This window comes from Manis pentadactyla, chromosome 9 (genome assembly GCF_030020395.1).
Source record: "Manis pentadactyla isolate mManPen7 chromosome 9, mManPen7.hap1, whole genome shotgun sequence".
In the NCBI taxonomy this organism is placed as follows: Eukaryota; Metazoa; Chordata; class Mammalia; order Pholidota; family Manidae; genus Manis; species Manis pentadactyla.
The window spans coordinates 109,181,222-109,322,438 of NC_080027.1; the positions used below are offsets into that span (position 1 = coordinate 109,181,222).

At 46.3% G+C, this 141,217-nt stretch overlaps 4 protein-coding genes and 1 non-coding gene across 19 annotated transcripts; 4 read left to right on the plus strand and 1 right to left on the minus strand.

Annotated features, from left to right (window-relative positions):
• Positions 1–434: 434 nt before the first annotated feature.
• Positions 435–33,977, plus strand: KIAA1614 (KIAA1614 ortholog). 12 transcript variants are annotated; one of them, XM_057507920.1, is made up of 12 exons: positions 1,627–1,803; positions 3,451–4,397; positions 5,061–5,124; positions 12,338–12,481; positions 18,795–19,011; positions 19,372–20,344; positions 22,098–22,254; positions 22,891–23,034; positions 23,766–24,021; positions 27,334–27,461; positions 28,170–28,354; positions 29,180–30,753. In XM_057507920.1, exons 1-12 carry the CDS (start codon positions 1,769–1,771, stop codon positions 29,410–29,412), a joined length of 3,483 nt encoding a protein of 1,160 aa, XP_057363903.1. In that variant the 5' UTR covers positions 1,627–1,768; the 3' UTR covers positions 29,413–30,753. The 12 variants fall into 12 exon arrangements, 9 of the variants coding, with proteins under 9 accessions (XP_036761839.2, XP_057363903.1, XP_036761841.2 ...); XM_036905944.2 differs by lacking the exon at positions 1,627–1,803 and adding an exon at positions 435–902 and having other exon boundaries at positions 18,795–20,344; XR_008999365.1 differs by lacking the exon at positions 29,180–30,753 and adding an exon at positions 32,750–32,889 and having other exon boundaries at positions 18,795–20,344; positions 22,833–23,034.
• A 6,561-nt stretch (positions 33,978–40,538) lies between these two features.
• On the minus strand, positions 40,539–76,436 carry STX6 (syntaxin 6). Of its 4 annotated transcripts, none has more exons than XM_036905950.2 (8): positions 76,164–76,433; positions 61,375–61,544; positions 60,524–60,618; positions 54,870–54,932; positions 51,660–51,785; positions 50,349–50,455; positions 46,497–46,591; positions 42,670–42,892 (listed from the first exon to the last, which is right to left on the minus strand). In XM_036905950.2, the coding sequence occupies exons 1-8, from the start codon at positions 76,196–76,198 to the stop codon at positions 42,816–42,818; spliced, it is 768 nt and encodes a 255-aa protein (XP_036761845.1). In that variant the 5' UTR covers positions 76,199–76,433; the 3' UTR covers positions 42,670–42,815. The 4 variants fall into 4 exon arrangements, with proteins under 4 accessions (XP_036761844.2, XP_036761845.1, XP_057363907.1 ...); XM_057507924.1 differs by lacking the exon at positions 42,670–42,892 and adding an exon at positions 48,904–48,991 and having other exon boundaries at positions 46,491–46,591; positions 76,164–76,434; XM_036905949.2 differs by lacking the exon at positions 46,497–46,591 and having other exon boundaries at positions 40,539–42,892; positions 76,164–76,436.
• On the plus strand, positions 57,140–57,243 carry LOC118922809 (small nucleolar RNA U13). The gene has a single exon (XR_005028902.1). It is a non-coding gene; the product is annotated as a small nucleolar RNA U13 (small nucleolar RNA).
• On the plus strand, positions 76,197–96,341 carry LOC118922808 (major histocompatibility complex class I-related gene protein). Its single transcript, XM_036905964.2, is given in 5 exon segments — positions 76,197–76,493; positions 94,910–94,967; positions 95,045–95,163; positions 95,166–95,295; positions 95,962–96,341. Coding segments are annotated over 5 exon segments (984 nt in total).
• A 33,774-nt stretch (positions 96,342–130,115) lies between these two features.
• On the plus strand, positions 130,116–132,245 carry IER5 (immediate early response 5). The gene has a single exon (XM_036905952.2). The coding sequence runs from the start codon at positions 130,312–130,314 to the stop codon at positions 131,272–131,274; it is 963 nt and encodes a 320-aa protein (XP_036761847.2). The 5' UTR covers positions 130,116–130,311; the 3' UTR covers positions 131,275–132,245.
• The last annotated feature ends 8,972 nt before the right edge of the window (positions 132,246–141,217 follow it).

The window sequence follows — 141,217 nt, forward strand, 5'->3', positions numbered from 1 at the left end:
AACAAAAATATTTCTATGTTTGACTTGCAGAATGCTGACGATAGCACTGTGCAGTGCAGTTGACATGAGGGTCTTGGGCTCCACAGGGTCTGCATCATTCTAGCTCTACGACTTTGGACAGATCACCTATTTCCACATCTGAAAAAAGGGAGACAATAAACACTACCCATCTCTTAAGGTTGCCATATGAGAGAGGAAGGTTGAGTGCTTAGCCCAGTGCTGGGTATACCTCCATAAATGACACCTTACTATATTATGAAGCTGTAAGTACTCAAAAACAGGGGTGAATGCCCTGTGGAAGGACCCCCTTGCTCTGGGAATATGGGTGAAAGGGATTAATTGCAAGTGCATTGGCCCCAGACTCTGGACATCAACTGCCAGGGTTGCTGTGTGACCTTGGGCCTGTTCTGTAACACAGATAGTTTGCCCTAAATAATCTCTCAGGTTCTGAAATCAGCCCAAGGCCAATCTACCCACAGGGTCCCCAAACAGCTGTTCTCAGGCCTGGGTGCTTTTGCCCTGCCCAGTTGCCCCTCCTTCTGCAGGGTAACTCCCACCTACTCAAGAGGCAGGCCCTCCTCGGGAAACGTCCCACTCCACCTCCCATGGCCAGCATGGAGCGCACCCTGTGGTCCTTTCTGTTGCCAGACCTGTATCGAGATGGTGACTGTAGTGCCCAAGTACAAACAGGAGAGCAGCCCACGCTAAAGAGTAAAGCTTGGTGGCTGAGGGAAACACCAAGGCGTATTTCCCTTTATAAGGATTTCCGGAATCTCTTCGGTGCTAAGTCTATTTTTGTTTCCCCGACCTTTGTGGAAAAATAGGTTTGGAAATAAGTGAGGATCCGTCACCTCCCTGTGGGTGGAGAAAGCAAGGCCTGCCGGTTTGAGCCACAGCCTCAGGTAAAGCCCGTTGCTGCTACTTGCTCCCAGGTCTGGAACCGATGACGCCGTCTCTCCAGGAGTCCCCGGGACCCCGAGAGCCGGTCCTCTAGCCCAGTCGCTGACAGGCAGGCGCCAGGCTCTCCTCCGGGCCGGGCAGGGCGACGGAACCCACCTCCGCTCTGGGTTACCCTCGCGCCTCTGAAAAGCCCAAGCAAGTGACCTTGCCCTCTGAGGAAACGGGGGCACCTCGGAGAGGGCCGAGGGCCCCTCTGGACAAGTCCGAACAAAGGGCGTTCCTTCCCCCGCCCCGGCCCCGAGCCTCCTCCCCCGGGCCCCTGGTGTAGAGTTACACGCGTTCCCGCGAAGCTCGGGAGAGCGTGGTTTTCGGAGCTTCCGCGGTTCTGAGCCGGCCGCAGGCTGCGCGCCCCGGGCCTCCCCGGGCCTCCCGCTCGCCCGCCGCGGGGTCAGGCCCGAAGCCCGGAAGGCGGCCCGAGGCCCCGCGCGCGCGACACGGCCCCGTCCCCAGCCTCGGCCCGGGCCGCTCCTTCCCTCTCGGCCCCTGGACGTCCGGTAGCGCTCGCCCCTCGCCGGGAGGGGCCGGCCCGCCGGGCTCGGGCTGACGAGCGCGGGGGGCCGCGAGGGCCGGGGGGCGGGCAGGCCCCGCTTCTCCGGCCCCTTCCGCTTCCCCGCCTGTCTGCTCCGCGCCTCTCGTCCCTTCCCGCCCTGGAGGGCGCCCGCTGGGCCTCTTCGCCCCCGTGGCAAAGTCCTGACCGAGCCTCCGCTGCCCGACCCCGCTCCCGCTGCCCAGACCCGGAGGGGGCCCGCGGCCGCGCCTCCAGCCCCTGGGCGGGAGGAGGGCGGAGGAGGGCCTCGCCTCTCCAGGGATGCAGGCGGCAGAGCCCGGCGGCGGCGGCCCCCGGTGAGTACGGAGGCGGGGGACGCGGGCGGGGGGCGGCCTGCATCCCTGCGGCCCACGTCTCCACGCGGGAGGCGCGCCGGCACGTTCGTCTTCATTCCAGCTTTTCTGAGTTGGAGCCAAGAGAGCGCTTGGGCCACAGGGTCAGGCGGCCCCAAGCAAGCCTCCCCGGAAGGCTGCCCGAAGTTCCGCTGCGGAGCGCGCCCGGCTTTACGGTCTCCCGAGAGGAGCTGTGTCTGGAATGCCGTCCCGGAGTTTACCCTCAGAAACTTCTTTTAATTCGACAGAAACTGCTCCTATCACTTTCTAATCCCCGTTTTCTGGACTGAACCTTAGCAGAGAGGAATCCGTGGCTGGGTTGCAGAGAAAGTTGGTCAATTCTAGACTTCCTGGTAGAGAAATAATCTCGTCTTAAAGATACTCATTAAACTCTGCAGTCTGAAAACTGATGTGACATTTTGCACTATGTGTGTATTTTGCTTTATGAAATATGTGCATTCCTGAAACACATATAAGTTGAATAGTAATAACTATTGAGGGGCTTGCCATAGAGAATTCTACAGCAAATCTTTAATCAATATGAAGTGAATAATTAACTCCTAATTTGTAATTTCTGTAAATATAGATGTTTATGCATGCAGTTTATTTCAAGTGGGACATATCTACATGTAGGATGTTTAAAGAGCATTTTCTGAGAGAGCAGGAGAAATAGACACTGTGGCATGTATGTGTGCACTGAGTAACTTGGTAAATAGAACCCCTTGGTCACTTCATTCCCTGTGAAGACAGAAACATCAAATATGTCACCAAGGAGCTTTGTAATTCTAGCAAGTCACTTAACTTCTCCAGACAGAATGCTGCGGGAGAGTCCTGATCTTGGAAGGAGATGCTTTGCATTCCAAACCTCCCCTCCCCTTAACACCTGTGTGACCTAATCTCTCTGTGCCTGTTTTTCTGTAAAAATGAGGACAACAACTCTTGCAGAGTTGTGTGAGGGTTATTTGAGAGTATGTTTGAAACCTGCCTGTCACAGAGTGGGTGCTGATAGAGGAGTCAGTACTGGGTCATGGCCCCCCTTTGAGCCCAGTCCCATGCTGCAGTCCTACGGCTTGTGCCCAGGGAGGCACCCTTCACTGGAGGATCCGACCTTATGTGGTATCTTCCTCAAGTCCATCATTTGCCTTGGCTGTCCTCGGAAAGGGAAGAGCATGTAGGGTATTAGCAGGTGTTGATACTGAGACCACCTGTCAGCAAAGCAAGAGGCCAGGGATGGGGAAATCTGGCTCCCATTTTTACTGGCCTCCATGGTCTCCACATTTGGCAGAGGATTAGTTGTTTGAAGCTTTATCATGTCCCATCTGTAAAATGGGGGTAGAAAAACTAGAACATTGCTCAGACTTGGAAGAAAAAAGTCAACAACAATTTCTTTGTACCATCCAATGGTTTGTACTTTTCGAAGTGCTCTCATGTTATCTAGAGGTCATCCCTGCAGTCTCCCCCAGTTGTTCTTGTCTGGGGAGGACTCAATACCAGGGCACACTGGGGACCCAGGAGGTGGTTGAAGCTAGCCAGGGGATGGGTCTAAGGATATTTATGCATGCAGTTTGTTTCAAGTGGGACGTACCTACATGTACCTGTTTTCTCCTGCAGAGGGACCAACATAGGGAGCAGGACAGCCAGCTCCATGGAGGTGACCTCAGCTATGGAGAGAAGTGGCCCCGAACCACAGCTGGATGATGGACACCTTCCAGGACCCTGGTCCTGTCCTCGGGAAGACCGAACAACCAGCCTGATGGTCCCCCAGCCTCCCAGGGCATGGGGGACACAGCTCCAAGGCCCCTCTGTGCTGGAGTCTAAGGTGAGGGCCTTGAAGGAAAAGATGACAACAGGCAAACTGGGGATGAGCCCAGGCCTCACTTCCCATGAGCGCCCATCCTCTAAGAAACTCAGATGTAGGCGAGTCAAGGTGGGTGGAACTGGGACCCTGTCGGAGGGGTCTTCCCAACCAGATGCTGCGGTGGTCCTCCACGCTCAGAACCTGACCAACGGGCAGCTGGACAGCAGCGGCAATGAGGAGGAACCCGCCAGGAATGGGGGCCGCAGCCCTCCCAGGCCGCCTGCTCCTGGGCTCCATCACTGGAATGGGAGGAGCCTGTGGCCTCCAGAAGCAGTATGGACGCTGCCTGACCACGAGAGGGGTTTGCCGCCAGGGCCCGACTCTTTGCCAGAGAGCCCCATCCACAGAAGCACTCCAGGCCAGCCTGAGGGCCCCGGTCCTTGTAACAGAAGCACGCACATGCCCAACCTGAGGGAAGGAAGGCCATATCCCCTTCAGGATGGTCTAGTCACAGGGAGAGACTTGGACAGCTTGTCTCTGACCTCTGAGGAGGACTGTGTCCCCAGGCCAGCCCTGCTTGTGGGGCTCTGGAGAGCTGGAGACTTGGGGGCTCCGGGCACTGGAGGCAATGCCTTGTCCTTGTCTGACCGGGTGGAGAGAAACCGTCGTCAGCTGCAGGAGGTGCTAAGTGTCGGGGGGCGTGTTCCCCCCAAGGTGGGAATCCCTGCCTGGTCTCCATCCTGGGACGGAGCTGCAGCAGGTGAGGCTTGCTCTGTGGGTCTGGGTGGCGGGGCAGCATGGGGAATCCGGGGAGAAGAAAGGGGAGGAGGGGACCCACAGAGGGGCAGGGTGGGGAAGGAGGACAGCACAGCTGCCTGTCACCGAAGCCACCAACGTCCTGTGATTCTTGGCTTTGCCCCCTCACACTAGCCCTTCTGCTCGAGTCGCCTGTGGTGCCCCATGGTGGAGGCTACCATGACTTCTGCCCTGTGGCTTGTAGCCTTCTCCAGAGTGGGTTCTTGTCTCTCCCTCCAGTGACATGCCCTTGGCCCCCAGGGGTCCTCAGCCTCTTGGTAGGACCCCCTTCCCTCAGAGAGGTCCAGCTTCTGTTTGGTGGGTCACATCTAGCGGTAGCACCACTGGGCCGTGCAAGTGTTCAGGCAAGTCTCCCCATTCCAAAAGTTCATCTTCACCCCTTACCTGAGAAGACCCACGCGGTCCCCTCAGCCGGTGGCAATGCCCACCAGCAGTCCCCGGGATGGGCTGTGCCACTGCTTCTCAGGCGGAGACACGGGCAGGGGTCAGATTTATCTGGGCAATAAATTACTTCCCAAGAAACTTTTCTCCTCCATAGTCATTAAGTGTCAGCTGAGATCCCAGTTTCTGGCTCTGCCCTCATTTCTGCTTCTGTTCTGGGTCCTAGACCGACCAGCAGGGGACGCGGACTGGGATTCAGGCATCTCACTGCAGGACTCAGACCAGAACAGGTAAGAGCTCAGGGCACACATTTTCTCTTTCCCTCCTCGCTGTTCTCCATTCCCCCAGCAGAGTAGGAAATCTCAAGAAAGCAAGATGGCATGCAAACCCTGCACCCGAGACCAGTGGCCAGCAGGCTGGGGATCAGAATCACTGAGACTTTCTAAAAGGTGCTAGTCACCCCAGTGCGCCAGGCTGGTGCCTGCCTGCTTCATGGGCAGAGTTGCTGGGGCTCAGGGGCACAGTGCAAAGGGCATTGCGAACCACCTGCTCTGCGTTCTTGGGAGTCATTGCCCCTGCCCCAGCCTCTGTGTCTTTAAAGTGAGCCAGAAAGCAGCTGTCTGGTTTACTTTACAGAACGCTGTGAGGCTAAAGTGAGATAATGGTTGTGAAAATCGTCAAAAAGCAAGTGTGGAGGAGTGTGGCTGCAGAAAGGTCAGTAGTCCTAAGATTCCCTGTCCCCTCCCTGTCCCACCTCCTTCCCCAGGGAGCCCAGAGCTTGGGCAGATGCACCTCACTTCCTGGGGAGAGGTGCCTCCTCTTCCAGCAGCTGCTGCTTCCCTCCAGCACGCATAGCACCCCTTCCCTGGCTGGGAGAAGGGTCCATTTGCACGGTGCTGCCCCTGGGGGTCTGTGCAGAGGTCACTCTAAGAAGAAGTCACAGCTCCTGACTCCCCTGCTGGATAATAAATAAAAACATCCATTTTAGAGGAAAGAACCTCAACCGTGGGGTAGGGAGGGACTGTCCCCCAGTCCTGCGAGGAGATGGCATTTGTGTGGAGTCCTCAGGATGGGGATTTCTGGACTGTGTTTAACCTGCCAGGCCGTCTGCAGTATTTCAGGGTTCACGTCGGCTGTGCTGGTGCAAGGTGTGCGGGTGTGTGTGTGTCTGTGTATAGTGTCATGTGTATGTACATCATGGGCGTGTGTGTGCGTGCATATCTATGTGTATCTGTATCGTGTGTGTATCTGTGTGTGTGAATCTGTGTGTGTACACGTGTGTGTATGTGTGTATGTAGACAGAGGGAGAAGGTGCCTTAGTGGGCTTTAGGACTCTGCCAAGCATATATCCCAGCATAGAGTTGACATGGGGAAAACTTTGTCCGGTGGGTTGTTTGGAAGGTCACTTAGAGTGCCCCATTGACCTTCTCAGTCTAGTCCGGCCCTTGCTGAGTAGACACCAGGCTGAAGGGCCAGAGAACGTGCCTCGTTCAGGGGTGGGGGGAAGGTCAGCCGTGTCTGGAGGCCCCCTAGAATGGGCTCCTCAGTTGGCTCTGTTCTGAATCTCCTGGGGAGACAGCAAAGTGGTACCTGCAGGGCTGCAGCCCTTCCCTAAGGGAGGGGATATATTGATGCCACTTCTGTGGAGGTGAACTTCCCAGGAGACCTTTGAAATAAAGCACACTTCTCTCAGCTTTGTACTCCAGGAGTGCCACATGGGACCAGGGCCTGGGGCTTGGTGTCTGTACTGAGGGGCCTGGGACCCTGGGCATAGGAGTGTTCTGAGATGGTGCCCATGCACCAGGTTGGCCATGCTGGAGGGGTCCAGGATGTCAATTGGGATGTGAGGCCCTCAGATCTTCTCAGGGTTTGGGGTGTGAAAGGTCCTGCTTCACACTCAGTCAGGTTTAGCACATGTAGTTTAGTATTGCAGTCAAATAACCATGTCAACCCATTACAACATGTATTTAATTATGTCCACAATGGTTACTGCTTCAATGTAAAGGGCATGCAGGGAGTCCTCAAGAATTCTGAGGCTGGGCCTGTGGCTCAAGTGATCAGACCCATAGCTGTGAGAAACTCTTGGGCTTTTAAAAAGTTGATGTATTAATTAGCATTTTTAGAGATTGTCCTGTGAACTGCCTGCTGTGTGTTATTTCAGATGGAATTGCCGGTTTTTGCTCTTATTGCCTGCTCTGCCCACCCCAGCTTTTGGCCATAGCTGTGGCTGGTTGCTGTCCTCCTGCAGCTCCCTGGGGACAGGAACAGTGCTGTTCTGTGTGCAGGACCTGGTGCCTGCAAGGTAGCTGCACAGAACAGGCACTCAAGGAACATTTGGCTGAGGCACATGCGCTGGAGGCTCACTGAGGGCTCAGTGAGGGCTAGACGCCTGTGTGGGCTTGGTAGGGTCTGGATGGAAACAGAAGAGGATGTTCAGGTGGGCGAGAGCTGCAGAAATGCCTGGGAGAGGTCTGAGGTGGAATGCATAGATACTGCTGGGATATTCAGTGAGAAGGCCGGCTGAAATTGTTTGTGGAGAGCCTAGGGATTTAGATTTTAAGTAAGGCAGTAGGAAATGGAGCAGCGCTAACCATCTTCCTCCTGCCACATCATTCCCTCCATAGAGGATGACCTCATCTCTTGGCAGTGCTGGGCCGTCGCGGTGCCCTGTGGCCTGGTACACATGCCATATAGCCTTGTGAGGGCTTGAGAGGCCATTCTGGCTTGCTGCTCAGGTTCTGGGTCTTCTGGGCCCCTAGGATCGGGGTCATGATGAGTCCTAGGGATGGGCATGGGAGAAGAGACCCTCCTGCACCTCCCCAGGATTCTCAGGGCTACAGGTTTACCTGAGGACACTGCAACGCAAGGGCATAAGGAAGCATGGCAGAGCCCCCACCTGTCCTGTTTATCCTGCACCGTCCTCCATCCCACCCTGAGCCAGATATACAGACATAAAGGAACACTAAAGGAAAGCCCCCTTACCACTCCCAAACCCACCAAGACTAAAACTGAAAAGAAAAAATTAAATTTAACCACTTGCCAGTGTTTTCAAGTGCTTCCTGTGCCCCCGAAGCATTTTGTGCTGTAACTCCCTGGTGGAGCACGAGGACACACACTGGAAGCCCCCCCGACACTGCTAGTCCCTCTGGGAGCTTCCGTGCTGTGTCATTATCACACTCCCATGCACCCCCACACAAAAATCTCATGGTGCTCCTGATGGTTACACATGAAGAGGCTGGAGAAAGCTAATTCACCCACGACTATTCATCTGTGAGGAGTCAGGCTGAATTCAAGAAGCAGAAGCTGCCCTCCTTAGCCTTCCAAGTTGAGCAGGCCCCCTGCTCTCCGGGGTGCCCGCTCTCAGGGGATGCCTGGACACCTGCCTCCACACACACAGGCCAGCTAGTGTTGACTGGGGGCCAGCCCAGTAGCCTTCCTCAAGAAGGCCAGAGCCGCCCTGCTTTCCCCAGGTGAGAAGTGGATGACTTAGGGAAGCTCTCTGTACATCTCCACCCAGATCCTTTCAAAGGTGTTAAATGAGGCACATCGTGCAGCAGCCATCTGGATGGCTTCCTGCCTTTCCGTCTCTGCTGGGAGAAGTGCCTGCTTATTGTCTCCAGTAGTAATATGGGCAGCTCTTCTCTCGCCCCCTGCTCCCCATTCTGTGGGAATTGCTTCTTCCGTGGAGCCCTGCCAGGGGCTGTTTACAGCAAAACCACCAAACCCTCATTGGCTTCCAGATGGTTTTGCTTCCAAATACATCTTCCCCTTGCAGACGATGACAAGGTGATCTCTTCGGCAGGTGAGTTTAGTTCATGTGTAGGGACTCTATCCTTTCTACAGCAAATGTCTGAGGGTAACTTAACAAAATAATGGTGCTAATAATGACAGCATTAATGATAATAAATGCTAACACTGATTGACTCTTACCAAGTGCCTGGACCAGTGCTAAGCCCTAGTAAGGGGATCAGTCTCTCTTAACATGTGAGCCCTTAGTTAGCAGGTCAGGAAAGTGAGGCTTAACCCCTAAGTAATCAGCCTGGGTGCCACAGCTAGTAAGTGGCAGTCTAGAATTAGAGCCCGGGCAGGTGCCCCAGAACCACGCCTTTCACCACTGCTGTTGGCTCTGTCCTGTCAGGGTCCTGCAGCCCTGGGAAAGGGGCGCCTGTGGTAGTGTGGCCAAGGTGAGGTCCCTGCCTCCACGGAGCACACAGGCCAGAATCAGTTCCCAGCCTTCCTTTCCTCTTCCCCTCATCCAGGCAAGTGCACATGGAATAGCAGCAGGAGAGTTCTATCCCTGATCATCAAAAAGCTTGGTAATGTAGTCAAATGGAACAAATGTTAGGCAAAAACGTTCATGTATGTTCTGTACACTATATAATTTCCCTCTCCCTGTTGTCCTGGAATCTGGGAGATGTCCGATCTGTTTACATTCCAAATTTTTTCCCTAATTTTTGTTTCTGGAATGAAAGGTTTAAACCCAGACTTGGTAGAGCTTATTACTTTAATCCAGGATTATGATAGCTGTGGAAAGAGGTCACTCTGCCCTTTGACCTCCCTGGCTAGGAGAGAAGTGATGGTTATCCTGACTTGAGATCTCGTCCTGCCTGGCTATGAGGGGAGCTGAGGTCAGAGCTAAGCCGTCTCTCCACCGGGAGACTGGCTTAGGTGGACACCAGAGGGAGAGGGGGCCACATGCTGCCTTTTGTCCTTGGGAATCAGTTTAGGATGCTGATGTTTAGAGGGACAGAGGGATGGGCAAGAATACTCACGTGAAACTAATTGCTGCCAACAGTCAGCTCTTTGTAGGCACTGCTGCTCTTTGGGACCAAATATCTGTGGTGTCAATCCCCAGGGAGAGGATCTCAAAGTCCCCATCCCACCCTGAGGTACACCAGACTACCCAGACTCACAGGGTAGCAGTGTGAATGCTCTCTCCTACCCAAGTCCTGCTGCTTACAGATGGGGAAACAGGCCCAGGGTGAGCTAAACTCAGCCACTTTCTCCCTTTGCCTTACCTGCTGAGCTAATGAGGCCCAGATAGGCAAGCTTTCGAGAGTGGCGAACGCTGGCTATTCTTAGGCAGAATTGCCTTTGCCTGGCAGGAAACTCGGAGGAAATCTGCAGGAGAAGTGTGGGAGCTGGGATTGTAGGTTACAGTCCACGGTGGGAAGGGCTAGGCTCTAGGGCTGTGTGCCCTTGGCAGAGGCCATGGCCAGCTTAGACTGGGAAGTCTTCCTCAGATGGAAGAGTCTGAACCCGTCTGCCTGGCAGCAGTGGCGCCTCTTGGGTGGGCCGGCAGGATGCAGTGCTGGGAGGTGGGCAGTTAGGCTGGGACAGCTACAACCCCCCGCAGCACAGCACCTGCTTGCCCCCCACTTCTTGGGAGGAAGACCACCAGGCTTGCCTGCCCTGCTGACCTTCTCTGCTCTCTGTGAAGGTGGCTGCCACTCAGCTGCTACTGCATGGATACCTCCAGGCACTCAAAAAGCCCTGCTTTTCTAATCAGTGAAGAAACCAGCTTTGTCTGCCAGGAACCAAGGCAGAGCAGCTGATGGAAAAAAAAAAAAAAAATAACAGCTCTGTGTAGAGGGAGCAGAAAGGAAACAGTGAAGCTGGAAAATGGCTTAAAAACCTGGGGGCAAGGCCAGTCCTGGCAGCATCTGGCCAGCTGCCTGGGGGCCCTCCTGCCTGCCCACCGGGTCTTGTGACAAATGCCCTCTGACAGCCGAGGAACCACAGCTGTCACTGGAAGGCGCGGGCCGGCAGCCAAAGGCCCGCGGCTGCAGGGGCGTCTCTCGGGCTGGGAACCTCATTATCTCTGCTGTTGGCGCAGGAGCCCCAGGGGGCACAGCTGCTCTTAGCAGTGTGCTGCAGGAGCTGCCGGCTCGGAGGGCTGTGTACGGGGAGGCCTCTCCTGCCAGAGGAGGCTCCACGGGGCAGCAGGCCTGGAGATTCACTGTCACATCACACCAGTAAACACTCCTGTTCCAGAACTGTGCCTGGGCCCTGCCAGGGTTCAGAGGCACAGATGGTGCCTTTATTCTAGCAGTTCTTTTTTTTCCTTGGGCCCCAAAGCAGGATTAGGTACAAATGATGAATGACTGGAAAAAGAAAGAAACAAGGACACAATCAGACTGCCCAGAGCTTGTCTGAGGACGGACAAGGAGGTCTGAGAGTTGTGGCATTTTCCACTCGCGTCTCTGTCATCCAGGAAACTACTTGCTATTTTCCACCTGTCAGGATGAGGCCCCTTTCTTCAGGTGATATATGGGGTGGATAATGCGTGGGCTTGTGCAGGCTGCAGTTCAAGATCGAGCCCCCGCTGAGCCTCCACATTCCTGAGTTCTCTTTCTGTGGATCCTCCCTGGTAAGGATGGTCCAGTGTTTGTGACAGTGAGGACGGGCAGTCACGGGGGATGCTGAAGTGCCATCGAAGAGTGTGTCTGACTCTCGCCACGAACATCCTCTGCACCCAGGGAGGGGAGGGGATGCAGGATGTGGGATGGATGCTGGAGGCAGTGGGGCTGGCTGTCGTCTGCCCTGCTCACGATTGATGTCCGACCTTGAGCACGGTGCCCAGGGCCCCTCTGCTTTGGAACACCCTCATCTGTCAAGTGGGGGGAGCACCTGCCCTTGGCCCGTGGAGAGAAACGTGTTGGTGGGGGGGGCCATGGAGCTGCTGTCGTTGCTGTCACCCGGTGCTGGCTGTATGTCACTGTCCCGGAGACGGCTTTGAAAAGGGGCTGCTGTCGTTTTCTGTAGCTCTGGACTGGCAGGGGCAGGGGCAGTGGCATCTCTGGTAGGTGGTGAGGCCTGGTAAAGGACCTTTATTATTATGAAAATCAAGCCATTTGCTGACTTGCTGTGGGTCCACCTTAATATCTCCCAGGCCTCAATTGATGCCTGATGCGTTTTAATCAGGGCTGAGGCAAGAAAACACCAGGACTTAGAAAAATGTCATTCCCCCACAGGAGCAGAACTGTGATGGGCAGAGCCCTGATTCCTTGTGTTTGTGGTGGGAGCTTAGGGTGGTGCTGTGTGAGCTTGCGTGGGTATGTGCAAGTGCAGGGAGACAGAAGGAGAGAGGGAGGTGGAGCGTGGAAGACCATCTGGCTGGGCACAGGCCCAGCCCAACAACCCTGGGCCCTTTTCTCCCCTCCTCCCAGATAACTCCTGCTGTCTGCCATGGGAAGGAACAATAGAATAATAATCTGGAAACTCCTCTACCCTTTTCTAGATCCACCTGAGGTCTCTCCCTCCAGCCCCTGAGCAGATGTCCAAAGTGGGCCAGCTCCCTGGACCTGTCCGGAGTCACTCGGGGGCCATATCCCGGTCCCAGGCCCCAGGCTGGGTGCCGTCTGTGTAGAAGCCAGATGAGGAAGGCGGCACATGCAGGGCTTTTCTGGCACAGCTGTGCTCGACACTGTTAAAGCCCTCCTAATCCATGTTATTTGTTTCTAATCCCTCTCCCACCTCTCTGGCCGGCGTGCCACTCTGCAGGACCTTTGGTCCCAAGTCGGAGCCTGTCCTGAGCCCCAGGCATGAGGAGGCCACGCATCTGCTGCAGCATGCCCGCATGAAGGCCAGGACCCGGCCCCTCCGTGCCAGCCATGATATCATGCCCACCATTGCCCAGGGCAGCCGGTGAGTGGGGCCCAGGCCAGGTTGGCCTGAGCAGGCTGTGGTGGGGAGAAGAGATGGGATCTAGCCAGAATGCCACTGTCCACTCCTCTTGACTGTCTGTGTGTGTGTTTCCCATGTCAGGCACTTGTTTCAGTTCATTTAGTCAACATAGCTTTACTGAGGGCCTACTGAGTGTCAGGCACTGAGGACTGGAAGATGAATAAAACATACTTTAAGCCCCCTGGGGGGACAGAGATCACAGTGTCCAGGGAGGAAGATGGGCAAACAGATCGGTAGCAATGCTGTGGACCGTGGTGTAGAGGAGGAAAGATGTGCGTGCATGTCTGGAAAGGACGTGGAGGCCTGAGAGGAGGTAGCCTCTAAGCTGGGGCTTGAAAGAGATGCGCATACTCACTGGGCACATGAAGGAGGTCAGGGTGAGCCTCCCAGGGCAGAAGCACTGTGCTCAGGGTTAGGCTGGGCTGGAGTCCGGGACATGCTGGGGGGTGGGGCATGAAGGCTGTATCGCTTAGTGGGCGTTGGTCATGGGCAGGACAATTTGGATGTCGTCCTGACAGCTGGGGGCCACTGAAGGATTTGAAGCGGGTGGAAGCAGATCGCATTTGCATTTCAGGAGAACCATTCTGGACACAGGGATGTGTTGGACACGGGGGACTGGGGGCAGTGAGGAGGGGGTAGAGACGAGATTGCCAAAACCCAGAAATAAGCAGGCTTAATGGGGCAGCAGAGAAGTACTTAAGAATGTGGAACCAGACTGCTGGGTTTAAATTCTGGCTCTGCCACTTACAGGCTTTGGGGAAGTGTCTGTGCCTCAGTTTCCTCATCTGCAAAGTGGGAATTATAATAGTGCCAGTCTCAAAGGTTGTTGTGAGGGTCATATGAATTAATACATGTCAGGTTTTAGAACAGCACCTGGCAGGTAGTGAGTATGATGTGAGTGTTACCCCTTAATTATGTAATTAACTAGATGTGGAAAGTAGGGAAAGGGGAGGCATCCAGGACAGAGCCCAGGGTTCTGACTTGGTATCTGGAGGTTCGTGGAGTCTTAGCCAAAGGGTAAAGCCTAGGTGCAGGGTCAGGCTTTGGAGGGGTTGCCCACAGAACATCCTTTGAGATACTTATCAGGCACTTGGATAGGGGATCTGTAGAGGAGGAAGGAGGTCAGAACCGCAGATTTGGGCACTATGATGATTTCATGATGCTGGAGCCATGGGTGGAGGTGAGCTCATCAGGGATGAAGAGACAGGAAAAGAACAAGTTCAAGGACATTCAGACCAGAACTTCACATATATGGCTGCTCCCTGAGTGACATCTCACCCCAACATCATATCTGTTCCGTGTACCATGCTCCTCAAGGAACCACTTACATGTAGATTTTATCACACCAGAGCGGGTACACCTGGGCCTGCGAAGAGCCTGCCAGCCCATGCCAAATTGCTCTAGGCCCAAGCAGGACCGTCTTTGTGGCTGACAAGGCCCATGGCTTCCTTGGGACAGTGGGCTTGCTGGGTCTGCTGGTTTCTGTCAACACAGGGCACTACAGGGAATGAGGATTCTCAGTGGAACTGGCCTATGTGCTCTTGATGGGGGATGCTGAGCCCACTCTGAAGGCTGAGGGCCTTCATGGCACCAGCATGAGCAGAGGGCTGTGGCCTGCCTCTGTGTTCATTGGCACTGTGACGCTTAGCAGAGGGGCTCAGGAGACCCTAAATCCTGGCAAGAGGTGCCACATAGGCTACCCTTTGATTTCCACATTTTGTGCCTTGTGTCCCTCTGACTGGAGGGCAATACTTAGGAATGGGTATGGCTTCTTTGAAACATGCTAAGTCTTCTTTCCCACATATGCATGGGGCCTGGAGCCTCAGACTTTCACAGAACCTTCCCACTGCACTTTCTGCAGGTACTTAGGTTGCACTGGGTAGCCTCAAAATAGGCAAGACTCTCGGCAAAACAGCCTGGGCTCTGTGAACAGACTCTTGGATACTTCTCTTATCATGTCAGCAGCTCACAGCTCCAGTCACTCACCTTAAAGTAGGCTCCCTTTTGCCAGGCTGTCCCCTGGCTGTAGAAATGCTGTAGAAATGCAAGGTGACCCACTTTAGCAGCTGCTGTGTCCAGAAAAGAATTACTTTGACTTGGCAGCACTGGTGAATCCTCAGAGTGTAGTTGAAAAATCAATGCCAGATGGCTTGCTACAGATGCTTCTAAAGGTTATGCTTGTCAAATCACCCTAGAGAGCCATGCTGAGTTAACATGGAGATGCCACACAGGCCCCAGGCCTCAGTCAGATGCAGAAGCTACCCCCTCCCCTTCCAGCCCAGAGGCATTACTCCTTCCAAAGAGCAGCTTGGTGAAAGATGGATGGAAGGGGGGGCACAGGCAGATCTCCAGAAGGCCTTTATCCTAGATCTGACTGGAGGTGGCTGGGGCAAGCCTGAATAGACAGGCTTTTCCAGGAGGCAAAAAGATATCAATAGCTACGTTTTCTGGAAGCAAGTCAATGTAGAAATTGAGCAGCTCCTAGAAACACAATCTCTTGCTGTTTTGGGAACTGGCACCCCTAGGTTGGTGTTCCTAATCTGAAAGGCAGAACATGCCAGCACATTGCAGGGCCTGGAAAGGTGACGCCATAGGTGCTGTTGTCCTTTGTCAGTTCGTGGCTGTGATGAGACTGCAGCGCTTGTGTAGGCTGTGTTGATTGTGTTGTCCAGACAGCATTATTACAGAAAGTGGGCCTTCGGGAAGGAGCTTCCCATGGAGGCTGTTCACGTCCAGGTTCTGAGGCAGACAGAGTCCTCTCGGAGACGGGGGACTGTGGTGGTGCCTCAGCGCCTCACCTCGGGGAGCTTGGCGCAGGTATGGAGTTTGCTTGCTGCGGAAGTGCCTTATCAGCTCCACGCTTGTCTCCAGAGTCCTCACGGAAACTTTGCACACCGTTCCCAGCACTGCTGGTGGAGGCCACTAGGTTTCAACAACTGAGCTGAAGGTTAGACAAAAAGTGTTATTTCACGCCTTTGGCGTGAATTCCAGATTGGCTCAATTCACCATCTTATATGTAGAAGTTAAGGTTACTGATGTGGCTGAAAGGAACCGGATCCCCTTATTATTAAGAATGTACTGCCTCTAATGCTGGGTGTTTTTTTTCCTTCCACAGAAAGTACAGCCTGCATCCTGTCAGCAGAGCAGGGCATTGCCCTCCGGGGCCTGCGCAGGGGTTGTCATAGCTAAGCCTGTGTACCAAATCTCCCAGTGGGCCTTCCCTGCACTGAGGGGGCCTTCCCTGCACCAGGGGCTTTCCCTGCTTTGGGGAGCCTTCCCTGCATTGGGGGGGCTTCCCTTCATGGGAGGCTTTCCCTGCTTTGGGGTCCTTCCCTGCTTTGGGAGGCCTGGCCAGTGAGGGCATCCTACCTGTGCAGCAAGAGTAGAGCTTCTTGGTAGGGCTCCCCTTGGTGCATGTCAGGGGAGCTGGTGATGCTGTTTCTCTGGCCGGAGTCTTCCTTTCCCAGGCAAGAATGCTCTGGAGAGCAGACATGGAAACCCCACATGGACAGTCACCCCACGAGAGTGATTGTCCCACAGTCCCTTCCTCGGAGCCTGAAAGGCTAATGAGACACACATGCGGGAGGGCTCCTCAGGGGCTCCAGGGCTTCACAGTCACCAACAAAAGATTGTCATCAGCACAGGTTCAGGTGAAACAAGCAGAAAATCAATCAAACTCTACAATATTCCACAGTGCGGCCCTTATAAGCAGAGGATCTGCTTAGCTCTCAGAGCAGGCAGATCTACTTGCTTAGCAATAGTTTCTTAAAAAAAAAAATTTCTCCTGGAGCAGAGCTAACTGGGGAAAGATTCTGGAGTCAGGAGTAGCGGCAGGTATGCAGGCTCCCTTTGCCCATGGCACCACAGGGCAGTGTAGGCACCTAGTGAGTGCCTCGTGTCAGACTCCAGGGAGGCCCCCAGCACAGGCACCATGGCACTTGTAGGCTGTAGGATTTAGGGAGGATTTAACATGGCATGTTTTAACAGTAATTGTGAAGTACAGGTGGTTTCTTCCTGCTCTTATCTGGATTCATTTCCTTTTAATTGCATACCATGCTTTTCCTTCTATTGGGTAGCTGTAAATCTGGTGAGGAAGGAATCCATCGTAAGGCAGCCTTTTTGAGAGCACTGGTATCCTTCTTCCAGAACCACTGAAGCATCCAGTTAGAGGAGGGATTAGTAAACCCACTGGCTGCTCCACACACATTTCATTATATGTTGTTGGACTGTCAGGACAAGCCTGAGCATTGTGCCATGTAGAGTATGTGTTGAAGCTGAGTTTAATTCTTACAGTAGATGGAAGGGGAGAAGGAGGGTTTAGCCAGGGAAAGCTTCAGAGGTGCTTTGGAGGACTAAAAACAGTTGATATAACACAGAAAGTATGCCAGCATAGAAAACTGTCTACAGGGGTACATTTCTGGGTAATTGGAAGAAAGTAGCAGATCCCTAAAACAGAGGCTCCTGTCTGCAGACAGGGCGTGACCACCAGCATGGTCAGTGTCCAGTTCTGTTTTCATTGCTCCTTCTGAGGGAGAAAAACTTCTTACAGCTAATCTTTTCCCAGCTGCTCAGGTGCTGGTCAGTCCATGAACTGTCTCAGGTGACCACTCCTTTGTAGGAATGAGGAAGGACCATGTGCTCAAGGCAGGCCCTTCCAGCACTAACCTGTGATGACAAGTGGCTGGTACAGGTGTTGAGAGGAGGGAGATTTATTATTAGTTAGGTTTCTGCAGAGAAAGAACTGAAGGATGCGTGTGTATATGTAAAGGAAGAAAGATTTATTTTAAGGAACTGGTTCATGTGATCATCGGGGCTTGATAAGTCCAAAATCTTCAGGGTAGGTTGGCAGGCTTGAGATCCAGGAAGAGTTGCAGTTCAAATACAGAGGCAGTCTTGACAGCGGAATGCTTCTGGCTCAGGGGAGATCAGCCTTTGTTCTAACAGCGCCTTCAACATTGGATGAGGCCACCGTATCGCAGAGGATAGCAGCGTTAATTGAAGGCCACAATCTAAATGTTAATTATATCCAAAAAAACATCTTTACAAAAGCACCCAGAATAACATTTGATCAAGTACTGGGCACCTTGGCCTAGCCAAGTTGACATATAAATTAATTATCACACATGGTGTCTATATGAGAGCTAAGATTTAATGAGAGGATTCAAATGTGGGCAGGTTAAGAAAGAGTCCAGTAAACAGTGGTGGGAGGGCTGCATGAGGTGGGCAGGGTGAGAAGCCTGGAGGCCCTACAAGTGAGTGGGGGGACAGAGAGGAAAGCAGGGAGGAATGTGGAGGGCCTGTATTTTTACCCCAAAGACTGAACTTGATCCTGTGCCTCCTTGGGGGCTGGTGTGATAAAGCAGTACTCCACCAGGGCCAGCTGATGGGGGCAGAGGGGCTGGGTGAGAGCACGGAGGGGTCCAGTGTGAGTGATAAAAGTGAAAAATGAGAGAAATGTGGTGAATCCCAAACACTTAGATTGGTGGGGAGGCTGCTGCAGGGGAAAGGAAGGGAGAGGTATGGTCCTTACTAGCCTTTGCTACGGAATGGTCAGTGGGCCTCACAGGTGACATTTATTTTCTTGAGCAGAGCAGGAGTTGACCACCAGCCACAGTGTCTCCCAGAGCACGAAAGGATGTGGACTCTTGCTTGCACAGTAACTGCCACAGCCTGTTCAGATGAGAGTGTGTATGAGACTGCGAAAGGGCGGGAGCCACGTGGGAACAGAGGGTGAAAAGTCCAAAGAGAAACAATAGTTTTGCCACTCTCTAAGTTTTGTCTAAGCAAGATGATTAGGAAGCCCAAATGGAAATGTTCTGGGAGCACGAATGCTTAGAAACCCTGACTTCAGGTCCCACACAGTCTCCATAGAGACTTAAAATACCCTCTTCGCATTGAAGCTTTATAACAAATAACTCTGTTTTGCCACAGTTCCTTCATCGCACCAGATGCCCATGATGGCCAGGCTCATGTCCTCAGGACGCGTACGCACACCCAGCACAGGACTTCCTATCATCCTCAGTACAGTCCTGAGCTTAATGATGTTTCATTTTAACACAGGCTGAGCCAGGCAACAGGGAAGCCAAATGTAAATAATTTGTTAGTGTGTCTCAGGATCAGGATGGGCTCCTAAGCTGCTCTGGTTTGCTGCCTGACCCCCCAGGAAACCTGATTTGGGGTAACTTTAGGGTGGTAGTTGCCATGGGGCACCTGTGCCCCAAGGTGCTTTTCTCCCCATCTTCCTGTGGTGACGACTCTCCTGTCTCCCCATCAGAGATGGCAGGAGAAGCCCAGCCTTGGACCCGAGAATGTCCTTTGCCTTCAGAGACAACCTCCAGAATGGGAATACGAGTGACTCCTCCAGCGGAGAGTCCAGCAGCGGGCAGTGGGCCAAGCCCGGCACCTCGCCATCCCACGTCCGCTTTGAGGATGAGTCGGCCCGCGACGCCGAGTCCCGCTACCTGGAGAGGCTGCAGCAGCGTCAGCGCCAGGTGCTGAGCTCCGCGCTGCAAAGGGTGGATCGGGGCCCCCTGCGCTGCAAGCCTGACCTCGCCCACTACATCAGTGGGGGCTGCCGGTGCAGGGACGGGGGCAAAGGGACCCTCTGCAGGCTTGTGGGCAGCCAGGACCAGAGGGGCCTCCTGGCACCACCTCCCGCCCCGGGCAGCGAGGGGAAGTGCTGCGCCTGCAGCAGCCGCATGGAGGACCCACACCTTGGCCAGGGGCAGGCACCCCCAGGTCCCCGGGTACTCCAGGAATGCGAGGCTGCCTGTGGGGTGGAGGAGGTACAGGCGGAGCCCCTCAGCTCTCGGGGTCCTAGCACCCCAGTCAGGCTCCTCCCTGCTGATCAGGGGCTCTGCACAGATCGCATCCAGGAAACGCACATTGGCCACCCACTGCGCCACGAGGAGGTGGACTCTGCCCTGGACAGCACGGACACCTCCGACAGCTGCAGGACCGACAGTGAGGAGGTGGGGACCCCTCAGCCTGGCAAGGCCAGCCGCCCCCGCCTGCAGGGCTCCAGGCCTCGAGGAGGCCCCAGGAAGTTCCAAAAGGCAGAAACAGAGCTGCCGGGGATCCCTCAGGCCCTGTGCTACTTGTCTGCAGTTGATCACCTGGAGGTTGGAGATGAGGGGCAAGAGGGCAGAGGGCAGATGCCTGAGGGGACTCTGTTTCCCAGAGGAGATGCTTTCTCAAGGCCTCCAGCCCTGGAATCTAAAAGGGCTTCCCTGGGGTCCCAGTGGCAGCCTGGACCAGGACTAGGAAGTCACCGTGCTCAGCCCGTGGATTTCCGGGCTCCGTGCTGGAAAGTCTTTGCCACGACCTCTTGCATGAAGTTGGGATCCTCATGGCCAGGCAGACAAGCCCAGGGTAGAGAAAGCCACCTGTCTCTGGAAACTGTCTGCACTTCCTCCCAACAGACCCAGGCAGAGGTCTGTCAGGCCCAGCAGCCAACCGCTTCCCTCACCCCTGACGACTGGGTGCCAACCCTGTCCTCTTCGAGGAAAACCACTTCACCTGTGTCTCATGGGAATGCAGCCCTGGCCGGACCCTGCAGGCCAGGTGACCAGGGAGAGCTTGTGGACATTCCCATGCCTCCTTCAAGAAATGTGGTTCTTAGGACCTGTGAACTCGACTCCCTGCAGGCCCAGCCCAGCAGCCCCCTGGTCAGGCACCCACTGCTGGCCTTGTCCACCAACAACTGCAACAACAGTGGGCCCCCTGTGCTGCAGGAGCCCTGGGGAGGAGCCACGTCTGGGGGCAGGGTGGAGAAGGGCCCCTGCAGCCAGGAGCCGGAGCTGCCCCTAGAGAACCACAGAGATGGTAAGGGCTGCTCCCAGTCCCTGGCAATCCTTGAGCAGAGCCCCCAGGCCAGCATGTGGCCCACCACTCTCTCGGGCTGCACTTACTCGCATTAGCAGATGGCTAGCCCCGCACTCTCCAGCAACCTCTTGGAGCCCTTTAGAGCAGGGGTGTTTGGGAAGCTGTGGGGTCTCTGGCTGGGTGCAGGATTCAACAGCCTAGAGGCAGGTTAGCCAGCTCACACTGGAGAGGCAGAACTTGGGGAGGCAGTGGTGATGCGCGCTGACTGCAGGGACCCAAGGTGTGTACAGGAGCTCCGAGCTCCATGGCTACTGCAGGCCTGGGCATGAAGGGCATTTTACTACCAGCAGAGCAGGAGGAGGGTTTGCTCTTTGCTCAGAGTGGTTCATGCCTAGTAATCACATGGCTGAGGACCTTTCCCCTCAACATCTTCATTTCATGCATTTGTTTATTCAGTATCTATTGAGCGTCTGTTACATGGCAGGCACCACACTAAGCAGTATGGGTAATGTGTGAGTAAATTAATTCAGTAGGAGTCCTGCTCTTGAGACCTTCATGGCCAGCAGACATGCTGTCTGGAGGGCACGGTGAGCAACGGGCAGGGCCCTCCCAGACCTCCCACCCCACTGGGTCGACTGGAGGTTTCAGCAGGCAGGACTGCAGCAGGATGGAGGGTATCACCTCTACCCTTGGAAGGGGTCCTCATACTGTGCACAAATCTTGGGCATCAGCAGCCTTAAGGCCTGGTCCACAACGTGTGATCTAGGGTGAGAATCTCAGCTGCTCACTCTGAGGCAGAGATGACAGGCCTGCCCCACATAGCCTTGCCTTAATGTGTCCGTGGCCATGGCAGCTCGGGGGCTGGGATGGCTCGGGAGGGGTCCAGGGCTTGGAAACCCCACGGAGGACAGGGCAGAGCAATGGCAGGCCATCTGACCGAGCTGAGGACGTGGATGCCAAACCCTTTCCACTGCATGTGTGACACAGGTACTTGCCCCCACGTGCCCTTGCTCCCTTGCTTGCTTTAACCTAGAGGGTGCAGGCCCTAAATCCCTTGTGGGTGTGATTTCCTCCCATGGGTTGGCCCAAGGCTGCCTGCCAGCTGCCCCAGCCACTTCCTGCAGGGCTTCTCTGGTGAAAGGTGCTTTCTGGACATCCCGGCCTTCACCTCCTCAGGGCCTGGAGCAGAGGCCAGGCGGGGCTCCTCTCACCAGCCTGGAGGTCCTGGGCACGTGCCCAGATAAAACCCGCCTGTGCTCCAGGCTCCTTCTCTGTAACCTGAGGCTAGTATTGGAACCTGTCTCCTAAGAACCCATAAAATAATCTCTGTAGAAGGTTTAACTCATTGCCTAGCACATTACAGATGCTCCCGAAAGAGTGGATGCCATTAAAGCTGTTAGCCATCACAGCCGACAAGACTGTGGCTCTTGTCCCAGGAATAAAAACTACCCCCTGCTCCGAACTGCATCTCTTGATATAGGAGGGACGTGATTATTACAAGCAGCCCCTTCATTTCACACTTATTAATCATCTGCTGTGTACCAGGCGCTGTGCTGGGGGGTGATGGGGCTACGGCAGGGAACAATCCCTGCTCGGCAGGTGTCTCCCCACCGCCTCCTCCGTGGCTCTCCTGCGGCCCCCACCTCCCTCCCGCTCCCTCTGGGGCCCCGGCCTCTGTCTTTGGGAATGCCTCTCCCCTCACTGTGACCTATATGGAGGAGTCCCTGACACACGAGGGCTGTGGTTGTTGCAGGAGGACTCCGGAGCTTTCTGGGCTCAGCAGCTGTTGGCACCACCAACCCCATGAGCATTACCCTCTCCCTGGCCTCAGAGGAGCCAGAGTCCAGCCAGGAACCAGAGGGAGGCCTGCAGAGGACAGAATTGAGTTCTGGAGGGCATGTGTCATCCCGGTGAGTGACAGAAGCAAGAGCCCTGACTGCAGGAGCCGGGGGACCAGGGTGCTGGGTGGAGAGAGCCCCCTAGAGTGACTAAGCCCACTACTCCCATGTCCTGGGCATGCTCCTAACTGAGGTCTAAGCATTGCACCCCTAGGGCCCCTTCCCGACCATTTTTGGTCTAATGTACTTAATTATTCATTCACTGATCATTCACTGAAGGCCTCAAGCTCCAGGTGCTGTGCTTGGCCAGCTGATGTGACAGTCCCCACACTTGGTGCTCCCAGGAGGGGGCCCCCTGACTGTGAGCACTTACTCCTGACTCTGGGCATGGAAACAATCAGATGCTGAGAAACCAGCCGGCATTCACATTTCCATTCTGTTCTTCAGCCCTGAGGGTCTGAGTCCTTGTCCTGGGCCCTAAGGCCTTGGTGAGCCAGTGTGCTGGCCAGGGCTTCTCCACTGCACACGGTTCCTGGTGACATGCAGCCCATGGCTTCACATGCCACCGAGAGCCGAATGTGCATCTCCAGCACGGTGTGCTCCCCAGAACTCCCACTCACACATCCAGTTACCCTGACATCTCCACTCAGGTTCCTGGGAGGCCAAGCTGGACTCTCCATCATTCAAAACAAAAACCGCTTCACCCAGGTCCTGCAAGCACGCCATCACCCCCATGGTCTCAAGACCCAGCTCGGGGCGTTTCCTTGGCTGCTTCCTCTTCTCCTGCTCCTGGCTCCCAGCCCCTGCCTGCTCTCAGCCTTCACTCTTGCCTCTACAGTTTCTTGCCTACATGTAAGTCAAAGTTATCTTTTTAAAACCTTTAGTAAGTGATGTCATTTCTCCTGCTTAAAACCCCGAGTGGTTTTTCGCCCCACTTGGAATGGAAGCCAAAGCCTTGTCCGGTGCTCAGTCTACCTGTCCAGTCTCATCTGGAACCACTTTCTCCCTCGCTCACTGCATCCAACTCCGAATGGCCAGTGTTCTTGAACACACCAAGCCTCTTCCTGCCCTAGAGCCATGGCACCAGCTCTTCCCTCCCCCTAGAATTCTTACTCCAGGCCAGACAGGACTAGCCCCTTGCTGTTCAGCGCTCAGCTTGAATGTCGTCGTCTCAGAGAGACCTTCCCTGGCCATGCTGTCACTCAGCCTCACCCTGCTCCTCAGGCACTCCTGGGTTTTCTCCTTTGTTTATATCTGTGTTCATAAGCTCCTGAGAATGAGGACCTTGTCTCTCTTGTTTACGGCGTGCCCCAGGGCTGATAAGAGGTGAATGAATGAATGAACGAATGATTGGGTGAACCCATTGGTGAGTTTAACGCCAAGGGTCTTCTCTGAGCCGCTCTCGCTAGAAGCTCCCCAAGCAGAGTACCTGCAGAAGCCCACTCAGCCTTTCTTCCCCAGCTTGGCTGCCACTTCCTCCATGCAACATTTATTGGTGCTGGCCCATCTGGGACCCATAGGACCCAAAAGTATGGCCTGCCCCAGCCTCTCCTGCCCACCTCACGTCCACCCTTGTATTTCAGAGCCTCACCGGGGGTCAGTGCAGGAGCTGGCGCACCCTCCGCTGTCCCTTCCAGCAGGAACAAGAAAAGCAGCAGCCTCACCTCCACCCTGGGGCTGAAAAAGCTCTTCTTGGCCCTGGGCCAGGGCACAAGGCCCAGGTTGGGCAAGACCCGCAGCTACAGTGTGGAGCATCTGCAGCCCCCTGCACCTGGCCTGGCTTTACACACCAGCACCCCCAAAGCGAAGAGAGCCCCGTCATTACAGTCCCTGCATCTGGTGAGTCCCAGTAGCCCAGCCAAGGGGTGAGAGGCCAGAAGTGACGTTGCCACCGCTGGAAGGAGGGAAAGGGTCGATGAAGTGCTGAGGCTGCTGCCCCAGGAGCCCTGAGTGGAGAAAGGGTGTCTGCCGCACAGTGATCCCTGGGACTTGGGTTCCCCTGGACACAGTGGGTCCTGCCGGCTGCCCAGCCTGGGCTCAGCCTAGACCCCTTCCTCTCCCTCAAGTCTGCCACCCCTGCCAAGTCCTGGAGACTACTGCCTGGTCATTCTGGAAACTTCTCCATGGCCACAGCAATTCTGTTAGTCTAGCACCAGTGACTTCACACCTGGGTTGCCTCGGTGGCCTCCTGGCACGGCTTTCCCCACATGGTCCCTCTGATACGCAAATCTAGCCATGCTGCCCCCTCGCTGAGCGTCGCCATTGGTCCCTCAGGGATCACCCTCAGGATAAAGTTCCCGTCGCCTGATATTGCCAGAGGGTTTCGGTGACCTGCCTGCTTTCGCCTCTCACCGCTCTCCTAACATGCAGCCCCTGTTTTCCTTGTCTTTGCAGTTAATCGAGCCCCACACTGTCTGACTTTAAACCTTCACTTGAAACATCCCTGTCACCTTCTGTACCTGCTAATGTCTGTGCATCCATCCACACCTCAGGAGTTGCCTCGGCAGGAAGCCGCTTCCAACCCTTTCTTGGGCCAGACTGGGGGCCTCTGCTCTGTGTTCCCATCGCATCCTGTGCTTCTCTCCTTCATGGAGTTTGTCACAGTATTTTAATTGATTTTTGTCTGTCTCCCCTCACTGGACTCTGAATTTTTTGAGGGAATATCACTTGATCTTTATATTCCTGATACAGGTTTCCCCACTGTCCAAAAGTAGAATGTTCCTATGAAACCTTTTGTGGACTGAATTGGCATAAAGCAAAGAGGCAGTTACCATTAATTTATATGGAAGAATTTTTGAGCCTTCCCAGACCCAAAAAATAACCTCTCTTAGGCTTTTGATACCTTAGGACACATCTTGCTAACAGATGCACAAAATAAGTTGAGATAAAGCAAAAATGCTCACAGACAGTGCCAAGCTATGGCGGCTTGATGCCGAGTGTGGGCCCGGGGATGGCCTGGCCAGGCCGCTCTCCCTGCCGGAGTACACGCTGCCTCTGTACAGGCTCGCTGCAAAACGAATGCTGGAAGTTGTTTTTGTTTTTTGCCTTCTTTGTAAATGTGAAAATCCTCTTCAGATGTCTTTCGGTTAGTGAAAATAGATACTAATGTAGGTCTTCCCAAAAGTGAAGTGGCATAGTGCTAATTTTCAGAAAGTGGGGGATACCTCTACTTAGAACAATGGCTAGGATGGTACACGTACTCAGTACACAGTGAGTGAGTGAGTGAGTGAGCAGGGCAGCTGGCTCAGGTTCCCCTTCCCTGTGTGCTCAAGAGGCTAAACCAGCAGCAGTGCACGAATTCTCCACTGGGTTTCTGAAAGCCCTGTTCTGGTCCAGGGATTTCCAGGTATTATGTTTGTTTTTCTGTTCCTACCCCACCCCCACCTCCGTTGGGGCAGAACGAAGCAGGTGACTGGTTTGTGGTAATAGAGAGTTTCATTTTTCAGGCTGAAGTAGGGAAGGGAATGCAGGCTGAATGAAAATTCCAGTGCACTGGGGACGTGCACCTGGTACGCGGTCAGTGCTCAATAAACACCTGCCAAATGAATAAGCAGAAGCAAAGAGATCGTAAGCTGGAGAGAAAAGCCTAGAGTGACATTGTGCTCCAGAAATTCACTTTTTCTCCTGAGGTTAGGTTTGTCCCCTGTGTGTATGAGCCATGGAGCTGGGTGTGTTGCCATCAGAGCTTTGATCTCTGTAAATCCTGGAGGGAAATGACAATGCCTTTAGTGTAATAGAGGAGTTATCAGCAATATAAGCTAAGTGGGAAAGATAGAAAGCACATGGCCAAGGAAAGGTGGGAGCAAGTGCAAGGAGGACTAAACAAAAGAAATAAATGTTCAACAACTGAGAAAAGAAGATAAAGAAACTGTCTTACCCAGAAGGACTCATGACATACCTCAGTGAACTACTTCCTGTGGGCTGGTGTGCGGCCGGGTGTGCAGTGAGAGCGTGGGCAGGAGCCGCCTGGGTATGGGTCTCCTGTGCCCTCCCAGTGGGCAGTGGTTCTCACACCTGGCCCTGCTGGCTGCTCCCACATCCTCCCGTGGCTGTGGCTCTTTAACCTTTGAACCTGCATCTGGGAGGCTCTCCTCCCTTCTCCCTGCTCCCCTCCCCCCAGGAAACTCCTGCTTGTCTTTCAGGTCTGAATTAAACATGACTTCTCCCAGGAAGCCTTCCTGAACTTTGATAGAAGGTTAGGGTCCCCTCTTAATAATCTTCTTGATAATATCTTTCACTTCCTTAGAGCATAGATCCCAAATGTGATGAATAATACATCTAATATTTGTCTAAAAGTCTGCATCTCTCTGCTTCCATCTCCACCCACCCCCACCCAGAGTAGGCTCCTCTTTGAGTCAGTTTCTACAACATAGATCTGATCTTGTAACTTCTGATTAATAGCCCTCAGCAGCTCCTTACCAGGCCATGTGAGGTTCTTCCAGGTCTGGCCCCTGGCTCTACCCCGTCTTTCCTCACCACTGCAGCCTAGCCACCCAGACCATGTGCATGTTCCAGAACACACCATGCTTCTTCTCATCTCTCCGTGTCTTTGCATATGCTGTTTCTTCTGCCTGAAGCGCCCTTACCTCTGTCTTCACCTGGAGAGTTCATGCTCCAAGCCTTGCTCAGGTGTCAGTTCTAGTGACACCAAACCTTAGGCTAAAGTCTCTGTGCTCACTGCCACCCCCATCACTGGGTGAACTCCTTGGATTTTTGACTTGTCCATCCTTTTAAGCAGTGTTTTAAAGGACATACTTAGATAAAAATCTTTGAGCATAAGTGGTCATGAAAGGGATACTAAAGAATCACAAAATATTTAAGATTTTAACTTTAAAATTGTGTTTATTTTCTAATTAGTCTGTGTTCAGTTTTTTCTTAATTATGAGAAAATTTGTTTTCTTAATGAGATCATTCATGTTCTAGTGCTAAGTTGTTATTTCAGCCAAAGTTTTTTAACTGAAGTTTCAGATCACCTGTGGAGGCCCATCTACTTGAGTAAATTATGATTCTTGTTGAGCTTTTTGAAGTAATGACAAAAGATTGTACCCTTACTTTCTTAGAGGAACCTCAGGTTCACGGCTGGAGTCAGGTTTCTGTCAACCTCTTGCCAGGTGGCTTTTCTCACCTGCAATACTGGACCTTTCCCACCAGGGGTCACCCTCCAGCCAACATCGGAAAGCTGCCTCCTTTCAGAACCTCCATTCTCTGCTGAGCGGCAAGGTGGACCGGTCCAGCCGCTACCTGGTAGGGGAGCCAGGAGAGCACAGTGCAGCTGGCCGGTAAGAGGAGACAAGTGGCTTGGAAGACGAACTCAGAGCATGGACAGTGGGGCTGTAGCTTCACTCCTTTCCGCCTCAGGGGCCACGAAGTGTTGGAACCCCCACCTCAGTGCCCTTACCCTATACACCTGAGCTCCAAGAAGATCTGGGGTTGGTGGAAGGGGTAGTGGGAAGATTTGATGCCTGTATCCCACTACTATCTAATGACATCTTAAAATCAGAAAGTTCAGAGAGCTTCCTTATCCCAGTTAAAAATCTGATTAAAGTTCCAGAGACAGGGCCCCCAGAGAGGCTCTTGACCTGTGACCCTGCTGGAGAAATCCAGTGCTCTCTGATGAGACCCTGTAGGTTAGCTGCTCTTACCTGGGGCTCCATCGAGGGACATCAGGGAGTTTGTTAGTGCCTGGAAATTTTATATGAAATTATCCTTTTCATCAGATTCTCAGAGAGGTCTCTACAGCCCCCCAAATTAAAAACCACTACTCTTGGGAGGGAAGGGGGCTTTTAGTTCTAGCAAGCTCTGAGAAGCCTCAGACAGCTGCGGAACCTGCCAGTCTTGGCCCTATCAGGCTTTTTTTCCTAGCTGAGGTCAGTGGAGCCCCAGCCTCCAGCACCAGTCCAGAGGCCTCAGTCATCTTTCAGCCAGGGAGGGGCTGGGCCCCAGTGCTGGCCCCCTGTGCCCTCACTCTGCCTCTGGTCCCCTCCCAGGCCATCCAGGGCCCCGCCCCGGCGTGCCCTCAGCGTGGAGGACGTGAGCGCCCCCAGCCTGGCTCGCCCCGTGGGACGCGTGGTGGAGGTGTTCGCTGATGGCACCAGCCAGCTGCTGCTGCAGCGCTGCCCCAATGGCACCTTTGGCTTCTGTGTGGCCTCTGGGGACGGGCGCCGGGACTCAGGTATGCTCCCTCCCCTTGCTGGGCTCCACAGCCCTGGGGCCTCAGTAGTCCCAGCGGTGCCCTTGGCTGTCATTTCTGGTCTTTGGCTGAGCAGGGGAGCTCCGGTCTCAGGGAGCATTTGAGCAAAAGGGCTGGGATTCTCCCCTCAGGGTCTCTTCAAGAAGTCAGGTGTGGGACTGCTGGAGAAGACACAAATGACAGGCGTGACCCACTGTCCCCCTGCTGTCTGCTGATATCTCGAACTTAGAATCTTGAAGGCTGTCTTTTCTTTGGTGAGCCAAAAGGAGAGTGATTGTGATTGCTGGTTCTCAGCCATCCCTCAGATGTGGCTGATGTGTTTAAGGGGATCCCTTCCTCCCGCGCCAAGTATGTCTGGGCACGTAGAATGTGCCTGCCTGTCTGTATGTCCAGCTCCCTCTTCCAGGGCTGGCTCTTGAGGGTTATATTCCTAGAGCTCCCAGCTCCAGCCCCTGGCTGGTTGCCCTCTAGATCTAGCTTCAACACTGGCAGGGTCAGGGAGGGGCTCTGGGCACCCTTCTGCACTCCGCCAGTTCTCGGCCCTGCCCTGGGAGTCTTTCAGGGCAGAATTACTTGCTCAGGCCTTTACCAAGGTCTGTGGGCCAGAATCCATCTCAGAGGGAGGGAGGGACCTTGAAAGCAATTTCCCAGATAAGATGAGTAGAGAAGGAAGACAGGTGTGCTAGGGGTGGGAAGGAAGGGAGAGAGGCACAGAGAGATGCACTTGGGAGGCAGCCCTGGCGGGGCTCTGCCGAGAAAAGTCTGGTCCTGTGCTTTGAGCTCCTAAGGCAAAGTTATTTAACCTAGAAAACAACCTGCCTGCTGCCCGCTTTGTGGACTACAGTCAGTTCCTGCATCTGTTCCGTTATTCGTTATTTCAGCAGTCATGTGAGTGCCTGCTGGGTGTTGTAGATACTGGGCATACAGCAGTAAATGGAACAGACAAAATGCCTGTGCCCAGGAATGCACTGCCAGTGAGGGAGATAGCCTCTATCTATGACAAATGTATGTTTTTACATATTACCCATTATATGAGTTAGATATTGAGAGACTAAGGAACAAACACAAACAAGGCAGGGTGAGAGCCCAAGAGTGGGGAGTAGGCCTGCAGGCAGCTTTTCTGGGGAGATGCCACTGGAGCAGACCCTGGGTGAGGGGGAGCGTGCAGTGTCTGGGGAGGGGCAGTCCAGGCAGAATGAACAGCAGTGCAGAGGGGTCGGGGTGAGCTTGGCCTAACGGGGGAACTGCCAGGAGGCCTGTCTGGATAGAGCAGCGAGGGGAGAGAGAGCTGAGCTCAGTGGCTTGGGCTTCCACACCAAGTGGGCGGAAGGCAGCGGGGCCGTGGAGCAGGGACTGACCCACTCTGGTTCACACCGTGGGCAGGGTCACTGACCGGCAGCTGTGTTGAGAACAGACACTAGTGGGATGAGGATGGAACCAGGGAGACCGGTTTGAAAGCTATGTCAGTAATCCAGGGAAGACCTGGTGGCGAGGGAGATGGAGAGAAGGGCTGGATCTGGTTGCCTGCAGGTAGTTCTAACGCACTTTGCTGACGCAGTTTACATGAGTGTGAGAGGAAGACAGGACAGGCTCCTCCCCACTGTGGACATCAGAAGCAGTGTCTGTCCTCACAAGGAGATGGCATTTGTGAGTGTGTAGAAAGCACACTCACATTATATGTGTTAGATATTGAAGAGACTAAGGAACAAACACAAACAAGGCATGGTAAGAGCCCAAGAGTGGCGAGTAGGCTGTCTGCCCCTCTGCTTATTTTCCTTTAACTTCCTCTCTCCTTAGCTGAGGGGTAACAGGGCCCTCCCAGAGAGGCACTGGGAAGGCACAGAGCTGTGACAACAGCATGGTTATACTGCAGTGCCTCTGTTGGCTGTGTGACGTTCAGCAGGTCACTTACCTCCTCTGAGCCTCTGTTCCATGGTCTGTAAAATGAAGATGATAAAACCTACCCAAGAGTCATAGGAGCATGCAGGGAAACACATAGGAAAGTGCCCAGCACTTTGCTTCCTTCCCCTCTTCAGAAAGAGAATGTGTATTTGGGGAGAACTCCAGGCAGGAACTGGCATAAGCTTATCATCTGCCAATGTGAGATCCTATACAACAGGGAGACAGGGAGCTGTACTGTGCCCTCCATCCTCCCTGGAAGTCCCTTTGGCCCCTTTGCAGGCAGTTGGAGCCCCTCCCTGATCACCTGCCATGGAGATCTCATCGGCAGGGTATCTAATGACCAAGGGCTCCTTGGGCTCTGGCCTGGCCTGCTCCCCCAGGCGCCCTCTCCTGGGGTGGTGCGGGCTCTTCCCTGTCCTGCCCAGGTGGCGCTCTGCTCCTGCCCCCCAGTTGGCCGTTGGATGTCATGCAGATTCCCTTTCCTCAGGCCATCCTTCAACAAGCGAAGGGTCACTTCTCCTGGGTCTCAGAGGGGCCGCCAGCTGAGGCTGGTTTGCATTCCTCACTAAAACATCGAGATGCTGGTGTTAAGTTGCTGGCTGTCACATCTGATTCTGTGAAGCATGTGAGAACCGCAGGCTTTGCCTTCTGCTTCTAACTCCATACAATGTAGAGATCATGCAGCCTTAACAAAGGCATTTCCAGCAGACAATAAATGCCTACACGAGCAGTTTCTGTCATATTTCTGTCATGACTTTCAGTTGTGAAACCTACCCCCGAGTCTCCCCACAACGTCTGGCATGACGTCAGCGTCTGTCTAGCTCTGGCTGCATTCTTCAGGGTTTCTCACTGCTCTCCACCTGCACAGCCCGTCCACAATAGCAGCTGACCCTGCAGGCTCTGCCCCTCGCCTCCTCACCTGCCTCTCCCCTTGCTCCCAACTTGCGGACAGGGTGGGCAGACAGTTAAAACGCCCAGATACAAAAGGCAAAAGGCAGGAGCTGAGAGAACAGCCCTGGGCCGCCAAGATGGCGGACTTGCCATGTTACGAGGGAGACAGCCTTGCAGGAGAGGCTCAGCCTGGCCAAGGAGCACTGGAAGGGAGCCAGGGAGGGGGGAAGTGTCCAAAGATCAGGTTTGCTAAACCCAGAGCTACAAACCTTCAGGTGCTTTGGGGAGCTTTCAGTGCACTTGCAAATCAAAATTTCACTTTTCTGTTAGGGCCAGAAGCTGGGCTGAACAAAAGCTTCTATGGGGCTGGGTGGGCTGGAGAGATGATGGCCTACTAGTCAGAGCCAGCGAGCCTGAGCTGGGGAGCAATGAGGGGCCCCAGGCAGCACTTAGCCCTGGGTGAGCTCTGCAGGGGTCCAGAGCTGCACGTCCATCTGTACGCTGCACTCCTCCAGGGAGCCGGCCATGGGCTCTCAGATCCCTCGGTTCACGAGCAGCTGGGGGACAGGCCGGGGGGCCAGCGTTCCCTGCAAGGGCCTGAGCCTCCTTTAATCTCCGGTGGAAGCAGCTGAAGGGGAGTTTGAAACAATTTAGCTGAAGTTGAGGCTAGAGAGGCTCCCTCAGCTGGTCTCCACTGTGTCACCAGGAGAGCCCAGGGGAACCCAGCCTCACCAGACAGGCCCCCCAGAGCCTGCTCCACTGATGGGTGCCCCGAGCTGGACGGGGGCAAGGAGGAGAAGCAGGTTCTCTCCAGACTCACACTGTCCCTTAGAGACCCGAAAATGGTCATACTGGCCAGGCAGGGCCTCAGGGGTCAGTGGTGGGGAGACGCCGGGTGAAGAAAGGAAAGTGAGCCACCATGGCTTTCAATAGGGCAGAAGAATTTTTATGTTTTCTGGGCTCTTGCCCAGATGCCTCTAAATCCCAAGTGTGGAAGACATATCAGAGGTAAACTGAGGCCAGGACTAGTCTTAGACAATAATATGAAGCAAACCAGGTTTGCATTTGAGCTCAGCCACATTTGGTACCCGTGATACACTCCCACCACGCCAGCTACTTGGGGGCAGCAACTGGGCCTCGTTAGTGAATCCCACTTAGCACAGTGAATGTCAGGCATGCACTAGGCCTTTTTTACTTTTGTAAACATTATTTTCTTCCCTATTCTACAATCAAAGCTTATCTCAGAAAAAGATCAGCTCATTCACACTACGGTACACATGAATAATAATACAGCTTAAAGCATTATTTTTGCACTAGGGGGATTTTAAAAGAGGAGCTCTAGAAATGAAGTTACACCATGGGGGTGGTTGTAAGGCCAGCTGTGATTGTGAGGTGGAATAATGAGTGAGTGAGTGAGTGAGTGAGTGAGTGAGTGAGTGAGTGAGTGAGTGAGTGAGTGAGTGTGTGTGTGTGTAGAAGGGCCCTGTCTGAGCACCTGCCCCCACCATTACTTGGTCAGCATTCCACAGAGATGCAGGTCTTCGATCTGGATTTTATGTTGAATTCTCCTGTTTTCCATCGCAGGGTTCTACGTGCAGGAGATGGCTGATGCGAGCACGGCGAAGCTGTACTCTGGGCTGCTGGGGGTGGGAGATGAGATCCTGGAAGTGAATGGGGCCAAGGTTGCAGGGCTGGGCTTGGCTCACATCGGGGAGCTCCTGGCCCACTCGGCGACTTTGTCAGTCCGTGTGCTGAGGCAGAGGCCTGTCCCACGGTGAGCAGGCTGCCCTTGCCCTCACTCTCATCCCCTCCGAAGCCCTGAACCGCCCCGGGGGAGTGGCTGGGAACGCCCCGCACGAAGCTGCTCCGTCAGCTGGAAGCGGCCGTGGTGGCATGCAACCTCTGTGGCTGCAGCAGGGCTCCTGTGGTTGGCCACCCCAGGGAGATGGAAGGATTGTTTGTGTATTTTATTTAAGGATATTAATTTATGTGGAACTGGGGAAAGGAAATAATGAATGTCCACCTGTGCCCAAAGTGGTGTCAACATCTTCCCGCACCTTCACTGGCAGGGGGAGGAGAGGTTCAGCAGCCCGTCGGTTGATTGCTGAGCACTCCCTGGTCCCCAGGTGCCATCCCACTCTCTGTCACCGGCTCCCACAGCCTCCCACACGGCAGAACCCAAGGGAGTGCCTGGCCGTGCTGGCCTTGAGCCAGTCTCACTTCTCTCATTCTTCCCATTTGACGTCTTCGCTCTTTTTCCAGAAATAGGCAAAGTGTCCTGGAGTAACAGCCTTATAGCCACTAGCCATATATTCCAAACCAAAAAGGAGAACATGTGGTTTGGTGTGAGAACATCTGGGGGATTGTTACCTGCTAGCCAGAATATTAAGAATTTCTGGGAAATTTTTATGATATATATAAGGTTGAAGGAAAAAAAAGAAGCTGAGATCAGGGAAGTGCAGCCGCGGCCAGTGGGACTGGCCAGCCCAGCCCCACCCACACCGCCCCTGCCCAGAGCCAAGGCCGGAGCTGCGCAGCCTGGCCGTGAGGGCCTCCGACTTCCTTCTGTTGAGTTGGATACGGGCTGCAGGGGCAGCCAGGCTGTCGCCAGCCAGGGACTCTCTGCCCTGGCTCCCTGGTGGCTGCTGTGGGTGGGTCAGCCACCAGGGACCCGGCAGGGCCCAGGCAGGGAGATGGGCTGCCCCACTCGGGTGCTTCCTGCCCTAGGCCTGAACGGCAGCCCAAAGGGTTGGGGCTCTCTGGGAATGGACGTCTAGGGGTCCACCTTAAATTATTAAAAAGCAGATCGGAAGCTTCTCCTACTCTGAGTTGCTAAATTCTGGGCTGGATGCTCCCTTGACCCTTAAGCCGGGGGGAAGGGAGAGGACGCAGGCACAGCAGTGGGCTGTGTCCCACATGCCAGAGGGAAAGGCTGGGGTGGCCTGGGGCTGGGGTGACAACCAGGGCAGATGCAGGAGCCTCCAGAAACAGTCCTTTGGCTGTTAGAGTAGCCCTGGGCAAGGGGCCTTTAGGAATAGGAGACAGTGGAGTGAGGAGCATTGGTTAGGTGCAGTGGCGGGGGAGTGGGTGGCTCAGGCAGTTTTAGGATTTGGCTGGGTGCCCCCTGTGCCAAAAAACACAGCCTTCAGCAGAATCTGGTTAAAGTGTCACAGCAGCTTTCTGTCTCCAGGTCACTGAAGGAGACATGTGGTTTGAGGGAGAGTCGATGGGTGTGGGGGGCAAGCTGCCCAGTGACGGCGCCTTGCTGAACGAGCTGGAGCTGGGGGACCTGCGCGCACGGGAGGGGCGCAGGCCTGGGCGGTCATCAGGCACCATCTCACACATGATGAGGGAACCGCAGGCAAGGCTTGAATTTTGGAAGTCAAGGTTAAGCAAGGAATTGAGGGCGTGCAGTCTGTGCCTTCTCCCACCCTGCTCTGCCTGCTTCTCAAATATTCCAGAGCTCTGTTGAGGACGTAAGGACACAATCCTGAGTCCTTACGGGATCTCTGGGTTACAAACCAGGGGTCTGCGACTCAGAGGTTAAACTTCTTATCCAAGGTTATACAGCAAGTAGTGGAGGCAGGATTTGAACCCAGCTCTCTGCACCCCCCAGGTCGCATCCATCCACCCCTCTGGTGCCCTGGGGGACTCACCTCATTTGAAGGCCCAGGAACACCACTCTGGGGGCACCGGCTGCGGGGTGGGGCGGCCAGTGGACGACTTGGGCAGGCGCAAGGTCTTTGCTTCAGTTTTTCTTTGGGGAAATAGGGCTGGCACTCCGGAAAAGGGAGAGGGGCAGGCAGATCACTTTTGAGAACCGCAGGCATAACCCACTCGTGGGTCACAAAATCTATCTTGTAGGTCAATTCCAATATTTAAAGAAAAAGTATCAGTGCCTTGCACAAGGCAAGGGTAGGTTTTGTTTGCTTACACATGCTAGTCCTGCATTGTGATTTAAAATGCTACTGTGGCCTTGCTCTGGAGGGGGACAAAGACTGCACGCTCGGCCCAGGCCAGGCAGGCAGGCAGAGGAAACCACCCTGGCCTCGAGGCTGGCCTGAGTGTGCCTGGCCTCTGAGGGAAAAGAGGCATCCCTGATCCTACATCCCTCTCTCCAAGGGAAGGCCCGTGTCCCAGGGGGCGGGCTACAATGGCATGACTGGACTTCCTGGTCCTCCAAACTGGCCTTGGGACAGGGAGGTATTGATGGGCAGCTTTGTTGCTGGTTCTCTGATCTGGCCACAGCCCAACTCCATGCAATCACTCACATAGCTAATTCCTGTGCCTTTGCTGGAAACCCTCCCCCTCATCCACCCACGGACCCTTGGCAGCCTTGGACATAGTGGCAGGAAGCGCTCCATGACACCTGCATGCCGACTCTAGCCGCCTCCCCTTAGTTACCATAGAATCTGGAACCAAGGCTCTTCACTGTGGCTCTTTGCACAAACAACTGCTTGTTTATCTTCCACAAACTTACCTGGCAACAACTGGACTTCCCTGGACCTCTGCCGAACCCAATGCCCACCCCAAATCTCCAGGCTGATTCTGGAGCTAATTCAAAATCCCTGCCTTCCCTGGCTGCCCTTCCCTCCTTCCCATCCTCTGAAGTTTCCCTCTTTCCTTCAGAGCCAGAGCACCTGCTGAGAGGGAGCTCTGCCCAGCTCTCTCAGGCTGTGGGTTTGGCCAGGTCCGAGTGCTGGGCCCCGAGGAAGGGCTGCTGGCATTGGCTTGGATACACTTCCCACGGAGCCAGCCCTTAACAGCTGCCCGGCCTGGAGGGTATTGGCTCTCCCGTGGATACCAGGCTGCCTGCTGGGCCTGCTTTTGTCTTGTCCTTCCGCAATCTGGGCTCAGGCCCCCATTCAGTGTGGAGCTGCCCTTAGGGGGCTGGCCAGGGGCCAGGCACTTGGGAGAGTCCCGCCCTTTGGGATGCCACGTCCCCCGTCCCCCGGGGTGGACACTACAGCTGTGAAAAGAGACAAACGTTGTGCCAAGGGCTACAGTGGAAATCCCCAGCAGGAGGCCCCACTTCACCTGGGGAGCAGAAAGGCTTCCCAGAAAGCTCACCAGCCTCCATGTGGCTCTGGTGTCATCTCAGGAACCAGGAATGTTGGCAGCCGTGGGCAGTCACAGCAGCGTTCAGATGCCACAACTAAGATTCTCATCCTGGTCTCAAACTGCGTCTCCAGGCTTTGCTGAGTTTATAAGAACTTTGGCTCACTTACATTTGCACATTTCCAGCCAAACACACAAAGCTCCAAAACCTTTTATCAGCAAGGTTCACTTGCCTGAGGTCCTTGACCAGATTTCTTGAACTCTTCAGGGCTCCCAGGGTCTGAGACACGGCCAAGCCCAAGGCCGCCGGGTCAGCGCTTTACCTTCCGTGCTTCCAGGGCTTCAGGGCTCTCAGCCCCGCTCACACCCGAGCTCTTGATTCCTCTTCCTCCCTCCTCCCTTCGGCTTCACCATTTCTCTGGGTAGAGACAGGGCTTAGTGGATCACCTGCTTGCACCCACTGCAGTCTGAATGGCATCTTTCTTTTAAGGTAGGCCACGTCCTGATCCAGTCAGACCTGTGTTCTCACGTGACTCCGCCACTTCTTAGTTGTATCCTTTGGCAAATTTAATTGCCCCACACCTGTTTCGAGCATAAACTAGGCCTCACCAGTTGTCCCTCATGGGGTTGTGAGAATTAAATGAAACTGGGGTTTGTTCCTGATATCCCTTACGCCAAGGTCATCACCTGCTGGCGTATCAGATTTGCATCAATGTTGGCCAGAAGTGTTAGCTACAGATGAGAGAGAAAATTTCAGAAATTTGCTCCAACACTCAGCGAGGGGGGATAAAGGCTTTATTTCTCTTCTGTTCTAGTCTCTGCTCTTCCTTCTGTCCCACTTGAAACCCTGTGCTACAGAATATTTTGAATACATAGTGCAGTTATTTTGGAGTTTAAGAAGTCACAGCGCTTGCTCAGAAAGCACAATTTCTAATACAAGCTTTTTTCCCGACCCTGGGCACCCAAGTACATCCACTCTCATTCGTGGGGGTGGAGGAGGGGAGAGAGCTGTGTTGAGGCATGAAAAGAACTAAAAACATAAACAAAAATCAGCCAACCCAACCAAACAAAACACCACGCGGGGCAAAGCTCACGGTCTCCGTTTTTCTTTAATACTGAGCGATGTTCTTCATACAGCTGTAACATGATTCCAAGAGCAGAAATAAGAAACATTACTGACAGACTTCAGGGTGTAAAAATAACACTTTGAAGGATAGCTAGTTGAGATATATATTTTTTTTTACAGAAGTATTTTTAAAAAGTTTTCAAGTTCATAGTGTCATCAAAATTTGTTTAATGTTAGGATACAATCAAAACCATGGAAGCTGTTTTATTTTGCAGGGATGGCTTACTGCAGCCTGAATCCCTTGATGCAGTAGCCATGGTTCTGAAACGAGGGTAAGCATCAGACTCTCCCAGAGGACTTGTTAGACACAGCCTGCTGGCCTCACCCTCAGAGTGTGTGATTCAGGGGGGTCTAGGAATGGGGCCTGAGAATCTGCATTTCTAACAATTACCAGGTGATGCTGCGGCCGCTGGTCCACACCGCACTTGGAGACCCAGCACGCAGAGGAAGCAAGAGTCTATCTACCTGTGGTGAGGGCTGTAAGCTTCTGGCACCAGGGTGGGAGGAGGAGCACCATCTGGAAATCACCCAGGTGTCTCCAAGGCTAATTCTTGGTCTCACTTTAGCTTATACCTTCTAGTTACTTAAAAATAAAATGGTTTGGGTTATTTATCCTTGGAAGAAAAATACAATGGTTTAGTCCTGCATATTGCCACATACTATACACTTTAATTACACATATTTCAGACTACAAATGAGCCAGGGAAAGTATATTTCCACATATAAAAATTGAATCTATGATCATATAGTCTTTCTTTGGGCCCTTTCCTGGTTTCCAGGCCGCCCATCACCCTGGGCAGCCTCCTAGCCTGGGTTACTTAGGTTGTAATCATATTACACTCACGAGCAGGGACACCTGGCTGGCTTCTCCTCACCCTGCACTGATGACAGGGCCCAGATACTTGATTTTCCTGAGGATCAGGAATTGTGTTTTTCCCAGAACAGACTTCAACTGCAGGGTTGGAATTCCCAGCCATCACAGGGTCTCTGCAGTTTCTTCAGAGCAGGAAAGAACCCTGCACTTGGTCCCAGCCCGGGGCTGACAGAGAGCTTGGCTGAGTGGAGCACAGGCAGCTGTCAGTGAACAGGGCCTGAGCTCTGGTCAGCGAACACTGAAGCTGGGTGCTCTTACTGCTAACACCCCCTGGATAATCAAGTGGCTTGTGGGTTTGGTGACTCATACTCTTAGACAAAAATGATAAAATACACTTTCTTACAAAGGTCTGAGTACAGCTGGCAAACCAGGTTCATGCAATGTGCCTGTGAAACCCGGGCAGCAGGGCAGGTCCCTGGGGCAGTCCCTGTCTGCGCACCTCCAGGGAACCACATTTCTGCACAAAGCTCATGTCCAAAGGGAAACAGCACCAACACATCAACTATGGCAGAGAAGCCAATGTTCTTTCTTCCTCACCTCCCCAAATACTTGTATTATTACTGAGCCTATAATAGAATAAAGAACTCCCAAACATACGTAGATTGCAACAACTTGACCACGGTGCCAGTCACTTCCAGGGCTTCAGTGTTTGTCCAAGTGCAAAAAACACCCAACTGCGGGGCTGAGGGGTGAGCGTGACAAGGTATCACCTGCCTACCTTCAGCTGCGTTGCTGAGACCAGCCTTTCCCAGACAGCGGACAGGCTCCCTGGCACAGGTCCATGATGCAATGCAGCAAACGCCTCCTGTGTCTCCTGGGGGAGTGGCAACCGTTTCATCAACACCAGACAGCAGTTCCCCAGTGAACATTATCAAGTGACCACGGTGAGGCCACCATCCATATTTATGGCCTTATGAGAGGAAGACCTGCCTATTTTAAACATAAGCATATTTGTGAAGGCTGGGAGTTGTGTATGGGCAGCTGGACATTACAGAGACCACCTCCTCTTATTAGGGCTGCCTGTTGATTAAACTGCCCCTCATGCAGAAGCAGAGCCCAGGAGGCCTCACAGGGCCTGTCAGTGGGGCACTGGCTGCATGAACTGGTCAGGGAAGGCGCAGAGTGATGGGGGTTGTAAGTCTGCGAACCATTTGGTTTCACATTTTCTCTGCTCTTGAGGGACAAAGAATATTCTTTAAAAAAAAAATTATTCTTAAAAAATCTGGGAGGGAAAGAAATGCCTGTGAAAGGACAAAGAGGGAGCATTGGAGACAGCGCTTCCATATTTGAGAAATTCAGTTCTCCAGACAGTCCAAATTTTGTTTTATTTACCAATTCATCCCTCAGTACAAGGAAAAGTCAAACTGCCCGGAGTCCACAGAGTTGAAAAGCAACTCATATTTATCATTCAGTTCTTAGATCTTCAAATGCTATGAATTCACTAGGAAGGTAATGGTTTCGCTTTGCAGCCAAGGGAAATCATCAAAAGAAAAATCTTGGCTCCACCACCTTCACTTACAGAAGGTAAAACACTTAACAGAGACAGATTTCTGTTGGAGTTAGACTAGCTTTCTCTTCACAGCCCTTAATCTCACGAGGTGAGAAGGGTGGGAGTTGCCAAGTAGCTGGCTACCAGACCCATCAGTCTGTTTAACTCTGGCTAAAAGCAGAGAATAACGGGCAAGTCACCAAGTTTCTCCCCCTTCAGCTCTGGCGTGAAGATCCTCATGCCACACAGACACTGAGGCTTCCAGTCGCCACATGGAAGCAGGCGCATGGACAGTGCTGTGATTCTCCAGGCCACGTACAGAAAGACAAGATAAAAAATTAGGACTGAAGACTAAGGGCATTTTGGTTTTCCAGCTGGGTTCCCACCCTGGCAAACTCTCTCAGTGGTTCATTCCCCCAACCAACCCCCCAAATGAGCTGACTAGTAAAATGACCTTCCAATGAACAGAAATTGAGCTCCTGTTATCCATCACTATCTGCCAATTCTTTACAATGACCACTATGGGATGAGGTGCAGAAGGAGGAGGAAAAAAGTCCAGCTGCCTCAGGATGTGCCTCTAAGTGGCATGGGGGCGCCACTGATGACTACTGCTCTCCCTGTTCGATGAGCAAAAGGCCTAGGGACCACTTGGGTGTCCCCACTGTTGAGGAAATGCTTGTCCTTAAAAATAAACCTAAGCTGCTTGCCTTTCTCTTTGCCTGCCAGTTTGGAGTGAGTGGACGGCCTTTAAATGTACACTCGTTTGTAGTGATGCCCAGTCTGGGTATGACAGGGTCAGACGCAGGACCCAGCCACCTGGGCCAGCAGTTATGCACGGAGCAGAGCCAGCTCTGGCAAATACATTAGGAGGCCACCTATCCTAGAACGGCTCCTTCGGGGTGGAGGGAGCAGTGGCTCTACTGGGAGGATGCATGCAGTGCTTGTATTTTAAGTAAGCTTTCTCTTCCCAAATAATCCCCAATTCAGCCTCAGCAAGAATTTGGTCTACAAAAGCCACTGTTTAACAAACACCTGAAATTAGTGAGGTCAACCTGCTGACTCTAAATATAGCCGAACATTTAGTAATTAAGACTCAGGGTCACAAAACTTGGTCCCTGAAGTCAGGGGAATATCTTACTAATTAATGACCAGGGATATTCCAAACATGCCCTATGGACACAGACTGTTTTGTGGGACACACTTGATCTGCTAACAGCAGGACAGTAGCATGGCTTTTCAACAGGGCGCTCATATAGTCTGCTGAGGCTAGGTGCTCCTTGCAATGTGGAGAGAGGGCTTACAGTACTGAGACAAGTCCACATATGCATTTAACAAAGACATATATTTTAATACAAATCTAAGGACCATCCTTGTTCTAGGTTTTATAGATTATTTGAATAAATCTCAAAACTTTGTAAAATGATAATCTAGTACCCTACATATGAAGCCCTTTGTAATAATCACTTTTTTTTTGCTAATTTGAAAAGAACCTACTCATCAAATCGAGTGTAAACATGGATGTCAACCATCTTTTTAGTTTTATAAATCTATATTTAGCATTCATCAACATGAAGACTGACTTGCCTACCATGATCCTAAACATGAGAAAATACCTTTCTTTAAAAAACAGTTACAAATATTTATTAAAAAGTGCAATTCAGAAGTTAGTGGGGCAACTACGTCACTGCAAATCACTGAAAAGTGGGGGAGGGGAGTCCAAAAAAACAAAACCCCATGAAATACGATCAGGAAAACAAAAGTAAAAAAAAAAAATTAGTGTGCTGGAGCATGGACCCCTAAAGATAAGGAAACGAGAAGTTTGCCTAGAAGTCTACTCAGGTGTTGCTGCACTTCCTAAAAAGTGCAAAAGCCAGAGAAACCAGCAGCCATACCGCGAGGCTCTGGCTCCCAGCCCTGCTGCTCCGTTACGGTCAGGCTATCCACTGGGGAGGTCAGACAAATATCCTATGTACACATGCACATCGGAGGCATTTAAAAAGTCATCAGAAGCTTGAGTTTCAGCTACTAAAACTCAATTAGAGCAACTGCTGTTTAAATTTGGATTGGCTCAGTTATTCAGTGGATGATAAAAATCGAGTTGTCATCTTAGGGGAAAAAACCCAAGTTTACCTACCCATTCTTGCCATTACTCACAGGGTAAAAAACGTCAGGTTCAGAATTAGCCTTTTCTGTCATTACAGTTTTTGAGTAAATGTGGTAATATACTAACCACTCCAATCCCATCCCCTCGAAGTAGAGTACCACAAGAATAAATAAAATAACTGCCGACAAGGCTAGCCCCGGATGTTAACCCAGGAGTGTGCCGCTGAGCTGCGCAGTGGCCGTATATTTCAGGGTTGTCCAAAAATACAAGTTGCACACCCGGGGAGGCAGGACAGCCATGTGAACGGGGCAAGGCTCTGACTCCGGGGATGTCCCCCACCCTCCCTCAGCTGTGCAAACTCAGGGTCCTGACGCCCTTGCCTCCTTTAAACCACAGGTTGTTAGCACCCCCAAAGCCCAGTGCTTTTCATTATTTTCCGTTAGTTATTCCTACCACAAAAAAAATGCCTGGAAAAGCAATTTTACCCCTCACTAATCCCTGAAAAAAACGAATCACTGCATTTTGTGTCACAAACTGCTTCTGGGCCTTTGTCCCCATGGAGAGCCAGCTCTCAGAGGCTGTGGAATGCTACCACGACGGGAAACGAGTCACACCCAGGGGCCTGCACGCCCAGCAGGGTCTCCTGGATGGGACAGTGGGGCGCTGCCCAGCACGGGGAAGGGATCTGAACAGGAGAAAGGAGCTGCCAAAGGCAGATGATATGAGCAACTGCAAACGTCCGTTGAGTCTGCGAGTTTTTCTGGACTGCTCTGAGGCTGTCTGTGGGGAACGCCGTCCAGGGAGGCAAAGCGGTGGCAGGTTGTCCTCAGGACAGGACAGGCAGTGCCGGGGGCGCACAGTCCTCCTCCTCTTCCCACGGGCCTTTCCCGCGCCCGGACGAGGGAGCTGTCTCAATTGTGGGGTCACAAAGAGGAAAGTCAAGGCAGGCCGGGTTCCCAGGGGAGGTGGCAACGCCTCCTCCGCCCCGCCGGTTCCGCGTCACAGCACTAGGAAGAGGATCAGCACGACCAGCAGGATGACAAAGAGGACGGCTATGGCGCACCACTGGCGCCGATCTGGAAGGCAGGACACGAGGGTTAGCTCGCTTAGGACTCCACCATCCCCAGCTTACAGTCACGTGGAACGTGGGCGGAAAAGGGCCGGCACTGCCTGTGCTCCCAGCTCCCAGCCCCCTGCAAGCGCGCCTCGTAATAGGGACGTGCTGGGTCTCGGGTCTTTACTTAAACTCTGTGCATCTTAGCTTTCTCCCACCTGTTCTGACACTTCCTGCCCTAACAATTTTGAACAAGCACAAGAAACGTGGTGTCTGGGTCCATCTGAAAGGCCAAGGGCAAGGAGGCCACCCAGGTCTTGGGGGAATCCGGCTCCAGCCCGCGATCCTGACCCGGACTGCAAACACCACGAGCACCTCACGCCGGGCTCGGGGCACGGGACGCTGCCTTCACTTGGGCAGATGTGAAAAGAACAAGCTGCCTTCCCATGCCTGAGACCTGCCTTTTCCCACAGTGGGTCAGATAGAAAGGAATTTCACTAGCGTATGAACATGCAGCACAACTGCTAGAAATAAGAGTTCCATTTAAATAAAAATATAAAGTTATGCCTATTCATCAGAAGTTTATTTGACAGCCTGCCAGGTTAAGCATGCCATAGCTATTTGAGAATCACATTTTAAGAAGGTCTGAATCTAGGAAGATAGATTGCAAAACTTTCCACAGAGCAATGTTAGGTCCACAAAACTTGGAATTATTTAAATGTCATGGATAGTAAAGTCTTACACTGGCCCAGAGAGCTGCCACCAAATGATAGTGTAAAGCAAGTAACTTCTTAGCGGTGATAACCTTGCTGTATCTCAGCCAGGCTAGAGACTCACCAGGAACTGTCAGGAGGGCAGAGACCCCAAGCCTGTCTGTTCCTTTTCTGAAATAGGACTACCCCAAAGGGCATGGGGGGTATGGGGGAGCATAGGGAGGCATGGGAGGGATATGGGGGGCAGAGTCAGCCAACTCCAGAGAGTATTTTTAATCTGTTTAATTATCACCTCAATGGTCAAGAAAACCCTAGTACCTAGCATTCTTTCATCCATTTAAAAATGTTCACAGTAATTTAAACCACTCTTATTAAAATGATTAGCCAACATTCAAGGACAAAACGAGGTAATTGCTTCCTATCACCTCCCACCCCAATCCAGCTATTCTCAAATCCAGATTTCTAATACTGAACAGCTTTCCATCAGCCTCGATCCAACCCCTCCCGTCTACAATCACTTTCTCTTCTGCAAATGCATTAAATAGTTTTTTTTAAATCAAGGCACACATCTATTTCACAAGCCAGCACAACCCAGGGATGCTCTTTTAAAGCCATTTTCCTTTGAAGTGGTAAGTTGCTTCTATGAAGCGTGAACAAGGTAACCCTAGGGAGCTATTCTCCTAGCAGACTTCCCCCCAGAAGGGGTGAGTACTAACCACAAGGGCTTTTGTGATCTCAAGTGAAAAGTGTAACCAGCTTTGCAAGCTCAAGACCTGCCTCAAAAAGTCAGAGAACAAAGGGAACTCCAAGGGTAGTATTTTTCCCTCCCAGTATAATTTTCCTCCCCTAAAGAGAAAGGCTGAACAACAGAACTTTGGAAAGTGAGGGGAGGAAAACCCCAGGATCTGCTCTAAAGAATACCGTTTCTTTGGGTAGGAGAATGATGAGAGTAGTGTCTCTCCTGGGTCATCCAACGAAGTAAGGGGGGTGTATTGGCTGATTTCTAGCCAGGAAGCAGCCAGCCAGGCGGAGGGCTCATGTCCTGCCTCTCAAGAACTGGGGAGCCTGTGTGCTCAGTTACTGCCTCACCAAACTTCAGTGTGTCCTGATATCGTGGCTTTATGGACCAGCTGGATTAAAAAGCAGGGAACTTTAACTTTCCCAAAAAGTCAGAAAAAGAACAGAGACAAATACACATCGCCTTATCATCAAAGTGAAGTCAACACCAACGAGCAGGAGGGTTTCTTTTGGGAGCAAGCAAAGAATAAGATGAAAACCACAGGCAAGCTGTCCATAAACCGAAGGGCCTTTCACGCTAAATACTGTTTCCTGGCTCTCCTTCTTAGATAAATATAATTAAAGTCCTTACTTTGCTCCCCAAACTTTTCTTTCGGGAGGAAATAGAACAAAGCATAAGCAAGGCTCAGTGCTATTTATACACGCTGAGCCACTTACCACAATGCAAGTATTTTTCTAAATTATTCATACCCAGAATGCTGGGAAACAAGGACACATGCACCTTTGTTCACTTGCTCTTCCCCAAACAAAACTGGTGCTGAAGCAGCTACTCGACTCTGGGACTAATACATATACTAGTGAGAGGCCTGGTGTTTAAACTGGTTATATAACACTTCATTAAGGCCTTTTTTTTTTTAAAGGAGTGGGTCGGGGTGGAAGAGCAGAGAACAGAGAGAATCATGAAGAAGACTCTGCCAACATTCTCTCAGGGCCCGAAAGATGAGCTAAGCTTGCGCCTGCCCTGGGCAATGGAGAGCCTCCTAGAAGTACAAAGGCAGTTGCTCCTGGAGAGAGGAGGGGGCGCGTCTGGCTCGGAGTCCCCTTTATTTTGGACGTAACAGGTCCTTTGCCCCTGTGGGTGATCTTCTGCCTATTTTTTTTAAAACAAATATTTACTAAGTACTAATACATGGGAGACACTGTTAATCACTTACTCATTGTTATTCATTTAATCCTCACAATGACCTTGAGGGGGAGGCATCACTCTGCTTCTACAGATCAGAAAGTGAGCCCCAGGGAACTATATGTAACCTGATGGCGTGTTAAACTGCTGAGGAGCAAATGCTGTATATAATGTATTTAAATCTTGCCTCAAAAAGCTGAACTCTTACTCCCTATACCATGCACCTGATGGGAAGAAACCAGCAGCAGAACAAGGTGTTCAGCGAGAGGGGAGGTTCTAATGGCGGGAGGAGTCATGGTTCCAGACGCTGGAGACGGCCTCACAGAGTTTCTCAGCTCCTCCCTTCACCAAGCCATGCCCACCAAATAAAGAAAAAGAGAGACACACTGGACTTCCTTGCATTTAAAATACATTATTTCTCATGTAAAAAGGGAGATGGATTGCAGTAATAAAAAAACAGAGCCACTGGAACATAATCTTCCTATAGTGACTGATCTGAAAATTGTTCCTTCTTAATCCCCATCCTGGTGCAAATGCTGGAATATTTCACTATGGATTTAAATGAAAACCAGTGAAATTACGTCTTCAAAGCTACTTTACTCTGAAAAGATAGGAGTTTTTTCTTTAATTAAAGTCAATCCAAGAGAAACTGTAACTGTCTTAATTACTATTTTAAAATAACTTCCCTATTTTGGCAAACAAACAGGAAAATAAAATAAAAAAAGGATTTCATAACTGCAAAGAAAGTTGCTCCACTGGGAGGAAAGCCACCCAAAACCACCAGCCCTGTGCGGTGGCGGCACACACGTGGCTCCCCAAGCGAAGGCCACAGCAGCAGGTAAGGCCCATGCGCACGAGGCTTCCTGCTCTGACCTGACAGCCTGAGCAAGCACGTGCCACAGGACAGGGGTCTGAATGGGCGCACCTACGAGAGACGGGCACAGACAGCTTCTAGAATTCAGTAATTCTTAAGCTTTGAGCACCATACATACCACTGGTCATGTGAGATACTTTTGCAAGTTTCTTCATCACATTGTCCAGCCGAGACTGAGTGCTCTCCAGCTCGTGGGAGAAATCATCCAGCATGCTGGAACGAGAGGGGGCTGGTCAACACCGCATCTGGGCAGCGCACTGGCCACGGACTTTAGCCAGAGCGAGACCTCAGTCCTCTCAAACAGGAAACGGGCAACATGAGGATGAGAGCCCCCAATCTATTACCCAAAATCCTTGGGACAAAGTATGTTGGGATAAGACACTTTTTGACTGTAGAATCTGGGGAATTTATAAAAGTAATGGGTTGCATATGCTGTGTGTTAGCCAGCCCCTCAAAAAGGTTGGGGCAGTCCCTGTAATCAAACATGTTGATATGTCTGTGGAGAAACGACGAGGAATCAGAGGTACAGTCAGTTCAGGTCAGGTTTTTCAGTAACATGAGTTTGCTACAAACTTAAAAAAAAAATGTTCAAGAGCTTTCTAGATCTCAGAATTGCCAACAAGGTGGTATGGACCTGAGTTTACAAAAACACAAACTCAGTGGCTGTGCAGCACAGTGGAAAGAAGGCTAATGTGAAATCAGACAACCAGGATTTGCCACTTGCCTGCCACGCTACCTTGGACAAGGCCCCCTACAACTCTTTGGGACTGTCTCCTCATCTGTAAAATGGGGTAATCCTACCAGCCCAGCTCCCTGCCAGATTCTGGAGTGCCTGGTAATACAAAGCACTTTACAGTAACAGGTGTCAAGAAACACACTTTACTCAAGTAACGGTCTTTAAAGAACTCTGAGCTTCAGCATGAAGCTGGGAGGCCTTAGGACTGACATTCCTGCTGGTGGTGTGCTCCTCCTCTACACCCACGGAGACACCAGTGTTTTCCCGCAAGAGAAACGGCTCCAGGAGGCTGACACTATTTGCTGTCCAAGGTGCAGCTGGGATGGAAAACACCAAAACACTCTTATGCCAACAGTGTTTATTTCATAAACTACTAAACATTCCACACTTTTCAACTTTGTATTAACATATGATTATCCTGAGGACATAATGTAACATACCAATTATGACCAGAGTTCTTATAAAAAAGGTGTTATTACTCTGTCAGCATTGATGGCAGGAGAAACTACTGGTTTTGGTCTGTGCCCATGGAAGGCACCTGCCGGCCCTGCAGGATTCGGGGTGGCCACCTCCTCATTAAGTCAATTATTAAATAAACCCCGTGTTGACAACAAGATAAATAAGTCTTGCCCCTTGCCTGAATTTTCAGATTGAAACATTTTTTGCTTATCTTAGGTCCTGGTAGCATCTTGGCCCTGCAGCTGGCAGACCTACCCAAGCAGGGCCAAACCCTGGCAAAAACAAGGCCTACTTTATGAGCTGGGCATGACTTTTCCTCCTGACGACAAAATGGGCAAGTCATTTAACTTCCAGCCCAAGGACACACACTAGCCCAGCTGCCAGCCCAGGTCTATCAAGCTCAGTGCTGTCCAAAAGAAATACAATGCGAGTCACAAATGCCGTTTAGTATTTCCTAGTGGCTACATTAAGAAAAACAATGTGATTATTTTAATAATCTTCTTTACTTAACTCAGTATATACAAAAATATTATTTCAACATGCAATTAGGAAAAAAATAATAAACTACTTAAATTTTTTTTCAATAGTAAGTCTTCAAAATCCAGTGTGCATTTTACACTCAGGGCACATTAAAATGCAGACTGGCCATATTTCACATACACAACAGCCACCTGTGGCTAGTGGCTAGGGTACCGGACAGCACATGTCAAAGACCAGGAACCACCTTCTTTTCCTTCTAGTTTACACATTACTTTTAATCAAAGTTATACACACACACAGATGGAAGAGTTAAATGGTCCCACGAGGATTGTTAGAGAAAACCAGCTCTTCCTGTTTCCCAGGGCAGCTGCTTTCAACCACTCACACTTTTCTCCATTTTTCTCAGGGATGCTTGCACCTCAGTATCCTGACCCTGCTGAGTGCGCCGTAAGAGGCTGGGGCTCAGCTCTCCTCCATTCCGCTCCCCACCTCTGCACCCTCCCCACCTCTCTCCTCCCTTCCTTTCAACACAATCGGTCACAACTTGATGAGTCATCACCTTTCAGGGTGCACAGGGCCAAGGGTGAGCAAAAGCTCTCCCCAGCTGGAGTGCACGTGGCATGAGTCATGTCACTCCCAGGCTCTCCCCTGCCCTGGCTTAGGATTCAGTTTTCTCCAGTCTGTTGAGTCAGTAACTATTTGTCTTTCTACTTTTCCAGGATCTACAATGTTAGGGTATTGTTTCTTATTCTGTGCTCTATGTCCCCACAGGTTGTACGCCATAAGAAAAATCTCTCTTTCTAGTGGGCTTTAGAGAGGGAGCAGAGATAAAAGAGTGCGTTCAATTCACCATCTTCAGCTGAAAGTCTGTGCGGCTCTATCATCTACCCAAGCAGGGGCAGCTCAGGCGATTAGTCCTTCTCACTCCCAAACTGGAACTGGAGGACAGGAAGGCATTTTAGACAGAAATTAAACATGCATGCCTAGGTTCCTGCTCTTCCAGCTTCTCACCTGGGCTCCCTGCCTCCAGTCTTGCTCCGCGATGCTTGGTTCATCCTCTAAACCACAGACAGACAGATGGGCCTTCCAAAGACGCAGACCTGACCAGGGGATTACTCCCCTCACAACCTGCACTGGTCTGCATCAGCCTTAGAATTCTAAGCCCTAAGTCCTTAACCTGGCCTCTGAGACTCATTGATGCCTCCTTGGCCTCCCTGTCCTGACTTCGGCAGCTCCCCTCTCAGTCCCCACGCTCGGGACACACCAAACCCCTCTGGTCCAGCACTTTCTCACAGGTCCTCTTCCTCCCTCCTGGCAGACCTTCCTCTCGCCCTCCCTGCTTACCTGCCATCTTCTACTCCTCCTTCCAGTGAAACCTCTCTGCCCAGGGCCTTAGAACAGGTTAGGTCTGCAGCTGGAGTAAGTTAGGGCTCTCCAGGCACATGCCTTCACACCTGAGCCCCCACTTCCCTGTCACCACCTAATGACTTGAGCTCATTCACATAACGTCCATGCTACCCAGTACACGGTAAACTCTCTGATGGCAGTGACACTGTCTATTTCCTTTATCAATACCCAGGGCCGTCATGTAGAACAGATGCTCAGTTTGAATTTATAATGAATGAGTGCCTAAACTGAACACAAGATTGAGATAGGAGAGTCCCTGGAATATCCTAGTGCACTTTTGTTTTTCAGAAAAACTTCGTGAAATGGTAAAGGTATTATGTGGTAGCATTTAAATTTAAGAATGCTGGTTTTGGTGTCATACTTCAGAGTTTAGAAGGAGATTGTTCCTTAAGGAAACAAATAAGCCCAATTATGCTTTCTTATGTGCCTTAATATTACTTTTCATTTTGGAGAGGGAAGATTTTTTTTATTAATTTGAGCTAACTTTTTAAGCTTTTTTTCTTAAAGTTAAAATGCACAGCAGAAAGTTTTGTTTGATGTAATGGGAGCATTATGGGATGACAGAGTTAGCTCGTGTCCTGTCCTCTTTGGGACACAAATCCCCACCAAGGTCACGGAAGCCATATCTGTTTCACACTCCCATTCATAATGACACCTTAAGTATCTGCTCAGAGGAGCTTGTATCTGTTTTTGCAGATACTGAAAAATAATAATCTTACCTAAACCCCATTGAAAATTATATCTAATAAATTTGCTTCTTTGGGAGAGGCTAGTCTGTGAAACAAACCGCTTTTGGTTTTATTGGCCACGTGACTGTCAGGCTTTTTCGGGGTCCTGTAAGATGGCTTTTCCCTCAATTTCCCTGCAGCAAGAGGGGCGTCTCCTTACACTGCCTGCTCCTCCAGCTCCCCTCCGATGCGCTGGGACATGTTCTTCAGCACCCCGATGCTGCCAGAGACCAGCTCCAACTGCTCATCCTGCTGTTCCACGATCAACTGGTGCCAGAGAAATGGGAAACAAGCAATTAAAACCCATCTTACCTGGTTCCAAGCCCAGCACTGTCGCAGCTGCTAGCTTCTTTGCCAGCCTGGGACAATTCGCATTCAGAAGCAAAGCCCAGAAATCAAAGGCCCAGACCACTGCCTCGGTGAACTCACAGCTCACAGGGCTGGGTTGTCCAGCTCTAGTGTCTCCTGTTCAGCCAACCTGTGAAGAGTCATGTGGCTCAAAACTACCAGGAGAGATTTGGCCCAGTTGGCTGGACAATAAGGGAACAGACCAGGGCCAAAAGCACCTGAGCAGTGACCACTGACACGTGGGAGGCTTGAAAAGGAAGCCCAAGCCAGGGTCAGGTCTCAGTCCACGCTGACTGCCACAGCTTAAATACCAGCGAGTTCCTGGCCAATCTCTGCATGTGGGAAAACTGCACACAGAGTCCCTGCCTCACTCCTCAAGGACAACAACTGAGTGGTAAATATTTACTTCTAATTGTGTTCTGGCCTCCTCACTTTTTATTAAAAAAAAAAGTTTGCTTGGTTAATAGCAATTTAAGTGGACAACTGGTTACACAGACATGGTAATGGGAAAAAGAACAAAAGAATACATAAGCTACATGTATATATAAAACACGATATTTAAATACCAACAGTTTAAATGGATAGATAATCCTCAAATCCCCAGATATATTATCACTGGCCTCCTTTTATTAATACAACCACATTATCAAAAGCAACTATGCAGACATAACCAACCTCTCTTTCTTCTATCCCTTCACGGCCTCCAAAGCAACCATTTTTACCTATAATGGAACCAACAATAATTTTCAATGAAACAAGGACTCAATTTTTCTGCAAGTGCCTTTGTTGAAATGAACAAAAAACCAAGTATACAAGTGGAGCACGGGGAAGAGGTGGTGGTGGTGGTGGTTTTTTAATTCAGTGGCCTTGACCGTCAGGTTTGGATGTCTGATCTGCTTCTGCTAAGAAACCTAACCAAACTTGGTTCTCTTGAGACAGTCATGCCCTAAAGGAGGTTTTAAAAACCCTTCCTACATGCAGTCACAGGTGTGAGGACACAGGCAGCTGCAGGCCAAGCTCTGGCCCAGCCTGCCCATCCCAGCACAAAACCCCCTGGCGGGCAGTGGGTCCAGGGAGGTGCCCAGCCTCCACCCCTCGCCGTGGGCCGGCGGGTCCTTGGTACCTGCTGCTGCGCCTGGTGCTCCTCGATGAAATGGGAGTTGGCTGACTGGAGCTCGCGGTCCAGGCGCCCGTACTTCTCCGTCGTGCCAGTGCTCCAGCTCTGGCTGCCGCTGTCTCCTAGCAGTGCCTGCGAGAGCGGGAGTGGGTGGCTGGGTCAGGGGAAACAGCCTGGTACCATCCCTGCGCAGCGCTCCTTCACAGAGATGTACAGGGTTCTGTTGCTCATACTCCACTTCCCTGGGTCAGCCTTTTAGGTAATGGTACAATTTCAGGAATGCCAGGAAGGCCACTTTCTGTCTCCAAGCTCCCCCAGTGGGAGTCTCAAATGGGCTTTGTCCTTTTAAAATGCAAATAAACTGTTAACTTTAAATCAACAGACGCTCTTGTGTTTATTGCTTTACATCTAACAGCACTCATACCGTCAGGCCAAGCTCACTAGAGACCCATAGGTCCTAGTCTAACTGAGTCCAGATATTTGGAATCCCTTTTATTTAATTACGACCTAAGGTTTTTGGTTTTTTGGAGCAGAGAGGGGAGAGTGCCCTAGAAGGACAAGACACTAAGTCATAGTCTGTCACACACAGAGGCACAAGAACCACCAATGTCTGTTCAATTTAACCCATGAGTAAATCCCAGTACCCTTCAGTTTTTGGCTACAGGCTTTGCAGATGGGAACTGGTGGTTGCTTTACCAGGCAGGTAACAGCCCCACTGGGTGGCTGACCCTGCTAACCCAGGCAAGTGCTGGCCCTGCCATTAGAGTGCCCCACCAAGGCCCTCAAATGCCAGGTCAGGCTTCCAGATAATGAGTCCAAGGAAGTTTGAAGTCAGAACAGGCTAAGCTTGTGAAATCTTCCTTATGTGAGAGAGCAGCCAGGCCTGTGAGCGCCCAGTCTCAGCAGCCAGCTCTGCCTGGGAGCTGCACAAGCCTTTCTGACCATCCGTCAGAATAACCACTCACACCAGCAATGCACAAAGAACCGGAAGATGCTGGCGACTAAGATTCTTTCTCCCTGTAGAGTTGCCAAACCTTCTCACCAGGTATTTTTTGTCTCTGGAACTGTCGAAAGCCTGCCTGACATGGTTTTCTGTCTGAAAAGTCCTCCAATAGTTCCTCAGTAGTGATGCAACCTTCTTGTCTGACTCACAGAGGTGACCTCAGTCAGACGGCCACGTATCAGCAGTGAGCCTCAAATGCAGAGCACAAGTCCTGAGGTCATTATGAGAAGGACCAGGACGTCTGGGAGCTTCCAGTCCAAGAACTCAGTCCAGTCAAGAGGCTGGAATGGTGACTGTCTCTGGTATAAAGCAGACCCAAGGCCTTTTTGTGGATGGCTATGTCTCAACCTAGTCTTCAGGCTGCTGAGGTTTAAAAAACCCTGCTTGTTCCGATGCAGGGATTCTAAGGACCTCTATGGAGGACACGGGAGGTTAGTGACCATTTTTTCAAGGTCAGCAAAAGGCTACAGTATATCCCTAGGCTATGGACAGAGGACTGGGGCTCCGCCAGGGCCTTGTACACCCCTGAAGCCACAGTCAGGGCTATTTTTCTAGCTTATCCATGGTCTACACTTAGGTACACAGGTCACATTGTTAAGACTCATCTATGCTTTCTAGGGAAGTAGCTTAGATTTCATCAGTCTGACCTCTAGGAGTATTTCAATGGGAAAGAAGACGGAGGAAGGGCCCAGAGCACCGGCAGACTATGGGTGCCAGAGCAGGGGATCCCAGCTAAGCAGAGTAAACAGCACAGCACCGGGACGACACAGAACAGCGAGGCGGGCTCTGCCCGCTTGAGTGCTTGGAGCGCCCTGGCCCTGCTACTCCCGGAGAAATGCCTCAACGTTTCACTCACTGCCTGAAATGGAATCTCAAGCCACGCTTAGAAAACAGTGTACAAATACACCTTCTATTTATGTTAGTTCAACTATATTATTTAGAGAGTAAAAAGTTCAAATTAGGAATAAGAGAGGATAAGTATTCCCTACCTGGCTGACACCACTATTTCAGGAACTCAGCTTCTGTAAGCAGAAGGGGAAACAAAAGGGAACTCCCAAGCTAGCCAGCTTGTGGTCATTCACTAGCTTTTTCCAAGAGTTAGTGCCAGGGGGACTGGCCAACGGCCTCCCTAGCTGCACTGTTGAGAGCGAGGGAGGGAGGCTGGAGGGAAAACAACAATGACTGGAAAAATGCAATGCAGGGAAGAGGAAACAGGGAAATTAAGGTAGGTGCTATGTGGAGAGGCCTTGCCCTTCTAGCTTTTCCAATACTTGTTTTTGAAGTTAAGTGGTCAACAGACATCCACAGGTATAAAGAAAGGATTTTCATTATGAATTGCTGATTCCTAGCTAGTGAAAAATGGTGAGCTGATTTCTTGAGTTAATGGTCTACTAAAAGGACTGGCAACTTTATGGAGTCTGAATAGAATTTCATTGAGTCTAAATTTTAGGTGACTGTTGTATATTTTTAAAAAGGACTTAATTTTATCAGTTGGAACAGAATTTCTATCATACACCAAAGTGTCTAATTTAAAAAAGATATTTAAAGTTCAAGGACTGGTTTCTTGCAGCTTTTAATTTTCATGTGTCTACATCTGTGCTTTGGTTTCTGAAATGTATTAGATTTCAAAAAATTGCAATAAAAAATGACCTCGATTAAAAAAAAAAAAAGAATGATGAAAGACTGAACACACATTAAAATGATTTAATACACATTTAAATTAAAGGCTCCTCAAATGTCTTTACACAAATTTCAATCATTAAATGTCTAGGGAGATCTATGGGCAGGCATTGTAAAAGCAGCCAGAGATTTTAAAACAAACAAAAACAGATCATGACACAATCCCCTTCACTCTCAAGGAGCCTGGAGTCCAGCAGAGCAGAAGACAACTAAGCAATTATAGCCCTTAGCAGAGCTTGGTACACAGAATGTACTCAACAGATGCTGACAATGAAGGCTGGGTGGTAAGGCCTGGAAGGTAAGCAGAGGGTGGGCCAGAGGGGAGAACCAGGGGGTGTGCGGAGGGGAGGAGGAAGGGGCCGCTGGCGCGGCGGCTGGCCGCAGCCTCACAGAACCTGCCAGCCTCACTCCAGGCTCAGAGGCACAGGCCTCCGGCATGAACACATGATATGTGGACATCAGCATTTTTTAATCCCAAATATATAACCATGAATTTTCTGTGATCGATACTGCATATTCAGATGTTTACTCACCTGTCTATTTTTTCTTTCAGCTAATGCCTGCACAGATGAAGTTGACATCTGATCCTTCATGTCCTAATGAAATAGGCGGAAGAGCAGAAAACAAAGGAATATCTTTAAACAAAATCATGGCTAATATTTGCACACTAATCAAAATATGCCTAACTTATTAAATATACATATACAAACATATATATATTTTTTTACAAAATGAATTTTTTGGCTTTTATTTTCAATCTCAAAAATAAAAGAAATAACACATAATGTAGGAGGGGGGCACAGGGAAGACCGTATAACAGAGAAGACAAGTAGTGATTCTATAGCATCTTACTGCACTGATGGACAGTGACTGTAATGGGGTGTGTGGAGAGGACTAGATAATGGGGGGAGTCTAGTAACCATAATGTTGCTCATGTAATTGTATATTAATGATACCAAAATAAAAATAAATAAATAAATAAAGAGAATGACAGTCCCTTAACAAGTGGTAACCTAGATGCTGAATTTAAATAGGAGGAAAGAAGAAAGGAACTAGTATTTTCTGGGTACCCACCATAGGCCAGAAGCAATGTGAAACACACACATTATCACAATTTGCACAAAGACCACTAGCTAATATTGTCTCCACTTTACAGTTGAGGAGACTGTGGCCTAGAAAAGCTAAGATACTTTCTGAAGGTCACAGACCTGTGCTCGAGGGCTAGCCTCCTCATGTGTGATGCATGTAAAGAAGCCAAGCACATTAGGATAAGGTCTATTTACCACTAAACACCAGAGAATACCTTCAGAGTGATACAGCGGGTCACTTATTTTATTTCTGAGTTGGAATCATGTGAAATGTAGACTATTTTTAACACCAGCGTGAATTTCCAGAGTGGTATCAAAACGTAATTTTGTGTAGAAAGACAAATGAATGGACCCATTACTTAATCTGAAGCAAAATACTTTATTAAATACAAGCTATTTTGCTTATATTTAATCACAACCCAATATACTTTAAAATGATTTGAACTGAGTCCATGATTACTGTACTACAATTTTACTCTTCTGTTGGCAAGTAGGCTATTTTGTAGATGCAAATGTTGAGGTCTCAGAATCAGACTTTTAGAAACTTCTTCCAAGACCCATGACAGGTGAATGGTAGATCTGACCATGCCACAGCTTTCGTAATTCCCACGGAGGTAAGTCTGAATGACAACCACAATGCTTCATCTTTAAAAGTGTCCATTCCTTCATTTGGCAAATACTCACTGGGACCTAATTTTGCCTGAGAACAGCAGTGAATGATGCTGTCTGGGCCCCTGCCCGCACGGTGGCCAACAGGCAAACAGTAATCATGCAAATGTATCCACGTGGTGATTCCTACTTTGGGGAGAAAGGGAATAAAAGGCTGGAATCGAGTGGGTGACCAATGCCACCACAGAAGGATGGAGGTGACATCTGAATGGAGACCTGAAGGACAAGAGTCAGCCAACCACAGAAAGAACTAAAGGAAGAGAATTCCAGGCAAAGGAAACAGCAGGTATGACAGCCTGGAGGCAAGAAAAGGCTCAGTGCACTTTAGCTTGTGAGAAAGCAGCCAGGGCGCTGAAGGCGCCGACCGCATGCTGGGGCAGCAGTAAGGCTGGGCAAACAGGCAGGCCTCCAGGCTGCTTAGATGTTACTCTGAAGCAGGGGTTGGCAAACTTCCTCTGTAAAGGAGCAGATATTAGACAGTCAGCCTCTGACATATATTCTTTGTCATTGTTTTTTTTTATTAACTAATGTTTACATGTAAAACCATTCTTAGATTTCGTGGGTCACAGATCACAGGTCCCTATTCTAAGGCAGTGGGAAGCACTCAAAGTATTTTAAGCAGGGCTGTGGAGTATTTTGGCTCATGTTCTAAAAGATCACTTTAGTTAATCTGTGGAAAAAGTCCTGGCAATGAAGCAGAGCAGAAGTAAAGAGGTCACTGCACTGCAACCTGTTGAGAGGCACCAGTGCTGCCCAAGATGAGAAAGGGGGCATCCAGAAGTAGCATGCTTCCTTCAACGAGAGGGTGTGGGAGCCCTTGGAAGTGGCACTGGGTAGGGCTGGGCATCTGAGGGGTGCTCCATTTAGGCTCCAACTGACCCAGAAATTTAGGATTTTCTACTTCTTTCATCTGTTCGCAAAACTTAAAAGGCAAACAAAAAAAAAAAATACAAGAATGCCATGCATAGAAACTGTGAAAAATACACTTGATAAAAAAAAAAGTACTTATCACAAAAATAAAAATATTTAAAAAATAGCAAGTATCGATACTTTTGTGGTTCATAAGCATGATGATTGGGTGTTCAAACTTTTGCATGACATGCGCCTCCCTCAAACCTTGTTACAATGTTGGCACATTACCCATCTGACTTGAAAATAAAAGTAGCAAGCATGGATTTTTAATTTTAAAAAATAGAGGAAAAGGAGGGTGAGGGACTGGGTGGGGGCTAAAGGTAGAAAAAGGAGACTTTCACTTTTTTTGTTCTGCTTTGTTTTGTTTTTGGAACTGAACTATTAAAAATATAAAAACTATTTAATTAAAAATAAATGTGCTTTTGCAACAACATGGATGGAACTAGAGGGTATTATGCTCAGTGAAATAAGCCAGGCGGAGAAAGACAAGTACCAAATGATTTCACTCATATGTGGAGTATAAGAACAAAGAAAAACTGAAGGAACAAAACAGCAGCAGAATCACAGAAACCAAGTAGGGACTAACAGTTACCAAAGGGAAAAGGACTGGGGAGGGTGGGTGGGAATGGAGGGATAAGCGTGGGGAAAAAGAAAGGGGGCCTTACCATTAGCAGGTATAATGTGGGGGGGAGAGCACGGGGAGAGCTGTGCAACACAGAGAAGACAAGTAGTGATTCTACAGCATCTTACTACGCTGATGGACAGTGACTGTAATGGGGTTTGTGGGGGGGACTTGGTGAAGGGGGGAGTCTAGTAACCATAATGTTCTTCATGTAATTGTAGATTAATGATAATAAAATGAATTTTAAAAATAAATAAATAAATAAATAAATGTTCTATACAGCCAAAAAAAATAGAGGAAAAAAATGCTTGTAATTACAAACAGTATGATCACAACTATGTCATGCGTTGGAAAGAAAATGACTATGAGAAAATACAACAAAGTTTTATGTTTGTGTATTATTTTGCATGTAGGTTTCTTTTTCTATTGTTTCCTCTTGTAAAATTTTTCTGATTTTCTTTAATGAGCATGATTACTTTAATAAAATACATATTTAGGAGTTCCAGTTTTTTAATTTTTCTGCTTAATAAAATGCATGTAGGGGGCTGAGGCATGGGTGTGCGAGCCTTGATGGCCAGCAGGTCCTTCCACAGCTCTGTGGTGCGCATGCTGTACGAGGCCACAGCAGCAGGTAAAGAGATATGCTTTCCCTTCCAGGATGGCAGTTTTTTCCATGTAGGTTAAAAGTTGCCAGACACCATACAACAGATTACCTTCTTATTAGGATTTGGAAATGTAAGTGATGTCACTAAACAGTTTTAAGCATTTTGTAACAACCTGTCACGCCAAAACATAATTACTCATCTTCTTTCTAACACATGAAGTTTAGAACCAACAGTCAAGAAGCAGTTAGTACCAATAAAATATGGTTCATCTGTCAAAAGAACAACAAATGTCCTGGTTATTTATGTTGCTGGTCCCACTTCATGCTGTCTTCCAAGCTGAAGTGAATGGGGCACTGCAACTCCCAGGGCTTCCTACTCAAGAGGCCTTGCGCCCCGTCACCTGTGCCATGCTCTATGCCTCACCCATTTTGATTAAGCAAAGCTATTTATTTCTATCTTGACTTATAATTGACTGCAAAGAATTCCTGGGTTGGACCAGGTTGGGTTTTTTGGGAGGGAGGTACAGATCTATCACCTTTGAAGGTTAAAATGAAGTTAAGAGAACACTAGTGAAGCTCATTTAATTGATAAAGAAAACTGACTCAAAGAGACTAAATAACCCACCAAGGTGAAAATTTATTAAGGTCACAGCTAAGCCTGTAACTCAGGTCTCCTCCCCACCCATTGACTGTTCTCCCACCACACACTGCAAAGCCAGTCATTCACTATTAAATTCAACCAAAGTCACTTCTGGAATTTATTTCCATAACAAAAAATTCTACATGCAAATCTCTGATGTATAGGCAACTCGACAAATATAAAAATGACTACCTCAAAAACACTAAGGCTACTTAATGGTAACAAAGAAGGTTAAATAAATTGATGATGTACAAATCCCTAATCTAAGCTTGGCTTTGTGTCTCATGTCTCAATTATACCAACTCACTTAACTCTCAATATATTGACCTCTGAATTTCAATTTGCAAAATTTACAAGTGCCACCTTGCAGGAAGAACAAATATAATGACTAACGACAAGAACATATGCTTTATTGCAAGGCACCCACTTAAATACCAACATCTATAAATGTGTCCTTCAGAAAACCTATTAAAAAAATGAAAAAGCAAGCTACACTTGTAAAAGAAATAATTGGGGAGTTATTTACTTCACCAAAAAATATATCACCTAACAACAGAGCTTCCTTATCAGAACAGCATTCCAGACTGACTAGAAATTAGGAGTGTTTCTAATCCAAACGATGACTGTATAGATGGCACACCAAGGTCCAAAAGTTACAGCCCCATGAAAACGTGGGTTTATTTATAAACACTTTAGATATAGGTATATAGAAAGGCAACTAATGAATAAAACAAGGAATAAGAATATTAAAGTTCAGTGACAACCTAACATTTGAAATCTCAAAAGGAAATCACAAAACATATAAAGTCTTTGGCAAACACACCCCAAGGTTCCTGCCTGAGATGACTCTTAAAAAGCCATATGTTAGCACTGGTAGGAGCCCAAGTCTTTTTATTCAAGGAAGCTGCTTTCTAGTACATATGTTAAAGACAGCTGGTTCTCTTACATCGAGTTATGCTAATCAAAGGGCTTAGCCATATAGTTTCAAAATACAAACACGTCTCAATAAGATTTTACTTTCATGATATTTTCTCTTAGCTTTTGTAACAATAAGTTATTATCTAAATCATTTGAGACTAAAGATTTGTTCACTTGACGGGTTTTTCACATTCTGATAGATGCTTGCCTGCTCTGAGTAACTCTAAAAAGACTGTCAAGCAGTTGTATGTGGAAATGTCAGTAACATGGGTTGCAAGAGTTCCAGAAGCAATTCAGATGGTGGAAGAGGCAGCCATCCAAACCAGGAAGAGCCACTCTTCACAATGCAAAGTGATTACCAATCCATCAAGAAACCAAATGGTTTCTACAATAGTAACTCTTCTTTTTGTCCAGAAATATAGTATACTAAGAAATAAAGACGAAGAAAGATAACTGGTTTGGAGACATGAGAGGTATGGACAAAAGCAGGGCACTGTTAAAGTAACCTCCCCAAAGCCAGCAGTCTACTCTCTCATTTTGCTTTAATAGCCCAACAATACTAAAAACAGATCTCCTGTTTTCAATCAGAGAAACTGTATATGGGTAACTGGCATCACATTCATACTAAAAACTAGTTTCAGAATTGACCTACGAAGTTTACAGTTAAGGAAAAAAGTTCTGAGAAGTTTGGCTATTTCTTACACACAAAAACACAGTACGACCATATTCCTTACCCTGACAACTTGCCGAGTACTTGTGATAAAAGCTTTTCTTATACTCAGTTCAGTTGCATCGAGGTTGAATTTTCTAGGATTTGCTTCAACTATGCGTGGGTCGAAAAGTCAAGGTAAAGCAAGTTTGTCATCAAAAGCCTAACAAAAGTCAAACCACAGAATCTCTCGCAGGCAAGCAATAAAATCTGGTCCAATATTTCTGGAAACACAGTGAACCTGACACTAATCATTCTCAAACTTTCTCTGTCCGTGGTTCCTTGTGTTCTGAGGCAGAGACGACCTGCCAGGTTAAGAACACACACCCTGCTGACCAGTTTCACTGCAGATCCATGGCTATCTGACCACAGCTGAGCTGTGCTCTTCCGGACGCCTGCCAGCACTTGGTATATTTTTTTATTCCAGATCACCTTTTCATGACAGCTTTTGCAAGACTTTCTCACTTGCCATTCCAAACCATTCCACTGGGTCAAGAACCCAATCCTGCTTAATCTAGGCAGAACAAGGAGGCTTCTTCAACAAAGCCTCCTCCTATCTCCTCACGCCCAGCCTGGTCCTGCCCTGCCCAGGTCAGCCACTAGCATGGCTCTGTATGTCTCTTACAGTCTGAGAGTACCCATTCGTGCTATTATTTGATTAATGTGTGCCTGTGCCGCCTCTCTACAGCAGGATGTGTCATACACTGTAGAAGAACTTGGCTACTCTACCTTAGCTTACTGAGCAATTATTTTAAATGTGTCCTGGATGGAACAAAAAAGAGCAACACTGATCGATTATAAAAAGAAATGCCTAATCTATGAGCTTGCTCATCTGTCTGTCTGCCCAGATGGCACAGACACCACTGAAAAGGATATTGATGGTTTCATCAAGGTCCTCTAAATCCCACTCGATGCTCCGGAGGTTGTTCCTCAGCTCATTGGTGGTCCAGTCGATTTCTTCCCTGGTTGCTGTGGAGGGGTCCTGGAGGAGCTCTGTCCATCTCTGAAACAACCCCTGGGCGGTGTTCACGGCTTTCTGTACCTCTCTGTGATCAAGGGGAAGGGGAAGAAGAGAAATCAGATGTATTCCATGAACAAGTTATGGCATGGCTTAATAGTTATGATTCTGTATCATCCTTGGCCACCACCATTCCCAAAAGTATTTTTATGTCTTCACAGAAGGCTATTCATGGACAAATATGAAAGTTCAGAACAACAGTCTGAGTTCTTACCTGATTTCAGAATACAATAGCCACGTTTAAGCAGCTGTATCATCAAGTTTGTTTGAGAAAACAATTTTTTTTGTTGTCTATAGCTATAAGACAGAGTAAACTTAAATGTAGTATCAGAAGCAATCCTACTAATTAACTAAAGGGCCATTAATATTCACTCACACTGCCATTGGGTATGACAGTAACTTTTACATTCAGATAAAAAAGTCCTAATACAGCTTTCTTTTTTGGGGGGTAGATGGTAAAAGAAGGACGGAGGAGGGTTCCTCTTACACAGCCAGTCTTTTTGAAGGTAAGTATTTTAAGCTGAGACATTTTAAAACCCAAAATCTCATTAGATTTCCAAGCATTATTAGTTTTAAACATGTCTACTTTCCTAGAGTGAGCAATGCTGTATAGCAAATCAGTGGGTTTCTTGTTTAGAGAGTGAGACTAGGCCATTATGTGCTATGACCTAGTTAGTATGACTTAAAAGATTAGATATAGTCACAAGGTTTAAAAAACTGCCCCCCCAACTGGGCCAATACCCACCGTTTAAATGTCCTACTCTAACACTACTGCATCTAAAAGCTGAAAAAGAGTCATTTTATAATCATTTGGTCTCTTGTGTACAAATACTATAATCTTTATGCTCTTAAATTAAGATATGTGTTTTGATCCTTCTATGGTTTTAAACCAATTCTTCCGACTGTTCAATCCGGGTGCTTATTGTCTACAGCTTTAAGACAGAAATCACATGCATCCCATTCCGACATTTCGAGTACCAGGAAAGGAAGCACTAACAAAATGAAATAAGGTGTCTTAGAATATCTTGGTCTGCCAATACTGACGAGAGCTAAAAAGCTGAGTGTTAAATGGAGAATACAGCTCTGGGGCCCAGTTGAATAAGTCATTGAGCTATATGAGAAACAATGAATGTACCGAGGTGTGTTCATACCCAGTTTATGAACTAGTCAAGTCCTCTCATTGTTCCCTCCTATCAGCCTTATACTTCCAGTGCTAGTGAGAAACACTACTTAACATAAAAGGGAAGGACTAAGTAAATGAGATGTAAATCCACTATTTTTACTCTTCATTGAGGTTTTTGGCTGATTTGGTGGAGAAAGAGGCACACATCTTCCCATGATACAAGGTACTTGGTTTATCTGTGAGTATGAATATCATCTATGATAAAAGATGACAGGTTTAAAGAGATATCTATAATGATACCTCATTTTAAAGAATACAAAAATTATCAGTTCTGTGAATACAAATTCCTTTTTAAAAAAAAGAAGCCTCAAACCCAAGAAGCCTCAGGCTTGGGTATGTCACGTTCTCTACCATCAGTACCCAACTATGATGCTGGAATTAAATTCTCTTAAACAGCAATCCATAAACTCCTTGATATCAGGGTTCTTTTGCACTCTTCAAAATTATTTGAAGAACCCAAATAACTTAGATTGATGTGGGATTATTTATCTGTTGTCATTTACCATATCAGAAATTCAAACAGACATTTAAAAATATTTTACAGCAAAAACTTGTATGTTAACATAACTTTTTTGTGAAAAGTAATTTCTAAAACACAAAAATTTAGTGAAAAGGGCGGCACTGTCTCACATTTTTGTAAATCTCTTTAATATCTGGCTTAAAGAAGACAGCTTGATTCTCACATCTGCTTCTACATTCAGTCTGTTGACATACATTTTGGTTGAAATATATGATGAAAATCCAGACTCACAAAGATGTATCATTGGAAAGGGGAGGAGTGTCTTAACAGTTTTTTCACATAACTATGGATATTCTTTTCTGACACTGTATGAAACTCAACAAGTGGTCATTTCTACAGGTTAGTTACAACACAGAACCCGAAACTTACCAAAGACTTTTTGAACTCTTATAACATTACAATCCATTCCTCTATCTTATGTTTTTAATGGGATCTTTTACCTAGCCATGTATGATTTTACAACATCACATAGCCTTCAAATGCTGACTCATTTCATTATACAATGTCCAAAATCATGTAATATGATCATACCAAACTCATTAGAAAAATTTAATTATTGGGCATCTGTAAGATGATAACAGGTGATAAAAGCTTTCCAAAATTCTACGTTTTTAAAAGACGGCTTTAATTTTTATCATCGGCAAAAATACTGTCAGTTGTTTTCCATCAAATGACAGGTTCACCTCACCCATTTTTGAGAAAATATCTCAAGTATTTTTAGATAATTTTGAGATTTAAGAACATATTCAAGTCTCAATAACCAGTATACTTGTCATTCTTTCATGTAAAAGTGAGATTCTAGAGAGGGGAAAAAAGACCTATTTCAGCTCATAACTCAATCACAGAAGTGTTTTTTCTGGAGAAAGCCATCTTAATTCACAATATAGCAAAAGTGCTTCATGTACACTCTCATTTTGTCACATAGAATATGAAAATGTGTATCAAGGCTGGGAAAAAACATTTGTGAATTATAAATCTGATTAATGACTAGTATCCAGAATATATTTTAAAAACCACTCAAAACTGAATAAGAAACCCAATTTAAAAATGGGCAAAAGATTTGAACAGTCAATTTACCAAAGATGACATACAAATAACAACTAAGCACATGAAAAGATGTCCAATATCATTATTCATAAGAAAAATGCAAATCAAATCCACAATGAGATATAAGAACCTAGAAGGGCTAAAAATAAACACAAATGACAATGCTAAGTGCTGACTATGTGGTAGAGTAACCGGAACTCTCATGCATTACTTGCAGGAATGCAAAATGGGACAGCCATGTTAGAAAACAATGTGGCTGTTCTTAAAATTAAACATATACTTGCCATATGACCTAACACCTCCCTTTTAGATGACATGAAAACTTATGTTCACACAATAACCTGCAAATTCTTACGGTATCTTTATTTAGTAACAGCTCCAAACTGAAAACTCCCCAACCAAATATCCTTAAACTAATGAATGAACAAATGATGGTACAGCTGCATGACAGAATATTACTCAGCAATGAAAAGGAACAAACTACTCATACACACCACAGTATGGATGAATCTGAAATCCATTATGCAAAGTGAAAGAAGCTTGACTCAGAAGACCAGACACTGTATGATTCCATTTATATAATGTTCTGGAAAAGGCAAACTATATAGAGAGAAAATAGAAAAATAGTTGCTGAGTGCTGGGCACAGGGGAAGGGACTAGAAGAGGCACACAGAAACTTTTAGGGGGGATGGATCTGTCCTATGTCTTATTTGTGGTGGTGGTAGTTAACATAACTATACACAGCTGTCAAACTTCGCAGAACTGTAAACTAAAAAGGGCCAATTTTAAGGTAGGTAAATTATAACTTAAAAAAAATGACAAAAAGGTCTTCAAGGATCAATATTTAGTAAAATTAGTAACTTCTACTTTTTCATGAAGAACATTCGTAAGGAAATATGACTCTCTTTTCTTTCTCACTGTGAGAGAGGAATACAATGACTACTAGTACAGTTTGGAACCAGTGGCTTGATTTAGGCTAAGGCACCAGCAGTTTTACCTTCCCAAACTTCTACACTGTCAGTGTAAATGCCAACATGATGCAAAAAGCAAATAACATGGGCGTATTATGAAAAACGTTTTAAGCTGAGGGATTGTGCTGTGAAAGGCTCTGAGAACCCCTTGGGATGCAAGGACCACACTTTCATCTTCACTCTTAAGACACTGATACTCAGATTTGAGGTGGGGGAAGGACATGTGGGTGGAGTCAAATCTAGTAGCACAGAGGGAAATCAAGGAGTCCTGAAGTGTGCAAGAATGTAAGCAGGCCCTGGAAAAGAACTAAAGAAATGGTAGGAATTAGCAAAATGCTACAGAGCAATCCCAGGATAAGTAACATTCAACACCTACCCCACAGGGTTGGCCAGTGACCTGGTTTGTTCCACTCTCAATCTCGTGCTTTTAAAAGAGATTTCATTTTTAGTTTTCATTTAGTGGCACAGACTTAAGAAAGGCAAAGTAGGCATTATTTTGCATTTCTAAGACAGTTGTGTTAAGGGATCAAGAAGGTGAAAACTGTCAATCAACAATGGCTCAGATCATGAAAAGCCAGAATGTGCAGCATGTCCAGGAGTTCCTAGACTAATAGCAGCAAAAGGGGTCCCTCAAAGTTTAAAATATGTCCCAATTTCTCTTCTTCCAATATCATTTCAGCATGGCATTAACCTAAAAAGGAGGCATGAATGGAAAGCAGAAAGAAAGAGTATCACAGATCCTACTCTTCAGCTAAATATTAATGGCAACCAGAAATTCTCCACCCCCCCAAAAAATCCGTGGGATTTCTGAATACTTTGAAGAGCCACAAGACACACCTAATAAGGTGAGGGACTCAAACTAGTGAGACAACCCACTCAGTTCAGAACTTGTGAATATCTGGAACTGAGTATTTAAAATCACTTTGCATCCCAAGTAAATCCATTAACAGCAACAGAGGAGGATAGAACCAAGTCGTCTGTTTGAGATTTGTGGGGATTTAAACAAGAGAAAGAGAAGAGCCCATGGAGTTTGCTTTATACAACTTTCCCAGGAAAGGAAGGGAGTTGTTTCTGGGTGAACTGGCTAGTTAAGCACTTCATTCACACAACACTCTTTCTCTCTTCTCTCTCTCTCTCTCTCTCTCTCTCTCTCTCTCTCTCTCTCTCTCTCTCTCTCTCTCTCGCACCCAGCACACTGTCCACTCCACAGCTAGGCCCATGTGAGCGCTGCCCCCCGTGAGAGCACTGTGCTCTGAGTAAGCAGCTGCCATGCTGACTCCCTAGGCAGGAGCAAACCACTTTTGTCTGTGGATTCCAGAAAGGTAACAAAAATCACACAATATAGCCTCTTTCTCTTGTAGAGTCTGGTTTAGCTATTTTTTTTAGTTTTTCTTCCATCTATGTGATGGGAATGATAAAAGTCTGGCACCCAGAACTTTCCATGAGGGGCCGGGTATACCTTGACATTTTGGAGCTCTTCAGCTGAGCAAACTTCTTGGTAAGTAACAATCTCACTGACACCTTTGGGAATCCGGCCTGGCACCATTTCACTAAAAACTTACTGATTACTTTCCAAGGAATTACAGCTTTAGCTCCTGACCCAAAGAAGCCTTTTTCAGTTCCTTGAAGGGAAGAGATGGCTATCTCCACAACGGTCAAGCGGATTTTCTGCCCCCACATCTGTCCCATGCTTCCAAAGTCAGTGTGTCTTACACATTTCATGGGCAGCAGGAAGCACAGCTTTGGAAAACTAGGAATGAGTCTTTGCTCCCTCGTTGTCCACCAAAATCACAGGACCTATCATGGATTAAACTCCGTCTGAACACTGGACTGAAGGTCCTTCACTGCAGTCCATCCCAGGGCCCATGGGACCACTTGGAGGGCAGAGCTTCTTTCTCTATACAAAAGTGCAGGCCACATCTTTGAAGACTGTATTTTTTGGGCAAAAATAAAATCATCCAAGTTTTCAAAACCAGTCTTTCATTTCTTATGAATGAAAACTTGACACTGGCAGGACTAACCTAGTCTTTTTTTGAGGCAGCCCAATACTAACCCCTTGTCACTGCTAGCTGAGCCTCTCTCATATACCATTCCAGTCTTTTCCACCATGGTGAAGGGTTCACCATCCCAACAAACCTCTAGGGCTCCAGGCAATACATCCAGATAGCCATAAAATCACAAAATTTTTCTTATTTGTATTTCACCAAGTCTGTCAATAAAATGGAAGGAAGGAGTACCTCTGCCATTAGGAAGCTTTTTTCTTTCTTTTTTGACCATGCTGGTAAGACTGAGTTGGCATCTGTTCCATACTGTGGTTGTGTTAACAACTACCCCAAAACTTACTGCTGTAAAACCACCATTTATTATGTTCACGCATTCTGTGGGTCAGGAATTGGCACCAGACACAGAAGGCATGACTTGTCACTGCTCCACAACGTCTGGGGCCTCAGGGGAAAGACTCAATGGCCTGGGGCTGCAAGAGCAGGTGCTTCTCAGTAGTGTCTCTATCTCTGTGCAGTCTCTCCACAGGATCTCTCCAGCACGGTGGCTTCAGTACATGGACCTCTTACATGTTAGCTCAGTGCACCCTAAGCCTGTGCCCTGAGCCTGAAAGATGCAAGCAGAAGCTGTATTGGTTGTCTTTTATGACTTAAGCTTCACTAGTTGAGCAGTGTTATTTCTACCTCATTCTGTCAGTTGAGACAGTTGCAAAGGTCTGCCCAGGTTCACAGGAAAGGAATAGGGATCCCAGCTTAACAGAAGCATGCCAGCTTCATAATAAGGAAAGGAAATGGGACAGGATGTAGACTGGGGCAGCTATATGTGGAAAAATAAACCTGCCACAACACCCGTATCTGGGGCGGTACCCGCTCTGCACATCCCTTTATAGAGAGGCCTGCATCTCATCAGTGTACTAAGAGAGGCTGGTGAGGGCGGCTGGTTTCCACTCCAGGAAGGAAACCTGAGCAGCCCAGGCTCAGCTCCCCTCTGCGACCACATCACCCTCCTGCCCCCATCCTACAGCCTGGTTCCACTGCCAGTCCCTCAGGTTAGGTTTGGCATGGGGCTGTTTTTACTGCTTGACTTCCATACTCATGATTTTTGTATTTAAGGGGAAAAACCACACACCCTGACTTTACCGACTTTACTGCCTTCATTTCACTGTCATTTCAAAATTCAGTTTCACTGTGATATCTTTCACAATTACTCTTGTCGGGGGAAAAGAGTCTTTCCTTGGTCACCTACAGTCATATGCAAGTCTGACCTCAGCCTGGTGCTGTGGCCACCACTCCCCCGGGACAGCAGCACCCCCTGCCCCACTGATATGGAGGGCAGAGTCCTGAGTCGCCCGCACTTGGCCTCGTTCTCAGTGTACCTGACACTAGGCCTTCCTATCTATTGTCCCCAAACTCTCACTTCATCTGCTCTTGTGACATTTTGCTCTTCTAGTTTCTAGCAATTTTCTCTTTCCTCTGCCTCCACCTGGTCCCGATGTTTCTCAGTACTCCCCACAGTTTCCAAGTGCTCATCAACACTCACAGGTTCAAAAGGTCCCTTTAAGCTGAGGACTCCCCAGCTGCACCTACAGCCCTAACCCGCACCCAGGACTAAGTCCTCTGTTTTCAGATGCCTGTAAGATCATTCAACTTGCCTAAAAACAAATGATCTTCCCTACAAAGCAAGCAAGTATTCAAACAAAAAGACAAAATAAAATAACTTGCTTCCTTTTCTAACCTCCCCATTTTAATCAATTTTGCCACTCTTTTCCAGATTTAAAACTTGTCTAGACAAGTGTCATCTTTGACTCTTCCTCTTCGCAACTTGCACAACCTCTACTTAAGCCCAATTACTAGGTTTTAGCTCTGGAAGGAACTTACAAGATAACTAGTCTACACTCATTGAACAAGAGAAACGTGGCTCAGACATCTTGGCTGCGTGCCTCAAGTTCTGACCCTGCACACGCGGCGCTTTCCAGATGAAGACCTATTCAATCCCGTAGGTGCTAAGTCTCCAGACAAATCTATTCTCTGGGAGGAATCAGAACACCTAGGTTTGAGGCCTTAAAAGTTGACCACAGGTAAATAAATAGTAACTGCTAGTTGAAATGCCTCCTGATTAAGAATTTACAATAAGAAACATGAAATTTTTAAATTCCTCAGCAGGATATGTCATACCTTCTACCTCCCCCTCTCCAAACTGGCTGACTTTAACAGCCAACCTGATTTCTCACTAAAACAAAATCTGCCTCAGTTGGCAGCTCTTCTTGCCATCCTCCCTGTTCTTATTCCTGGCTCTCGACTGCAGCTGGAAGCAGCCAGGGAGGGCCCATGCACCTCTGCAGATGAAAAGCAGACATTTCCTTCAAGACCCAGATTGAGACCCTACGTGCTTCACTGACGTGTCCTCCACCCAACATTCCCACTGGCGGTCTTGCCTTTTCTCAATCTTCACAGCATCTCAACTTCATTCCAAAGCCTTACACACAATGTACATAGTCTTTCACCAACACTCTCCCGCATATCTGCATAGTGTTCTCCAAACTAGGCTACAATTTCAGGAGCTAGATATGATAGTAGGCATTCAATAAATTTATAACAAATGTTTGCAAAGTTGTTTTTACAATGAAACATCTTCTGATTTTTTTAAACTAGACGATGAGATGTGACTTACATTCAATTTTACTGTACTAAAATTACCCTGCAAAGATTAATTTTCTTCACAGTGACAATACCTATAGTTTTCTCAATGTTGTGAATAAAATGTATAATGCTTGCCTTCAAAGAGCTCATAATTTAGTGTTAAAAAGACTGTATATACAGATAAGAGATGGTGAGAGAATAATTCAACATATATCACCTTGTTCATCTGCTTGCTTATGCCATTATTTCAACACTAATCCACAGCCAAAAACCTGGAAATTAAAATCGTCGTTTAGGTACAAAAAACTTCCAAACCAGCAGAATATCAAAGAGCCACAACATTCATGCCTTTTATCTACTAGAGAAACTCACTTAGTACCAAAATACTCTCATATTCCAACACTCAATTTTGCGGTTGTCTTGGTGGCCTGTTCAATTAGAAAATGCAAATTCCAAAAGCTTGTCAACAAGAGAGGGTAAAAACCACAGAACCCAAAGTTCAGAATGGGTTCACCCATCAAACAAGCACTGCCTAAGTCCCTGCTGAATATGATCATGAAAATAACATGACTCAAATGTGGTGTTTTTCACCTTGCAAATGAGTAAAGATTGCTTAAAATGAGATCCCAGTACTGGCAAGGGATCAAGGGAAATGTGCCTTTCAAACACTGGGAAGGGTGGGAGGTGTGGAGTGGGGAGCAGAGTGGAGATAGGGATGTATTCTGGGGAGCAATTTGTAAATGCATCAGAGGCTTTGAAAATGTCCATACTCTCTAAATTAGCAATTCTGCCTCAGAAATACAGACTATGCAAATAATCAGAAGCAGAAATAAAGACCTGCAACAAGCAGGCTTGCCACTATATTAATTATAATAGTGAAGAATTAAAAATGTCATGTCATCCTGGGTGATAAATTATATTACAATTTATAAGACAAAATACAATGCAGTCACTGAAAGCTCTCCCCACCAGAGACATTTTAAGGATATAATGAAATACAGATGAAAAGATTATAAAACAGCATGACCCCAATTTCTAAAATGATTAATAATAACACATATACAAATTCCAGCTTTTTCACTTTCAAGCTTATGAACTTGAAATTGTTTTTAACTTTCAGTTTTGTTTTTTTCATTTATAAGATGATCATAATGATAGTATTAGTACCTACTTTGTAAGGATTAAAAAGACAATCCCTGTTAGGCTCTTAGTACAGTGCCTGATATACAATAAGAAAACTGATGGATGGCATCAAGTAAAACTATTAATAGAAATGAAGCTCAAAAAGACACCAAAAACTTCAACTAATTATTTTGGGATTGTGACAGCTCAATAAATTTTTATTCTGTGTTTAATATTTTTATTTTCTAAGTTTTTAAAAAATAAGCATATTTTAGTATAACATTATTATAAGTGTTACCCAAAAAACAGTAAGATACGGCGTTTCCTCTCAGAAGGACAGCCTATTTGGAATGGAAACAAACATTTAAAGGAGTATGTTTAGTGTGCACTTAACATGTGCCCCAAACTATGCTTGGCAATTTATATGCATTAACTCATTGAATCCTCCTAAATGATAGAGCAGGCATGGTCAAGCCAAATCTGTGCACAAAGAAACAGGTTCATACCTCTGAAACCAACATAACATTGTGTATCAACTATATTCCAATAACAAACTAACAAAAACCAAATAAACAATAAATAAATAAAGGGCTAAAAAATTCAATACAACTAGGAAAAAAAGAAAAAAAAAAGATACAGGTTCAGAGAAGATAATTAACTTGCCAAAAGTTAAACAAAGTAATTGATAGAAGCGAGATTCTAAGCTTGGGTCAGTCTGATAACCACAGCTCAGTTATTTCACCAAAGCCCCTCACTGCCTCCAGAAGTCACGTAAGAAGAAAAAGGACACCCAGAATACACATTTCCTTTCCCTTTCCCCAGCTTTATTCTTCTTACGAACCTATCACCACCAGATATACCAGATATTTGTTCATTTGCTTACTGCCTGTCCCTAGGATGGAAGCTCTGTAAGAACAGGGCATTGTTTGTTCACTGCTGTACCCTCAGCTCCTGGCACACGGAAGACAGACACTCGAAGTCTAGTAAGGACTTTAGAATGAAGGATTCTGAATAGAGAAATGACCTGATCGTGTCTCTGCGGTCACCTCTGGTGGCAGTGTGAAGCTTGGTGAAGAAGCCGCTTGTAAGAGTCCAGGTGAGAGAGGATGAGGCCGTGAACTAAGGCAGAGGAACCAAAACCAGAGAGGAAGAGAAGATTCTGGAACTATCCAAGATGGCACTGATAGGACACGATGACTGAGTGGACGTGGGACTAAAGGACAGTGTGGAGTCAGCAGTGAAGAGAGTTAAGAGGAGGAAGGACAGGACAGGCATTTGTCAGGAGGGGGAAGGAGAAAGAGAAGAGAGCAGAGAAGAGGAAGAATCTAGGCCGTATGGTGGGGATATCAACTGATTAGCAGCACACACAGAAAAGCACCCAGGAAGAGAGCTGGGGCGCAGTGACTGGAGGGTGGGGTGGGCACACAAAAGCAATGACCAAGCTCACCAGTGAGAAGACACAAGAGGGTCCACCAGAGAGGCTCCAAGTTCGGGGCAGGCCAGAGGGGACCGAGCCCTAGTGGTGTGGATACCACTGTGAGTGTCCACACCAGGTGGGGCCTGATTTGCCTGTGAGCCCAGCTGCCCAGCTGTGTGGTTTCTCCTATGTTCTGGGATTCTGCTTTGAACAAGACACTCAAGAGTGTCAAAACTGCACAAAACCAGCCCCAAACACTCAGCCACTAATCACTGAATATTTAAATTAAAACAGCTTTCTAACTGGTCTGTTTTTAAATCTTTCCTCACACTGAAGCATATGATATTACCACCAAATCAATATTCCTAAAACCCTAATTTCATGTCAGATGAGACTCTCCTTGACCCTATTCTACCTGCACTATGAAGTACGTACAGCGTGAGTGGAATTAGGAAGTTCAAATTTGAATCCTGGGTCTATCACTCAGTAGCTGTGTGATCCTGGGCAAGTTACTTAACCCCTCTGTGTTCCCCTCAGCTCCTCATATCTATAATGTGGTTAATACCCACATCATAGAGCTGTTCTTATAAAGATTCTTATGAAGTGCTAACTTAGCCCACAATGCCTGACATAGGAATTACACACTTTAAATGTTAACTACAGTATTATTACTTACCCAGATAAATTTCCTACTCTGCTTGGGGTGCTCTCCTGGCCTTTTAAACACACAGGGCCCATCTCAGGACCTTTCCCACCCATAAACTACCACTCCTTCACTCAACATTTAAGCTATATATTCAAGGTGTTGGGCTAGAAATATGGAAAAACAAGCAGTCCCAACCCTGAGTTCATAGTCTAATAATGAAAGGCAGCCAGAGGAAGAGGTGCAGTAGTAATAGGTTACAGGTACCAAGGGAAGCACTTCCTGGAGGCAGAGGACATGCTTACACTGAATCTCAAAAGCTGACTGGCTGAATCAGGCACGGTGGGTGCAGGTAGAGTAAAAGCACCCAGCTCTATGGTCACAGTCACTGTGCTGAGTTTGGCACTGCTTGAGCTCTGAGCTGGGGGCAGGCCAAGAGACCAGAGGGTAGAAGAGGGCTAGATCATAGAGGTCATGAAGTGTTTGAACTTTATTCCGTAGGCAACAGGCAGCTACTAAATGATGTTAAGTAGGAAACCCTGCTTGGGTTCTAGCTGCCCCTGTACTGCCAATATGGAAGCCACATATGACCACTGAATGCTTGAAATGCATGCCTAGTGTGACCAAGGACAAAAATTTTTCATTTTAATTAATTTAAACTTAAAAACTGATATGTAATTCAGTTACCTGGAAAGTCTGATGTTTGGAACAATTTGGGTATATAATCTACTTTTTCGAAACTGTACATTGAATGAACTCTGAATACAGATCGGGTATTTCCAATGAAAATTTAGCATCTAAATTGAGATGTGCTTAAGTGTAAAATACACACGAGATTTTGAAGACTTAGTGTAAAAGAAATAAAATCTCATTAATAATCAAATGTTGAAATATTTTCAATATATTAGGTTAAAGATGACATTCAAATTAACTTCACCTCTTTCTTTTTACCTTTTAACGTGACTACTCGGAAATGTAAAATGGCGTCTGTGGCTCATTGTATTTTGGATAGCCCTGATCCAACAGAACCAAGGGCAGAGGAAAGAGGAAAGAGACTAGAAACAGGAAGATCAATTAAGAGACTCTGTGGTAAGAGTCAAGATGAGACACAGGCCTAAATTATCCACATTCTCCTCATCTTCAAATTCTAATTCAACACTTACTATGACCTCAAAAAGTTTTTCCAATCGTAACCGTTCCTAATTGAGTTTCCTGTCTCTGAACTACGGTGATATTTAAATTCCCTGTAGCATTCCCTTCAACACTTCATCATTTACCATCTGTCATCTCTACTTAATTTTGGGGTGAGTTGTTTCTCAGAACTATGAGCTCCAGAGTAAGAGCAACAATCTTGGCATCTTTAATTTTTCCACATTGTGCAGTGCATATATAATAATACTTTTAACAAACTGAGAGGTACATGGCTCCCCAAATATTCTGACACACAGTCTGGAGACACCATGTGGTTAACTTCACTTTCCACAGCAGCAGGTGACTGAATGTCTTTGCCTTCACACACCTCAGGGTCATGAGCTAAAATAATGTACAAGTTAGCCAAGATTCCAGGCCAATGTTCCGATAAAGCAGTATTATCTAATCAGTGAGCAAACATTAGTAGACTGTATTGGATACTATCAAGAAAAAGTCAAGCTGGCAGAGCAATTTAGCATTTTCATAAATTCCCTTAAAAATCAAACCATTTCTGATTATCTCTGGCCACTGCCAGAGATAACCTTTGCAACCTAAGCATTAGGAACTTTCAAGGGAAAAACACACAGCTTTAACGTTTAAAATTTAACCCCTAAATCAAATCCTTCTAATAAATAACACATTTTCCAGGTAGAGAGCCACATATTACTAATAAATCCACAATTCAGCATTTTCAAGTAAAGTGAAGAAAAACCTTTTTAGGGAAATGTTAAGTATATAAGCATATTTCACTGTACTATGAATAATAAAGTACTTCACCTAAAGTACCATTTAAATTTTCTAAGAACCCTTAAAAAACAAACAGTTGGTCACCTTTCAGCATTTCAGAAATCATTAGTAGCAACTAGTTGAAAGTAAAGGGACACGCATGGTTATTTGTACTAATCTTCTGGGAACTTCATAGCTCTCAGATTTTTTTATATTTGACTTTTAAAACATAAAGCTGACAGGTTGTAACATCAGAATCGATCTTTTTTTCATTTGCTGAATGGCTACAAAGATGATACAACAAAGTTCAAGTGAAATTTCTATTTCCAAACAATTGAGCAGTTAAAGATGGAGTCAGGAGAGCTCAGAAAAATAAGGCAGTTCTAGTCTGAAAGGCAAATTAAGAAGAAATGGGGGAAACCTATCAAAAGGCCTGAATGAAACCAGGGAGTTAAAAAGAAAGCACTCATTTCCTTTATCACGGTGGGAAAATCCCAGCTGCTAACGGGAAAGCTCAGGAAAGTTTAGTTTGGCTGATTTCGTTGTTTTCCTTCCAACATGATCACTGAAGGACTGCTTTCCTCCCCTCACATTACTCAGTAAAAACTCCCCCACAGAACCGAGTTTTTCTCCGGAGCCCGGCGCCCCCGCCTCCCATCCTGCAAACGTGCTCAGACGCCTCTGGGCATGTCATGGTCTCCCCAGTCTGCAGGCGAGCGCTCCAAACTCAATGGACAATGGGAGCTCACCCCCGTCAACGCCAACTACAAAGCTCAGGAGAGCCATTTCCCTTTTCCTGCCCAGATGCTGTTTTGCCTCCTTCGAAGCAGGCCGGTGCTCCGGTAGAGACCCAGTTTGGGTTAGGACGCTTGTCTTCCTCCCCACCTGCAGTGTTGCTGAACCCCTCGACCCCCAAACCAATAAGTTGTATTGTAGTGCACATGCCAAGGGGCCCCTCTCCCCAGGGGCTTGTCTGGGGACACAGGTTTCACAGTCCAGGTCCTACCTGCACTGTGATCAAGTAGTACCTCCGGACGCTGGGTCACGGCCCTCAAGACTAAGCCGTCCCCACGTCCCATCCCAGACTCAACCTGTCTCCCCATCCCCTCCAGCAGAGAGGGCGGAAAGGGGCGGGAAGGCAGCACGACCACCTCTCCTTCTCCAGGGTAGCACTGGGCTACACTTACCCTTTCACCACAAAGAAGGGGTCCTCCATGGACATGGTTCCCGGCCCCCGGCCGCCTCACGCCTGCTCCGCACCCTCCGATCCTCCCTCTGCCCACCCTACCGGCCTCAAGCAGCCGTGGGCGCCTCGGCCTGGGGGACCCAGAGCGGCGGGCGCGCGCAGGCCGGGGTGCACGGGGCCGCCGCGGGTCCAGCACCCGGTCAGCTCCGCAGATGGAATCCGTGACTCGGCCGCCAGCCCCCGCGGCTGCCTCCTCCCCCGGCTCCTCCCTGAGCGTCCGGCCCGCCTGACCCCGCCCCCGAGATCCTCGCTGCGGCCAACCACCAACGCGGTCCGCCGCACCACTTCCGCATCCGTGCTCACGTGACTGTTATGACCCGCCCCCTAGCGGGCGGGGCTTGTGCACGCGTCATGCGACGCCGGAGGCGGGGCTCCGGGGCGGGAGGCGGGGCCGCTCTTCTCCCTCTTGCTCCGTCGGGCTTCAGGGAAGGAGCTGCTTGTTCCCATATAGGAAGGCAGTTTGTAAGTACCTGGGTTGCGCAATCCTTTTACCTTTTCTCTACTTCTAATACTTGATCCTAGTAAAGTGATTGTAAATCCATTTCGTCCTCGACTTACAATAAAGTGTGCTCATATACATTATCTGACTATGACAATGATTCACAACGGCTTAATGTAGGTCTTTCTATGTGTCTGGCAATACGCTAAAGACCATGTGTGCATTATCTCACTATGCTTGAGGGGAAGGTGTTAACTATACCCATCTTGTAGATGAGAAAAGCCCAGAGAGTTTCAAATTGTCCTGTGGTCACATAGCCTGGACAGGGCAGAGCCACGGATTCTATGCACTTCCACGGGACTGGGGTGTACTTTCTTTTGCTGTGCATTCTGCAGGTAACCGGTAAGGTAATTTTTTCATGCAGCATTTGGTGCTTCCCAGGAAGGATTACCTCTAAGGAACAAAGAAGGGGCCAGGTATGGCAGTTTCCTCTCAGTTATGGTTCAGGAGCTCTTCCAGAGAGCATTTCAGTCCGAACAATTAGCCAACTCATCTGTTAGACATTCTGTGGGGTTTGTGAACTTAAATTGCTGATTATCATTGTGCACTTACTTGTGTCAGTCACAGTGCTGTGTGATCTCAGTTGCCCTCACAATGAAGTTATTAATGTTACTATCCACATTTTATCAAGGGGAAATTTGAGACTTAGAAGTTTAAGTGACTTGCCCAGATCACCAGTCTTTTTGGAGGTGGAAGAATCCTCAGAGCCAGACAAGCCTGTTTGAATCCGGGTTCAGTTATTCAGTTCCTCATCTATAGAACATGAACAGTACTATTTAGCTTATGGGTTACTGTGAAGGTTAAATAAAAATGTGTGTAAGCCTCAAGGCCCCACTGGACTGAGGTAGTGTTGAGGAGTGTCCTTGAGAAGATGTGACCTCCAGTTGACCTGGGAGCTTGACCCTGGCAACCAGACGCTCCTCACCCACTCCCCTGTCCTTGGAATATAGGTTCTGCCTGCCTTCCCTGCTCCCAGAGGCGGCCCCAAGGACACAGCCTTGAGATAGTGATGTGGTTTTAAGACCATCTGAGCAGTATACATGACTGAACCCAGTTAAGGCATCTATAAAACTGTTAAGATTTGGCAGGTGGGTGCAGAGATCTACTCGTCTTGTGTCCACCCAAGACAAGCCTCCTATGTAAGTTCCCTTGCTTATTAAACCTGCTACCTACCAACCGGGGGTGGCCCACCTCTTTCTTTGGTTTCTCCCTGCCCTCTGAGTACAGGGCCAGTTTCAGATCACACCTGGGAAGCTCCTGTGGAGCTTGTGAACCAACAGGAAGTAAAGTCAGGGACAGCAGTGAGGAAGCTGCTGTGGTCATCTGGCTGGAAGCGAGGAGGACTGGACCTGGATGACAGCAATTGTGGATTCAGAGGAAGGAGTGAATCTGATAGACGTTTCCAAGGAAAATCAAAACAAAACACCTAGATGTGAGGAGAGATTGGACCAGATTAGGGAAGAAAGAGGTGAAAACCAAAGACTTCAGGCTTCTCTGAGGCCCTGGAGGAACAGTTGAGGTCAGATGTGGGGAAAAGAAGCTATTGGGAGAAAACTGTTCAATTTGGTTATGGATATATTGAGATGGGACAGCCATCTTTCATTCATTCAATGAACACATGCAAATTGAGGGGCAGAGGAGAATAGTGATTAAGAGCCATACTTGGAGCCAGATTTCCTGAATATAAATTGTAATTCTTCTACATGCTCACTGTTATGTCTCTGAAAAGCTGCTTAATCTCTCACTATCTTCAGCCTGGGAAAGGGATACTGTATGCCTTTCTCACCAGTGTCACAAGGATTAAATGAATTGATCTGTGAAAAGTGCTTAGAACATGGCCAAGAGGAAACTACTGGCACATGTTGAGGGCCTTCTGTGTGACTGGCACTGAGGACACAGAGGTGCATAGCTTTGGGCCTTGCCTTCAAGGAACTCTCAAGCAGGTGGGGAGACAGGCCTCAGGGAAAGGGAAGCTGTAGTTAAAATGCAAGTAGAAACAAAGGAAGCTACTACTTCTTTCTGTGTTCATGCTATGAACATGGGTGTACACATTGTTGCTCAACAAACAGGACTGGGGTCCTGTTTAGTTTATGTAGTTATTTATGTCCCAAGTCCTGGCATAAATAATTACTCAGGAAGAATATTTAGCAAAAAGCCATCTCCTCCTATTCCCTTAAATCCCCCCAAAAAAGAAGAGTCCAAAATTCTTATGAAGTAAAAAATCAAAACAGTAGTTGCCTTGGTGATAGGGGATATAGACTAGGAAAGGAAACTTTCTGAAGGCATACAAATGTTCTGTATCTTGTTAAGAGTATGGGTTACACAGTGTATGCACTTGTCAGAACTCATCTAACTGTAACATTTAGATTCTGCTCATGTTCCTGGAGGAGGCTAACACTCCAACTCAGAGTAGAGTCCTGAGACGGCATCCAGGAGAACCTCTGGTCCCTGAGTGAGTCTCCACCGTTTGGAAGCGTGAGTGATGGAAGCAGCTTACTGGGGTCCTGCAAGGATCTTGTGCTGAAATAGGGGATGTCAGTGCAGAGAATAGGGCACAGGCCACCAGGCTATAGATCCTGTGAGAATGAGGATCAAGGATGAAATCACTTCCTATTGCTATGGATGCCAGATAGACCTGCATTGCCCCCTCCCACTAAAAGCTGTGGGAGTCCCGTGACACCCCTACAAGGGGATCTCTGCTGCTCTGAAATGGGCATAACAACACCCAACCTGCTTCTGTACTAGGTTGCTTTAAAGATCAACTAGGATGATATATGCAAAGGCATTTTGCAAAGTACAAGATACTATGTCACCTTAAATCCTTTTTCAAAAGTAATTAAAAATTTTTTAATTGTGGCAAAGTACAGGTAACAAAATTTACCGTCTTAACCATTTTTAAGTATATAGTTCAGTAGTGTTACGTATATTCACATTGTTGCTCAACTAATCTCCAGAACTCTTTCATCCCATTCATCAACTCCCTATTCTCCCCCTGTACCTCCTCCTCACAGCCACCATTCTACATTCTGTCTCTATGAATTTGATGATTCCAAGAACATCATGTAAATGGAATCCTATAGTATTTGTCTTTTTGTGACAGGTTTATTTCACTTAGCATAATGTGCTCAAGGTTCATCCATGTTGTAGCCTGCGTCAGAATTTCGTTCCTTTTTAAGGCCAGATAATATTCCATTGTATGTGTAGACCACATGTTGTTTATGCATTCATCCATCGATGGACACTTGGGTTCCTTCCAACTTTGAGTATTGTGAATAATGCTGCTTTGAACATGGGTGTACAAATATCTCTTCAAGACCATGCTTCTAGTTCATTTGGGTAAAACCCAGAAGTGAAATTGTTGGTCATTTGGTAATTCTATGTTTAAGTTTTTTTTTAACCCTGTTATCTCATTTAATCTGCATAACAAAATCATGAAGTGAGTACTATCATTATTCCCATTGTAAAGATTTGGAAACTGAGGCTCTAGGAGTTTAAAGAATTTTAAAGGCACTGTTTTTAGTGTTTTGAGGAACCACCAGACTGGCTTCCACAGTGACTGCACCATTTTACATTCCCATTAACAGTGCACAAGGGTATCTCTACATCATTGTCAACACTTGTTATTTTCTGTTTTTGTTTTTTTTTTTTAGGAATAGCTATCCTAATGGATGTGAAGTGGTATTTTATTGTGGTTTTGATTTGCATTTCCTAATGATTAGTGATGTTGAGCATCTTTTTATCTGCTTATTGGCCTTTTGTATGTCATCTGTGGGGAAATGCCTTTTGAAGTCGTTTGTGCATTTTTTAAGTTACTTATTTTTTTGTTGTTGAGTTCAACCTAAATCCTTTTAGAAAAAATACAGAATAAGGGAGGAAAGTGTAACATAGATGTTAGGTATTATGCTCTTCATTATTAGTCCACTCTTTTTAAAACCCTGATACGCATATGCACATATTGGAACACTAGGAAACATCCACTCATGGCCTCCATCCATCCTGCAATGGCTGTCTACATTTTTCAGCTTCCATCACAGGAAATATCCACACACTGATTATGTTTTTTCTCCCTTGGTTGTTACCAACATCCTTATCCTCCACACACTTGCTTTAAAATAAGCAAGGAGGAATTCTAGTCAACTTATATATCCAACAATAGGAAGTGATGAACAATTTATAAAATATCCATTTGATGGTCATTAGAAATGTTTAAAAGTGTATAATGACATATATAGAAAGTAGGAAGACACAAAATTTTATATGTGATATGATTTCAACCCTTTGACATTTTTATAAATAGAAAATTTTTACATAAAAAAAAGAAATGTATTTAAAGTTTGACAGTTTTCTACCATGAAATGTTTACTTGCATAATCAGAAATACAAAAAATAAGAAAAGAAAAATTGAAAAAAGAGAGGTAGGAAAGCCAAGAGCTAGTAGTTTTAAATCCTTTTTTTAGAATAAGGCAAGGTAGTATGAATGAATGCATGTTGGTGAGTATTCAAAGTTAAAATATATTATTGGAATTCAGTAAATTTCTTGACACAACAGTGAATTTGAACCATTGTAGGAAGGCAGGTATGACCTTCACCATCCGCCATGAATTTGTAGGTTACACAGAGGAGCAAAAACCTCAATCCTGTTGGTAAACTTGAATAATAGTAGTAGTAGGAACAATTGCTAACACTTACCACATACCTGACATTGGGCTAGTGACATACGTGCATAATCTTTAGAAATGGCTCCAGAATTTCCACATGGGGCAGGTTTTAGAATGTATCTTATTTGGATGGCAGGTCTAGGAGGCTTGAACTGAGATTACATGGCAGACCCACTGTCTTTACTTAAATTGTAAGCTATTTGGAGATGGCTCAAGAGAGCTGATGGTGATTAATCCCAGCAAGTGACAAGTCACCTCTTGGTTCTAGCACTGCTGATCTCATTGAACCCTCACAACTCTGTAAGGCAGATACTGTTACTACTCCCATTTCCCACCTGAGAAATCTGAGGCTTAGAGAGGTCAACAATTTGCCAAAGATCTTGTAGGTAGGAAATGGCAAAGCCCCATCTGAAAACAAGTTTGTCTGACTCTTAGATGCATTTTTTGCCACAGTACTCTACTGCCCGTTAGTACAAGGGCTAACCTTCCCAAAAAATTAGCAAATGGATTTTACCTAAGCACAGAAAGTGGCTCAGATCAGATTTCAGACAGACACACACAGACCTACTGTTTTTTTTTAAGTGGCCAAGAGGAAACTACTTATTGACCACGATAAATTACATTATGTTGAAAACAACGTTATTTAATGAACAAGATCTTTTGCTAACTCATTTGTCTTTTGGTTTTTGAGAATGACTTACCCCATTTGCAAATGGTTCAGATTCTTCAGAAGGACCTCAAGATACATATAATAAATCAGACATTAAAAAGCCAAAGACACAATTAAGGGGATCCATAGTGAACAAAATAAGCACAAGCCACTCTGAAAAGTACAGCCTAAGATTCACAGAGAGACAGTTGCTCAGAGGGAGGGCTTGTTCTTCCCAAGGAAAATGCACAGGACATTCCCCGCCAAATGCTTCCCAGCTTAGTGAGGCAGTTTTCACTCATCCATCCTTTAAGATCTTGATTTTTAATGAATCTATTGATTTAAGAATTTAAGTACAAGTAAAACTATGCCATTAAAAAAATGCATGTTGACATTGGGAAACTGCTAAGTAAAAAATAAATTACAAAATAGTATTAGGATGTGAAACCCTTCTTTTGGTAAAACTAACCCCCAAAAGGGGCATGTATATATAGAGAGAGAGAGAGAAAGAGAGAAAGAGAGAGAGAGAGAGAAAGTCATAGGAGAAGCACTGAGAAGACATATATAAAATGTGGCTTTCTCTGAAGGGCAATTTTTCTCTTATTATTCTGTGGCTTTTTCTGTGTGTTCTTCAAGTTGCCTGGATTGTATTTGCTAACTTGCAATTAGAATAAAATGACTTAGAAATGAAAGGCATGGTCACCATCCCTACTTTTTAATGTAAATGCAGCATATTGTGGCACAGTATGCATTTGTGGAACAAGACATGAACAGAAATTCAGAGGAACAGATATATTGCCACGGAGCTCCAGTGCAAGTGAGAGACCTCTGGGACTGTTGGGGGCCCTGGGAGAGGCACACGGTGCTCCACATTTGTTAAAGGAGAGAAGGAAAAAGGAAAGGAAGAAAGAAATACAAAGATCTGAGAAGAGAAGGTGCGAGGAGCTGTTGAGAGGTTGCCAAGTATTAACTTCATTATTTGGATTCATTTTTTGGGGGGAAGGGGATAGATGGAAGACATATAGTCTTCTATTGCTGTTATAGCAAATCACCACAAACTTAGTGGCCTAAAACAATACAGATTTATTCTTTTACAGTTCTGGAGGTCAGAAGTTAAAAAGTGGGTCTTCTGGGCAAAAAATCAAAGTGTTGGCAGGGTTGCATTCCTTCTGGAGAGCCTAGGGGAGGATCTGTCCTTCTCTTTCCAGTTCTAGAGGCTGTCTGCATTCCTTGGCTCATGTCCCCTTTCCATCAATGACATCATTTCAACCTCACTTCCATTGTCAGATCTTTCCTGACCCTCTTGCTGCCCTCTTTTTAGGACCTTTATGATTACATTGGACCCACCAGATAATCCCCCATTGCAAGACTCTTAATTTAATCATATCTGTTAAGTCCTCTTTTCCATGTGATATAACATATTCCAGGTTCTGGAGATTAGGATGTGGGTATCTGTAGGGTGGAGAGGGGACATTATTCAGCCTACCGCAGAAGGAAACCAGTATGTATAGATCTGCTGCCTACTAGGTGCCTCATAAACAGAATACTTCATCTAATACTCATCTAATAGTTCAACAACCTTGTGAAATATATGCCAGCATTTGCTTTTGCTTTGGAAGTTGAAGAAACTGAGCCTCAGTGCAATTTGGGATTCTGCTCAAGGTCAAGTAGCTGGAATGCAAACCAAGGTCCCCAAACTGGAGCTCAAGCCAGCCAGCCTCATGGCCCTGCCTCCACGCATTTCTCCCACTTACCTCTACTCCTCGTTCCTGTCTGAGCCTATCCCCTAGCTCTCTGGACAAGCTTAAGCTGTTATTTCTCAACCTCTCATGCTCTCCTGATGACAATGTAGCCACAGCTTGATCCAGGGGATTGTTAAACCAAGCAAGGGAGTAGCTCCCCTCAGAATCTTCTTTCAGACCTTTTTCTTATCCTCCTTTGCTCAATAAGCCTTTTTTGAGCTTATTGTGCTATAGGGAAGATAGACCTACGTTTAAAACGACAGGGAAGTGTAGGTGATAACATGCTATATCAAACATATGGACTGTAGGATTGGAGGAACCCAGAGCAGGGAGTTTCGAGTCCTAGGATCTTTGTGTGAATCTCTCTTGTCCACCTTGGCTGAACTCTAAATTCCAGGAAGAACCAAAGGCTTCTTTTCTTTCGAGCACCTTGAGAGACCAGGTACTTGTGTTCTCTGTGCCTTGCCCGTAGCTGTGTATGTGCATAAATACACAGCATCATTATTTAAAAGTTGGGAACAGGGCCAAGACAGGCATGCCAGAAGAAGCAAGCAGAGTGTGAGACCAACAAGGGGTTAAAAGTCAGGGTAGAGGGCCGCGCTTTCATTGTTGCTTCTCTCTCTTCTGCCTAGCCACTGACAATACCGAAACTTTGTATTTTTATTGGCAGAGGCCCCTCAGTGTCGCTCAGCTGCTAAATCACTGAAGAGCCAGGGGGAGTATAGGTCCTAGGAAGTCAGCAGGCACCTGTCAAGAGTTTCAGTTAGAAGAATCCGAAAGTGAAGGCCTCTAAGGAGACAAGGTTTTCCTGTTACCTCCCATTGCTCATCAACAGTGAAGCACAGTGATGCCCGTGGGAACCCCAAATTCTCTTGGCTCTAAACTCCAAAGTTGAGGCAGCCCAGGGGGAACAGCTCGTCTTCCTAAAAGTTGTGATGAAATGATGAAGAAGCTGGGGCAGGGAAGTGCGTTTATTAAACCCAGGACTCACAGGAATGATGGACGAGCTGAACAGTTTTCCAGTTCATGTGTGTTGGGTTTTGATGTCATTCACCTCCTGAGGGGCCTGGAAGTCATTCAGGAAAGACCCTCCTGGTAACTTCCTCCCTTTCCTTCTGAGCATTGCTCCTCTTCTATTCTGCTCATAGCCTTTCTGTCACTTTTATTTCTTCTCTTCACTAGCTTAGGGAATCTCATGGGGAGGTGGTCAGTGTTTCCGAGGGATTGAACAGTGGAGCAGACCCATTGTTCAGACTTATTTATGTTTTTCCTCCTCAGCACCAGCCCCACCTGCCACAGAAGATTCCAGAAAGATAAAACCATGGTTCTGGAGTGGCTTACTGGGTGTAAAAGGTATCAGCTAAGTAGAACAAGGAATTTTTCATTGTTCAGGGGCTCATGTCCCTGGGGAAGCAAAGGCCTCCTCTTGCCCCAAATGCATGAGAAGACCCATGGGTTGCAAGCACCAGGCTTCTTTCCCTAAGCAAGTGCTCACAGAGCTAGGAGCTGGCATTCCTGAGCGGGTTGGCAGCAATGTCTAAAGCTCAGTCTGGGCCAGTGCTGTGGGTGGTGACTCATGAACTTGACAGAAATGAGCTCTTTTTAATCATCTGTGTATTAATTCCACGAATGTTAGTTGATGGTCTGCTATGTGCCAGGAACTTTTGGGGATATGACAGTGAACAACACCAACATATTGCCTGCTTCTATAGACATTTAATGCAGAAGAGTGCCACCATTCAAGTCAGAAATGGGAAAGGTTAGGGGTTCAGGTAAGATGCTGGAGGTGGAAGGGAGGAAGGGGGAAAAGGGTGATATTTCTAGAATAGAAGTTTAAAGCTTATATATCACCTGCTTTTCATCGTCAAAGGGTTCCCCAATAATATGACCACAGTCTCCCCTAAACATAATCTTTCATGTGATGGTGTAACTAACTCTTGTGGTGGGCGGGGTCTCTGCCTCCCGCTCTTTCATGTTCCTACAATGTCTCTGGGAGTAGCTGTGTCCCTCTGCATGATGGTTTTCCCTGGATGGCCCTTCTTCATGGTTCTGACCCCACTGGGCTTTGGTAACACTATTTGCTACTCTACTCACTGCAACCATAGGGGCGGTAACTCCAAAATCACTTCCAGCGTGTTGCTTTCATGACTCTGGAGCCTGCAGTAGACTCCTTGTACTCCCAGAGCTCCTGTTCACAGTTCTATTGCTTTCTATTTGCAAAAGTCTTTTCTTTGAGGCACTCTTTAAAGGCTGGGGAAGATAGCATTTTTCTCTTCTGTATTTCCCCAGCACTACCTGGTGACCAATAGGCACTTAATAAATGCTTCCTGAGTGAATTTATGTGCTAAGGTAATGTCCCTAAGAAATTGAAATTAGCAGACTGTGTGCCCAAGAAAACTTGGGCAGCAATAATGACTAAAAATTCACAACTGTGATTTTCTGTAGTTGCAGAATTTGTATGAAAAAAAAAGAAAGATGTCTTATCCTGTTTTTCATTCTGGCCTGTGTGAAACTGTGACCCAGTGATGGGGGTGGGTATAATTAGGCTAGGGGCATGTGTGGGATCTCTCTTAACCATATGTGGTTTGCGTGTTTAATCTTGAAATAACCAAGGTCAGTCTCTTGAAATATTACCCATAATTCTGTGGATGTATCTGTCTGTTTCACAAATGGTGGGGTCCTTCACAAAGACTGATGGTGGATAAGCACCCTTAATTGCCAACCCAGGTAGTGTTAAAGGACATACTTGTAGATTATCTGCTTAGAAATGACCAAAGATTTCAAAGAGTTAACATGAGAAAATATGAGCATTTGCTGTAGCCTTTATTGGACTTCAGTCTGTTTCCATGGAGCTGTTGCCAAGGTACATGCCATAGAAATTTCTCTGAGACAATGTTCCACTCCCCTAAGGCCCTCTTCTTCTTGGTTGACATTAGATCTATCTAAATCTGAGAAGTTCAACAAATTTGTAGATTTTCTTCTGGTTAGTTGGACTATCTGTTTATTCTTACTTAAAATTCATTGACCTCAATCCTCTTACCCCAGAGAATTTCTAAGAACTGGAGGGAGCGGGGCTAAGTTAAAGATCAAGCACATGACTCTTTAAATACTTGTTTTGTGAAACCCAAATTGAGGTTGATGACAAAGGACATTCTTTCTGATGTCTGAATTTATATTTATTGTAGAAAACCTTTCAAGAGTACACATATCAAATCATTTTTGTTACAACTTCAACGAATCATTTAAAAAGAATAAAATTCATAAAATTGGAATCCTTCTGGGAAATATGAGACATATGGTCATTGTTATATGCAGAGAACAAAACCACCAGAGCTCATTTATTTGTGCTCTGGAGCTCTACATGGCCCTTCAGTGGTCTCCCTCCTGTTCCTCCAGCATTTGCACATGTGCCCTCTGTGAGGACTTAGGCTTGCTGTTCTGTCTGGAAGCTTCTTCTCCCAAGGCTCGCCTCCTCCCTGTGTTCACATCTCTTCTCAAATGCCACCTGCTCAGAGAGGCCTTTCTTGGTCCTTCTGTCAAAAATATTAGCTCTTTTCACACTGTCTCTCCTTCCTCTGCTTTATTTTTTTTCACAACCTTTATCACCACCTGATCTTGTATTATATATTTATCTATTGCCAGTCTTTCTTCTAGAAATTAGCTCAGAGGCTGGAACATTGATGTGTTCACTGCTGTAACCTTAGCTGCTAGGACTGTGTCTGCTGGAAACTCAGAAAAGAAAAACACTTATGCAAAAGGAGACATTGATAACCTGCAAAAGGTTAGCCTCAAAAAAGTAGCGAAAAAAAAATCACACTGTTACATTCAGCACTTTCAGGCCCTCAGTAAGTTCCTGTAGATAGACAAGTTGGTAGGGACTGGTAGTTTTTGCTGTGCATAGAGCCACCCACATTTCGGCATGGTGTGAGAAGTGTCCAAAGGTCCTCTTTACTAAAAATATCACCATCCATTACTCCCTCATTCCCACGATGCCTCAAATTCCAAAGAGTGGTTCCCAGGAATCATAATCATGTTGACTGTACTGAGGCATTGGGCTCCTTGGGAGGGGCAACAAATAATTGTTGGCCTTGTTATCCAATCAGGACCCACAGCCCACTTGCAGGATGAACTGTAGTCTGAGCCCTGAGGGATAAGGAAATCTGGGACAGTGAGTCATCCTTGACACAAGGGGGCAGAAGAGAGCACTGATGACAGGGCGAGGAGCCTGGAACACAGCCTGGGATGGGGAAGTGTCCCTGGATTAAGACCAGTTGGGTAACCAGTCTAAGGCAGAGACATCACATCTTAGTGTGATTCCTGCTCCTCCACTTATGGATTCTAAGCAATCCATAATTTTCTTCACTTTTGCAATTTTCTTCACCTCTCTGTGCCTATTTTCTGCCTGCAAAATGGGAATCATAAAACCTGTATTTCAAAGAGCTGCTGTGAGAAGTAAATGGAACTCAGTGTTTTTCAAGAGTTTAGCATGACACCCAACACATGGTATGCAGCCACTAAGCCAATGCAGTTCTAAAGGTCATGATTCAGATGCTATTGCTCTTCTCCACTCATTGAAGACTCACCTTCATGGAAGGTTTGTCACTTCCTCCGTGGAGTATTTCCAGATCCCTTCACATGAGAGCGGGGTCTCTCCCCTGAGCTGGAGCACTCTGCCTCTTTGTGGCACTTACTGCTGGCTGCCATGTGTTATTGCTCTGTATTTATTTATGTTACGTGTTTAAGTCCCCCAATAATGCTGTAAGTTCCTGGAGGAAAGTAGATTTGTTTTTCTCTTCTTAACATGTAGATACCCAATTCCTTATACACAGTAGATACCCACAGATTGCCCCCTCGGATGAATATCTGAAAACATTTGATCAATTATTTGATAATCCAGTGATTTGCATAACCTTTTGTAAAAATGGCCCAAGTAGTTCATTTACAGGTTAGAGGGAACACAGTCTAGGACATAAAGCAGTGGCCACCACGTCTGGTCTGAGAGCTGCCTGCTTGAGCGGTTCAGGCTTTCCAGCAACGTCCGTGAGGGATGCGTTTGACTGGCCTGGACGGAAGACCAAATTCTGAACTGTAGATTTCAGTTTAGTAAGGGAGTTGATGCTGACAATCTGTTCATGGAAAGGGAAGGAGAAACCTAATTTCATAATTTTCATAGCAAGAATAAAGAATTGGAAGATTAAATTGAATCATATGAAATTGCCATTTTGGTAGAACCAAAATGGTCAAATATAAGTCTTTTCAAATGATTCAGCCTTCATAGTTATACTAGGAATCTGATCATCCAGGGAACATATCTGCAAGGTACAGATTCTCACAATGTCTAGGGTACTATGGACTTACTTTCCTCTGTCTTTTCAGTTCTGTTCGGAGATACTGACTTAACATCTGTCAGCGAACTTCCCATCACAGCCGAGGGAGCGTCGTGAAAGCCCAACTAAGGGGCAAGCGTGACTTGTGCCTGTGGGCCCACCAGATGGGAAACAGGGCTCGTGGCAAACGAAGGGGCGCGGCTGCGATGTTCTGGCCCAGAGCCATGCCGTGGCGGCTCGGGGGGTGGGGGGGGGGTGGGGTAGGGGGTGGACGGGCAGATGACGGCAGACGGAGGTCAGCCGTTAGGGGCAGAGCAGGGCTGCTGGAGAACAATTGCTCTGAAACCAGGAATTAGACTGAGATTGAGGTTGGGGGAAGGGACATTACACTGCGCTTACACAGTTCTGTCAACAGAGCGTATTTCTATTTACCTCTTATACATTCTAAATAACACAGATTTTTATGAGGTTCTATTTTTATAAGTGAAATTACATAAACTGTAAATACCATGATGAAGATGATGTCAGTGATACTCAGAATAAATCCTCCCCTTGAGAAGTAATGCCCCAAGTTGTTAATACTGGCTGGTACCTATTAGCATGTAGACCCCAGATGTCATAAAAGGAGCTGCAGATTCCAAGGCGAGGTTTCTACCAATCCAGCTTAGCTCAGAAACACTGTCTCTTCTTTAATTCCTTCTTCCATCTCATCTGCCATTCTTTGCCTGGAATTTGATTTCTGTGAGGTTTTCTCCTATGAATAACCATGAAAGCAATTCCTACCTATTTCCCCTCATGCCCTTGGGTCCAACCACAGGCCTTCTTACTGCTCCTGGACCATGCCAAGTGTATCGTTTCCTCAGGACCTTCCTACAGTCCCCCTGCCTGGACTGCTGTCCCCTGATATCTGCCTGGTTTCCTCGCTCCCTGCAGGCTCTTGTTCAGAAGGTACCTTCTCAGGGAAACCTTTCCTATCCATTGCTGTTTAAAATTGTATTGCTTAAAAAAATGAACAGGTGGGACTATATCAAACTAAAAAGCTTCTGTACAGCCAAGGACACCATCAGTAGAACAAAAAAGGCATCCTAGAGTATGGGAGAATATATTCATAAATGACATATCTGATAAGGGGTTGACATCCAAAATATATAAAGAGCTCATGCACCTCAACAAACAAAAAGCAAATCATCCAATTAAAAAATTGGCAGAGGATCTGAACAGACACTTCTCCAAAGAAGAAATTCAGATCGCCAACAGGCACATGAAAAGATGCTCCACATCACTAATCATCAGAGAAATGCAAATTAAAACCACAATGAGATATCACCTCACACCAGTTAGGATGGCCAACATCCAAAAGACAAACAACAACAAATGTTGGCGAGGATGCGGACAAAGGGGAACCCTCCTACACTGCCAGTGGGAATGTAAATTAGTTCAACCATTGTAGAAAGCAGTATGGAGATTCCTCAAAAAACTCAAAATAGAAATACCATTTGACCCAGGAATTCCACTAGGAATTTACCCTAAGAAAACAGGATCACCGATTCAAAAAGACAGATGCACCCCTATGTTTATTGCAGCACTATTTACAACAGCCAAGATAATGGAAGCAACCAAGTGTCCATCAGTAGCTGAATGGATAAAGAACATGTGTACATATACACAATGGAATATTATTCAGCCATAAGAAGAAAACAAATCCTACCATTTGCAACAACATGGATGGAGCTAGAGGGTATTATGCTCAGTGAAATAAGCCAGGCAGAGAAAGACAAGTACCAAATGATTTCACTCATCTGAGGAGTATAACAACAAAGCAAAACTGAAGGAACAAAACAGCAGCAGACTCACAGAACCCAAGAAGGGACTAGTGGTTACCAAAGGGGAGGGGTGGAGAAGGGCGGGTGGGGAGGGAGGGAGAAGGGGATTGAGGGGTATCATGATTGGCACACATGGTGTGGGGGGATCATGGAGAAGACAGTGTAGCACAGAGAAGGCAAATAGTGACTCTGTACCATCTTACTACACTGATGGCCAGTGACTGCAATGGGGTATGGAGGGGGACACAATAATATGGGTGAATGTAGTAACCATATTGTTTTTTCATGTGAAACCTTCATAAGAGTGTATATCAATAATACCTTAATTTAAAAAAAAACTGAAGGAACAAAACAGCAGCAGACTACACACAGAACCAAGAATGGACTAACAAGTTACCAAAGGAAAAGGAACTGGGGAAGATTAGTGGGAAGAAGGGAGGGATGAGGGGAAAAGGGGTCATTAACATGCCCCCCTCCTAACATAATGTAGGGGATGGGCATGGGGAAGGCAGTATAGCACAGAGAAGACAAGTAGTGACTTTATAGCATCTTACTACATTGGTGGACAGTGACTGTAATGGGGTATGTGGTGGGGACTTGATAATTGGGGAGAATGTAGTAACCACAATGTTGCTCATGTGATTGTATATCAATGATACCTTAATTAAAAAACTGTATTGTTTAGTTCTCTTCGCAGAGCTTTATTTTTCTCCATTAGACTTTTTAAAAGGCAGGTTATACATTTCATTTATGTTGTATTGTCTGTCTTCTTCCCTCCTCCTATTAGGATGTAGGCACCAAAGGAGCAGGCATTTTTATCTGTTTAGTCTGTTGTGTGCTTGGGGTGTAAAACAGTGCCTGGCACAGAGGAGGTGTGCACATTTTGTAGAATACACAAATGGATACTAAGAAAGTGTGAGAACTAATGTTCATGACTTGTTTTTTCTTTTGCCTCCATCTTTAAACAGTTGCATAACCTTTCCAGATTTGGAAAAATAGGACTATTTCAAAATGGGCTGCAGATTCAAGCATATATATGTTTTGCAGACTCCAGACTGGTTGTTAAGTCAGATTTCAGCTGTGCTCCCCATTCCCCGCCCTGCCCTTTATTTAAAGTGTTTTTTGAAGTATAAATCCCAGGTTAAAGAGATTCATATTCATGTCAACATATTTCATTATTTCAAAGCAGGGAAATAAAGTGTTTGCCAACGATTTAATTCACAAATATTTAGGAAGGCCCTACTCTGTGCCAAGCTCCCCATGGTAGGTCTTGCAGGATATACAAAGGAAAAAAACTAAACTTCAGTTCTGGAATGTCTTAGGATCGAGAAGTAGATAGAAGGTTAGCAAAGATAAAGAGCATAGAAGGCAGAATATGGCGACAGTTGGTCTGGGGATAGAACTCGTACTTCTGCCTCCATCCCTAGCTCTTGCTTTCACAAGAACCAATACTTTTATGAGGAGAGGCTCTTATTCCTAACTTCAGAGGCTTCTACTGTGTTGCCCGCCAACCCTACATCCTACCCCCCATAGGAAGGGAAAGGGGGAGGTAAGAGGTCAAAGCAATGCAGAGGGGCCTTGTGGGCCCTAAGCTCTGCCCAGGCCTGGAGCACACCGGCCTCCATCTTGCTCGGTGCTGCAGCGGACATGCAGGATTCCACCTCGAGCAAGGGGTCCCCGGCGCTGGGATACCTACTCTGAAGCCTGCCAAGCTGCTTTCCCCCCAGCCAGGGGAGCAGGGAGGGAGGAGAGAAAAGTTCCGCTTTTACAGAACTGGTGCAGTCAGGTGGAAGGGGCCCCGGCAGGCCTGCTTCAGTCTCAGGGAATCCTGCCTCCTGTAAAATTAAGGTAAGGGTACCCTGGCCTTGGGGTGCGCAGCTCTAAAAGACAGTCTGCACATCATGAGTTCTTTCAGAAACACATTTAGAGAAAAGAAAAACATAGACAGATTTGCATACACAAAAACAACCATTTTGTGAGCACATTTTTAAGGATTTGATATTTTCTTCTTATATATTTATAAATGACAGGGAAGGAGAGAACATCATCATTAAATGGTATTCAGTCTGGGGAATGGGAGCCTCATACTCACCCAGGATTCTCTGCAGTAACAAGGGCCAAGTTGGCAGATCCAGGTGCCAGAGGAGTTCATAAAGGGGGCAAGAGCACTGGGTTGGGCAATCTAGGAGGACTTTGGAGAAGTGGTGTCTAGTACGACCCTTGGGCAGGCAAGAGTAAGTCCCTGCATGTGGATGTGGCCGAGGGCTCACTCTGGTTCTCCCCTATCCACATCCTTCCCCACAGAGTGAGGAACCCATGTGCTCACCTGTGTCTGCAGTTCTCTGCCCAGATAACTCGGGACTGCTTAGGTCTACACAGCCCTCTTCCTCTGGCCCATCCCCCTGTGGCTGTGCTATGCTGCTGGTAAGGGCTCTGCTAGGCCCAACGGGTGGCCAAGAGGCAGTTTTTGTCAATGGAGCTTGACTGGGAGAGCAGGGTGTCTAAATGTGGGCACAAGGCCCTTGGCAGGGCTGGGTGGGACCAGGGTAGACAGAGAAGGTGGTGGGTCTCAGGCCAAGGGCCAGGGGCTAGAGGACACAGGCCAACTTTCTCTGTGCCACCACATTCAGGTTCAGAATTCCACAAAGTCTGAGATTTATAAATTTGAACTTGGCCTTTGAGGTTGTATTAAGGGCTATTTGCCAAGGTAGGAGAACAGATAATATGTAATAGTGTGTTAGCTTGGTTTATTCCTTTTTAGTATTTGGATCTCTGGTATGTGGGCCTCCTTTGTCCTCCTTTGTCAGATGCCAGGGCTAGTCCTGGGAGTATCTCTGGAGAGGGGTTTGATGACTGGGAACAATTTGGATGGGTCTGGGTGGCAGGAGGTAAGAAAACCAGGGGCTTGGAGTGGGTATTTCCAGATGGCAACAAGCAGAGTAGGGCAAGATAGCTGCTGTCCCTGCAGGCCTCCTCTCTGCCAGCGCTTCGGCACGGCATGCAGGGCCCTCCTTCTCAGCCTGGGCTCCACTCACCTCCCAGACATCATCTTTCCGTGTCTCTGTGACGCCTGCTGTGCTCCAGCTGGCTTGAGCCACTGGTGCCCTCAGCATGCCATGCTCTCCATACCTCCTGCCCGCACACATGATTTCTGCTCTGCAGCCACCACCCTCCTTCCTGAGTCCCCTGCAGACCCTTTGCCTGCTTACCTCCTACCTGTCTCCAAAATCTCCCTTAAACTATATTTTCTCTGGAAAGTCTTCCCCGAGGGCCCACGCCCCATGCCGACCCCATCATGACACCCGTCACACTCTGAAAGGGCCTTGTCTGTTTCCACCAAGCCATAAGCTTCTTGGATGAGCTGAGAGAGGATCAGTGTAGAAGTGGCAGAGAGGTGCCAAATAGTTGTGTTTCAGTTTAGCTTACTTTCAACTCTTAGTGGTGATCACAATTCTTATAGTGGTATTTGGGCAGAAGGAAAAGTGGAGGAAGAATAAGAAAACTTTGACAGAAGATGTTTAATGTAATAGGAAATATGCTGTGCTTTTAAAACATTTTTTCTCAAGAGGTCTGGGTCTTTATGTGGATTCCCTCTGACTGACCTGGGGAAGGGGTGTGTGTGTGTGTGTGTGTGTGTGTGTGTGTGTGTGTGTGTGTGTGTGTGTACATACACACATACACATTCACACGCAGGGGTGGGGAGGAGCCCTCACTTACCACCCCGAGCCTTTGTTGATAAAACAAGGTGAGTGGGTGTATCAGGGTTTTCAGCCCTCAGGTGTCCTGCAGGGGCAGCTCCCTGGGTGGCTAGTGAGGGGTCCCGGGTCCTTCCCCTGTGCCCCAGTGCAGCACCCTCCACCGAGAAGTTGAGAATTACCTGTAAATTTTCAGCCTAAATTTCCCAAACCTGAATAAAAAGAGCTCCAAGTCTTGTAGGGCTGTAAAGTCCCCTCGCAGGCCCCAGTTCCTGGGGCTCTGTGATTCTGCAGGAGGAAGTGGCAGCTGGGTCCTGGGAGGAGTGGGTGCGGCTGAACGCTGAGCGCTCATGTAGGGCTTAAATGGAAGGGAGCTTTGGATCTGGATTGTCTGACCCTAAAAATCTTCCCGCTTTGCCTCCTCCCCAGGGACTCACTCTGAGATATTTCACCTGGGCCTTTCAGATCCTGACCACGGGATCCCTGAATGTATTTCAGTTGGATATACAGGCTATCATCCCTTGACCACATATGACAATGTGTCTCTTGGCAGAAGGAGCCACAGGTCCCATGGTTGGCAGAGAATCTCATGCCCGATCATGGGGAGAGGAACACTCAGCTGCTGAGGGGCTGGCAGCAGGCGTTCAGAGTGGAACACGCAGGATCACTGCGTGTCTCAGGTGGTGCATGCCACAGGGATGCATGTTCTCTCTCACTAGCCCACATCCCAGCAGAGAGGCCCTGGGCTGAAGGGCATGCAAGCAGTTGCTGAGTTGCACTGTTTTGGCAAAACCTGGACCATCTGGTTGAGGGGGTTCAGTGCCCTCCATCTGCTGTAAGCACCTTCCACATTGTCTGTCTCTTCCCCAGGAGCCTGTTGTCCTTTGCCGCCATTTCCCACCCTCATTCAGGCTCCTGACTTGCGTCTTCTCCTTTCTCATTCTAAATTTGGCCCTTCTGTCTCATTTCCTGGTGGCCAGCCTTAGTGAGTTCCTTGTTCATGCATAATCACCTACTCCGTTAACTTCCCAGGGGTATTTCTGGCTCCTGCGTATCTCTCCCTCCTCCACAGCACTATAAAGCTTATCGATTAATCACTTCATTATAGTATAACTCCCCAAATGAATCATCATGCTGCTATGGTGTGCAGTAGGTACTCTGCAATACCTGTTGACAGGTGGTCTTATATCATAGGAACTGGCTGGAGACTCAGCGATGCCCTGGCAGGCCTGTGGGTGATGTGTTCTGGGGCAGAGGATGCCTCTGGCCATGCCCACAGTCATCACCTGGGCACCCACCTCCATGTCCCTGTGTAAACCCCTTCCTGATCTGCGTGCATGTTCTAGGGGTTCACACGTACCAGAGAATGATTGGCCATGATTTGCTGGAGGTTGGAAGCACTGTGGGGTTTCTCCAGTAGGCAGGTGATAGACAAGATTTCATTATCTTCTATAAAGACAGCCTTTCCTGTACAGCTATAGAGAATGTGGCTCACATCATCAGGTGGGTATGGGAGGTCAAATGGCATGAGTTACAATATCAAAAGAATTAGCTGAAAGAAGAATGTATTGCCTGGTTAAGGAGATTCCTGGAGTATGGGAAAGATGTCCTACAAGGGGCAGGTAAAGAGGAGGGAGAACACCTTTCTCCATATCCACAGACCCTTGGGTTTATTATAGAACTTTTTATAATCTGTATTCACCTAATTACAGTCACCCTATTCTGAAATCCTTCTTGTTAGTTGGACTGTGGTAACCTGTAACTCCCAATGAAAACTTGCCCTAGTTACTTTTTATCACCATGTTGACAGGAGTCAGCAATTCCCCTTGCCTTGCCAAGGTGGAGTACCTCCAGGGACACCTACTTTTTGGGGGATCCTGCGAGACAAATCCTTCCACCTCTTTTCACTGATAAGTTGGGAAATACTCTAGAATCAATTCTTATAAGCTATTTAGTAACCAAGGCTCACAACACCAGTATGAGTGAATATCTGGACTTACAAAGAAGACAGGGGGTCTTTGCTTTACTAAACGTTTTATGATAAGATTTACTGAAAGGACTTACCTTTCAGTAAAAAATGCACCTTATACATTAAAGATAGGACTCAATTGGTCAACTTTTAGTTAACACAGAACTTTTCACTTAGAATCTTATTATTCAGAATGAATTATGCCTGTGTCTTGCCTAGACATAATGTGTATTTTCCCCAGGAGTGATATTTAATTGTGGGACTTTGCAGAACTGGGGCAGGCCCCCAAGGGAGGCGTCTGGGTCACAGTTTTCTGTCCAAGGGTTTTGGAGGTAGATGATGAGCTTGGGCTTCTACTCCCCCTCACTGACTGAATAGCCATCTTCATTTTAATGTTGCAGATAACAGAAACCTACTCAAACTGGCTTAAGCACAAAGGGGGAAGCTATTTGAAAGGCAGGACTCAGGTCAGTGTGGGGACGCAAGGAATCAAAACCAAGATTTGAATGACTTTCTCCATGAGGTGGGGCTTGGCAGCCAGCATAAAGCTCGTACCCTGATATCACCACTCCAAAAGAATGAGCTTCTTTCTCTCTAGCGCTAGTTACAAACAATTTTTTTTCACAGGGGACTCTAATTGGTTTGAGTTGGATCATGTTCTGCTCTTGGACAAATCACCATGACCATCAGGATAAGTTTCTAGGGTTGGCTGCGGGTAACGGTCCTGGCAAGGACTAACCGGTGCACTCAGTGATTTAACTGAGGAGAATTCTATAACAGGATTATTTACGGAGCTACAGTCAGGAGTGAGGAAACTAGTAGGGGATAGTGAAGTCGCTAGAGACGCGCAACAGAGGGAAGCCATCATACCCCCAGATCTGAAGGGGCAGGGGGAGGGACCATCACTACCAGAGGCCAGCAAGGGCTGGCACCCTGGAAGAAGAGCCTTCTAGCAAGAGCTGTGACTGGGGAGGAAAACGCTTGCTGACAGATTGCACTGAGGTGGCTGAAGAAATGGTGCTTAAGACCCACAAGACCACTTTATATGCTGTAGATCTCTGTTTGCACATTAGATGTTATTATTGTTGCCAGACAAGACTATCTGACAGCTTAGGATCTTGCTGAAATCTAGGGCCAACTTGGGGCTTTATGAGACCCTTCATTACTAAGGTATTTTGGGCTGAGACTGGGCAGCTATGAGGAGGGGCCCTGTCTCCACTACCTAATCTTACTGGGATTATATGGCCTTTGTCTGTCAATATAAGAGAACCCCCTAGCCTGGCCTGCTGCTCTCGGTGAATCCAGCATTGGGTTGAAAGTAGGGAGACTGAGACACAGTTGCTATGAATTGGAATTTGAGGGTTAATACTAATCATGCTGATTCTGGGGTGAGGAGCTCTTTGGAAAAACAGAGGGAACCTGGGCCCCTGGGTTGTGAGGAGTTTGATTTCGGTGTATCTGCTCTTCCTCCCAGCCTGCTCCCTATCCAACATGAGTGACCTAATGGGCATCTCAACCCTTTGGTGAACACCCACTCCTACAAAAAGATCTGGGATCAATTTCTTACAGGCATTGTCAAAAAGCAAAGCCCCTCCTGGTGCATTTACATTTTCTTGTTAATGTTGGGAAGGCTTTTTCTCCTAAGTGTCATGCCTCGGGAAAAAGAGAAGGAAAGTATTGTTGACTTGAAGGTTCTCTGCATCGGGTGGCAGATGGCAAGGTGGGGTGAGGAGGTGAGTCTTAGAGATGAGCAGGGAGCAGCCCCTCCAGATATGTCATCGGGCAGTACATCTGGATGTGACCCAACTCAGCAGGGAACATTAAAGACAGCACCGTATGGAAAAGTAGCAGAATAGTTGTGAGGAAGCAAGGGCACAAATGGGCAAGTACCTGTTGTCCCTGCTGGAGGCCCTCTGTGATACGAATTTCTGTAGCTACTTCAAGGGCATAACCACGATGTGATCTATTACATATGTTTGTATCTGATGATAATCACTGTCTTAGTCCATTCAGGTTGTATAGCAAAATGCCCCAGAAGGGGTAACTTATACACAATAGAAATTAATTTCTCACAGTTCTGCAGACTGGCACTCTGCAATGAGGGTGTCAGTATGCTTGGCTGAGGGCCCTGTTCTGGGCTGCAGACTGACTTCTTTCTGGGTCCTCACATGGTGGAAGGGGTCTAGGGAGCTCTCTGGAGCCTTTTTTTATAAGGCATTAATCCCATTCATGAGGGCTCCACCCTTACGATTTAAGCACCTCTACAAGGCACCACCTCTTAATATCATCACCTTTGGGGCTTAGGATTTCAACATGGGTATTTGTGGGGGACACAAACATTCAGACTATAGCAATCGTGAAAGTGCCAGCCTGAGTACACAAGGCAACTCCGAACCAAAGCAGCACTGAGATGGCTGTGATCATCTATTTTCACCAGCACAGAATTGAGAAAAGGGAGGGCTGAGCTCTCATCTCTAATCTGCTAAATTATTTATCAAGAACAGTCACACATTATATAGCTGCTTTCCTTTTCTGTGATTCATAAATGTATTTCAAAAGTTAACAGTAGATGATTTCAACACACTTTCCAAATACTCAAAGCTATAAGGCTTGTTCTGCTCTAAGAGGGCAGAGCATGGCTCAGTTCCACGTCATTGTTCTCAGTGTGCTGCCCTAGTAGGAAGTACACAGTAAAGAAGTTTGTCATTGATGGACCCAGATTCTAGGTCATTCATGGTTTTAGATGTTTCCTGCAATGTAGAAACTTAATTGGGAAGTCCAGTTGCTGCTAAATTCTAGTATTTTATGCTAAGTACATACTATACTTCTATCTAACTTTACTTCTTCCTAGAGTCCCTACTGGTTAGAATAAATCTCAACTTTTCCAGGGATTACAAAGTTTCTCTGCAAATTCATGGCTTTTCCCACCCCACCACCTCAGATTTCCATGATCTGGATGAACAATGGAGGAAAAATTGTCCAAGACATGGATTATGGAGACATTCCTCCCAGTGGGAATGGAGCCTATCTGACATGGGTGTCTTTAAAATTAAATTCCACACCATCTTGTAAGACGTATTGCACTGGGAAGAGAGCAGGTCTATTTTTGAAATGGTTTCTTTTTACATTAGAATAGTTAAGACTTAATGTATGTTTGGGTGGACACAGTGATGCAGGTGACATAAATGCCTTTTCCCACCAGCTGCATGGGACTCTCATCAAGGACATGAATGGGCAAAGCCTCTTTGTGCTCCCAGGTCTTTGCCCCACACTTAACACAAAATAAAAATGCCCAAACGGATAAAGAGGAGGAGATGAAGTCAGTGGCAAGGATGTGGTGACAAGATATTTCATAATGCACTTCCAACATTTCTGTTTCTCCCTCAGGGATTTTATAATATGGAATTATCATATAAATAAAATATAAAGGGGTGATTTTTAATAAGCCTAAACTTTTGCAAACTTCATTTTCTAGTGGTTCAAAATGACATTATTTATTAATAATGGTAGACTTGTTATTGCTTCATTCGTTTGTGTTTGTTATTTACAGAAGCTCAGTAATTGGAATCTATGGACTATTTGATAACAGTCTAAACATTTAAAACAAAGAACTGTGCTATCATCACAGTTGTGTTTGGGCTTTGGATTGTCTTTACCTAATACTTGATTAAGAACACTGGATGAGAAATCTCTTCAACTCCCTTCTTCTAATTCTTCTTTTTTTTTTAACTCCAGTCCATTTATTATGTGTTTTCTTTTTTCACTCCGGAACCCTTTATTGCGTCACATTACAACCGATTCAACTCCATTCCACAACATTGCACTCCATACCACAACACTCCACCGTGGTCCATCACATTCCATTCTGCAAAAGAAGGCTCTACTCTTTTCCAAAACAATCAGGAACCGTCTATTGTGTCACATTACACCCCATTACACTCCATTCCACAACTCTCCACTTCATTTCGCAACATTCCACTATGTTCTTTTTTTTTTTTTTTTTTGAGAGGGCATCTCATATTTATTGACCAAATGGTTGTTAACAACAATAAAATTCTGTATAGGGGACTCAATGCACAATCATTAATTAACCCCAAGTCTAATTCTCAACAGTCTCCAATCTTCTGAAGCATAACGAACAAGTTCTTACATAGTGAATAAGTTCTTACATGGTGAACAGTGCAAGGGCAGTCATATCACAGAAACTTTCAGTTTTGATCACACATCATGAACTATAAACAATCAAGTCAGATATGATTATTCGTTTGATTTTTATGCTTGATTTATATGTGAATCCCACATTTCTCCCTTATTATTATTATTATTTTTTAATAAAATGCTGAAGTGGTAGGTAGATGCAAGATAAAGGTAGAAAACATAATTTAGTGCTGTAAGAGGGCAAATGTAGATAATCAGGTCTGTGCCTATAGACTAAGTATTAATCCAAGCTAGACAAGGGCAACAAAACATCCTATGTGTTTTCTTTTTAAGCACAGGCAGACCAAGAGACAATGGCTGTATGAAAGGGAGGGAAGGAAAGTTGTTTGAAGAGCTTGGTTTGGCAGGGCCAGCCTCCTCTGTCACAGGGGTCTTGAGCTGTCCTATCAGAGCACTGGCCTCTGTCTCTCTCTTCTTGCTTCCACCATTTTCAAGTTCTTCTGAGCCTTCCCTTATTTCCAAGGACCTTACTTGGTTTTTCCTCTTCTATTTTTGACCTGAGGGGAGATGGTTTTTGCAGGTGTGATCAGGAGGAATGGTTGCCCACTAGGGAGGCCAGCTGATCATTTTCTAGCAGGGTCCCTCAGAGTGGTCACACCTTATTTTAGCCATCCATGTCTTGGTCTTTGTCCTCACATATGCAGGTTGAGTGACCTATGGGCTGACCGTCTGGGCGCCTACATTGGAGTGCCAGTATGTTAATTTTTTTTTTTTTAAATAATTATTTTTTATTGAAGGGTAGTTGATGCACAGTATTACATTACATTAGTTTCAAGTGTACAACACAGTGGTAGAACATTTATATACATGATTCTAGGTTCCAGCTATCACCCTACCAAGCTGTTACAATATCTTGACTATATTCCTTATGCTATACATTACATCCCAGTTACTTATTTATTTTACCATTGGAAGTCTGTCCTTTTTTTGTTCTTTGTTTTTTTTTTTTTGTGAGGGCATCTCTCATATTTATTGATCAAATGGTTGTTAACGACAATAAAATTCTGTATAGGGGAGTCAATGCTCAATGCACAATCATTAATCCACCCCAAGCCTAATTTTCGTCAGTCTCCAATCTTCTGAGGCATAACAAACAAGTTCTTACATGTAGAACAAATTCTTACATAGTGAATAAGTTACATAGTGAACAGTACAAGGGCAGTCATCACAGAAACTTTCGGTTTTGCTCATGCATTATGAACTCTAAACAGTCAGTTCAAATATGAATACTCATTTGGTTTTTATACTTGATTTATATGTGGATACCACATTTCTCTCTTTATTATTATTATTTTTAATAAAATGCTGAAGTGGTAGGTAGATACAAGATAAAGGTAGAAAACATAGTTTAGTGTTGTAAGAGAGCAAATGTAGATGATCAGGTGTGTGCCTGTAGACTATGTGTTAATCCAAGCTAGACAAGGGCAATAAAACATCCACGTATGCAGAAGATTCCTCTCAGAACAGGGGGGGTGAGGTTCTAAGCCTCACCTCTGTTGATCCCCAATTTCTCATCTGATGGCCCCCCTGCGACTGTGCCTGTCTTAGGTTGTTCCTCCCTTGAGGAATCTTACCCGTCTCTGGCTAACCAGTCATCTTCCAGGGCCATACAGGGAAATGTGAAGTTGGTAAGTGAGAGGGAAGCCTTATTGTTTGAAAAGGTTAGCTTTTTACTTCTTTGCATATTTATGCCCTGTGGCTTCTATGCCCAGCATTTGTCTTGAGGTATCTTTACCACTTGGAAGAATTATGATACTTGGTAAATTTGATATGAGGCACGAATTCTATTTAAGGGTTGTAATTAGGAAGGAAGAAGAAAAGCTATAGAAGTAGCAGGCGGAAGAAAACATGGGAAGATTGATTATTTCTTTGACATATCTTCTTGTAGAGTAACTTCAGCATGTATAGGTTTTAAGCTACTAATTAAATTGCGCACACACATTAACATAATAGGAGTATAGTTACATAACCAAAGCATATCTGTAATTACCAGCCTTCTCCAGTGAAACCAAGAAAACCAGTTAGGCACCTTAGGCATTTGTGAAAACTTATCTATGATATGGTGGATATTGTCCATCTGAACTTGAACAGTCTGAGAGAAATCAGACAAATTAAAACAACCCATTCCTGGGGACTGTTCACATGCCATATGTTCTTTTAACAGTAAATAGTCTGTAGTTGTAAGAGTTTGGAGCGCTACAATTTGCACTTCTCCAAATTCTTGGTTGAGTTCCAACAGTATAGATCCAGTCAAATTTGTTGTTTTACTGTATGCACAGGCCAGCTTAGATATCTCCTTCCTCATTCCCATGGCAAGTCCAGGAGCTGGTGGGATGAGTGCATCTACAGCTGTAGCAGTGCGTGGATCTTTGTTGGGGTTTTTTGATGATCATCTTCTGGCATGAGTCTTCCAGAGAGTGCTGATGTTGGAAGTTCTCTTTCATATCGTATCTTAGTTCATTTTCGGGGTAGCCCAATTAGGCTTTGATCTTCTGTATAAACGCAAACAGACCCTTTGCCTACACTTTTATATGCCCTTTATACCCTTGTGTAGAACTCGTTGGAGGTTACCACACAGGAACTGCCCTTTTTTTTTTGGCTTTGTTTTTGGTATCACTAATCTACACTTACATGATGAATATTATGTTTACTAGGCTCTCCCCTATACCAGGTCTCCCCTATAAACCCCTTTACAGTCACTGTCCATCAGCATAGCAAAATGTTGTAGAATCACTACTTGCCTTCTCTGTGTTGTACAGCCCTCCCTTTTCTCCTACCCCCCCATGCATGTTAATCTTAATACCCCCCTACTTCTCCCCCCCTTATCCCTCCCTACCCACCCATCCTCCCCAGTCCCTTTCCCTTTGGTACCTGTTAGTCCATTCTTGAGTTCTGTGATTCTGCTGCTGTTTTGTTCCTTCAGTTTTTCCTTTGTTCTTATATTCCACAGATAAGTGAAATCATTTGGTATTTCTCTTTCTCCGCTTGGCTTGTTTCACTGAGCATAATACCCTCCAGCTCCATCCATGTTGCTGCAAATGATTGGATTTGCCCTTTTCTTATGGCTGAGTAGTATTCCATTGTGTATATGTACCACATCTTCTTTATCCATTCATCTATCGATGGACATTTAGGTTGCTTCCAATTCTTGGCTATTGTAAATAGTGCTGCAATAAACATAGGGGTGCATCTGTCTTTCTCAAACTTGATTGCTGCGTTCTTAGGGTAAATTCCTAGGAGTGGAATTCCTGGGTCAAATGGTAAGTCTGTTTTGAGCATTTTGATGTACCTCCATACTGCTTTCCACAATGGTTGAACTAACTTACATTCCCACCAGCAGTGTAGGAGGGTTCCCCTTTCTCCACAGCCTCGCCAACATTTGTTGTTGTTTGTCTTTTGGATGGCAGCCATCCTTACTGGTGTGAGGTGATACCTCATTGTAGTTTTAATTTGCATTTCTCTGATAATTAGCGATGTGGAGCATCTTTTCATGTGTCTGTTGGCCATCTGTATTTCTTTTTTGGAGAACTGTCTGTTCAGTTCCTCTGCCCATTTTTTAATTGGGTTATTTGTTTTTTGTTTGTTGAGGCATGTGAGCTCCTTATATATTCTGGACGTCAAGCCTTTATCGGATGTGTCATTTTCAAATATATTCTCCCATACTGTAGGGATCCTTCTTGTTCTATTGATGGTGTCTTTTGCTGTACAGAAGCTTTTCAGCTTAATATAGTCCCACTTACTCATTTTTGCTGTTGTTTTCCTTGCCCGGGGAGATATGTTCAAGAAGAGGTCACTCATGTTTATGTCTAAGAGGTTTTTGCCTATGTTTTCTTCCAAGAGTTTAATGGTTTCATGGCTTACATTCAGGTCTTTGATCCATTTTGAGTTTACTTTTGTATATGGGGTTAGACAGTGGTCCAGTTTCATTCTCCTACATGTAGCTGTCCAGTTTTGCCAGCACCACCTGTTGAAGAGACTGTCATTTCGCCATTATATGTCCATGGCTCCTTTATCAAATATTAATTGACCATATATGTCTGGGTTAATGTCTGGATTCTCTAGTCTGTTCCATTGTTCTGTGGCTCTGCTCTTGTGCCAGTACCAAATTGTCTTGATTACTATGGCTTTATAGTAGAGCTTGAAGTTGGGGAGTGAGATCCCCCCTACTTTATTCTTCTTTCTCAGGATTGCTTTGGCTATTCGGGGTCTTTGGTGTTTCCATATGAATTTTTGAATTATTTGTTCCAGTTCATTGAAGAATGTTGCTGGTAGTTTCATAGGGATTGCATCAAACCTGTATATTGCTTTGGGCAGGATGGCCATTTTAACGATATTAATTCTTCCTAGCCACGAGCATGGGATGAGTTTCCATCTGTTAGTGTCCCCTTTAATTTCTCTTAAGAGTGACTTGTAGTTTTCAGAGTATAAGTCTTTCACTTCTTTGGTTAGGTTTATTCCTAGGTATTTTATTTTTTTTGATGCAATTGTGAATGGAGTTGTTTTCCTGATTTCTCTTTCTGTTGGTTCATTGTTAGTATATAGGAAAGCCACAGATTTCTGTGTGTTGATTTTGTATCCTGCAACTTTGCTGTATTCCGATATCAGTTCTAGTAGTTTTGGGGTGGAGTCTTTAGGGTTTTTTATGTACAGTATCATGTCATCTGCAAATAGTGACAGTTTAACTTCTTCTTTACCAATCTGGATTCCTTGTATTTCTTTATTTTGTCTGATTGCCGTGGCTAGGACCTCCAGTACTATGTTAAATAACAGTGTAGAGAGTGGGCATCCCTGTCTAGTCCCCAATCTCAGAGGAAATGCTTTCAGCTTCTCGCTGTTCAATATAATGTTGGCTGTGGGTTTATCATAGATGGCCTTTATTATGTTGAGGTACTTGCCCTCTATTCCCATTTTGCTGAGAGTTTTTAACATGAATGGATGCTGAACTTTGTCAAATGCTTTTTCAGCATCTATGGAGATGATCATGTGGTTTTTGTCTTTCTTTTTGTTGATGTGGTGGATGATGTTGATGGACTTTCGAATGTTGTACCATCCTTGCATCCCTGGGATGAATCCCACTTGGTCATGGTGTATGATCCTTTTGATGTATTTTTGAATTCGGTTTGCTAATATTTTGTTGAGTATTTTTGCATCTACGTTCATCAGGGATATTGGTCTGTAGTTTTCTTTTTTGGTGGGGTCTTTGCCTGGTTTTGGTATTAGGGTGATGTTAGCTTCATAGAATGAGTTTGGGAGTATCCCCTCCTCCTCTATTTTTTGGAAAACTCTAAGGAGAATGGGTATTATGTCTTCCCTGTATGTCTGATAAAATTCCGAGGTAAATCCATCTGGCCCGGGGGTTTTGTTCTTTGGTAGTTTTTGGATTACCACTTCAATTTCGTTGCTGGTAATTGGTCTGTTTAGATTTTCTGTTTCTTCCTGGGTCAATCTTGGAAGGTTATATTTTTCTAGGAAGTTGTCCATTTCTTCTAGGTTTCCCAGCTTGTTAGCATATAGGTTTTCATAGTAGTCTCCAATAATTCTTTGCATTTCCGTGGGGTCCGTCGTGATTTTTCCTTTCTCGTTTCTGATACTGTTGATTTGTGTTGACTCTCTTTTCTTCTTAATAAGTCTGGCTAGAGGCTTATCTATTTTGTTTATTTTCTCGAAGAACCAGCTCTTGGTTTCATTGATTTTTGCTATTGTTTTATTCTTCTCAATTTTATTTATTTCTTCTCTGATCTTTATTATGTCCCTCCTTCTGCTGACCTTAGGCCTCATCTGTTCTTCTTTTTCCAATTTCGATAATTGTGACATTAGACCATTCATTTGGGATTGCTCTTCCTTTTTTAAATACGCTTGGATTGCTATATACTTTCCTCTTAAGACTGCTTTTGCTGTGTCCCACAGAAGTTGGGGCTTAGTGTTGTTGTTGTCATTTGTTTCCATATATTGCTGGATCTCCATTTTGATTTGGTCATTGATCCATTGATTATTTAGGAGCGTGTTGTTAAGCCTCCATGTGTTTGTGAGCCTCTTTGCTTTCTTTGTACAGTTTATTTCTAGTTTTATGCCTTTGTGGTCTGAAAAGTTGGTTGGTAGGATTTCAATCTTTTGGAATTTTCTGAGGCTCTTTTTGTGGCCTAGTATGTGGTCTATTCTGGAGAATGTTCCATGTGCACTTGAGAAGAATGTATATCCCGCTGCTTTTGGATGTAGAGTTCTATAGATGTCTATTAGGCCCATCTGCTCTACTGTGTTGTTCAGTGCTTCCGTGTCCTTACTTATTTTCTGCCCAGTGGATCTATCCTTTGGGATGAGTGGTGTGTTGAAGTCTCCTAGAATGAATGCATTGCAGTCTATATCCCCCTTTAGTTCTCTTAGTATTTGTTTCACATATGCTGGTGCTCCTGTGTTGGGTGCATATATATTTAGAATGGTTATATCCTCTTGTTTGACTGAGCCCTTTATCAATTATGTAGTGTCCTTCTTTATCTCTTGTTACTTTCTTTGTTTTGAAGTCTATTTTGTCTGATATTAGTACTGCAACCCCTGCTTTCTTCTCACTGTTGTTTGCTTGAAATATGTTTTTCCATCCCTTGACTTTTAGTCTGTACATGTCTTTGGGTTTGAGGTGAGTTTCTTGTAAGCAGCATATAGATGGGTCTTGCTTTTTTATCCATTCTGTTACTCTGTGTCTTTTGATTGGTGCATTCAACCCATTAACATTTAGGGTGACTATTGAAAGATATGTACTTATTGCCATTGCAGGCTTTAAATTCGTGGTTACCAAAGGTTCAAGGTTAGCCTCTTTAGTATCTTACTGCCTAACTTAGCTCGCTTATTGAGCTGTTATATACACTGTCTGGAGATTCTTTTCTTCTCTCCCTTCTTGTTCCTCCTCGTCGATTCTTCATATGTTGGGTGTTTTGTGCTGTGCTCTTTCTAGGAGTGCTCTCTTCTAGAGCAGTCCCTGTAAGATGTTCTGTAGAGGTGGTTTGTGGAAAGCAAATTCCCTCAGCTTTTGTTTGTCTGGGAATTGTTTAATCCCACCGTCATATTTGAATGATAGTCGTGCTGGATACAGTATCCTTGGTTCAAGGCCCTTCTGTTTCATTGTATTAAATATATCATGCCATTCTCTTCTGGCCTGTAGGGTTTCTGTTGAGAAATCTGATGTTAGCCTGATGGGTTTCCCTTTATAGGTGACCTTTTTCTCTCTAGCTGCCTTTAACACTCTTTCCTTGTCCTTGATCTTTGCCATTTTAATTATTATGTGTCTTGGTGTTGCCCTTCTTGGATCCTTTCTGTTGGGGGTTCTGTGTATTTCCGTGGTCTGTTTGATTACTTCCTCCCCCAGTGTGGGGAAGTTTTCAGCAATTATTTCTTCTAAGATACTTTCCATCTCTTTTCCTCTCTCTTCTTCTTCTGGGACCCCTATAATATGGATATTGTTCCTTTTGGATTGGTCACACAGTTCTCTTAATATTGTTTCATTCCTGGAGATCCTTTTGTCTCTCTCTATGTCAGCTTCTATGCGTTCCTGTTCTCTGATTTCAATTCCATCAATGGCCTCTTGCATTCTATCAATTCTGCTTATAAACCCTTCCAGAGTTTGTTTCATTTCTGCGATCTCCTTTCTGGCATCTGTGATCTCCTTCCGGACTTCATCCCATTTCTCTTGCGTATTTCTCTGCATCTCTGTCAGCATGTTTATGATTCTTATTTTGAATTCTTTTTCAGGGAGACTGGTTAGGTCTGTCTCCTTCTCTGGTGTTGTCTCTGTGATCTTTGTCTGCCTGTAGCTTTGCCTTTTCATGGTGATAGGAATAGTCTGCAGAACTGGGACGAGTGACGGCTGGAAGGACTTCCTTTCTTGTTGGTTTGTGGCCCTCCTCTCCTGGGAGAACAGCGGCCTCTAGTGGCTTGTGCTGCGCAGCTGGGCGCAGACAGGGCTTCTGCTTCCTGCCCGGCTGCTATGGAGTTAATCTCCGCTGTTGCTGTGGGCGTGGCCTAGCTGGGGCAGCTACTCCAAAATGGTGGAGTCGCGTTGGAGCAGGAGCGGCTGGGAGGCTATTTATCTCTGTAAGGGGCCTCCCTGCTCCCTGCAGCCCAGGGGTTAGGGTGCCCAGAGATCCCGGATTCCCTACCTCTGGATTAAGTGTCCCACCCTGCCCCTTTAAGACTTCCAAAAAGCACCCGCCAAAACAAAACAACGCCCACCAAAAAAAAAAGAAAAAAAAAAATTTTAAATTAAAAAAAAAAAAAAGGTGGTCGTTCGTTTTTCTTTATTCTCCGGTGCCAGCCTCAGGCCTCTGCTCACTGGTCTTTCTGCCCTGTTTCCCTAGTATTGGGGTCCCTATCCCTTTAAGACTTCCAAAAAGCGCTCGCCAAAACAAAACAGCAAAAAAGCAAAAAAAAAAGGTCGCGCGCTTTTCTTATGTCCTCTGTCGCCCAGCCTCCAGTGCCTGCTCACTGTTCTTGCTGCCCTGTTTTCCTAGTATCGAGGGCCCTGCACTCTGGCCCGGATGGCGGGGGCTGGGTGCTCGGCAGTCCTGGGCCCCGTCTCCCTCCCGCTCTGCCTACTCTTCTCCCGCCGGGAGCTGGGGGGAGGGGCGCTCGGCTCCCGCGGGGCCGGGGCTTGTATCTTACCCCCTTCGCGAGGCGCTGGGTTCTCTCAGGTGTGAATGTGGTCTGGATATTGTCCTGTGTCCTCTGGTCTTTATTCTAGGAAGGGTTGTCTTTGTTATATTTTCATAGATATATGTTGTTTTGGGAGGAGATTTCCGCTGCTCTACTCACGCCGCCATCTTCCGCCCCTTCCTATGTTAATTTTTTGAGAAAAATATGATTGCTAAGTGGGCCCGAAATTTCTCTCAGCTGATCAGCACATATTCCAGCTGCAGAGCCTGCATGAGAACAATTAATTCCAGTCAGAGGAGTTTGGTGACCCTTGACTTGGTACATGGGGTGCAATCTTGTTCTTTAGCTCCTCCTTTCCAGGGTTTGCTATTCTTTTTACACATGGTTTATTAGTTCACAGAACTTGCTCCCGGGAGGAGAAGGCATCTGCCCAAAGCCTCAGGCAGCACAGCGTCTGCAGAAGGGGCCCAGGCCTCCCTGCTCAGGGACTCCCACTTGACCACAATGCCCTTCTCAGAGGAAGGATCCCCACAGCCCTGTCCAAAATGCCCTCACCGCCTCTCTTTCTTTGGACATTGGCCATCTGTTAGCCTTTTATCTTTGGAACATCTCTGCTTCTCCCTTTCACTCTGGGCTCCATTTCTCCAACATCCTTCTATCTTCTGATTGCTCCAAACTGTGCAGGCTGTGTAACAGATCCCAAATCTTAATGGCTTAAAACAACATTTCATTATCTTTCATAGTTTCTGTGCATCAGGAATTTGGGTAAGACTTGACTAGGTAGTGCTGCCTTGGGGTCTCAGTCAAACAGTGGCTGGAACTGAAACAGTGTAAGACTGGAGCAGCTGATGGTGGGGAGCAGGCATCTCTCACTCTGTGTAGACCCAGGAACTGTCCATACGGTCTCTCTGTATGGACTAAATTGGGCTTCCTTGCAGCATGGTGGCCTCAAGGCAGTAAGGCTGCTTACATGGCAGCTAGCTTCCCTCAGAGTGAGTACCCAAAAGATCAGGGCAGAGGTACATAGCATTTCCAAGACCTAGCCTCCACAATCATGTAGTACAATTTTTGTCATATTCTAACTGGTCAAGGAATTCACAAGGGGAGGGGATATAGACTTTAATCCTTAATGGGAAGGCTGTTTCAAAGTCGTATTGTAAGAACAAGTAGATGGGATATATGTTGCGGCCATTTTTAGAAAGATACAATCTGTCACAACTGCCGTGCTCCACCATCCTTTCCCCATTCTGCTGGTATTAGTTTCCTAGTGTTACTGTAACAATATGCTCCAAACTGGGTGGCTTCTAGAAAACAGAAATTTATTGTCTCATAGTTCTGAGGTCAGAGGTCAAAATCAAGGTATTGGCAAGGTCATGTTCCTTCTGAAGGCCCTAGGGAAAGACCTGTTCCAGGCTTCTCTCCTAGCTCCTGGTAATTCCTTGTCTTGTGGCTGTATAAATCCAGTTGTGGTGTTCTCTGTGCGTGTGTCTCAGTGTCCAAACTTCCTTTTTTATTAGGACACCAGTTATATTGGATTAGGGGTCCACTCTAGTGTGGCCTCATTTTAAATGATTATATCTGTGACAACTGTATTTCCAAATAAGGTCTCACTCTTAGGTACTGAGGGTTAGGACTTAAACATGAATTTTGGGTGGGCACAATTCAACCCATCGCACACCCCCACTAAATCTCTACAGGCTCCATTCAGTCCAGCAAAGCTCCTTGTGTTCCAGTGGGTCAAGTAGCAGTTAGGAAGTAAAAGGCATTAAATGAATTTGCCCTAAAGTGAGATTGATTAGTACTTTACCTTAACTCTCCATGAGAAGAGTTACATCAAATGAATCTGGTGGGATTTTGGATGGTTCTGGGGGAAACTGGGAGGTAATGATCCTTTCTTTAAATCACACCACTTAGTTTTCTTCCATTTATCAGGTTCATCCCCAACCTCTTTGGGGCAGGGAAAGGTGCTCTTGGCCTCCAACATTCAGCTGTGATGAGAGGAGTTGCTCTTTATCTGCTTGCCCAGTAGCTTTTTCCTTCTACAACCTAAGGCTTCTGATGCCTGCTGTCTTTCTCAGTAAGAAAGTCACATTCTACCTGAGGGATGCGGATGTCTTTCAGTAAGTTAAATATGAGTTCAGACCCCTGGACCCTGTACTCCTCTGGACATAGATTTCTGGAAACCCTGCTGAGGAAGAAGCCTACTCACTGTGGCTCCAGGGAACTCACCAAGGCTTTTACTGGTGGCCCCTCTCCACTGTTGGCTTAGCTGCATAAAAAGAACACCAAATACAGCCACTTACACAAGTGACTTACTATATAGTAAGATAAATACCAAATGTGCCATTGAAAGTATCTCTGCCATACATCTTATTTGATTATAACACTAAACTGCTCAAATTACACTTCTTCTGGCTTGTGAACTGACTAAGGACATGAGCAGGGCCACAGATAACTCATACAAGACATATTTATGCAAATTAGAAAATTATTCCCTTCTTCTAGGTGGACACTGACCCAGGCCAGACCACAAGGATTAGCCAGCAGAACATGGAGTGGATTTCCACCCTGTTTGTCCCCTTGGTAGGGTAGCTTTGTGCAGGGCACAACCTTACATGGCAACTCCGGTCAAACCATTAGAAAATAGATGGAAATTGGCTATAGACTGAGTTGAATGAATTGATTAGGAAATGATGGATAATAGTGGGAAAAAAACAGACCAATTCATGCAAAATGATAGAACTGGAAACTCTGTTGTACATCCAAACAACTAAAATTATCTGAAAGGTTTTACATAATTGTACCATGGAGTTTATTTATGGTGATCTATTTTAAAATTTTTATGTCATATCATACAGTCTGTACGATGCCTTGTCTGTATTAGGAACTCAGCAAATACTTCTTGAATGAACCAGTACAGTATTTTAATTAGCTAGTCCTCATGTACTGGTGCAAAAGAACAGTGTCATCTTACAACTGAAGTCATAGAGGGGAAATATCTCTCTCAGGATCGTATGACATTCCAGGGGCCCAGGATGAATGCTGCAAGGACTTAAATGAATTCTTCAAAGTTTTTAGCAGCATTAACATTCTTCGCTTAATACTTGAAATTACCATTGCCTTGTTAGTGAGATTAGGGATCCTAAACATTCAAACCACATTACTCCTCCCCATACACATATTTTAGGGACAAGCACTGAATTCAGAGGTTCTTGCATAGGCACCATTTTTCCTAACGGCTATGGGGAAGCGGTGCTAAGAAATGAGTTCTCAGCCATCTTGGGGGACCAACTATCTGATACCTACTATCTTTATTCCTAAGGCCAATAGACCTATTACATAATCTGAATTTTCCTCTCTGTAGGCATTTGGGTATTTCCTTAATGAAAGTTTTTGAAATACAAATTTCATCAATTCTTTTCTGTGACCTAGGAAATTCATGAAACTGCACATTCTAAGAAGAATGGATCATCTATGCTTTTTGCTCTCCCCCTTCTTCCCATTCATTGTGAGCTGAACCCAGCAGGAGTTTTGCATTAGTCCTTTGGCGGAGGGGTGTGTTTTGTGAGAGAATGTTGGGGACCAGAAGGTTCTGACTCCGTTGGGGCTGAGTGGCAGCTGGAAGGCTGGGCTGGCGCGGAGCCCTGGCACACCAAGACGAGGTCTGAAGCAAGTCCCGCGACTGCAGCCAGACTTCTGAAGAAGCAAAACAGGGGCGGCCAGAGAGTAGGAACAGCGAAGGAGAAAAACAGCTTCTGAGAAAACAGCTTCTCAAATGGAAAATAAATGCAGGAAACAGGAGGCTGCCTAACGAAATGGGAAGCCACCAGAATGGAAAAGGAAGTGAAACCCAGGGAGAAATGAGACGTTCAAACCAAACTAAAACAGTCTTTGCTTTTTTTCCTTTTTGAGTTAGTAGCATGAATTCTAAGGTGAATCTGTTACCTGAACTGCATAAAAACTCTTTTTTTCCTGAGAACATGACAGTGACAAATTCTGGGAATACACTGAGAAGACACAAACTCTAACCAGTGACAATTCTGGAGAAATCTGAAGGGCTGGAATAATAAAAAGTAAAACATTTGGAGTCCCATCAGCTGCTGAAATACAACCCCTTAATGTTCTAAAAGCACGTACTGTGTGTATTACTAACCGAGTGGCCACAAATACATAGTCTGTGCTTTACACAAACAGGAAGTTACCAAACCAGACGTAACCCCCAGAGGCAGAGTACTTGGGTTGCCCTCCACCTTACTTTTAAAAGACTGAATTAGTCATCGATCCCTGAGAATCAAGGAGGGTTGAAGAGGAAAGGCAAGCTGCTCTAACTCAATTAGTCCTTTGCAACTGAAACTGAGATCAAATTTCAAAGATTTGTAAACTTGCCCAGCTCCATGGCCTTGAAATCAGTCTACAAGATGATGTGTTCATAGTCCCAGTGATGAAATTTCTGAGGATTGTCTCTGCCACAAGGAATTTGTAGCTTCTCTGTGTGGTACTGTATACAATCTATTTTCGTTAAAGTCACAAAGTTTATTTACTCCAATTTCTTACTAAAAATCTGCCATGGATATTGATATTCAAATTAAATTCTTAGGGCCTTCATTAGTTAATCAGCCATTTATAGAATGTATATTCCATGAGGCCTGAGACTGCAGTGCCTGCCTGGCACATAGTAGGCACTCAATACACATGCATATTGACTATATGAATTTCTGTAATACCTACTATGGGCTAGACTGTATTGGCAATAGAGCCCAATGCCATTTTGAAAATTAACAAGTACAAAAATGGCCCAGATATATGCTTATAAGCATATCAGGCTCACATCATGGAAGATGATTTTAGGGAAGGAAATCTACAATGTATTTGTGTAAAATAGACTGTGGATATTATGTTAATAGAAGAAATACAACTCTGACAGAGACCTTCTGTAGTAATGCTGAAAAACACAGGTTGGATGAAACTTCAGAGTAAAATAAGAGGGCCTGCATATAAACATCCCTTTAATGAAGAGGAGGAGGGAGAGAGGGCGGCTAGTGCTACCTGCCTGCCCTGCCTCCTCGCAGCAGCTGGGCTGGGCTTCCAGAACCAGCAGGGAGTTGTGAGGTGATATCTAGGAACTCAGAGATGTCCAGCGAGACCAGGCAAATTCTAATCCTCTAGTTTTCCTTTTGCTTCCCCACTGGCCAATCTTCAGTATTAACTCCCTCTCCTAAGTGCTTTTTGGCTCTGCCGCTCAACTGACACTTGCTACTCTGCGTTGGTATGAATGTGTCTGCACAGCTTATCGCTCTAGCTCGACTGGGGCTGACCACTTAAGGACACAGTCAGAGTTCCATCTCCTCACTTAGCATCAGGTCCATTTTAAGTTGTTTAACTTCTTTGAGCCTCAGTTTTATTAAAAAAAAAAATAGTGTTGGGAAACACACGTCTCCCAGGTAATGTGGGAATTAATGAGAAGTGTGTGGATGAAATCACAGTGCATGGGCGTGGTACATGCTGTATTTCTCTTCCCCAGGGTTTTCTCCAGGGATTGCTCCCCTTGTCCCACATATCACAGCTGCCATGTATTGAGGGCTTACTGTGGACTGGGCCCTTTACATATATTATCTGTCTTCCTTGTAAAACTTTGGCAACAGGTTATTATCTCCATTTTGCCAAAGTTCAAATGAGTTATGTTTGTTGTTAAGATCACAGTTTCTAAGTGGCAGAGGCATGGTTTAAGCACAAGTCCTTCTCCATATACAGCTTGTACTCTTTCCATTATGCCACCCAGTAGGCACTCAATCGATGCTCGATGAAAATTATAAGGTGTCATCTACTCTACTCAAAACTATGTTCTACGGTGAAACTTGGGAACAAAGAAATAAAAGCAACTTTACAATGAATCAGAAACTTAATAAAGTTCCTTATAAATTCATGAGATTCTGGATCTTTTTGCTCGATTTTTGATGATGTGGCTTAAATGCTGAGTAAGGTCCGGAGGGCCAAGTGAAGCACATAGGGAGTTGTCACATATTTCATGGAAATGTCAATGAGGCCTGTGGATAAGATTCATTACTTGTCAATTCTTGCCAGATTGGAATAGCTGACGCACAAAGGGAAATAATTAAAACCTCCTCCCTTGCAAACAAACTCACCCAGATCCAATGGTACACAGAATTTTAGAACTGGAGGGTTGCTTAGGGGTCATAAAGTAAAATTTTACTTTTCTGTCTCATTTTACAGATGAGAAAATTGAGGCATGGAGAGAGTAAAATTATTTGCCAAAAGAAACTCTGAAACCAATTATAAACTTCAAGTCTTTACATGAATATGTTCAACATCACCAGTCATTGGGGAAATGCAAATTAAGACCACAGAGATCACCACACCTATAAGAACAGCTGTAAAAAAATGGTGACAATACCAAATGGGTTGAGGATGTGGAGAAAAAGGATCATTCCCCTATTGTTGGTGGGAACATAGAACAGCATAGGCATTCTGAAAAATAGTCTGACTACTTCTTAAAAAATACATACTTACCCAAAAGTCACAGTCCTGGCAATTTACTCCAGAGAAATGAAAATTTCTGCCCACCTAAAAATATGTACATAATTGTTCATAGCAGCTTTATTTGTAATAGTCTGAAACTAGAAACAACCAAAATCTCCCTCCATAGATGAATGGTTAAACAGTGGTACAGCCATGCTATGGAATACTACTCAGCAATAAAAAGGAATGAACTATTTATATACACAACACTTTGGATGAGTGTCAAGAGCATTATGCTGAGTGAAAAAAGCCAGTCTCAAAAGATCACATGCTATATAATTCCATTTCTATAACATTCTCAAAATGAGAAAATTATAGAGCTAGAAAACAAGTGGTTGCCAGGGTTAGGGATGTTGGGGGAGAAGGGTGGTGTGACTATAAAGGGGTAGCAGGAGAGAGATCTTTGTTATGACAGCAGTCCTGTATCTTGATTGCAGTGGTGGTAACAGGAATCTATATGTGATAAAATGACATAGAGCTATACACATATGTTGTATCAGTATCATTTCTTGGTTTCAATATTGCATGAAAGTTACATAAGACATAAGACATAACTGTGGAGGAAACTTGGTGAAGGATACAAGGGACCTGTCTGTACTATCTGGGCACTTTTTTTGTGAATCTATAGTTATTTAAAAATACAGTATATATTTTAAATTGAAGGGCAATGCAGCAACTCATTTCTGTTATGATTCTTTTAATTATCTGGCTTAAATGAAACTAGTTCCAGGTAGATATGGGCCAAATGATAGAATCGACTGGCTTTTTGAGCTTGTTAAAATGATCTGTTCCTGTTATTTATAGTTCCCCCAAAACTCTTCTTCAGAAAAATTCCATTTGTGTGTAATCATTAGATTATAAATTAAGACGCTTAAAAGGCTCCGTAACAATGGAATAATCTATAAAGCTATATTGTTAGAATTTGGTAATCTCATGTTGGAACATTAAAAGTAATTTGGGGACTATTGGGGCATATCCACTGTTTGAAAACCCCATAGACGAGAAAGAGTGAGGTATTTGGTGCCTGGATCTTGCTGCCATCTTTCCTCATTTGAAGATGTACCACCTAAGGTGAGTATTATCTACCTGTGAGGCTGCAAATTCTCATCACTTGGTGGTGGGCAGCTCCAGATGCTTTGAACTTCAGTCCTCTTTTTGCACAGGTAGGAGGTCTACCTACTGCTTAAGACTGATCACACCTCAACCATTCTGATTGTTGACTTCTCAAGCTGGTTTCTTTGCAGCAGCTGTTTTCTAGTTGTTCACAGCTGCATCTGGAATCTGCAGGGAAATCTCCTGTTTTCTGGGGCACTCGGTGACCTCAGGGGTATGAACTAAGTCTTCCTGTTGTGACTGTACTGGGCAACCGAATAAATCGACTTCAGTTAACTGCCTATTTCCCTAGAGGGCAGTTCCTCATGGAATTTATCCATGTATTTGGTTAGCCATGATGGTCAGAATCTCAACTCTGCTTGGCATGGATTTATAAATGCAACCCTGGTCAGTTTTGTCCACAACAGCTATTTCTAAACTCTCCATACTCCCTCAAGCTCCCTGATTGATCCCGTCTCATCTGACTCTGACTTCAAAAATAAAGTGGAGGCTCTCTGAAGTTCCTTAGCTCCCCAGGCACAAATGGATCTGCAACCCATCTCCCCTTTATCAACTTACATGCAGTCTCAGTAAAGGTATTCTACTTCTAGTCTGTGCTAACCGCCCCCATCTTCGGCTCTAGATCCTATCTTTATTGACTCCCCCCCAAGATCTTACCAATTATTCCTCTCCCTGCTGTATTCATATTTCATAGGCCGGTATAGGTGCATATAGAAAAGAGCACAGATCTCACAGTCAGCCAGACAAGGGTTTGAATTCCACCTCCTCTATTTACTAGGTGTGTGATCTTAAGTACTTGAAAAAAAATGTGAAATGCACATAAAATTCCTCATCTTACCCACTTTTAAGTGTATGTGCGGTAGTGTTAAGTACTACTCTCGACAACTCTTTTCCTCTTGTAAAACTACAACACTATGCCCATTAAACAGGAACATCCTTTGCCCCCTCCCCAGTCTCTGGCAACCACCCTTCTTCTGTCTTTCTGAGTGTGTCTACTTTAGGTACCTCATAGAAGAAGAATCATATGGTATTTATCTTTGTGACTGGTGTATTTCACTTAGCATAATGTCCTCAAGGTTTAATCATGTTGTAGCATGTCTCAAGCAAGTTGAAAAAACCATCTCCAAACCCCAGTTTCCTCACCCATAAGCCCCACACCTTCCCAAGAGTTGTTGAGAATTAAATATGATTGGAACTCAACACCTGTTGGTCCCCTTTCCTCTTTCCCCTGTGGTTCCCCCTGGATGAAAATTTGCCTTTTACCAGATCTCTCTCAACTTTCAGAACCGCCCCCCCCATCACCAAGGTTCTGAATTTCTCTCTCTACTTAAAACCTTTCCTCATCCTCACAGTTGGGAGCCTTAAGAGCAAGCAGTCTGCTAGCTGTCTCCACTCCTCCCTTTCCTGTCACTCTCCAGCACTGTGCAGAAGGACTGACGTGTCACCACAGCTCCAGTTATACCATTGCTGGGAAGGTCACTGGGGAACTCCCAACGGTCCAATTTACTTCTCAGTCTAATTTTCACTTTCCTTTCTGGGATATATGACATGAGTTAATGTCATGCGATTGCCTTTCTTTGTTGAAATCTCCTTCCTTGGCTTCTGTGATGTCCTGATGTAGCATTCTGAACTGGTCAAAACGGCGGCTAGGGATGAACAGAGGGTCTGTTTTAACGTATCCTTTTTTAAATTCATTCATACAACAACTGTGTGTTGAGCACTACTCTGTGCCAGCTACTGTCCTTGGTGCTAGAGATACCTCAGTGAACAGCACAGACACATGTGATGCCCTCACTCTCTGCGGGACCAGATGCTACTGCATTAAGGGTGGGATGGTGGCTGGAGCTCCCCCTACCCATGTCCATTTTCCTGGACTTTATCCTTTTCTGCAGCTAATCGGAAGGAAAAAGTAGCTCCAACCTCTTTCTCTGACACCATGAGTATTGATCCCCATCTATCCCCTTGCCCCCGAGCCCTGCCCCCGGGAGCATTACCTTCAGCCTCTCTGATCCCGCCTGGTCCTTGCACATAGTCCACTTACAAACCAGTCATGATGACTTTCTATTATGATGATGATTTCTATCATATACGACTTTCTATCCTTCCCCTGTCTGTGCCCCCTACAAAGAGGTGAGTTGCGTGATGGACGGGGCTCTACTTATCCTGATGTTCCCAGGGCTTGGTGTAGTGAATCTTCATTGGATGAATGAAGTTGAAGAACTTTTCTTCTTAAAGTTGATTAACTAGAATATTGTCATGGCTCTTTCTGTCCTCTTACATCTTATTGGTTTAGAACCTGAACTGTGGAGATTCAAATAAACCCCAGAAATATTTAGGAAGCATCTTAGCTTCTTTTTCTTTAAACAGTCCTCCACTGCCACTAATTTGGCAAATAAAGTTGGGCTACTCAAAGTCTTCTTTATTCCTCTTTCTCTAGCATGCTGGAATTGGAAGGGACGTTAGATGAACCCCGTCATTACACAGACTAGGATCCTTAGGACCCTGAAATGCCATGGCTTAGTGGCAGAACCCCTGCCTGGTTAGTGGCTGGATCCCACGTGAGAATCAGAGTCCTCACGCAGGGTTCTTTCCACTATCCCCTGCTGTTGTTCAAGGACTCAAAGGAAAAAATGTTTATAGGGTACCTGCTAGATATAAGACAGTAGGCTGAATTCTATTGGAGAGGCAGAGGTTGAAAAAGGTCCCTACCTTGAACCATTTTATAAACTAGTAGGAAGAAAGACATGCATGCAGGAAATTGTAGAAAATATATGCAAAAAGTAAGGTGCATGAAAAATCCATGTAGCAGTGAGAGGGACTGGCAGAAGACATTGGTGTCAAGGTGGTATCTTAAGTGAGCCCTCTCTTCTTTGGGAGAGTGCTTATGGGTGTGTGGAGATGGGGACTTTGAATCCTCCTCTGGCTCCGGAAACCATCTCCAGCACAGATGGCAGGATTGGAAAACTGTGCAGATTGGACTGGAACCTCTTACTGTGTGCTTATGGGAGAGGCTAGGAACCATGACAATGCCCAGGTGAACCGCAGAATTTCTGAGCAAAGAAGAAAGAACCATGCTCATTCAGGCACGTATTTACAACCTTATCTTTTCTTAATTTAAAATGTTCCTGAATAAGGGGCTTTTGAGCCAAGAGTCTTAGTTTGCAAGTCTAGTCAATACAACTTGATTTTCTGAAACAGCCTTCTAAAATGGCCACGATGTCAAATGATACAGGACTGAGGAGAATCGTCAGTAGAATTAATGTGCTAATGAAGTTTGCTCAGGATTAATACATTTAGGAGCCCACCAGTTAACTGTCCTTTCTAATACCTCCCAGGCGTGCATATTCTGAGTTCAGAATTTGGTAAAGTTCCTGGCCTATGTATATCTCAGCTCTCCTATGCTTTTTGTTGTTTCATTTTCTATATTTTCAAAGTTTTAATTAATTAATTAATTAATTAATTTTTTTGCAGGGCTTGGTGAGTAGAAGAAGAGTTGGATAAATGAATAGCCTTAATTAAAGCTAGCTGAGTGACAAACCCCAGACTGAGCTCTCTGGTCATTATACTAAATATTGATTATATACCTGCATAATCATGTATTTGCTTAGCATCACCCAGTCCGTCACGGATTCACACAGCCATTCCCCCACCCAGGTTTGGGTCAGAGCAGAAGTTATGCTCTCTGGGATGAAAATATTCTATTTTCCTACTGTTCTGGTGCTGACCTTGCTCCCTAATTAACATCCCTCTATTATGCAGAGTTCTTGCCAAGGTAAAAAGAATGTAAGCATCTGTGGATTTGAATGTCTAACATCTGAGTCAGCCACAAAGGCCTTGGAAGGAGGGTCCTTTGGAAATACTACACCACATACACACTCCCACTCCTCTCTCCTTACTTTAAAAGCCCTTCCATGGTCTCCAAAATACCCCTTCTCATCATAAGGGTTTTTTCTTTTAAGATATTTCAGAGTTAAGGTTGGGGAAGGTAATGTCGGAAAATTCTTTATATCTGCATCATTATAAACTGCTCCTCCATTCTCTTTCCTGGACACCTCTTCCTCCAGGGAGAGTAGCTGTTTTTATCCTCCCTAAATCATTCATTCAACAAACCTGTGCTGACTGTAACCCTGTGCATACCATGTACAGCAAGCACTAGTGCTGAAGGGAGTAGTATGTGGGAGCAGTTCTTGTGGGAGCCTTAGGCTTAATCATATCACTTCTCTATTTTGTCTGTCAGAAGAAAGTTTGCCAATTGTATATTCCCTCTCTTATGAAACCAGAAAATAAAGAGATAATTTATGAATATTCCAAGTGTCTTCCTTTACCATCAGTTCTCCTATCGATCCATCCCTCCATCCATCCATTCACCCTAAGGCTTTAAAGAGCCCTTCCAACATTTGGGTGCCTCCTTTGGTCCAAGCGCTGTGGAGCCACACAGAGACCCGCCTGCTGCCCTCAGGGAAGTCCCAGTCCCCAGGGACATGGTTGTATGACAGACCATGAACTAGAATGTCAGTCAAGAGTGGAAGCATGTACACAATGCAGAAGGAACTGAGCCCGGAGTTTCTAGCAGCTGAGGCTGATTGTGAGTTAATTCATGGGACAGGTTTATGTTTTTGATAAACACTTCAGTTCTCTTTGGTCTATTTTTAAGACAATTTAAAAACAGCAAAATCTAGAATCTAATTTGATATGCATAATCTTTGAATCCTTTGGGGGCATATTTGGCTCTTTCATTTCTCCCCCTTTTTCCTTTATCTTCAGGCTCCTGACCTTCTAGAAGGTGTGTTTCCAGTCTGCTCTTTTCGTTTAGCGCGTCATGTGCTTTCCCTTCCCATCTACATCCCCAGTCATGCTGGGAGATATTTCAGGACCCCAGAGAGCCTGGGGCTGGCAGAGCAAATTGACATGTGGGAATGGGAGAGGCAGTCTTTCAGAGAAGAGGAAGAGGTAAAAAAATGGCCGGCTGAAAAAGCAGAAAGGGGGAAAGGGAAACAACAACAAAAAGAGGACAAGGCAGAGAGGGACGAGGAAGGAAAAAGCAGCAGCAGCAACACCAGCCCTAATCAGACCTCTCCAGACCTGCTATTGATCAATTTCCGCGACCGGGAGTCAGGTTTAGAAAAGGGCTGGCTGGAATAGCCCGTCGAACGTGGGGGGGAGGGGTTGCAGAATCACAGGAGTGTCAGAGGACCTGACTCATTCATTAAGCGGCATCTGAAAGGGCGATTTCACTTCAAAATTATGAACTAGGGGAAAGGGAACCTAGCCAGCATCCATCATGTATTGCTTTTGAAAATTACTATTTTGGAGCACAAGCTGTTTCCTGTCTTTAAAGCTTGTTATCTATTTCCCTTCCAGGTAGCGCCTGGGCTGCCTGCTAATTTAATCCCCTGGGTTTCCCCCTCTGCCTCCAAGATCTCGCAGAGATGCAGGCTTCATAAAGAGGACACCTCTGTGTCTTCCTCCCCTGAAGGCCCCCACCCACCCTAGCAGCCCAGGAGATGCTATTTTGGGAAACAGCAGCTGAGTGGGGAGGATTGTTAATTGTTTGACAAACCCTTCCAGTCTGGTTAGATCTCATAGGGCGAAGAAAAAGCAAAGTCATACCCTTTTCTTCATTATGTTTTACCCTCTCATCTGTGAGAGGCAAGGGAGATAAACACTCCTTTTCCTCAAGCACAGGCACACAACTAAAGTTTAAAAAAAAAAAAAACTGAATTATTCTACCCAATTGGAAACACATAACAAACATAATATTGGACCAAGAATCCATTGAAGTAGTTTAAAAATAATTTATAAGCCTCAAAGCAAACAAACAAACAAACCAAAACCCCAATCACAATTCCCCAATCATACCAGGAAAGAAAAAGTAAGGGGTTGTGCCATCTATTGGACCATTTACAAGCCTCTGTGGCCAAGCTGACGAAGCAGATCCCCCTCCCCCGCCAACACCCACTGATACACTGGAAAACAATCTCCCCGGGCACACTAATCGGAACACCCATGGTGACACGCATTCGCGGCATCACCACGTGGACAAATTCAAAATGAAACAGAATCAGAGACTGACTGAGAAAAGGCTCCTCCACACTCTGACCTCAGGGGCTCCCATGTGACTTTGAAACTTCCTAAGCATTAGGTCATCCTGAGAAGGAAAGTGGGGGAAAAGACTGGCAACCAAAAATCTTTGGCTTCTTAAAAGGGCAACGCCACAAAACATTTTGTAGCTAGCTTTTCTTCATTAACCAGTTTTCATATGGAAGGATATCTAGTCCTTACTTGACTTTTAAAGGACACTTTTTTTCTTCATGATCTTCTGGTATTTTCAAGGAATGTCAAAAGAACCATCTCTTATTAAGAGAGGAGTTGGACTCAGAACTTTATTATGAGTGATAATGATGCAGGGAAGATATGAGAGTGCACGGAAGTTACTGCAATCATTTTTCCTCAAAAAAGCTCCGATTGCCTTATAAATAGAAACCTGCTAATCCCCACACAAGCTCCTGGTTAGACAGAAGATCTGAAACTCCCTTTTACACTCAAGGATGTGTTTGCATAAACACTTACTCCGAATTTGCTTAGTCAAAATGAGCATGAGATGGATTTTAGGGTTTTCGAACTGAATGAGCATTCATGTTAGAATTTAGATCAGTTATGTTGAAGTAAATTGGACTTGACTGATGAATTAGAATTTGTTCTTTCAGGTACAATTAGAATGGGCATGGGGAGAAGAGGCAAGACTTTCTTATTGGCTGTAAGATACATAGGTTGCCTCTAAATGAGGTGCTAATACTCTGTAGGGCTTTCAGTATATCACTAACCTGTAATAAATATTTGATCAGAACGGAATAGGCAAGCAATACATTTCTCAGTAATGCAATCACACATTTGTAAACAACATGGCAGAAAAAACAAGCTATCAAAACTCAACTAATTTTATGTGAACAATAGCTTTTGTAGGGAAATGATAGAGCTTAGGGTTATGAATAATATGAATATGAATTGTGAATAATTATGACTAAGATAAAATGTATTTTCAGTGATAATTTGGTGTTTTGCCAGTGGGTTTCAGTCCTGGACAAGTTCACTATGGATTCAATGAGACCAAAAAATGACAATGGAATGTTCTTGGGGTCAAAGGGTTTACACCCAACTTTATTTCCACAGTAGCAGGTCAACCACTAGAATCCCATCTACTCAGAGCGAGTCTGTATGCAGCAAGCTGGTCTTTGCCTCTGGGCCTCTCTGCCCTGCAGCCGTATCAGTCTCTGGCCCTGGCACTACCACTACTACAGTCCCTGCTCTCCTGGGGTGGTGCAGCCCTGAGCACTGGGTGGAGTTCTTTAGATATAGTCAATAACAATGTATTGCCCACATGTGAGTAGTGAGCAAGCCAACCAGGGTCAGGTGAGAATCCTGGCCAAGGGAATCTTCACTTTCTTCACATTTGGTTAATATGCCACTAGAATAATTTTTGTCTAGTACTCCCTTTTTACTCTCTAGTTGGCCATATTTGAATATGTTAGCCTCAATTTTTGGGAATTATTATTTTTCAAGTAGTTATTAATTTATCAAATACTTATTCATTAATTAATGTGCCAAAAAGTTATTGATTCCTTGATAGCAATATTCAGGGTTCTGGGTGTATAGGAGGCAGGATTAAAAAAAGTGCAATGTAGCATCTCCCAGTACTTTATAATGTCATTGGGAAATGAGAAATATGATCACATAAAAATTAAATAATATGTGAGTAAATAAAATACAAAACAAAAATATAAGAGACACCACAGCCAGCGGTGGTGTGGTTTTAAGTAACAAATTATTATGAGAGAGAGTGTGCATGCCCACATGACTACAAACAGCAGTGGGCCCAGAAAGCTTCCTAGAGGAAATGATGGTGCAGAATGTGGGCAGGAGAGGAAAGGGCATTCTGTTGAGGAAATCAGAGAAGAGATCTATACTTTCGATTAGACCTGTCTAGCTGGGAACGAGGTGGGACATTTATGTTGCTCAGGGTAGTAGAAGTTTGGGAAAGTTTGCCTAGCATCGTAGAATAATAGAATTCTAGACCTGAAATAATCCTAAAACATTGTTAGTCCCCTGGATTGCAGACATGGCTGCACTTTGTACTGTAATCATTGATGAAACTTTAAAAACGTTTGACCCTGAGGTCTCACCCCAGAAATTCTGATTTGTCATCTGAGCTGGGCCCTGGGCATCTGGAGATGTAAATGTTCCCCAGGTGATTCTAATATGCAGTCATAGTTCAAGGACCACGATTTAGTCCAGCTCTCAAATTTTACAAGATGAGAATCACCTGTAAATCTGCCCAGGCACAGAAGGAGAGAAACCAGGCTTTGCTCACCATTCCAGGCTTTGGTGTGTCTTTGACAACGTATGTATAGTACTCTGGAGACCAACCAAAGGGGTAGATTTTTGCCATAAAGGTCATGGGGAACCAGTGAAGGTTTTTGTGCAGGAAAATGGCACTTTAACAACCAAAGGTCCTGCAAATTACAGGTGGGCATCAGAACTGAAAAGAATGAATGCCCTCTGTGGATAAAATGAGAGTTCCTGTGGCCAAGATTCTCACCTGGCCCTCGTTGACTAGCTCACTGCACACCTGTGGGCAATAGATGGCTGTTGACTCTATATAAAGTGCTCCACCCAGTGCTCTGGGTGTGACACGGTGGCAGGGCTGCAAGGCTGCAGGAGAGCAGAGCAGAGGACAGAGGACAGCTGTGTGGACAGAGGGGCTCAGAGGCAGAGACCGACTAGCTGCATGCAGACTCACTCTGAGTGAATGGGATTCTAGTGACCGACCTGCCACCTAGAAATAAACCCTTTCACCCCAAGAACGTTTTGCTGTCATTTTCTTTGGTCACAACTGAATCCATAGCGAACTTGCCAGGGGCTGAAACCCATTGACAAGACACCCTCTAACAATGGCAGGAGAATAACGCCATCCAGGTGCTTTCTCTCTGAAATGTAAGTTGCATGTTTGTATTTTAAATTTAGAAATAATATTGTGATAATGTCTGTGTTATATTCAGGTAAGTAGAATTGTGCTTTTCTATCTTTGTGTCTACTTCACAGTTCTAGAAAGAACTTTTTTTTCTGGCCAATTAGCTCTCATTTTTACATTTTTATTTGATTTTCTCCTCAGCTGTACAACTAAGTGTTTTCTGTTTTCACTTCCTTCTTAATCTTTTCTCTCCTTTCCCTCTTCTCCAATCAAGGACATTAGTTAATTGCTCACAATATGCTCATGCATATTTATAGACCCACACCTCCCTATCCCTTTATTATCCCTGGGGCAGAGTTGTCCAATAGAAACATAATTTGAGCCACATACATAAAAAGAAACGGGCTAAATTAATTTCAACAATATATTTTATTTAACCCAATATATCATTTCAACATGTAACCAGTCTAAAAAATACTTATGAGATGTCTTACATTTTTTGTTTTAATAGCAAGTCTTTGAAATCTATATTTTACAATTACAGTTACATTAATTTAAATGCTGAATTTTCAAACTTAAGAAATGTCACACAATCAAGTTGGGTTTCAGGAAGAGGATTTTATCCTGCTTCAGATTTTAGGTTTGAATTAAATAAAACTTAAAATTCAGTTCCTCAGTTCACTAACTCCCTTGGCCTAGTGGCTCCTGTATTGAACAGTGCATGCCTAGGATTTTACATGGTGGTATTTTCTCATTTTGTTTGAGAGGGTACTAGGCTCATTTTTAATGAGTTTGAGTACTCAGGAATTTGTTTTCCTTAGGAATATTAAAGGAGGCAAGGTATGAAACAGATGATCATAAAAACAACCTAAGTTTCTCTGAACCAAGATACAAAATTTAGGACAAGAAGCAGGGCTGGGCTGTAATAGTTTAGGAAAGGACATGGGGAGGAAAAAAGGCAGGTTTGGGTGACACCCCTAGTGGAATGCTATTTCAAGATAAAGAAATTCTATAGTCATCAAGTAGCCAAGAACAAAAAGATGTAACGTATGCCAGAATAGTGAGAGAAAAAGTGGAACAAAAATGTGGATTTGTATGTTCTCAGAGGAGCAGAAGTATTGCTTACATAAAGTGCTAGTAATGTATTTTCATAGAGCTTTTCCTCTAAAGAACTCAGGATGGCATGCAAATGATTATTTGATTTTTATAAGCAACTTTGCCCTGGAAAAAAATTTCTAAATGTCTTAACACTAAGTGGTAGGCACAGTGGAGATAATTTATTTTAATTTTTCACCCACCTCCTTCTCACCCAGTTACTTCCCACAGAGCAATTGAGGGCAGAATCCATAGTGAGTTTGCATTGTTCTTATACACACTAGACTCAGTGTAAGGCAATGTAAGTTCTCTAATCATCTACTAATACTCAGCCTTAAATTGGTCATGCATCAGGACATCAACAGCAGTGGGCAGGCAGGTTGTAAGGGCCTCCAGGACTCTGTTCTGATGGTCAGCAGCTGTGTCCCACCGTTGTTTATTTTCACTATCTCCAAAATACAAATATGAGATGGGCTCCTGCCTTTGATGAAAACACATTGGGAGGGGCTCTGGGCATGACAGGAGAGAGTGAGGGGGGAATGCAGGAGTATGCTTTGTGCGAGGAGGACAGCGAAGCCCCCAGCTCAGGTGGGGCAGGAAGGCTTTACCAAAGGCTTGCTCTCTCTGTAACTGGTCGGGTGGGTGGGTGCACCCCAGATAATCATTGAAGTTCCTTATGTCTCTTGGTTTTTTTGTTCTTTCTGCCTCCACCTGGTTCAGGCCTCCATGACTCTATTCTAAATCCCCACAAGAGCTTTATAATTAAGTGGTCCTCATTATGATTAAGTTGTAACTAAGTGTACTGACTGTTCCAGAATCCATTCTGTGGCTCCCTTACTCAACACCCTTTAGTAGCTCCCTACGGCCCCATCTCCTCATTGAGGCATCCACAACCTGCTTTGTGGCCCCAGCCTCTGTTTCTAGCCTTTTGCACTAACTATAGGTGCCTGCCAAGTTAGATGTTCCCCACACTGGATCCTGTTGCTCCTGTTGCTTGGAACTTGTGGATCCTATCTTAGGGTTTCTCAAACACCCTCTAGTACAATTTCCTTCTCCTTTCTCATCTGTGCTCCTTCCCTTCCAGCCTTTTCTCTCACCGTAAGATCAATACATGGGGTGATGTGTTCTAATAAGTAACATACATTGATAGCTTATCATACGCCAGGCTGTTCTGAGAGTGTTGTGTTACCTTTTATCCTCACAATAACTCTACGAGGCAGGCAGAATTAGCATCTCTGTTGTCAGATGAAAAAGACCAAGGCACAGAGAGGTGAAATAACTTTCCAGAGGTCACCCAGCAAGTAAAAAGGGGGCTGGGATTCCAACACAGGAAGCTTGTCTTCAGAGCCTGTGCTCTTTACCTGTGTTTTATACTGGCTAATATCTCTAAAAGAGAAAACAGAAGGAAAATTTTCTCATGTTATTAACTTAAAATATATAGTTTTGCTTTTGTAATGATTCATGTTATGATTTTATCTCTTTAAGAGCTGAAAACTCCTAAAGGGGAGGAATTCTGGGTTTCCTGGACTGGTGTCTTAGTTACTATCATCAGTAAGTTGTAGGCAGAGGTAATTGAGCCAGCACATCCTTTAGAGGCTTCCTGGTTGTGAATTGGCCATAATCAAGCCCACCCACCACTAGTATTTCTCCTAACTAAACACACCACTTTTCCCCTGGTGTAAGATCAAGCCAAGAGTTCCTCATGGACGCCAAGAAAGATGTGTTTGGTTTTGTGTTTCAGACTGTGGCTGAGAGTTGTTACCTATCTTCTGTATAACTGAGCAGATACATATATAATCTCTCCCTTTTAGAGTTGGAGAAACTAAAGTGTCCTGTAGTTGTTCACCCAGAGTCATCAGGCAGGTCTGTGGTGGAGCTTAGGTGGACTGACTTGAACTGACTCTCAGGAACTGAGTCCAGGGCCCCTGCACACCCCGGCAGTGATCTGCACCAAGGCCATGTAGATGCTTGGCCAACAGCTCAGTAGATGGACTGAGTTGTTAACTGACCAGCAAATTCTGGAACACTGTTCCCCTGTATTTTTACCTTGACACAAAATAAAATTATGACATCATCATGGGAACACAGGACTTCTCTATTTGTATTTTTAGAACTTGCTAGGTTTTTCCAAGGGTGGACTGGTCAGTCCTTGTGATGAAGAGAAATCATTGTGGAGAATTTGTACCACCTTTCATTATGACCCATGTGACAACTGTGTTTATTCTAGAATCCAAAGAACAAAATAATAGATGCTGGTTTTAGTGGAGAACCACTAAATTTGTACTTAGATACAATTCCTTGATAAGCAGCCACAAACTTAGGAACTTTTAGAACCCCCTTTTTTCTTTCTTCAGGGTTAAAATTGACAGATGCTAAGAGTGTGTGTGATTCTAGGGGGCAAGGGACTCATCCCATTTTAATGTATGCTAAATATTTTGTAGTAGTGCTATTTGTTACCCAGGGTATCCTTTGCCATTTGGATAACATCATCTCCATTCTGCCAGGGTGGCTGGGAGCTTACAGGTGTGCGCAGCCTTGGATTTGCGGGTGGGGTGGCGGTGGGGTTGATCAGGGAAGGATCGGGACTTTATTGCAGAGCAAAGTCCACCATACTCAGATGAAAGTTCGTGTGGTTTAGTTCGGTTTGGCTCTGGCAAGGAAGCATACCAGGCAGAATCTATTAACACTGCGGCTACGCCCCCTCCCCATCACCCGCCTTCGGAGCACAGGCCCCCGCCTGCTTGACCGCTATTGCTCTCCTTCGCCCCCTTTAAGAGCCTGCTCCGCGGGGCTACCTTTCGAACAGCCCTGGCGCCCCTCCTCGGCCTCCGATTGGCCGCGTGCGGCGCACGAGGGCGCGCCAACCCGCCCCGAACGGTTGGTAGCCCTTTGCGATTGGCTGTCGAGGCATCTTATAAAAGGCGCCGGGCGGACCGGTGGCCTTCAGTCTGAGACGGGACTCGGCTTGGTTGATTGTTAGTTTGATACAGACGCGGGGGTCAGCGAGCACAACATCGGAGTCGTTCATCTTCGGAGTCCGCAGGCATCGAGGGTCCACCCCCGGGACGGACTTGTTGCCACCTCTCGTCACCTCCCAGCACCCGGACGTGAGCCTGGGCTCACCCCCACCTCGGCCCCAGTCCCTGAGGAGGCAGGATGGAGTTCAAGCTGGAGGCTCACCGCATCGTCAGCATCTCCCTGGGCAAGATCTACAACTCGCGGGTCCAGCGCGGCGGCATCAAGCTGCACAAGAATCTACTGGTCTCGCTGGTGCTGCGCAGTGCCCGCCAGGTCTACCTGAGTGACCCGTGCCCCGGCCTCTACCTGGCCGGTCCCTCGGGGACCCCGGCGGCGCCGCCTCAGCAGCCCGGGGAGCCGGAGGCCGGGCCACCCGCGGGGTGGGGGGAGCCACCCCCGCCGGCCGCCGGCGCCGCCTGGCCGGAGACCGAGCCGCAGCCGGAGCGCCCCGCTGTCCCAGAAGCGCCTTGGGCGGGTGACTCGAAGCCCGCGGCCGCGGTGACGGGCGCCGGGGACACTCTTGAGAGCGGAGAGGCGGAGGCGGCGGAAGCTGCCTGGAGCCGCGTGGAGGGACGAGCCGGGGGCCCTGCCGGAGGCTCGGACGTACTCCCGGAGGGTCCCCGGGCGGCGCGCCGCCCCTGCGGCTGCCCCTCAGGAGCGGACGACAGGCCGGCGGCGCTGAGCGCCTCTCCCCGCGCTGACTGCTGCTGCGCGCCTCGGCCCGCGGGGGACGAGCCCCTCGCGCCGCCCGCCACCTGCCCCCGGAAGCGCGGCGCGGCGGGGGCGGGTGGCGGCCCCGCGGGCTGCCTGACGCCCTGCTCCACCCCGCTGAAGAAGCCCCGCCGGAACTTGGAGGAGCAGCCGGGCGGGGCAGCGGAGGAGGAGGAGGAGGAGGAGATGGAAACCGGTAACGTGGCCAACCTCATTAGCATCTTCGGTTCCAGCTTCTCGGGACTTTTACGGAAAAGCCCCGGGGGCGGCCGGGAGGAAGCCGAGGGAGAGGAGAGCGGGGCGGAAGCCGCAGAGCCTGGGCAGATCTGCTGCGATAAGCCGGTGCTGAGAGACATGAACCCCTGGAGCACTGCCATCGTGGCCTTCTGAGCCCTTGGGCCGCCGTGCGGGAAGGAGGTTGATCCGTGGGCGTCCCCAGCGGGAGGGCTGAGTCCCTCCTGGCTGCCGGGACGCCCCGACACCCCAGGCACTGAGCGCGCTGGGGAGACTGGGGGTGCTGCCGGGCCGCGAGCGGACTGTGCTTGGGTTCGGCGGCCCTGCTGCGCTGTGCCTCTCTGGTCTCCTGAGACTTGGGAGTGAGAGGCTGATTGGAAGAGGACCGTCATTAACTTTTGTGTCTGTGTATGCCCGTGTATGTAAGTTTGTCTTGTTGAGTTCAGGCTGTTTGTCCTTCTGGAATGCATCACCCCTTTCCCAGGGCTTAGGAGACTGGGGGCAGATTGGGACTTTCCTCCGCCGGCAGCACCGAGAAGGAAGTGGCCGAAAGGGCCGGGGAGCTCCCCTCTGGTTCTCCGGGCAGGAAGGGACTTCACACATACCCGCACCTGAAAGCTAGAACCGCACGCACCAAGGCCTGGAGTGGCGTTTCCTCACAGGATTTCCTAAGACCAGAGGGATTTTGTCTGGAGTACAAACTTAAATTATTTCTCTCCTTCCATGCCTTTTTCTGGCACAGAAGAAACGATTATACCCTGTGATTACCGTGGGAAAGGGGGATGTTAGCAGCCCCATCTCCACCACAGGGAAAAAAAGCTTGATGAACTTCACGGAAGAGTTCAAGCTTGGAAATACGGAGTTTATAGAAAAAAAATATTTTTAAAAGCTCTAAATGAGAACGACTGCACAATGCTTTTAAAAAGTGTTTATGAAACAAAGTTTACAGACACAGGAGCCCTAAGTGGAAAGACCCTATGGTTTTGTAGATATGGTGACTCCGGTCTTTGTTGTATAAAGGTTGGGGTTGCCAACAAGGTTTTTGTACAGTATTTTCTCCTTCGTTGTATTGACTTTTGTATAAAATGTAACTTTACGTGTCTAACACGTATTAAATATTTTGAAGCAACTTCCCTGCCTCCTTGTCTGGAATCACCTGTCTGGGCTGGGAGGGACGTGGGAGGAGGGGAGCTGTGGTCAGGGCTGGTAGAGTGTGGTTCTTAATATCAGTCATGCACAGGCGGGGGGACGTTGGTGGCTGACTTCACTAAGTATCAAGAGAGACACGTTTAAGGCTTCTCGCCCAGATCAGAGGACTGCTATTAGATACTAATATCAGTGGCCTGCCAGTTTCTTGAAACCTGTTACTACAACAGCCTTTTCTAAAGTCAATTTAGGCCGATTGATTTTTTTACAGCCCAATCTACCTGATGGTGTCTGTATTAAATAACTTCAGCGTTAACATTTGAAGCCCTTCCCATCCACAAAAATGTCTTTCACTAAAACTTTCAGTCTCCTGTGAAACAGGGCAACATGGGTCATCTTTCAGCTTTAGTATTGAAAAAACCCGACATAGGAGGGAACACTGACTTGCCTAGCTGGCCAGGTTCACCTTTCTTTGTGTTCCAGTTGAACGTCAGGATGGAATTCTGAATGCTTTTTTCTTTTATTGTTAGAGTAAATGCATCAGTGAAAGGCAATTGCTGTGTGAAGCTAGGTAAGGAAGGAGGACTAGGCAAATTTAACTTAGCAAAACTTACTGATTTGCTTTTGTGTTTGGGTCATGGTGAACACTTAAGTGATGACAGCCAAGTCAGCCATTGATTTTACTAAATGGCTGCATTTTCTTTATTAAGGTATGATTGATACACACTCTTATGAAGGTTTCACATGAAAAAACAATGTGGTTACTACATTTACTCATATTATCAAGTCCCCACCCAGACCCCAATGCAGCTAAATGACTGCATTTTAAGACAACTTTTTGTCTCTGTCAAAGTGTTCAATATTTGAAAGGTATTCGGTCTATTTCAGAAGCAAATCAGAGAATGTTGCCTTAAAATGTAGTTGCTAGCACTATAAAATATAGTATTGATCTATAAAAGCTTATGAATAAGGAGGGTGTTTAAATGATGGGAGGAACAGAGGAAACTAATGAGGTCTTGTAAAATTGACTTGTTTTTCTTCCAGAGATTAGCTACTAAATTCTGTTAAAGCCACAAGAGATCCATTGAGTGCTGACTGCTTAAACTGATGAAAGTGTGTCCAGAGCCTTAATTTTGCAAACATTCCTTGTTGCTAGAAAGTAATGACTTTGCTTGAACAGCTACCCTAGTGCATCTTTACATTTGAAAGGGGGTAATGTTTGGTGTGTTTAAGAGAGTTGATACATTTGGGATGAGACAAAAATTCCTGTTGATCCTTGATTTTACATTAAGATGAAGGAGGGGACCGTGTGTCTACTTAATTTAGAGAATGTAAATGGACATACTTGTTCGGCAGATACAACTTTGCAGGAAATCAGAAAATATCCTTTTTTTGTTGTTGCAGAACTGTTGCAGAAGCAGTACAGTAAAATGGTTAAGAGTCCGGGCTCTGGAGCCAGATTTCTTGGGTTTGTAACTTGGCTCAGCCACTTTTTAGCCAAGGGCCCTTAGACAAGTTATTTAATCTCTCTGTGCGTCAGTTTTTTCAAATGTGAAATGGAGAAAATTATACCTAGGGTTGTGAGAATGAGTTAATGCCCCTAGATTTCTTAGAATAGTACACAGTGATCATGCATAGTAAACACTGAATTGTTATTGTTAATGTAGAAGTGAATTCTGTGAATGGTTGAAGAATTGTGTATATTGTATATTTGTGCAAAAGGAGGGGAAGGGAGAACATTTTTAAATTATGCTGTCTGTGAATACTGGGTTCTTTTGTTCTGTTTTTCTCTGAACACTTGGCAGTCAAAATTTGGTTTCATCAGCACAGTTTTTGCTGTTCTTTATGTATCAACCAACCCTGTGACTTTCCTGATTATATCAGACTACTCTACTTTCAGGGAGGAATAAGCAGGAGCAAAGCACTCCAGGAGCAAAGATTTTGTTGACATACAAATGCCTTCTGTGGATGAGAAGAGAAAAAATAGTCCAGAGTTATTTTTAGTCTGAACTGCTTGGGCATAGAATGTTTCTTAAGCTGTGTTAATTTTTAGGTCCTGGAAAAGAGCCTTCCTAATGCCAGGGTGGGGTTATTACATGCAACTAAATCGGATTCAGTGTGATTAGAAATGAAGCTACAGTTTAGTTCCTAACCACTTCTTGACCACTCTGGGAGGGAATTATTGATCAAATTAACCTTAGCTCTGGTCTGGAAAAAAAATTTGGGAGGCTTCCATGTAAAAATCAAAGTGCTTTTTGACAAATACGCCAAGAAGATCACATTAATAGTAAAAAGGGATACATTTTAGTACAAAACTTGTCAATCGTGTCACTTTAAACCTGTCTTCTCAGAAACCATTGTCTGTACTTGGGGAAAGAACTAGTGGTGGAAAGCTTGAACTGCCCTCTAGAGTGACGGTTTTCTCTAAGGCAACTAATGGGGGTAATAGTAATCCTTCCATTCGTCACTGATTGGATTTTGATATGTATGAGAAGTGGAAGGGAATGGGCTATTTAGCAACTTTGGTAAAGTGATTCTCAGAATAAAGATTAACAAATACTGGGAACAATTAATGACAGAACTCTATTTTGCTGCTGCATTAGTCTTGAGTTCCTTACTTCAACTTACTAGGCATGACAACTCTACAGCCTGTGAGGTGGGGTCGAAAGGTTAATACTGTGACATGGAGTTTGATGGACATTTATTTCCTTACACTTTGTCAAAGTAGAGTTAGTTCACTGAATAACCAAAAACTTCTGATCTCTTGCCCTAAATATTTTATTCTTGTCCTGCTTGTGAATTTTTTATTCTCCTAGACTTGCTTTTATCTCAGCAGTTACTGAAAGAAGACAAGAATGAAAAAGAAACACTGATTCAACCCCCCATGACTGTGAAAGAAGTCATTACTATCAGGTGCAGAACTCCAGTGGGGAGTGAGGTCTGGACAACTGGCACTCTTTCCAGTAATGAGCAGTTTGTCTCTCAGCCTTTGAACCACTGTTCAAATTCCCAGTGGAAAGCCTTGGGAGGAAAAACGTAGTAGAAGCAGCGCTGACGTTAGGAATCCTTGTGATCTTAACTCATGCCCTCAGAGTTATTCAGTAACAATTCTTGAGAGTACAATAGAGAACAGAGTATGTGACAGCAGAAGGTGTAAAAGGATACACACCTCCGCAGGGTACCTCCTTCCTGACCCAAATAGTTTCTCCTTGCCAACACCCTCCTCCTGCAGAGGGTTTAAAAAAATCCCTCTCTCCCTGGGGAATATAGCCCAAAGCATCTTTGCTGGACTATCTCCTGGGGTTTATCTCAGACCTTTGGAATTCTGCCTTCAGGGAGGGAGAAGCCTCCAGGGACTGCATTTCTAAGAGGGCCTCTCCCTCTCGCCACCTCTCCTGGACGCCTGCTTGCTTACTGGCAGGTGAGAAAGTATTGGCTATTGGCCTTTGAAAGCTGTGGAAGAAGGCTGGTCCCCATCACTCTCAATCGAGCATCTCAAGCAGGTGATTCCCTTGGGGGACTGGCATGAAGTAGACCTGTGACATTTGTTGGTGATTCTACTTATTTAATGAAGTTTTCTGGGACCTGGTCACAAGAAGCCCCTGTGCCTGTGTGATACAGCATACCCCTAACTTGCAGGAGAGGATAAAGGTGCGACTCAGTTTCTCCTTTCCCACTCCCTTAGCACCGGTCAGCCCTGGGCTCAGCCCTCTGCTTTCTCCCTATGAACTGGGCCTCTGCCAGGCTGCTCCAGCCCAGTCATTCCACTAGATGCCAAGGCAAGGCTTCTTTCAGTTTTTCTAGAACTCAGGGATGTGCCAAAAGCCATATGTGCCCACCTGCTTGTTCTTTGACCCATCCCACTTCTCAAGTCTTGGGGCAGGGCAGCTGCTGGAAACTTGCTTTCTCTGAAGTAAAAGAAAACCATTCTGTTCCTCTGCTCCAAGCACTGGAGTTGTCTCTAGGTGCAAGGTTTCCTTTGGTGGCTCCCTATACTTCATCCCTTTCCTGAATCCAGCATGTCACCCATTAGGGTTTTTTCTCAAGTTGATCCACATCTGCTTGGCTATTTCTTTCTAGCCAGTCACAACATCACCCTGACCTCTGTAACATAGATACTTCCTTCAGTGCTATAGTCATTTGTCTTTCTGTCTCTGCCTGGGCCTTTCTAAGTCTCTTCTGCCTCCTCCCTCCACCCTCTCCTGAGGACGCTCCCATTCATTGCCTGGGGAACATTCTTGGCGCTCAGGGAAGAGCTGTGATTGGCAGTGCTACGCCCACTAAGGAGCAGGGTTGGATTTCTTGACCTTGAGACTTGCAGGGTCTCCAGAGACACTAGCCCCTGGGATCAAGCCACAGCTGTGGTGGCTGGTCATACCATCCCTGTGCCTCCCCCATCCCCAATTCCATCAGAACAGCAGGGGGTGGGCACGGGAGTATCCATCCAAGAAATAGGAGCAGCTGCTGAAAGCCAGGCTGGCTTGTGGCCAGGTGGAGGAAAGGAGCAAAGCCAGGGGAGTCCAAACGGCTCGCAGCATTTCTGCTCCCCCTTTCTTTGCTGGAACTGCATGTGCCGCTTTCCAGAACAGTTAATGAATCACAGAGCTGCTCTGATGGACAAATACGAAAGCACCTCTCTGCCTTGTCTCCCCCCTCTGGGCTTTGATTGATTAATAGAAATTTTTATGGTGAGTTACCAGAAGTGGGAGTGGGGGAATAGTTATAAACCCCTGGAGTCATGCAACAGAGGTGACCAGCAGGAAGTGAGCTAGAGGATGGGAAGAGATCACTGTGTGGGGGCAATAATGGGGCGTGGGTTGGCCACTGAGTCAAGTTCTCCCACTCAAGATCTGCTGGGGGCCGAGTGAACGCAGGGCAGGAGTTCCCCACAAAATTTCTTCGAAGCGTCTCAAGCTGTACCACAGCCTCCTGCCTCTTCAGACAATTTCCGGTATTTATTTTTGATTTGAAAAAGGGTGAAAGTGCCCTGGCACCTGCATTTATCAGTGCTCTCTCTATCTGTGAGACTTTAGGGACTGGAGCTGCTTTTATTTGTGTGACCATGGGAGAAATCCCTGAAAATAAACATTTCATTTCTGAAGCTGAACTAAAGGTACATGGAGGCTATAGCTGAGGTGGTTATGACCCTTTGATTTCTGTGGTTTTCTTCCCCCACCCCACTTCCTCTTCAGAATATCTTGTAAAGGGTGCTCCTCCTAGTCAGCACTGCCTAGAGAACAGCTGTGAAGATGTAGCGAGTGGGCGGCGCTGGCCTGAGGGCTGGCCCAGCTGCCTGCTTCCCAACCTTTAGCCACCTTAGCATCTGGCCTCCTAATATGGAGCTTGCAGCTCCTTAAGGCTCCTGAACTCCACTATGAGAGAGAGAGAGTGGGGAGAGTCTCCTACTTACCAAATAGGTAAGAGAAAATGAGGTCCAGAGAACTGAGTAGGTTCTCTCGATTAGTCAAATGAGGACCCAAGCAGAGGCTAGGTTAGAATTCACCCTGGATTAATGCCTTGGGACTCTGAGCAAGGGATTTGTGGGCCAGAATCTGAAAATGTGTCTTACTACTTAGAGGCTCATTCATCTCCCTTGGTTTCTATTTATAGTTACAAAAGAAAAAAGTACCCACTTGCCTCACTATTGTGATTTGAAGATAAATTAGTGTGTGTTGAGCAAAACTGGAAGATACAAACAACTCAACCCTGGGTCTATCAATTAAGTTTTTACAAGAACACCCCGAAGGAACTCATCAATGCGTAATACAAAGATGTATCCACAGGATCCTAGCCCTCAAATAGGATTACATTCCAGATAAGATACAAAAACAGCACAGAAGACCCCAGGAACATCTGACAGTAGATAAGTAAGAGTGATCTAGGCCCTTGCTTCTCAAAGTACTGTCTATGGTCTGGCAGCATAGGTATCACCAAGCAGTTTACCAGAATTGCAGAATCCCATGCCCCACCCCAGACCTACTAAATCTGCATTTTAACAAGGTCCCCAGGGGATCTGTTTGCATACTAAATTTTAAAAAGCAGATATTTCCACTGATCTCAGCATCAAGTGTGAAAGTCTGGGCTTGAGGTGCCTCTAGCCTGAGTGCTGTCTGCAGGCCTCAGGGCCTTTTCCTAGGCTGCTCCCCAGGGGGACATGGTCCTTAAGGCTGAAAGCACAAGGACACTCACTAGGCAAAAGCGGCCCAGTGAAGGGGAAGCCTACAGGAGGGGCTGGAGTAGGAAGGGGCACGGTCAGCAGGAAGGGTTTGTGGATTGCTGGGAGTAGAGCCAGGCTGCTGCCATGGGAGACGGGCAACAGAAAAGTCAGGGGAATAACAAAGGAAATGTCATTGAACTAAAGATTGTCATTGGTGAATTTTGAGAGAGGTTCTAGTAGAAGATGGGAGAGAAAACCTGATTTTAAAAGGAGTGGAGGGAAAGATGTGGAGATTCTGGCCATAGCCCCTTCCCAGGAAATTTGGCATAAAAGGCAAAGGAGAACCAGGATGATAGCCAAGAAGACGCTGGGTCAGTTGAAAGGGCCTGTGCACATCTTCAGTCAGAACCAGCGGGTGCAGAAACAGCTGTATTGAAGTGAGTGGGTTTTGCATATATAAATTGCTAAGTATGGGTCTCTTATCAGAAGGAATAAACTCTTTCTTTTCCTTGTCCTGTCAAATAAAAGGAGGCTGGAGACACTAATAAATCACCCCAGGGACCTTGTTAGTGTCAGCAGCCTGCCTTCTCTTCCACACTCCCAGCTGTGAAGACTCTTGCAGCCTGAACTCTGCATTCCACTTGGCAAGGTAACAAACTGCAAGAGGACCCTGGAGGATAAAGGATCACTTCCCCAAACCCCCCTGCAGCCAGGTACTAATGTAAGGATATATATTTCTTTTTTTTAATTGAAGTATATTTAATATGCAATCTTACATGAGTTTCAAGTATACAACAAAATGGTTCAACAGTTACCCACATTATTAAATCCTCACCTCAACTAGTGCAGTATCTGTCAGCATAGCAAGATGTTGAGAATTTCTGTGCCCCTTTATCCCCATACACCTCCCCACCCACCCACCCAACCCATCCCCATGGTAACCATCAGCAGTCACTTCTTGGTGTCTATAAGTCTACAGATATTTTGTTCATTTTGTTTTGTTTTTAGACTCCACAAATAAGTTAAATCACATGTAGTTGTCTTTCTCCACCTGGCTTATTTCACTGAGCATAATACTTTCTAGGTCTATCCATGTTGACACAAATGGCAGGATTTCTTTTATTTTTTATGGTTGAATAATATTCCGTCATGGATATGTACCATATCTTCTTTATTCATCTATTGATGGACACTTTGGTTGCTTCCATATCTTGGCTATTGTAAATAATGTGGAATAAACATAGGGATGCATGTATCTTTTCAAATCAGAGATTTTGTTTTCTTTGGGTAAGTTTCTAGAAGTTGAATTACTATGTTTTCTGGTATTTCTATTTTTAGTTTTTTGAGGAACCTCCACACTGCTTTCCACCGTGGCTGTACCAGTTGACATTCCACCAGCAGCGTAGGAGGGGTCCCTTTCTCCACATCCTCTCCATCACTTGTCATTTCTTGTCTTTTGGATAGTGGCCGTCCTAACTGGTGTGAGGTGATATCTCATTGTGGTTTTGATTTTCATTTCCCTGATGATTAGCGATGTGGAGCATCTTTTCTTGTGCCTACTGGCCATCTGTATTTCTTCTTTGGAAAAATGTTTGTTCAGGTCTTCTGCCCATTTTTTAATCAGGTTATTTGTTTTTTGGTGTTGAGGTATATGAGCTCTTTATATATAATCTTGGATGCTAACTCCTTATTGGATAAATCATTTACAAATATATTCTCCCACACTGCAGGCTGCCTTTTTGTGCTGTTGATGGTGCCCTTTGCTGTACAGAAGCTTTTTAGTTTGATGTAGTCCTACTTGTTCATTTTTTATTTTGGGGAGATGCATCCAGTAAAGATATATTTCTGATGCTTTGTCCTCTTTATATATATTAGAAGTTTAAAACATCTTGGAATGCAGACATGAACTATAAAGAAAGCAGGATTTGGGGTTCTTGTCAGCAGAAAACACACACACACACACACACACACGTAGTCTGATCTCATTTGGAAAGCCGGTTATGAATGAGCATGGTTTCCCGGGTAAGACATTCTCTCTTCCTTCCCTCCCAAGCAAGTCTGACCTCATCTGTCACTTTCAGTGCTGTGGAGGATTAGACTGAGGCCGAGAACAGGCTGAGACATGTCCGACAAAGAGGCTCCAGATACGGAGCAAAGAGGGAGGGAAGCTGAGCGGTTTTGGGTCTCTCAGGGCAGTTAGCTGATGAGAGGTTACAGAGAGGAGGAGAGCAGGAGTGGGAGAGGAGGGAGGAGTGGACTGACAGGGAAGGTGGGAGAGACAGATGTCTGTGTTGATTTCAAGAGAAACACAAGACGAAAATAAACTCAGATTCAGAAAACAGGAAGAATGTGAGAAGTAGGAGAAGGTAAGGGGCTGAGAACGGCAGTGTGTCTGACAACGCACAGCACCATCCAGATGGAGCAGCAGCTTTATCCCCCGGCAGAGTCCTCTCTAACATGGGGAAAACGCACGGGAGCTAACAGCTCCATGTGGCAGTAGGATCGTTTTCTGGTAAAGCTGTAAGAGAGCTTTACAAAGCAACATCATTACTGGACCTTCATCACAGTTTTCTGAAAGGATAAGATGAAGCTCTAACTTAGTCATTGCATACTGGGACCACCCAGAGACAAAATCCAGCTCAGAGCTCAAAATTCCTGCAGTCTGTTTGCTTGTGGTCCTCATTAGCTGACACTATTTCTAAAAACAAATGGATCATCTCCTCCTCGCAGATTCCCTGGAAAACCCTTTCCCCACTACTACGTACATCCAGTGCCTTCTCCTGGCTTCTGTGTGCT

Excerpts from the sequence above, each read along its gene's own strand:
- KIAA1614 (XM_057507917.1), top strand. The coding sequence starts at position 1,769 with ATGCAGGCGGCAGAGCCCGGCGGCGGCGGCCCCCG. Across the intron at positions 5,125-12,337 it reads CAGGACTCAGACCAGAACAG|GACCTTTGGTCCCAAGTCGG; the intron begins GTAAGAGCTCAG and ends GCCACTCTGCAG. Across the intron at positions 20,345-22,097 it reads CCTAGAGAACCACAGAGATG|GAGGACTCCGGAGCTTTCTG; the intron begins GTAAGGGCTGCT and ends TGGTTGTTGCAG.
- STX6 (XM_036905949.2), bottom strand. The coding sequence starts at position 76,198 with ATGTCCATGGAGGACCCCTTCTTTGTGGTGAAAGG. Across the intron at positions 51,786-54,869 it reads CTGAAAGAAAAAATAGACAG|GCACTGCTAGGAGACAGCGG; the intron begins GTGAGTAAACAT and ends CCGCTCTCGCAG. Across the intron at positions 42,893-50,348 it reads GAGCTGGAGGAGCAGGCAGT|ATCGGCGCCAGTGGTGCGCC; the intron begins GTAAGGAGACGC and ends CCTGCCTTCCAG.
- IER5 (XM_036905952.2), top strand. The coding sequence starts at position 130,312 with ATGGAGTTCAAGCTGGAGGCTCACCGCATCGTCAGCATCTCCCTGGGC.